We start from the raw sequence: 144179 nt of genomic DNA on the forward strand, positions 1-144179 counted from the left end.
TCGTCAACTTCAGCCATAAACAAAAATACCAAACACTCAAAAATATTTGTCATTTTTAACCCATTAAATGATATGTTTGAAATGTAAACAAACCATATTTTTGATGCAAAAAAAAGAAAAAGTTTTGTTTTTTTCTTTCAATATTCTGCATAAAAATTGAATTACTTAATTCTTTATTTTTTTCATCCTGACATATGTCACTAATTAACAGCCACATTGGTTGAAATGTATGATTATTATTTTCTGTTCTAGATCAAATGTTAAATGTGTCAGTGTGTATTTTGTACTCACTTGGTTGAAGGGTGTTAGTGTAGGAATTTAACACTGCTTATTATGAGATTGTTTTAGTGGATGGATCAGAATTTTAAAAATCATGCAAAAATGAGCAACTTTTGAATTCTGATGTAAAACTAAAAATAATGTGACCTTTAATAAGATGAAGTGTACAGTGTGTATAATATGCTCACCCAGATAGCAGAAGGTTCATATTTAGTTCTTCACTGCTCGTCCTCTTCACTGCTGTGGCCCCATGATCACATTCAGGATTGGATGAAGGTTTTCTTGCAACTACATCATGGAAGGTGAAGCTGCTCAGACTGTGAACTTAACGGTACTAAGAGGGAGCTAAGCTTATCAACTCTACATAAAGACACCAGCTACAATCAGACAATCTGATTTTTCACCCATATGTGACCTGTATCTGATCTGTTACAGATAGTCTGAACAGCACTAATCTGACCCAGACCACTTTCATAAGTGGTCCTAAATCTGACCCAGACCACTTTCATAAGTGGTCCTGAATCTGACCCAGACCACTTTCATATGCGGTCCTGAATCTGACTGAATCTGACCCAGACCACTTTCATATGCGGTCCTGAATCTGACCCAGACCACTTTCATATGCGATCCTGAATCTGACCCAGACCACTTTCATATGCGATCCTAAAGCTGATATTTTCCAATGGGACTTCAGTCTGAACTTCAGTTAATGACAGATTTTACTGAAAAAGTCACTTTTCTTCCGTTTTCCCTGTTTTGATCAAATAACCTTTGATTTTAATCTGAGCTTTAATGAACATCTACAGGATCAGTGAATTAAATATAAGAAAATACATGATTTACACTGAAAAAATAAAATGCAGATGATAATGTTATAATAAATGGTAATATGTTTAAACGTAAAGGAAATAAGTTCAAAGTTTCTACACATATATTTGTGGGTCTTTAATGGTTAAAACCCTATTCGAGCAGCTCACTGATGAACTTCAGCTCCAGTTGACTGGTCTGGGCTCAGTTCTGGTTCTGGTTCCAGAACATGTTGTGTTTCACTCCAGTTTGTCACTGTTTGGATCATAGTTGAATAAACTCAGATGATGGTGAGTTTTCAGCTTTTCCTGTTTCTGTAATGAAGCTGATTCTGGGACGACCGGTCTGAGATCTCCATGGTTTCACATCAGCTTCGGTGAAGGTTTTACAGACGGTCCCTGATCACATGAACCTGGACTGCGCCTGGGTCGGGTAAGTGAACGCATCATCATCTGGTCAGTGTGAAATGCTCAGTGTTAAAAAGAGGTCATCCTTCATGGGTTTAATTTGTTGCATTATTTGTGATGAAGAGGCCCCCAAGGAGGAGGAGGAGGAGGAGGAGGAGGAGGAGGAGGAAGGGGAACACCCAGCAGTGCTGCTGAAGGATGAGGATTTAATGACTCCTGCTCGTATTCATCTGTCCATCTCTCCACGTCTCCAGCTCCAGTTTTCCCACATTTCTTGTGTTTTTTTTACAAATGTGAGGCTGAAAGGAAACGCCTCCATGTCTGCTGCACGTCACCATGGCAACCAGTGACAGCTTCCAACATGTCAACAGAGAGACAAACATCATCTGTAAACAATAAATACACAAACAATTCAACACTGAGACCAACATTAAGCCCAGTTGTGGTTGTTTTTACTCTTAAAATCCATTAATCAGTTCACCACGTTTGTTTGTGTGTGTGTGTGTGTGTATATATATATTTATACACATTATACACATACATATATGTCATACATGTATGTATGTGTTTTGTTTCCCTTCAGTTTATCAAATACTTAGACCAAATATTATGATCAATGGGGGGCACATATTTTTTCTGTCAAATCTTTTTTCGATGATCAAGATGAAATTGAGTTCATTTTACGAAGCTTCATTTCTATTTCATGTTAATAAAAAATTTTATTTATCAACTGTACACACATTATCACTAAATAATAACATTTTAAGGTTTATTTAATTAAAACTGATCTTTATATATATTTTGTCAAAAACACGAAGGAACCAGAAACATGAAAATCTTTGTGATGATTTTATTGAGAAACATTTGGCAAAACATCAAACAGAAGAAACTTCAACAGAAAAACTGAGGATCCGTCACAAGCACATGAAAATATTTCAGACATTTTCTCATGAATCAGTAAAAAACTAAATTGTAACAAAACAGAAACATCTGAGACTGATCACATGGACTGGATGAGAGGAGGAGGAGGGAGAGGAGGAAAAGGAGGAGGAGGAGGAGGAGGAAAAGGAGGAGAATAGGATCTGTTCAGTCCTTACTCATTTCGTTTATTTTCTGTTTTCATCTCTTTTGGACGTTAAGAATGGAGACAGGTGGGAGTCACTGGAGGCGTTTCCTGGAATGTGATTGGCTGGTCCTAATGTTGCGTTCATGGCCAGTTTAACCAGATGGAAATGGGAGACTCTTCCCTTTAATGGTGTGACCCACGGGCCCTGAACGCAGCATTAGCCACAACCTTTAAAGGAACACAACCCATCCACCAATCAGACGTTACCGTCTACAAACACTGCTGGACCAATCAGAGAGCCCCACCGTCCTTCCTTCCCATCAGGCCTTGCGGCGGTCAGCGGCGTGTCTTGTAGAGGCTGCTGCGTCTCGACGTATCGAACCCATTTGATGATGTCGGCACTGCAGCATCAGCACCGACTCCAGCAGCTTCAGTCCAGACGGAGCCAACGGCGCTTGGAAAAGAACAATGAGGTCACTTCCTGTCAGAGGGGGCGGGGCCAGAAGGATTTACCGATTTACAAAACAGAGATATAAGGACGCGGTGGAACCATGGAACATTAAAGAAATGCTACAAAATAGAACATGAGCCCAATATCAAATTACCACCACTGACAAAAACACAGAAGTTTTTTTTTTTTTGTTTGTTTTTTAAGGTGAAAACAGACGTAGATATGTTCAGTTCAGTTCAGTTTGAAGTTTCAGTTGTATCAGTTTGATCCGCTTCCACTAATGCCCCGTTTCCACTGCGTGGTATCGGCTCGACTCGACTCGACTTGGCCTTTTTACGTTTCCATTACGAAAAAGGACCTGGAATCTGGTACCCGGTACTACTTTTTTGGTATCACCTCCGCCGAGGTTCCAGGACTGGGGACCAGATACTGAAATGTAACATGTACACACTGCAGACCACTGATTGGTCAGACAGTTCTCTCTGTGACCCGCCGTTTTACAAAAAACTGATGTGGAAGTGGACAGTAAATATAGTGGTACATTAATCCACATGATAACAGCCCAAAAGTACACCATGGTCGGTCGAGGAGATTCAGTCTTTGGTGGCCGACGTAAAAATTCAGACGAGACAACACGCAACGAGCAAGTTTATCAGCAACTCTCTAAACAGACGACACGGAAATAACGCGCTGCATCACCATGATGTCCAGGTACTGAAGTCGAGCTGGCTCCATGTAGCGGAAACGCGGCATATTATGTCAAAACAGGAGAACAAACAGGATGATCATTAAATCCCATAGTTACTGATTTTGCTTTTTTGTGATGAATTTATTTTCGATCATAGATTTTAGATTTCTATTTAACCCTATGGTGTCCAGGTGAGTATATTAAACACACTTTACACTTCAAGTTATTAAAGGTCAGATTACTTTTCACTATTTGTTTTAGGTCAGAATTCAAAAGTTGTTCATTTTTGCAGGATTGTTTTAAAATTCTGATCCATCCACTAAAATCACACCATAATAAACAGTGTTAAATTCCTACACTAAATACACACTGACACATTTAACATTTGAACTACAACCAAAAATAATAATGTATAGAAACCAATGTTGGCATTAATCACTGACGGGATGAAAAAATTAAAAAATAAATAATATGTACATAATGTAGAATACTGAAAAGAAAAAAAATGTTTTGGCATAAAAAAAAGAGTTAAAAAATTTCAACTACTGAGTATTTGGTGTTTTTGTTTATGGCTCAAGTTGATGATAGAGAAATAAATAAAAAAATTAAAAAGTTAAAAACAAACTGTATGAAAAATATTCTGACGTTACTACGGCTCTGTGCAGATTATGCGCTTATGGTGATTAAAGGACCTCTATGGGCGGGACACCGGAGGGTTTATGTATTTTATTGCCAATTATTTTATCTAGTTTTCTACTTTTTGTGGATTGTGAGAAAGCGTGGAGCTGTGGAACTGAGCAGCTGAATAATTCAATTTCCTTCTAGATGAATTTATCTGGTTCAGTTTTAATGTAAAAATGGTCATTTTCTTCCTTAATTATTAGTGATAGTACTATGAATATTATAAGTGTTTTCACACAGATTCAGTTGTCAAGTATATTTTAGACCAAATGAAAACCCCAGAGGATAGAATGACCAGAACCAAGTGAGAACATGGTCCATTTGGTTCTGGTCCATGTGACGAGGCTGCAGACGTTATGAGTCAGATCTGGTTGTTGTAGTGACTGAGGGCCTGAAGGCGTCTCTGTTTGATGATGTAATGCCGTAGTGCGGCGTTCGTGGACCTGCTGGAGTCGGTGCTGATGCTGCAGAGCTGGACTCCGGCAGCGCTGGAGGCTTTTGCAGAGGTCGGACTATCGATCCGTTCTGACTCAGACCGACCGGATCCTCCTCCCTTGAGACCACCACAGATTTACACAACGTGCCGCTCAGTCACTTACATCCACACGGTGGCGCTCTCGCTGGCGTCGTACTCGGCCTTTCCCTTCACACGGATGAGCCGGACTCTGGTGTTCAGGGGCGTCGGGACTCGGACCTGGAAAAGACAGATGGTATTCAGGGTTCAGATTGACGGTCGTGTCCTGGTGTAGAAGATGCTGAGGAGTGTGACTTTGACTGATGAACCTAAAATAAAGTAAAACAGTCCCAGTGCTCCTGTCCGTCAGCATCTGTTCTATGTGGATCAGAACCAGTTGAATGTGTGAGGTTGTCAGGTTCTGTTCTATGTTCCAGTCCTATGTTCTGGATGCACATCAATCTAACTATAGAAGTGGGCGGGACTTTCACTGGAGGAGAACTCAACTCATCCAATCACAGTCCATATATGACTTCTATCAGTGACCAATAGGAACTAGACTGATGTCTGGAACCATTTGCACGTTCTAAACCATCAACATATGGACCAGTAGACGGAAAGGAACATTTACAATATTTTTTTAAAAATTCAAAAATCTAAATCTGTCAAAACTGTGAACAAACTTTGACTGTGAACAAACTAGACATTGTCCCTGAACTAGTCCTGTCTCACATCTGGACCCTCGTCCCCTCCATCGTCCAAACACTGAGGACATTTAATGAACACACGCAGGAGAAGCAGCTGCAGAAATAACACCTTCATCCTGATGTCGTGTGTGTACGTGTTTCCTGAACTGCATCATGGGTAGGTTTCATTTCCCTGCTTCACCGCTGTGACGCTGCCCTGTGGTCTGTGTCCCGATACAGGGACAGAAAGTCAGACACAGGGTGACGGCGCCCTCTGGTGGTCTGATGAGGACCTGCACCCACGACTGTCAGCGAGGTGACAAATAATTACAGAAAGGTTCCGTTACAGACGTGGACGTTCTAGAGGATCTGGTTCAGGTCTGGTTTGAACCTGAACATCTGACAACAAACCAACAAAACCACATGAACCCACGTCCTGCACAAAGGACCTTCACCTGTACTTGTGTGCGTTTGTGTGTAGTTTAGTGCATTTGTGTGTACTTTGGTGTGTCTGTGTGTAGTTTGTGTGTTGTCTGGCGTGTACTTTAGTGTGTTTGTGTGTAGTTCGGTGTGTACTTTGGCGTGTTTGTGTGTACTTTAGTGTGTTTGTATGTAGTTTGGGGTGTACTTTGGCGCATTTCTGTGTACTTTGGTGTGTACTTTGGCATGTTTGTGTGTAGTTTGGTGTGGACTTTGGCATGTTTGTGTGTAGTTTAGTGTATACTTTGGCGCGTTTGTGTGTACTTTATTGTGTTTGTGTGTAGTTTGGTGTATACTCTGGCATGTTTGTGTGTACATTAATGTGTACTTTGGAGTGTTTCTGTGTACTTTGGCATATATGTGTGAGTTCTTTGGTGTGTACTTTGATGTGTTTGTGTGTACTTTGGTGTGTAGCTTGGCGTGTTTGTATGTAGTTTGGCGTATATGTGTGTTCTTTTGTGTGTAGTTTGGTGTGTTTGTGTGTACCTTGGCATGTTTCTGTGTACTTCTGTGTGTACTTTGGCCTGTTTGTGTGTACTTTAGTGTGTACCTTAGTGTGTTTGTGTGTACTTTGGTGTGTACTTTGGCATGTTTGTGTGTACCTTGGTGTGTAGTTTGGTGTGTTTGTGTGTACCTTGGTGTGTTTCTGTGTATTTTTGTGTGTACTTTGGCCTGTTTGTGTGTACTTTGGTGTGTACTTTAACATGTTCGTGTGTACTTTTGTGTGTACTTTGGCCTGTTTGTGTGTACTTTGGTGTGTACTTTAACATGTTTGTGTGTACTTTAGTGTGTACCTTGGCGTGTTTGTGTGTACTTTGGTGTGTTTGTGTGTACTTTGGTGTGTACTTTAACATGTTTGTATATACTTTAGTGTGTACCTTGGTGTGTTTGTGTGTACCTTAGTGTGTTTGTGTGTACTTTGGCCTGTTTGTGTGTATTTTGGTGTGTACCTTAGCATGTTTCTGTGTACTTTTGTGTGTACTTTGGCCTGTTTGTGTGTACTTTGGTGTGTACTTTAACATGTTTGTGTGTACTTTAGTGTGTACCTTAGTGTGTTTGTATGTACTTTGGCATGTTTGTGTGTACTTTGGCATGTTTGTGTGTACTTTGGTGTGTACTTTAACATGTTTGTATATACTTTAGTGTGTACCTTGGTGTGTTTGTGTGTACCTTAGTGTGTTTGTGTGTACTTTGGCCTGTTTGTGTGTACTTTGGTGTGTACCTTAGCATGTTTCTGTGTACTTTTGTGTGTACTTTGGCCTGTTTGTGTGTACTTTGGTGTGTACTTTAACATGTTTGTGTGTACTTTAGTGTGTACCTTAGTGTGTTTGTATGTACTTTGGCATGTTTGTGTGTACTTTGGCGTGTTTGTGTGTACAGGGGTTGGACAAAATAATGGAAACACCTTCTATGATGCCACAATGTTAGGTGTTTCCATTATTTTGTCCAACCCCTGTACTTTGGTGTGTACTTTGGCGTGTCTGTGTGTACTTTGGTGTGTACTTTGGCGTGTCTGTGTGTGCTGTGGTATGTTCACTTGTCGTTTGTTTACCTCGAGGTGACTTGAGTCTGTTGTCATTCTCCAACGTGTCGGGGAAGCGTTCGTTGCTTCGTATTTGAGCTCCTCCCTCCTCCAGTCACGTGACTCATGATCTGCGTCGGCTCCTCTTTAGACTGAACAGGTGAAGGGGGAGGAGCTTAATGCCAGAGGAACAGCGTCATCATGTGACAGAGACACGTCAACTCTCTGTTTGTGTCGGTCCACGTAAACACAAAGAAGGAAAACACAGTTAGTTTATACTATGATGACATCACATCCTCTGTCCAATCACAGCACAGATTACACAAGCCTGACTCCTCCCACCTGCTCACCTGTTGAGTCAGGTGTTCAGTGAACGTCTCACCTGTTGAGTGATGACGGTTTTCAGAGCTCAAGGCAAACGTAGTCCAGAATCTCTGTAAACAACAACAACGACACAGATAAACACATCAATTAACAAACAGAAAAACAAAACAGAGACGGCAACAATTAAACCAACAAAACAAACAACAAAACAAACAAACACAAATAATAAAATACAATGAAAATATGCAGAAAAACTACAAAATAAAAATAAACAAACAAAATTACAAAGTAAAAAGTAAACAAATCAAACCACAGACACAGAATCAAATTTTCCCATAATCCTTTTCCAGATGTTTCCTGTCGACGCCGTATTTTCTTTAGGTTTTGATTTTCTCATCCAACGTTTACAAAAATCAAAACCTAAAAAAACCACGGCAACGCAGAGCGGAGGCGTGGCCATTGGACGTACTTCCTGTTACACACTTCCTGTTAGTTTTACCGTCGTAGATCAGGACGACGTTGTCCTCGATGATGTCACTGTTGTATGCCGTCATGATGTCACACATCTGGTCGAGGAACTCGAAGACTGTGGCGGTGCCGACGTTGGACCTGATGACGGGACTGGACCACGTTGAACCAGAAGGTGCTCACCACCGACTACCTGGAAGACAAGGACGAGACCGGATCACAAACTGGGACTAGGACCAAGACCAGGGCCGAGAACAGGACCAGATCAGAGGCCACGACTGGGAATAGGACCAGGACCTTATTAGAGACCAAGGGCAGGACCAGATCAGAGACCAAGACCAGGACCAGGACCAAGAACAGGTCCAGGACTAAATCAGAGGTCAAGGCCAGGACCAAGACCGACACCAAGACCAGAACCAGAACCCAGACCAAGAGCAGGACCAGATCAAAGACCAGGGCCAGATTAAGACCAGGACCAGAACTAGGACCAGGACCAGGGCCAGCCCTTTCTAAATGGTTTCAACTTTGTATCTAATTTCACGTTATTTTTCATCGTTTATTGGTTTTAACTCCTGTTTAATTCCTTCTGGTTAAAGATAATATTTATCATATAAACATCATCATTTTAAGGTTTTATTTCATTTTGTTCAGAAAATCATAAAATAAGGGATAAAATCACAATCAACCACCTTTTACATCATTTTAATCACTTTGGGCTCATTTTATTTTATTGATTTTAGTTTAATGTTGACATTAAAATAAACGTTTTATTTGATCTTTCTTTCACTGGCTCATGTATGGGTTGGTTTAGGTTCAGACAGATTTTTCTGTTTTTTTGTGCAGTTCATCTTGTTTCCACTTGGATTCATTTGAGTGGTTCTTCGAAGTTCTGCTTTTCTCATTCTTCTTCTTCTTCTCCTCGTCGTGTGGCGTCATCGCCGCAGACATCGATGACCTCATCACCACAGGAGCTTCCTGTACTGTTAGAGCTGCGGTGCTGCCATGCTGTTGCCTAGCAACAGGCTCCCTGCATCCTGGCGACGGTGAGAGCTGCAGCAGCATCACGTTCACTCTGCAGCTACGGAGACAGACAAACGGACGCAGGACGAGTCTTCATGGATCAGAACCAACTCTGATCCGGTTTAATGACGTTAAAAACACAAACAGGTTTCGTTGTCAAAGACACACGATGAGTCAAGGAGACGTTTACACTGACCATAAAAATCCAATAACTGTTACTTATCTGACAACTGGAATAATCTGATCTGATGCGTTTACATGCACTTCAGAAATACGATAATCGATAAATCCTGGTTAAGATGTTTCAGGCCATTGTTGGATTTCTTTAGTGACGGCAGAATCAAACTTCCTGTTATCTTCTTCATCTCACATTTGACAAGGTCACTTCTGTATTTGACAATTTACAATTTTTTTCCACATGTGCAGACGTAAATGAACTAAATAAATCACATTAACCTGTATACGTGCATGAAGAATTGTATTGTATAAGTACTGGGGGGAAATTCAGGTGTGTTAATCTGATTTCTCATAATCACATTACTGCTGTTATCTGATAAAACAGGTCTGATCAATCAATAATGATGAATATGTGATCAATAATAATCTGAAAAGCGATAATGATCAGAGTATTATTAGTGTAGATGTAAACGGTTCAGTGTCATCAGTGTATATCTGTATACCTACATCTGAAAATACATTAATATAAACATATAAAGGATGGGGCCTAAGACGGCGTCCTGAGGGATCCCACTTTCAGTTTAATGAAACATAGACATATGATCAATAATAATCTGATAACTCCAGAAATCAGATAATGATCAAAGTATCAGAGTGGATGTAAACTGGACCAGTGGACGTCCTCTGATGACCGGAGGTTTGAAAGGTTGACATGTCGTGATGTTTCAATAATAACAATAATAGGAATATTTACAGTACAATCTCTTTGAAAATGAGGTAAAATTCCGGTACTTCCCTCATTTTCTCAGAGACTTCTGTGTTATTTTCTTCTCTTGTGATGTGATATTTTCTGACACTTCACCTTTAGTTGAAAATGTAAAGTTCAAGAAAAAAGACTAAACTGACCGCTGAATTTAATTCATTCAATTAGAGTGATGTGAAAAATGGCTAATTTGGAAACTCACTGTCAGTGAATCTTCTGTCGCATCATAAACAAACATAAAAATAATAAAAACAACCTGTTTGTCGTATAATAATACTGACGGTTTTAAGGGCGTCTTTTCTGACTCGTATTTTGTTTCATGTTTGCGTCAACATGAATATGGATTAAAATCATTAGCTTAAGCGGAACAGGTCTGTGGTGTCCCTGAACGCATCAGGGCCAAACATCTGTGTGGCATCCAGGGCCAAAGCTCCGTGCAGCAGTCAGGGTCTGGACTCACCTGATGTCATCGTGGCAAACCTCTGAGGTCAACAGCTCCCCCTTGTGGTTGTACATGAACGGTTCTGCGATCATGACGTCAGTCAATCACAGCTGCTCATAACGAAGAGTTCTACAACGCAACATGAACAAAAACAAACACATAAACAAATACAAACAAAAAACAAACACAAATGAGCCAGAAATAACAGAAATAAACAAACAAACACAAACCCACCACCTGTCAATCAAAAGTTGAGTCAAAATATCAAAAGAAAATATCAAGTCTATTTATTAGGTTATTATTGAGTATAAACTCGCATTATGAGCAGAAAACAATCTGTGGACATTAGTAATAATATACAGAATAATGAAATGTCCTATTAAGGATGAATACAACAATTTAATAAATAATATAATAATACATTATCCATTTGAAGTTATAATTCTGTTACATTTATAGCTATAAGTCTAAAAACATTTTAAATAAATTTAGAGAATAAATATTTTTCTTATTTTTAGATTTTATTCATTTATCCTCCACTGAGATCCGGGTCTGTACTTCTACTTAAACCTGGTCAATAAGGAACAATTAACAATTTCACCTTCAAAACAGTTTGACAAATAAAACTGTAAAATATATAAAAACATAATAAAATATAGAATGGGTCTTCACAGTTGATGTCAGCTCATCCGTGAAATAAGATGCTGAAAACATCCATTTAAAGAGAGAAAAAAAAAAGGTATGTTAAATAAATCTGATGAACCTTCCGTCGAAAAAACGCCTTCAGAACTCCATTTAAAAATCCGCCGTTTTAACGGAGTTTCGTGTATTTTTGACACAGATGCAGATTTAACCCACAGACTAGTTTAACCCGTTGGAAGACGGTCCTGATCACGTATTTTCGGTAGATGAACATATAATAACAGCATTTTCATTTAGTTCATATCTCTGGTTTTAGCCGCAGAACGGATCTGTACTGACGTCACCGCCCAGACACCGAACAGGACGATAAAAAAAAACAGACATTAACGAGTTAAACGGGTAAAAATCCACCGAAATGTGTAAATACATGATTTTTATTTCGGCCGAATTGAAGAGTGTTTGTTGTTCGGTTATAAAATTCTTTATTCGTCGGTCTAAAACGGATGTTGTTCGAATTACACGTAATGAAAGGTAGAAAAGTCTGAATGTAAACGGAGTTCGCCCGCTAGCTGTTAGCCGCAGATGCTAACATTACCGCAGACGGTGACGCTGCGCCGCGGTCACTGCGCCGCTGCTGCAGTGCAGACAGGCAGCCAGACAGACGGCTACGCACCGGGGCTCCGGCCCGTTCTCCGCACTCTTACCGTTCGCAGAGGTCGTCGTGTCCCCGGGTCTCCTGTCAGAGAACCGTGCTGGCCTCACCGCTGCGCCTCCGGGACATTTGACCGTGAGAGCCGGACGGTCCGCCGTCTCCTTCGGTCGGAGGCAAGATGTCGGCGGCGGAGCAGAGCGTCAGCTGACGGCAGCGGCCGCGTCCCGTTCCCTGCGCACGGCCCCTCCGCTAGACTCCTCCCATCGGTCCCGCCTGAACTCTACCGGACTCTGCTGTCCAGGTGGACCGATCTGACTCTGGTGTTCCGGTACCGCTCCAACACACCGGGTCCCGGCCGCCGCTCCGCCCGTCCGTCCGTCTCCAAAGACGAAGGAGGCGGCGAGTGCGAAACGGGACGCGGCCCTCCCTCCTCTGTGTCACCGGGGAGAATCAGGACCAGAGCCGGTCCAACAGAACCCGGACCCGGTCCAACAAGACCCAGACTAGGCCTGTGGACCGAACAGGTGTCTGCACCCGTTCACGTTAAATCATGTGGCCGTTATTGATAAGTTTATTATCAATAGTTCAATGTATTTTTTTCTTTCTTGAAATTTGAACTTTCTTCTCAACATTTCATCTTTAATAGTGAGACTAAACTTTATCTGAAGATAAAAACAGCTGAAAGTCTCAGTTTGACTCTTCATGGTTTGATCTTATTCTCAGAATTTGCTCTTGGTGTCTTTGTCCTAGTCCTGGTCTTGGTCCAGGTCTTGGTTTTCCCTCTGATGAGTCCCATTTTATTCATGAGTCCAGTTCAAGTCAAACCCAGTGTTTTTATTCATTTTATTTTATTTCTTCTGTGACAGTGTCTTAAATAAACCTATGATCATAAATAGAGACAGTTTCGTGTTTATCAGGCAGTGACAGAATCATCAGGTGAATTTAAACACATACATGGGTCTTTGTCGTGTTCTGTTTAATATCAGGTCGTGGAATGACATCATCGAATGAAGGACAAAGAAACAACACAGAGTCACATCATCCATTCATCTGTTCATCCATTAGACTCTGATCACAGATGGATGGTTCAACAGCTCCATCTCCCCCTGGTGGTCATGTGCAGTGTAGGTCATAAGCCCCGCCCCCTCTATGTTGGCCAATGGGATGTGAGCAAAATTGAAATCCAACATCCAATAATTTCCCTGTCAACCATGGACTGATCACGTTGTAATTAGATTATTCAAGTGATCATCAAACCTTTGTTTCTCTAAATTGAGAATGGGATCCCGCAGGGCACCGTCTTGGGCCCCATCGTTTATATATTTACATTAATATATTTTCAGATGTAGGTCAACAGATGGACACTGATGACACTGAACCCATTTACATCCACACTAATACTCTCATTATTATCTGATTTCTGGAGTAAACAGATTATTTAAGTGATCGTGTAAACAGTCTAATCTGATCTGTTTTATCAGATAACAGCAGTAATTTGATTATGAGAAATCAGATGAACACACCTGGATTTCCCCCCCATACTCTGATGTCTTCATGCATGTATACGTGTTAGTTTGATTTATTTTTTTTCTTCTGTAAACATATAAATGACAGGGCCTTAGACCACCCCCTGAGGGATCCCATTCTCAATTTAACAAAACATGGGGATGCTTTTTTTTTTTTTTTTTTTGGGGGGGGGGGGGGGGGGGGGGGTACTGAGATGTCATTGGAATTGGAAATAGTCCATTGGTTGTTTGGGTTAGTTACTGATCGCCCTCGGACTCATCACCACATCATGCAGACCCGTTGGTTGCGTCGTCCATCTTTGCTCAGAGTCGTTAGTCCAACCATCTTCTGGAGGTGTTGTGGTTGTGATGTCACAGTGCTCGTTCAGCCTTCGCGTATCCGTACGTTACGTTAAATAGATTTCAGCAAGTTGTCTCAAAGTTCAGGACGTGACATCATAACCACAGTGTCACATGACATCCACAAAGAACTCGCTGGGGTTTCCCATAGCCAGACGGAAGGACTGTCGGGAGGCGGAGACTTCAGGGGGGACGGACGATAGTTCCCGAACAGGACCCTGAGAGGGGGTGGAGTCTGTGTTAGGGGGCGGGGACTGATGGGCTTTGTCATCACCGGGGGATTCCACAGGCGGACTGCTCACTTCCTGTTTGGTCATCCCTGATTGGCTGCCTTCTTCTTCTCCCTCCTTCTGCTCTTCGCTGTAGTTTGACCTGCTGCTGCCACTTCCTGTCGGATCCAAACATGAAACAGTCAAAACATTTTAAACAATCACAGCAAAACTCCAAACTAAATGAACCTGCTGAGACTCTGATGGACAGTTACCATCACTGTGGTGGCTCCGCCCCCCTCCTCTACCACCGCCGCTGTTGCTCCACACTGAGCTGTAGGGGTGAGGGACTGGGTGCGGGTGGGGTAAGGCCGGGGGCTCCTGGTCCGATAACCCCCCTCGACTGGACGTCCCCTCATGGTCCAGCAGAGACATCAGACCCAGATCTGAGAGATGGGATCGCATCATTATCACATGACCAGACCCAGTTCAGACTGCCTGGTTCTGTGGTTGAATGTATGAGCGCCAGGTTTTCAAGGTCATTATCAGTTATTAACCTTTATTTAACCAGGAAAAAAATGATGGTCGATATTAAAAATCTGTAGTGGCCAAGACAACAGCAGAAGTTACGGAAAATAGAAATTTTATCCAAACATTTACACTAAAACATACGTAAAACACCAAAACAAAAACATACATAAAACACCAACATTTTTCCAATATTCTATATAAAAATTGGTTTTCTTATTTTTTGTATTTTTTCATTCTGGCACACGTCAGTGATGATACCATTAGTTCATATTATTATTATTTTTGGTTCTAGGTCAAATGTTAAATGTGTTAGTGTGTATTTCACTTGGTAGACGGTGTTACTGTTGGAATTTAACACTGTTTACACTGGTTTTAGTGGATGGATCAGAATTTTAAAAATCAGGCAAAAATGAACAACTTTTGAATTCTGACCTGAAACAAATTGTGAAAAATAACACGACCTTTAATAACATGAAGTGTCAAATGTAACTAATGTGCTCAAACTGGAATGGGTCTGGGGTTCCGGTAACCTGTGTGATCTGGCCTGTTCTCACCTCCACACAGATCTCCGAACACGTAGTAACACTGCTCTGAGAAGGTGACCTTACTGACGGTGTGGCGGATGTATCCGGCCTTCAGCAGGTTACCGGCGTATTTACGAGCTTCGCGGCGGTCGGTGAAGCCTTCGACGTTTCTGTGGAGCCAGTCGACCACATCGGAACCTGAAGGAAGGACGTCATTAAGAGGAGAGCAGAGAACGCACAGACAAAACATGAAAATAGGACCAATGGAACCGAAGTATCCTATTACTAATATGGAATACTGGTGGAATACTGGTGTAATACTAGTGTAATACTGGTGTAATACTAGTGTAATACTGGTGTAATACTAGTGTAATACTCGTGTAAAACGTGTAATACTCATGTAATTCTTGTGTAATACTCATGTAATACTCATGTAATACTTGTGTAATACTGGTGTATACTTGTGTATTACTGGTGTATTACTTGTGTAATACTTGTGTAATACTGGTGTATTACTTGTGTAATACTGGTGTATTACTTGTGTATTACTGGTGTATTACTTGTGTAATACTTGTGTAGTACTGGTGTATTACTTGTGTAATACTGGTGTATTACTTGTGTATTACTGGTGTATTACTTGTGTAATACTTGTGTAATACTGGTGTATTACTTGTGTATTACTAGTGTAATACTGGTGTATTACTTGTGTATTACTGGTGTATTACATGTGTAATACTTGTGTAATACTGGTGTATTACTTGTGTATTACTGGTGTATTACTTGTGTAATACTGGTGTATTACTTGTGTAATACTTGTGTAATACTGGTGTATTACTTGTGTATTACTAGTGTAATACTGGTGTATTACTTGTGTATTACTGGTGTATTACATGTGTAATACTTGTGTAATACTGGTGTATTACTTGTGTATTACTGGTGTATTACTTGTGTAATACTGGTGTATTACTTGTGTAATACTTGTGTAATACTGGTGTATTACTTGTGTATTACTAGTGTAATACTTGAGTAATCCTGTGTACATGTAGCGTCAGCAGGTGAACCTGGTTAAGGACTGACACACGGGTCGTTGGAGGTGGTTTCGTGGTTCTGGCTCTGTTTTCTGGACCTTGTGTCCTGACTTACCGATGAAGGCGTTGGGGATGGTGATCTTCAGCCACATCCGGTCCCGAACCTCCAGCCCCGACTGTGGATTGGCCATCGCCTTGACGATGGCGGTCATGTCACTGTGGATGGTCAGGTGGTTTTCCTCATGGACGTCTGAAACGCCCAGATGGACACGATTTTTATTACGATGGGGGGACGTTGAGGTTCTTATCATGGCCTAAAACTAACAAACAAATAACTGAAACTGTCCTCTGTGTTTCAGCACATGCATGAAACAGAACAAACCTGAAGGAGTTTGATAATCACAATTAGAATCAGAATCATCTTTATTCACCAAGTTTGTAAACGAATAGAATAGAATAGAATAGAATAGAATAGAATAGAATAGAATAGAATAGAATAGAATAGAAGAAGCTTTTTAGTGTATTTGGGATATCAGGTAAATATAAGTACATATGAAGAACAAAACCAGTGTAAAGCTGCATGTCCAGACCATATATGGACTTCCTGTTGGTTTAGGGTTTGGTTTTTATGCCTTTGTTTTAAATAAAAATGATAATAATTAAATGGGATTGTGTTAATTGTGTCAGATCATGATGAAAAGTCTATCATAACCTGGTGCTGCAGTGGCTGATGGGAGTCTTACTGTAGTGTGGGAGGAGCCTCCCTGTCATGGCGGCAGTGTGGGACACCCAGGCGGCGGGGTCTATGGGTCGGACGGGTTCACCTGCGGATGTTTGGTCTCATTAGAAACTCATCCTTAAAGCGTTTCCAGATGTAATGACTTTAATGTACAGATCATTGAACTGATTTCAGTGTTTGAGGGTTTGACTCACTCCGAGGCAGCGTGAAGCAGCTTCGAGGGTTCGGATCCCAGCACTTGGCCACCGTTAACGTGACCGGGCTACAATGGACAGAGACAGACGGACAGATGGACCGAAAAACGGACAGACAGATGGACAGACAGATAGATGAACAGACAGACAGAAGAATGGACAGACAGAAGAATGAACAGACAGACAGAAGGACAGACACAGAACTTGGATTAATGTATTGATGAGAACATGGTCAGTAGAAGGTTCTAGTCTGTAGTTTGCTGGTATCATAGTGTCGACGTGTATTTCGGCCTGAAGACAAAATAATCCCAACCCTTAGAGAACTTCAAACCCCTGACCCATAGATCAGCATCCATTAAAAAAGTGTAACGACCACCAGATGGCGACAGAGAGCAGGTCCAGGGTCAGTGGATGTTTGGACAGTAGAACCTGTCAGCACATGTTCACTGAAGTACGACAAATTCCCTTTAGGAGCTGTGGCTCTAGAGTGTTTTCATCTGTAAATGTGCAGTCGGAGCAGGTGTTCGACAGGTGGACAGCAGAGGAGAGAAGGAGGAGATCTGTACCAGGAAATTCAAATAAGTGTTAAAGTGGACAGAGGTTTCAGATTTAGATGAAAATCTTCCTCCTCCTCCTCCTCCTCCTCTGTCGTCCTCACACACAGATCAGCTCATCTTAATGGTAAATAAGTTAATAAAAACACTTCATTTGTTTTTATAATTGTTATTTTCTTTCTAACTACACTTTTTCTGTTTTAAAAACGCTTAAAAAATAATTTTTAGGTGTTTTTTTTGGGGCTGGAAGGGATTAATTATATATCAGTTCATTTCAATGGAAAAATTGAGTCATAAAAAGAATAATTTGGAAAATGATCACAGTCATGGGACAGTGTATCTTTTGGTAATTGGATTTCCTTTTCAGAAACAAAACAAAAACTAGTGGTTAATTGATTTTTGTTATGAAATAGAGGAATTAAAATTTAATTTCAAGGCGTTTCTCTTTATCAGCGTCAAAACAGATAAACCAAATTTTAAAAAATGAGTGATTTTAGTTTTCTCTTTCTAATAACAAAAAAGAAAGTTACTCCCTGACAGAAACGGAAAAACAGACCAAAAATGCCTGTTTATTTTTTCCTGTTCTGAGGCCTGATGTTGTCACTGTCAAGGAAAGAGCGCTAATGCCTAGATCACAAAGATTAACCTCCTCAGACCCAGCTATGGGTTTTCTGTCCACACTTTTGGACAAGAGTTGTACAACTTTATACAAAAAAACGAAGAAAAAAAAGAAAACTGTCCACCACAAAGGGCATTCCATAAAAATTTTAAAAACTGCATCTGAAAAAGCTGTTGCCTCATGATGTTTCCAATATAGGCACTTATTTGATAAAAAACAAAAAAGCTGGTACTTTGCGGACATTTCCTGGGTCTTAGGAGGTTAATACGAACGGTGGGTATGTATGAATCCTCCAGTTCGTACAAAATCTGGAGTTCGTAGACATTCGTGGCAGGAGCATGTGTACGATGTTTCTGAAAAGAAAATCCAATTACCAAAACATACACTGACCGTCATGGAACCAGTTAAATTCCACTGTTTTTAATGGAGTGTTTCTCACCCTGGTTTGTGGACGATCTCTCTCAGAACTCGGACGGCGTCGTCGTTACTCATGTTCTCAAAGTTGATGTCGTTTACCTGAAGGAGCAGAACCATGAATGTTACTAACATTCAACTGTGAGTTAACAGCAGTTAGACAGACGTTAGCTACCGTTAGCTTCATGACCCAGTTCCGATCCATAACAAACAAATTCAACAATCTGTGAAACTACAGAAAATATCAGTTATTATTTGTTCCAAAACACTGTTGACAGGAAGTAGTCACGTTATACGAATGCCTTGAACAAACAGTTTTTTGGTATAAACTATTTTAGCTAATAGCATCAGGGTTAGCATTAGCATTAGCAGCATTAGCATCACTATTAGTTTGAGCAGCTGTATTAGCGTTGGTTTTAGTAAAACAGCAGAAAAATTAGTTCCGTAGTAGAATTAGCAGCAGCATTAGTCTTTAATGATTAGCACAATACAACCAAATAAACAACATAAGAGAAAGACAAAGACAAAAAAAAGAATTTATGCTATCATTTGAAAGTAATACTTACTACAATTTTTGTGTTATTTATACATCGAAAAGGAGTGGGAAGAAGTAAACACTTATTTAATATTAGCAGCTGACTGGTTTTTAGCCAATAATAACATTATTTTTTATGATACTTTCCTTTTGACTTGTGTGAATTTCCAAATGTTTGTTGATCGCACGTCCACACCAAACTCCATCAAACCTCTGTTGATGTTTTATTCAACAGCAGCAGCAATTAAACCGTGTTCATTTTGTGTCCTTGCTGCTGTAGTCTTCATTAAATACTGTGTAGTTGTATTATTATTTTCACCACTAGGGGTCGCAGTGGTCAACAGTAGATGATGCATCAGTTAACTCAGGTGTTGGTTGTTGTAAATGCACCCTCTCACATATATTAGCATCCACGTTAGCGTTACCTGCAGTAACATGTCTCCGGGCTCGATGCGTCCGTCGGCTGCCACCGCTCCGCCCTTCATGATGGAGCCGATGTAAATGCCTCCATCTCCTCTGTCGTTGCTCTGACCGACGATGCTGATTCCGAGGAAGTTATACCTCTCTGACAGACAGACGGACAGACAGATGCATGTTAATGAAAGATGATTCTGTGCTTAAAGATGTAAAACCACAAATAACAAACAAAAACACCAGAATTTGAAGGTTCCACCCAGGGGCGGCGCTACCAACTGTGGGCCCCATGAAAGGTAAACATTATGGACCCTTCATAAAATTCAATATCTTGTCAATTTCTCAGAGCTGGGGGTGGGGGGGTTGGGGGGGGGTAACTTTTCAGTGGGATATAAGAACTGATTCATAGACAATAGATCTTGAAAATCTGATTTAAGTCTAAGTTCTTATATCTCACTAAAAAGTTCCTCTTTAGGTGATTCTGTCTTATTTTAAGTGTGATGAGATATTTGGACTAGAAATGTGAAAAATACACTTGGTAAGATTTTGATTTTTGCAGTGCTTTTAGGATTTACAAGGCTGACAATTAATACTGAACAAACAATAACTCAAATTATGAATTATGAAAGAGCTGCAGCATCTGAAACCGACCACAATGAACATTTGAAAGACGCATGTGGTCACATGATTGGGTCAGTCAAGATATGTCCTCTCAGATATTATATCCTGCATTTTATTTGAACTTGATTTTTATTAGGAAAAGTGTGTGGTGTTTTAATTATAATTAAATACATATTGAATCATTAAAAACAATTTTTTATAAGTAATTGTTTTTTATCAATCACTAGAAATTCCAGGCGACCCCACGTTGAAAAACACTGCTCTAATATCCCTCAGATCCACCTGGGGTTTAAATCATCAGTGTCTCTCCTCCTCTTCATGGATATAAATATGACGCCATCATGTGTCACTGACTGTCCGTCATCAGTACGTTAACATACGTGTTGCGTGTTCGTACTCACCCATGTTGAGAGTGACAGTGATGATGTTGAGCGACATGGTGGAGTCAGTGACGCTGCTGAAAGACACAGACTGACAAACAGATAAAACCCATTAAACACGTCAACGAACACGAAACAAGACGCCACGACAAAATCACACCAACAAACAAACATCTGATCACGTGACGCCGTTCCTGTATGTTCATACCCGCTCCATCCGCGACGCTTTGGGCTTTCGGTGGCGGCGACGCTGACGCCTGAAGAGGCGGGGCGAGGAGCTGCTCCGCTCTGTCGATTGGCTGAACCTGAGGTGACATCGCAGATGACAAACAGCGGTTACTAAGCAACAACGACAGGTATGAACACACCTGAAGAGCACGAAGCCATCGACAGGAATCTAAATGAAAAGCGTTAAAAGCATGAAAAAAAGATGAGAAATTACAGAAAAACCTTTTAAAAGTGTCAGACATTACAACGTTTATCAGTAAAGCACAAATAAAAAACAGAAATATTTAATAAGAATGAAAAAACACATGAACAAATATATTCTAAAGAGACTGAAACATAAAAATGAAATAAAAAATCCTGAAATGAAAGATAAACTATAACAGAAGTTACAAAAATGACCATCAGTGTCAATAATTAGAACAAAATAAGATTAACTTATAATATAAAAATAAATATACTTTAAATGCTAAAGAATAAAACATTACTGATAACACTGAGAACCCAAAATGCATTAAAAAATCATATATGTGTAATAATATGTAAAAATACAATAAATATTGTTATGTAAAACTAAATACAAATGAAAACATTCAGTATAAAACACTGAGAATGTATCAAATAAATGTAGCAAAAGACAAAAATAAAATAAAAAAAACCCTGAAAAATGTACATTTTGACTGAAAAAAAACCCTGTAAAATGAATGAATGAATGTGGATGTACATACCTCAAAATGTGGAGAAAACATAAAAATGATCAAATATGAAACAAAAAAAAGTCAAAGTGAGGCTTTAAAATGATCAAAATATTGAAGTAAATGAATGAACTGGTGTCATCTCTGTAACATGATCATCTGATCAAAAACCAGATCAGATGGAACCAGAACCAGGACCAGATCCAACCTGGTCCTAGATCTGTTCACTCTCCTTTATCTGATGCACAAAACACACAGTCACATGACCCACAGCAGCCAATCAGAGCGGGAGGAGGAGCCCACGCCTGAACAGGTTTTCTGGAGCAGAAGAAGACGACCTGAGGGCAGATGAGACGGTCTGGACCAATCACAGCGGAGAGGGTCGATGATGTCACGTTAAAGGAACAGCTCATTTAGATTTAACAAGAAAATATGAACCTGACGACGTTTGAACAAAGATTAAAAGAAACAAGAGGAGTTAAGATGTCAGATGCAGACGTAGAAAACCAGATTCACAAAGTCCAGGATGTGAAACGTCAGCAGAATGAAGCTCACGTCACATCAGTGAAATATGAAGACGATTAAAACATCTAATGTCAAATTAAATCAGAAACAACCGAATATCATTTGGTTTTAACGTTCACATCCTTCCTTCAAGTCGTGGTTGTAGTGATGCTGTCAGACCAAAGATGAAGGAGGTGGGGCTTCAGATTGCGATGTTAACTCTTAAATGCTATTATGGTTTTATAATTTATCAAAACAATATTATCTAATTGAAGTACTACTTTGAGTTCCAGATATGTAAAGGTTAAGAGGTTTTGATTAACGGTTCTCATTCTATTGTTAACTGAACATTAAAACACCCATCTGTAACCACTGTCATTGATCCAACTCCATGGGTTTTAGTGGGGAATCAATGTTGTAGAAGATGACAGTGTTTCCACGATAACTACAGAGCCTCTGAACGTCCAAATGGGTCATATCTGATGACCATGAAAAGATGAATAATTGTATTTTACACCAATTATTGACATGGATTGATAGGGTTAGTGGATCAGCAGGTATTAAACAGATGGTTGTGGTCGACGATGTATGTTTGGGTCTTTAAGGGTTAAGAATAAAATCGTATCGTTAGCGAATAAAGCTGTTCCATGCTGTTTGCCACTTATTGTGATCCTTTGTATCTTCTTGGTAGGCCTCATCAGTTCGATAGCTAGAATAAACAACAGTGGTACTAGAGGTGAGTCTTGGGGACCGCCATCCCCTTGTGATGTTGAAGGGCTCAGGAATCACCTCATTGGTTAAAATCTCTGCTATAGGTTTAGATTGTAGCAGTTTGATCCAAAGTATGAAGGAGTTCCCAAATCCACATCTGCTGAAAACATCAGAAAGCTAAGACCACTCCAGTCGATTCGATCCAAAGCTTATTCCCCATCAAGTGACAGAAACGTTGAATCTTTTTCTTCTTTTTGGTCATGTAAAATATTTAAAACCTTGTCTGTTTTTCTGAACCCATTCTTCTCATCATCATCATCATCATCATCATCATCATCATCATCATCATCATCATCATCATCATCATCATCATCAACGTGTGGAAGCACATCCTGTGACCTTTTTGTCAAGATTTTACTTATTTTGGAATCAGTGTTTATTAAACTTCTATTTTCCCATTTTGGGCTTTCCTGGTTTAGGAAGTAGAATTATCAATGTCTGTCCCATTGAAGTAGAAGGATAATTCTAATGACAACATTCATTGTACATGTTCATAAAGGGATTGAACTAATTCATCTTTAAAGTGTTTATGAGTCAACAGGATGGACATCAGGACCTGCTGTCTTACCTGCCTTTAATTTCAACTCTGTGATATTAACATTTGGTTTGAGGATGTGAACTAAACAGCAGACAGAACCTGGATGCCAGGTTTCACCCCCAGGGGTCACTCTTCCACCTGGCAGACGCTCCCAGGTGCAACATAACAAGAACCAAAGGGTAACCAGGCAACGTTTTACCGTTTTGGTTCTTCTTCGCTTGTTTTTGTTCTTCTTTGCTGTTTTTGTAGTCTTTTTCTCGACAGAGCTTGCCCTACAGTTTCGGAGTTCATATTTACTGTCGTAAAACCCACTGTTTAACCCTCCCCCTCCGATCATGTGCATTTGTTTTCAATGAAGCTGGCAACGAGAAAGTAAAAAAAAGCAATTGAATATGCGACCGGAGCAGAATGGGAAACTTTAGTTGAAGTTTTGGACATTTGTATTCACTTCACAGAGGAGGACCCAGAACTGGAGCTGCTCTTAAGCCCTGTGGCTAATGTTAGCAGCTCAGTGCTAGCGGCTGCAGAAGGAGCCGGGGGGGGGGGGGGGGGGGGGGGGGGCAAACAGGAAGCTTATATTGCTTTTCTTTTTGGCACCAAATCTTCGTTTTCGGTGATTTTGTCATATTTGTTGCTGATTTTTCAATGTTGTTACCAAGGTTATTATCGTTAATGAAAACTAACGAAATTACAAAAACTAGAATTGAAAGGAATTTTTGTTAACTGAAATAAATAAAAACTAGAATTAAAAGAAAAAACAAAACTAACTGAAACTGTATGGTGTGTTTACAAAACAAACTACAACGTTAAAAATTATGGATAAAATTCCCTTTGTTTTTGTCTTGGTTAATGTCGGATTGATACGAAACTGATTCATTTTGCTCTAGCAATTTTAGCTAGCGGCACCATACGGTCCATCACTTCTCGTCACTTGTGGTTTCCAGTTGTCTTCTGGTCCCCACTCTACCTGGCAACACCCCCCCCCCATCTCCGTCTGCCTCACAACATTCTTCTTCTCTTCCTGTCCCCCTCCCACAACCAAATCCATTGAAAAAGTTCCATCACATGACCACGTGTACTGTGTTTATAATGTCTTATGTCTTATGTATGTGCTTGCATTATCTTTACTGTAATTCTTTCGAAGGATTTGTGTTGGGCGCATGTCCACGCAGCGACCGGCAGTGAGCGAGAGCTGCAAAACAAATCTACCCACGGGTACAAATAAAGTCACCTTGAACTTTGAACCTTGGGAGAAAGCAGCAGAGTCCTGTCTGGGATTATTTTGAATACGACGGCGAAGAAGATAAAAGATACGACAAAACTAAAATTAATACTAAAACTAAACTAAAACTAAGCATTTAGAAAAAAATGAAAACTAATAAAAACTAGTAAACCTGCTCTAAAAACAACTTAAAACAAACTGAATTAGAGAAAAAAAAGTTAAAACTAAATAAAACTAAACCATAATGAAAAATCCAAAACTATTAGAACCTTGGTTGTTACCAGTGACTCCATGTGCAGGGGGCGTGGTCTGATTAACAACGATTGTGATTGGTGGATTGTTGTGCACAGTGTGTATCAAGTAGCCTTGAAATTCGATGAGAACACGTTGAGTTCATTTATCTCCGACATCGCAGAACCTGTAATGTGACTATTTCGTACACGTACATCGATGACGACGCTCAGATGACATATTGTGCTGCTCTACTGTGGTCGCCGTCAACGGGTTCACCCCGCTCGTGTTCTTCTACTGAATACGATCTCCTTGCTCTTTGACGTTGTCTCCTGTTTCCACGGTAACACTGAGGTATGTTCATCATGTTGTTCACCACTGATGTGAAACAGGTTGATGATGTAATGACTAAAGTGGATTCAGTGTGAATGAATCGAACCGGTTTAAGGTTCTGGTCTGGACCGCTTTGGACCGGTCCAGGTCTAGTTTGTGTGTTGCGTTCACGGTCCTCACCGTCCTCCGGAGTCGTCCTCTGAGGAGCAGAAACTTGTCGTCTCCAATTCACTACTCTGCTGCGTTGACGAGCTGTCCCCGCCTTTTGTCCCTGCCCCATTCTGCTCCGATGGTTGGTGGGCGTGTCCATTCAGGTGACCCTCTGCATAGAGATCAGCCAATCAGATCAGAGCGTCTCACAGAGCTCCGCCTCCTCTACTGAGCGTCTGTTTGTAAAACTCACCTCGGTCGCCCTCGTCTCTGCTCTGTCCACTCTCTGCTCCATCTCTCCTGTTGACCTTTGACCCCGGCTCATCCTGACCTCCGTGGGCGCTGTCATGGAAACGCATAAAGAGTTACCATGGAAACCAGTCCAGAAGATCAGACACAAAGGACGGACTATATGTACATCTGTTTCCACACTCATCAGGACCAGGATCAGGACCAGGACCTGGACTTGGACCAGGACCAGGACTAGGATCAGGATCAGGCTCCAGAACCATTGTGAAATAGTTTGATTTCCATCTGGTATCTGATCCATTTATAGTCCAGATCCAGATCCAGATCCAGATGAGTGTAAACCCTAAGTCATGGATCCAACTTGAACAAACTGAAACCAAACCATGAAACATGAAAGTACCTGATACGAACCCTAAAGAGACGACAGGTTCATGTTATTGTTCATCTGATGTTTTTTCATTTGATGTAAATTTCGTGTTAAGTTTTTTCTTTAAATTAACCTCAAATATTTATATTTTTTATTTGAGCTTCATGATTTAAACTGAGTCTCCTTTATTTTACTGCTGATTAATCCTAGTCCTGGTCCATGTTCAGACCCGGGTTCAGATCTAGTCCTGGTCCATGTTCAGACCCGGGTTCAGATCTAGTCCTGGTCCATGTTCAGACCCGGGTTCAGATCTAGTCCTGGTCCAGGTTCAGACCTGGTTGGCCTCTACTCACTGGAAGGACGGGGGTCTGGAGTGTCCGATGCCTCCTGTCCGTTCGATGGGGGGTGGGGCCAGGCTGGTGGGCGTGGCCACAGACTGCAGGTCCGACCCTTTGAAGTCCGGCTGACAGTTTTCTGACGAAACCACCTGAAATGAGTCAGAAACGAGCAGTGAAGAAACACCAGCGAAGAAGAAGAAAAGACCAGAAGAAAGAAAACTCACCCAACAGACGACCCGACCGTTGACGCAGGGCAGCGCCGCATTGTCGTCACTGATCTCCTCTTTCACCACGCTGTGGACGCACAAGCAACGCCAACATTAACGCAACGTCAGCATTAACCCTAACCCTCAGATTAACTGAAGGGGTTCTCCACAACAACAACTAGAACTAATGTCGACTAGAACATTTGTCTCATTCCAGGTTATTTTATTTTTATTTGTGTTTTTTATTATTTACTGTTTTCCAGTTATAACACTTTGAAATGTGTCCCATTTTAAACCAATGGGGATTTTAGAAATTTTAAAAAATCATAAAAAAAAGTAAAAATCCATATTTCCCAATTCTTTGAACAAACTTGGTAGCTCTTACTCCAAATATGTTCCACAACAAAAGTCCAGTCATTCTGACAGATGGTTTCAGAGAAGGAGATTCTTGAAAAATGGTTTCTGGCCAGACGACAGACGGACGGACACCTGATACCAACAGTCCATCAGACCCTGGGGCCGTTGGACTAAAAAGTGAACATAAAAACTGAAGTGAAAAATCAGATACAGGTCTGAGGTCCATGTTGTGTTCTGGTCTGGTGTTTGAGGGACTGGGTTCATGGTCCACATCTAGATCTGGATCTGGATGTGAATCTGGTTCTGTCATTCTGAACTGAACCTCAACACAAATTGTTGTTGCTGAACCTTCATCTGCTGTGACCAGATGTTTAGAGAAAATGAACCTGAACCTGAACCTGAACCTGGACCTGGACCTGGACCTGACCCTGGACCTGAACCTGAACCTGAACCTGACCCTGGACCTGGACCTGGACCTGACCCTGGACCTGAACCTGAACCTGAACCTGAACCTGACCCTGACCCTGGACCTGGACCTGACCCTGGACCTGATTAACTGTCTGTGTTTTACCCTAAACCTTCTTCTACTGGCAGGTGAAGTTTCACCAAATCCTACTCGTTTACTCATATGTGACTCAGATCTGGTTTGTTTTTATAACAAATCTGACCCAGACCACTTTCATATCTGATCCTGAATCTGATTCATATCTGATGTTTTTCAGTGTGACTGAAGTCAAGTGAGTCTGAACGCTCACATCCTCATTCTGTCAGACTTTTACGTCACCTGTGGAGGGAGCGGAGCCCAGATTCATATTTAGACTATTCACACATGAGTCTGATGACATCACATTTACATTAGAATGTCAACAACCATGCACAAAACAAACAAAAAAAAACCCCAGATTTCAGCAAAAAACTGAACTGAGCATTCAGACCTACAGGGTCAACTAGTGTTATATCTTGGGTTTTAAATCCAATCTATTTAATTCTTTGACGTTATTTATAAAAAAAAATTATATTTTACTTTGTTTTACAGTTTATTGTTGCACCTTAATGTTTAATTGTCCAGATTTTTTACCAGTTCTATTTTTATACTTCAGATCTCTTCAGTCTAGTCTGTTTGCTCTAGTATTCTATTTTTGTTCTTACCATCTATTTTTAGAATATAACAATAACTAATATTCTATTTTTTTTGTCTGTCATGCTGCTGCACTACAGTTTTCCAGTCTATCTATCTATCTATCTATCTATCTATCTATCTATCTATCTATCTATCTATCTATCTATCTATCTATCTATCTATCTATCTATCTATCTATCTACTTGGCCCCGCCTCTCGCCAGGTGACCAGGTGATGGGAACGCCCCTCGGAGCACAGACTCCTCCTCCTCCTCCTCTTTTTCTTCTTCTTCTTCTTGCTCTGTTCGTGCGGTGGATGGTGTGTGGATGGTTTGTGTCTGATAATCCTCTGAGCCTCCGTAATCCACGACTTTCACCGTATTAAAGAGCTTTGGTTTTATCTCCTTCGTCTGTTCCGTCATGTGTTTGATCTGGATCTGAGCCCTGGAGCTGAACGTCATCAGACCTGGGCTCTGGACCAGATACTGGACTCAGACCTGGATCCACTGACACCACAGAGGATATATGTATTATTTATATCTGCACCTTCTGTATTTATTTACCTCAAACTGGCATTTACACACATTTATAGAACTGACAGTTAAATATTATTGATTAAAGCCTGTTTTTCTGTTTCTATTTGATATAAATGAAGGATTTTGTGTTTCATAAAAGGCCATAAGTTACATAATGTGCAGTAAATAAAACCACATTATTATTATTATTATTATTATTGTTATTGTTATTGTTATTATTATTATTATTATTATTATTGTTGTTGTTGTTGTTGTTGTTGTTTTTGTTGTTGTTATTATTACTGATGTGCTGGTTAAATCCTTTTGAGTCTCGTCGTCTTTAAATGTGATCAGTTTCTGATCGCTAATATCGATCCAGAACATCACGTGACTCACCCGAAGTCCTGGTCCACGGACTTGAAGAAGAACCGGACGTTGGGTTTGTTCAGGACCTGTTTGAAGTCTGACAGGGTGACGCGCTGCGCGGGCACGCCGATCCGGATCAGGTATGGGGTGTCCTGGTCCTCCAGGTGGTAGATGACCCGGGTCTCCTCCGCCATCCCGGATCCCGGAGGTCGGAGCGGAGCGGCGGGGCGCGGCGGCGGCGGCGGCCGGGCTGGGGCTGCGGGAGGCGGGCAGGAGGCCGAGGATGCCCCGGGCCGTCCGTCTGGTCCGGTCCAGATGTGTCGGCCCAGATGCTGAGGATGCTCTGTCTCCTCAGGACGCCACGCGACGTCAGCGCAAACGAAATGACGTAACTTGCGTCAGCAGACGTCCTTCAAAATTAAAGCCTAAAGAACAGCTGTAATTCAGGACTGGTGTTTCAGCTTCATCTGCTCATTTTTATCTAAAAAACAAAACAAAGAACATAAAAACTAGAGAAAAACACACGGAATAAAACACTGCAAAAAACATTATTTAAACAGATGAGAAGTCAAGTACATAACAGAGATTAATATGGAAATATGTGCAAAAGTGCAAAAACAAGTATTTTATTACTGGGAAAAAAAACATTAGTTTTTCTTGTTTTTGTGTATTAGTTTAACTTTTTTAAAGCTCTTGATTTTTCTGCTCATCGTATATTTTTTTAATTGATTCACAAAATAACCTATTAATAGTTTAACCCAAGATACAAAAGTCACCAAAAAATATGAAGAACAGAGATAAACATGAGGGAGTTAAATTAAATTACAGTAGATATAAGATATTACAATAAGTATTTCTTGTAATGTCAAAGGTGTTAAATACAGAGGATGTTTCATTGTTTCAAAGAAAAAGAAAACCTAAATTTCTTTTTTATGAAAAGCTTTATACTCTTATTTTGAAGGTTAAGCCACTGCACATCCGGTCTGCCAGGGAAACTCGCGCAGAAATGCGAACTTCACGTTTCCTGTTGTTAATTTAAAATAATAATGAAATAAAACAAATGAAAATAGGAATATCTGAAAATAAACTGAAATTTCTACTTCAGATGTGATCAAATTAAAAAAACTCGCTCAACATAAACAATAAAAACGTGTGTATGTGTGGTGTATTTGTGTTCTTCAAATTCGCTTAAACCAGACACAGAAAAACACATTAAAAGAGAAATTTATTGAGAATTTTTTTTTTGGATTTGATAATTATTTAATAAATAAAATCTAATTAATTTACAGACACCAAACAGAGACATGAAAACAGAGCACTGAGGTTTCAAGTGTTTATTAAACGTCACACATTCATTATCTGTGAAGAGGCGTTCATTGGCAGCTGGGACATTTCAAGACTGAGGAGGGGGCGGAGTCAAACACAAGGCTGCTCATGGTCACCTATAAAATATAAACCACTCAACGAACATGTTTATCACCAGGGGCTGTTCTTCAGGTTTTGTCTCAAACTCTCACTTGTTTGGTACGTTTTAAATATTTATTGCTGTTAGTGACATAAAGGCTGTCGTTAAAGGGTTGAAGCAAGCGCATCCCATGTCCCAGCTGCAGTGAACGCAATGTTAAGGCCTCAGGGTGAACGTGGGCTGGTTCGATTCGCTGCGGGTTGTTAGTTTTTCTGGAGGTAGGCATCTTTTTGTTCGTGGGAAGCTCCTCATGAATTCAAGCTACATTTCTCATGTATAAAGCAGTTTGTAGAAATATGGGAAAAAAAATCGGTGAGGCAGTGAACGCAACGTTCCTGCTTAGTCGACACACTGAACACAACACACAGAACAGGTGGAGTCGAAAGACGCTCATTTCTGTCACAAGAAGCAAAAGAAACGGATACAGAAACCTGACATTTTCTCCATTTGCAAATTACAAGTTAAAATTTTGATTTTAAAATCACACTTAGTGAGGCAGTTTTCTTACTCAGAGTGAGGCTTTAGTTTTAGTTCATAAGGAATAAAAAAAAAGGCACAAACATAAAAATATTAGAAGTTTTAGCCCATTACTGAGAATTTCCAGTAGTTTTTGCGGTCAGACTGAACCAGAAAGTCTCACTTTAGGTTCAGTTCAAACAACAGTGGGTCTGGAACGCTGCCTTGTGGAACACCATTACATTATGAGCAGCGGAATCACCACATTTATGTTAAAGTTCTGTGAGTAATTACTATATTTATCAGACACTAGGTACATTTTAGAAAGAATGTTGAGATATTTAGAAAAGTTGGAATAACTTTTTTTTTTTAATTTCTTGGTTTTAAATTGCAAAAATTTGTAGATTAACTTTTAGACTCCAAGATATTTTGAATAAAGTTAGGAGTTGAAGTTCTTACTGAAGTGAAATGTGTCTTTTTTTTTTTTTTTTTTAATCTTGATTTAAATTTTTTTTTCAGGGGGGGAATAATAACGTCTTACTGACGTTTTCCTACATTTCCCAAAGGCCACTTCACATTTTAGTCAGAAAATAGAAGCTATTTTGAATAAGATAGAAAAAAACACAGACAATTAACTAAAACTCTGAGATATTTTGAGTAGAATTACCATCTTCTATCCGTTCATTTTTAATTTTTAGACAGAAATGAGTCTCCACATAAAAGTAAAAAACTGACTCATCAGAGTGATCAGTCTGAGGAGGCGTTCTGTTTCTGACTGTCCCTGAACGTCTCATTTCAAGTCTTCATTTAAATTGCACTGAGTTTTGATTGGCCGTTTCCGGGCCGTGGACCACAGTTTGAGCCTCAGGCCGACACATTGACGTCCCGCAGTGCGATTGCGCCGCTTGTCCCATTAGCATTGGAGGGCTGTGACGAGGGGGTGGAGTTTATGACAGACAGAGTGGGGCCATTCTGATTGGTCGGCGGCGCTCCATTCTGATTGGTCGGCGGGGCTCCGTTCTGATTGGTCGGCAGCGCTCCATTCTGATTGGTCTGGAAGAGAATCTGCTGCAGCGTTCGTCGGAGGTTGGGGTGGAGGCGACGCTGCGTTTGGTAGAAAATCTCCACAGCGACACACTTCATCACCCCGGCAACCAGGTCCTCGTACAGAGGCACCGTGTACATCCTGGACGTCTGCGCAAGAAACAACATGAAGACGGAAAACTCAGAACATCAGAGTCATGAAATGTGTTTATGAGAAAGACAGTCACACATTGAAGAGGAAATAACATATAAACTCTTACTCTAAACAAACATACGGCCCATGGACCAAAACCGGCCCACCAGTGGGCGCAATCAGGCCCATGGGAGGAATTTATGAAATGCTAAATTTAAACCAATGATATTAATCAGTGATGTTAAAGTTCAGTTCAGTTAGTTTTTTCCAGGTGGGTCAGACCAGTAAAATACAATCAGATTAACCTGTTAACCTTTTATCGGGCAAGTGACTATTTATGGTCATTTCCACACACATTACAAGACAGTGACAGTAACAGCTCTAGTGAGGACAGTGAGTCCCCAGTATCAGGTCCAATGTGGTCTCCAGGGTCTGTAAGGTCCACCTCTGAAGTCCAATGTGGTCTCCAGGGTCTGTAAGGTCCACCTCTGAAGTCCAATGTGGTCTCCAGGGTCTGTAAGGTCCACCTCTGAAGTCCAATGTGGTCTCCAGGGTCTGTAAGGTCCAATGTGGTCTCCAGGGTCTGTAAGGTCCAATGTGGTCTCCAGGGTCTGTAAGGTCCACCTGTGCATGAACAGTGAGTGGACCTGCTTTGTTTGGTTCCATGAAGTAATGGAACTAATGTAAGGACTGATGTTCAAAGGGGTCATGTGGATGTGGACAGGGGTCTGGACCAGCACGCATGGGGATCTAAGGGGACCAAAGGAAGGTTCTAAAGGGATCAAAGTGATGTTCTAATGGGATCAAATACAAGTTCCTTTCACCTCACATGTGTTTTTCTTGTATTTTTTTATATTTAATTCTTGCATTTTTTTTTTTTTTTTTGGCAACTTATGGCAAGGAACCAAATATGGTATCTTCATGGACCTTGATTTCCTACATGACAAAAAAGAAATTGGAAAAATTTCATAAAAGTAATAAAGTCTTGTTCTGTCCTCCAATAACACATTATGGTTGAAATGTTGAATTCCAGAGTATTTCTATAAGTCAACCGGGTATCATGGCCAATTTCCATAATTGATTTGATTTCAATTCATAAGGTTCTGAATCAATTAATCACAATTTGATTCAATCCAATATCAATTCGATTCTGTATTAATTGATTGATTCAGATTAATTTAGTGATACCAAAGCACAATTTTGAGTTGTAACCTGATTATTTGACTACTGCAGTCATGCAATACATCAATACTGGGATCAATATTGATATATGAAAGGAAATAAATCGGACATTTCAGCAGGAAGTAGTTGAATCTGCCCTTAAATAATGAACAGGACAGAAACATTGCCATGTTTCTACGGTGGCTCAGGACAGACTTCTCCGTCATCTTTAATGTGTTTTATGGCTGGTGGCTTCTACTCACTGGGGGGGGGGGTTGCGCTCCGTGATTGTTGGTCGGGGAGCGGGGGGGTAGCATAGCGGTCAGACATTGTCGCTTTACTATTCCTCTAACTCCATACTCAGCCATAGGTGATAGTATGGATCCAAGTTATCATTCCAAGAACGACCGGCTTCCGCGACTCGCCTCGGAGAACCTCCAGGCGGCCAGTTCCTTCACATTGCAGGTTCGAGTTTGAGGCCAGGAGGACCTCCAGCTGAGAAGTTTTCCCCACCCTTCCTCCGCGTCTTTTCCGTGCCAGAGCTGTCGCGAGCGAGACCGTCTTCCCCAGGGGTTCGCAAGACAGAGCTGGTCGCACTTCCGCGTACTCCCGGTCCTGCTCTGAAAAATTGATCTCATCCACTATTAATCAGTTACGCAAAATTAAAACGAAATCCATCTAAGATTGATTAAATCGATTTTTTTTTTACCCAGCCCTAACTATAAAGGGTTAATAATAATGAAGACACCAAATTTTTCCTGCTCTAATGTAAAAAAAAAAAAAGGAAAACTACATGAAAACATTTACAAACTATCCTTTCACAAAAAATATGAACAGGAAATGTCTTAGGAAAAGTGTAATTGTACCAATATGAAAATGAGGAAATGGAAATGATGAACTGAGAAATATCAGGTTGTCAATTGTTATTCATGTTACTCATATTTTTTTTAAAGGATAGTTCATAGATGTAAAAATTTCCTCAATTTAATTGGACTTTTTTTGCTCTAAAACATAAAGGAAAGTTTGAGTTGACATTATTTACAGGTTATTATGTTATTATTTTATTGGTCCACTAGAGGTCATATTGGGCTGAACTAAAGGAGTTTGACGGCCCTGATCTAGAGGAAAAACTCATGAAATAATGAGGAGACAATAATAAGAAGTGAAGGAGAAAATAACTGACATTCTGTGAGTTTAACCCTCAGATATCCATGACGGAGGAAGATGGGGGGGGGGGGGGGTTTGGTGTGACGTTAACGTAGTGTTTTGTAGTGTTGCCGTGGGGACTGACGTGTTTCTGCAGGAAGGCTCGGACTCGGGGCAGCTCTGGGTAGAAGGTGTTCCTCACGACCATCTGCAGCCATCGGATCTGGACCTCAGCGTTGAGCCCGTCGAACAGAGACGAGTAACAGCCCGACAGACTGAGCATGACGTCTGAAACACAGCACAATCCCATCATCCACCTCTGCTCCCATCATCCTCTGCTTCAGATGGTGTTTAATGTAAGATTCAGATCTGTGCTTCTTTAACTACAGTCCATAATCAAGTTACAAATGATTTAACGACTGGTTTCTTCTTTTTGTGTCACATTATTTGCGTTCAGTGTCTGGACAGAGGCCACACCCACTATGCATCATATATATAATAAATATACCCTATAACGTGCAATATCTGTCTAATGTTTACAGTATTTCATATTATATTATCCTACAATATTTATTTTCTCATGTCATTTGCACTATTTCCAAAGCCATTTTGCACTACTCATACTATTTGCTGTACTAAATTATATATATATATATATATATATATATATATATATATATATATATATATATATTTTTTTTTTTTTTTTTTTTACAAACATTCCTAGTTGTATTTCTATTTTTTATTTTTTCCAAATGTAAATAAATGTGCCTTCTTACTCTCATTTGTTGTGCCTTGTAATTTCTTGCACTAAACTGGAGAGCTCTACCTTAATTTCATTGTACTTGTACAATGACAATGAAGAGATTGTGATTCTGACATATATAATATAATGTGTATTATGTGCAATAAGTTGTGCAATAATCATCTGTTCTTGCAATAACAATGCAATATTTATTCAATATTTATCAAAACATAAGGGCACTATTTTTAAAGACTTGTTCATAGATATACATACTGTTAATAATGTGTCTAATCATATTTTGTCTATTTTTAATTTTATATTTGCTCTATTCTTATTTTCTGACATATTGGTGTTTTATTCATTCCGTTTAACTGACTGGAGTAGAACCGGACACACCATGACCATATATGGTCATTCTGATCCAGTATCTGCACACGCACCGTGAGCGAGCGGCGAGTGGTCCAACATGCGGTCGAGGAACAGGACGATCTGAAAGGTGCTCCAGGTGGACAGGTCAAAGGTCATGACGGCCTGCAGGTCGGGGGCGTCGCCGGTCCTCCACAGCTCACACAGGTCTTGGACCGGTCGGGTCAGAGCTCCACCCCCTGACAGATCCGGCTCATAGGGAGGAGGACCAGATCCGTTCAGCCACCGGTCGAACTCCAGACCTGACACAAACACACACAGGAAATGATGTCACAGGCCGGAGGTCACTTGATGAGATAGGTGCGACGGTAATGGTCAGGTGGTCACCTTCTCTCTGAGTGACAGCGGTGTCTCTGAGCTCCGGAAAACACCGCAGGAAGAAGTCGATCAGGTCCTGAGCCACCACGCTCTTGAACTTAAACTCTGAGATGTAGTCCTACAAACAAACAAACAACAAACAAACAAACAATCAACAAACATGCCAGTGGAAGCGGTGTGAGACACTGATGTAAGACCGTGAGCTCTTCTGGGTTTGAGCTGTGACCTTTAACCCTATAAGGATGACCATTAAAACAGGCCCAGATTTATTTATGTTGTTTATGTGATAAAAGTGTCTTTTTTGTCATTTCTTTTGCAACTTTTTTCAGGAAAAACTTAACTTTCAATATGTGTCCATTAATTATCATTATTATATGTAATAAATGTTTAAAACAGTGCATTTAAGTAAAAAAAACAGACTTGAATTTTTATCATATTTATAATGACAAACAATTATAAATGTTCATAATGAAACTTTATGAGATTATAGAAATAAACTTTAATTATTTTCCATGTGTTCAAACATTGTAGTTGTTCTAGATCATTGTGTCCATGTTCTTCTTCTTTTTGGTTCTTTGGTGTCATTTGGATCTTGTTGATAGTCTGTGTTCACTTCCTGTCTAGCCCCTCATTTCACTGACATAAACATCCATCATCTGCTTATAGATTTACATACATAAATGTACAGACATTTATAGAATATTTAAAGCTAAAATACAACTATCAATGAACTGTACAAAACACAAAAGTACAGATAAGAACAGTGAAAAAAGGTGAAACTCAACAAAAACACACTAGCAGCACACTTCAAAACAGCACTATCACTATTATATACAATTATTTTTGGGAATTCACCACAAAAACACAGCTAAAACCTCGCTAAAACACTGATAAGAGTAATAAAAAAAAATCTTCCATCTCTCTCTCAATGACTGCACTCTGCTGCTCTAAGCTCCGCCCACTTCCATCCCTCCCCTACTGTCTATAGACCAATAGAAAGAACCCAATCTCAGCTAAAAGATGACGTTTGAATTTGGTAAACAGTGAGAACGGTTCAGGAGTTACAGTTCATTTGAATGACATAAAATGCAGAATGTGTCACCGGTGACACACATGGTCTTAAAAGGGTTAAAGGCAGAAGGATGTTTGTACTTTGGGTTTGTGAGGTTCAGGTAAAGTGTCAGGTGTGCGACAGGTTTTATTCAAATGTATGGAAATGTCAGGTGTGTCTGACCCTGAGGAAACTGTCGAAGCGTCGGACGTCTCCGCTGAGCTGAGACAAGTACGACACGAAGCAGAAGCCCTTCTCGTAGGTGAAGAGGTTCATCAGAGTGCTGGGGTTCACACCTGGGGAGACGAACGCTGGGGTCAAACGCCCACAACACACCTGAGGAGATCAGGTACACACACCTTTGTGTTGTCTGTGGGTTCTCTGGTTACCTGGCTCAAACTTGACCTGCAATTTGCTGACTGGGTTGTTGTCTCCTAGGAGACGCAGCTGCCGGTGGAGGGCGTCCAATCGAACAGCAGTTTCCAGACAGGTGAACGCCTCACCTGAGGAGGAGGAGGAGGGGGAGGGGGAGGGGGAGGAGGAGGGGGAGGAGCGTTACTGCTGCCGTCCACAGCATCTCTGTATCATGTAGCACTAATTCAGAATGAAACAGAGTTCAGCGTCTGAATGTTTTCATCCTTCTGTCCCTTCAGGTGAAAACCATGAGATGTTTCAGGAAAATCGGAAAAAACACATTTTATTGTGAGATCACACTTTAAAATATGGAGCAGATTGAACATCAGGAAAAGACAAATGTGACAGTATTCAAACAACCTCAGTCCAGGTCTGTTCAGTACTAGTCCTACCGTAGCCCTCAGTCCAGGTCTGTTCAGTACTAGTCCTACTGTAGACCTCAGTCCAGGTCTGTTCAGGACTAGTCCTACCGTAGCCCTCAGTCCAGGTCTGTTCAGTACTAGTCCTACCGTAGACCTCAGTCCAGGTCTGTTCAGTACTAGTCCTACCGTAGATCTCAGTCCAGGTCTGTTCAGGACTAGTCCTACCGTAGACCTCAGTCCAGGTCTGTTCAGGACTAGTCCTACCGTAGACCTCAGTCCAGGTCTGTTCAGGACTAGTCCTACCGTAGCCCTCAGTCCAGGTCTGTTCAGTACTAGTCCTACTGTAGACCTCAGTCCAGGTCTGTTCAGGACTACTCCTACCGTAGGCCTCAGTCCAGGTCTGTTCAGTACTAGTCCTACCGTAGGCCTCAGTCCAGGTCTGTTCAGTACTAGTCCTACCGTAGGCCTCAGTCCAGGTCTGTTCAGTACTAGTCCTACCGTAGGCCTCAGTAGTGATCCTCCGCTGGGCGTAGGTGGCCAGTCCTTCGCTCAGCCACATCTCCTCCCAGGTGGCGTTTGTGACGGCGTTTCCGAACCAGCCATGTGCGATCTCGTGGATGACATCGATCAGCAGGAACTCACTGCTCTCCAGGATGGAGGCAATGATGAAGGTGAGGCAGGGGTTCTCCATGGCAACAATGGGGAAGGAGGGGGGCAGGAACACGATGTCACACCTGAGGATGGACCAGAACATGACCACCTGGACCAGAACATGACCACCTGGACTGGAGCATGACCACCTAGACCGGAGCATGACCACCTGGACCAGAACATGACCACCTGGACCGGAGCATGACCACCTGGACCGGAGCATGACCACCTGGACCGGAGCATGACCACCTGGACCAGAACATGACCACCTGGACCAGAGCATGACACCTGGGCCACTCACCTTCTGTCAGTTTATTCCATCAGTGACTCACCTGCCCCACAGGTACGGTCCAAACAGCTCCTCGGCCACGCCCAGCCAGCGCTCCACACTGCCCCCTAGCTTCTGCACCGCACATGACAACAGGCACGGCTCCGCCCACACACGGCTCCTGAAATGAACATGTGAAACCAGAGTTCCCTGTACGCTGATGATACACTGTTTTATTCACATCTGTAGATGTTCTTCAGACGTCAGACCTAAAACTACTGACGTTAGAGATCAACCAGATCGTTCACGTAGAAGGAAATGGTCTGGTTTTAAAACATGCACATGCTCCTCAGTGACATCTGAAGGTGTGTCTTCATTCTGACTGACTGACCTCGGTCCTACATCCACATGCTGAAGCTCTCCGGCCACCAACGCCACCAAGTAGGACGGTACCGGATGTTCCATGGAGAACTGGAAGACCCGGTCCTGTTTGGAGTACAAGCTCCGCGATGCACTCATCAGCACCGTGACGCCGTCTGGGACCTGAAGAAGAAACCCGTGGTCACTGAGGAGTCAGGATGGACGCATTTCAGCACAGAAACATCCACTGGTTCTTCTACTTTTATTACCCCGCTCCCAAGGGGGGGTGTGGGGGGGCAAGGGGTACCGTTTATGGTTCAGTTTGTTTAACACTAAAAGAAAAACTACGGGTTGAATTCATACCAAATTGGGTTTATGGATTGACAGTGACCCACAATAGATGTCATTATGTTTTGGGAAAAGTAGGTCAATATTAAAATTTATGGTTTTTTAAAACCCTCCCATTTACTTATAATGGGCGAAATACATACAAGGGGCGGGGTTTGTTGTGTCTGACACCAGTTGTTGAAATTGATGTGTTTAAGTTGAGTTTTTCTTGAATTTAGTTTTAATTTGAGGAATCGACAGCTTTTATTTCAGTCTTGTTTGATTTTCAGCTCCACTCTGAGCTGAACTCACACATCACACTGTGTGGGGCCTGGTGTCCATGACAACCGCCGCTGAGACTTGTGGGTGTTGTAGTATTTTCTTGCAGAGTTCAGAGTTGTGTTTACCTGCGATACCTCTGGGTCAGGACTCACCCGGACCGTGGCGGTGTAGGTGCTCTTGACGGCCGGCGTGTCGAAGCAGGGGAAGAAGGAGCGATTACAAACTGAGTGACCCTGAGTGAAGACCAGAGGACGAGACTGTCCACAGGTGAGCTCCGAGTCCAGCCACCAGATCTGCACCACAACACACAGACCGTCAGCACCGGGTCCGGTTCTACTGACCCTCTGGATCTGCCTCATTATTGAGGAGGAATTTTCACATTTCAACCAGAGTTAAAAGGTTACAGGGTCCTCTGACAGGAGGTCCAGGTCCAGGTCCTGGTTCTGTGTCTGTCTTAGTGAGTCCTGGCTCAGTTAATACAGTGTTCATGGAGCTGTATGAGTCTAGTTATTGTCGTAAATGAAGCAGCGTTAACGTCATTGTATCTGTTTAGAAGTTCTGTTTCTGTATCGTGATGATCCATGAACTAAAAGATGAAACTAAGATCAGACCTGTGGACTGACATTCTTATTTTAGTTTTAAATGAACTGAAACTGATGTAAAGTTGAAATAAAATGATGAACATTTGTTCATTTTCAACAACATGAAGACAGTCATGTCTGATTTACCAGAATGGTAAAAAACATCTATTCTATTCTATTCTATTCTATTCTATTCTATTCTATTCTATTCTATTCATTCTATAATTCACAGATGGAAAATTCAGTCCAATCTTTAAACACTGGTTGATGTTTTAACTTCACAGAATGTCATCATACTTATACTTATCATATGTATAATTATCCCGATAACCGTTTGACCCCTTGGACCCTGATTTGCTGATGGGAAAGGGGGCCTCACCGCCGGGCCGTCCGTCGTGGTGTACCGGACCGTGACCTGGATCAGCCGACCCGGTCCGACGGCCGCCTCCGGGAGGCTGATGTTGAGGGCGGAGCCGTAGTCTGTGAACGGGTCGACCCGGTACGTGAGGGACATCGGGTCCTCCTGTCCGGACCCGGGGACCTTACAGTCTATGGAGTGGATCAGGAGGGAGGGGTGGGAGTCCAGGACCAGGCTTTGGACCCCCGGCTGGACCGGGACCAGGTCCAGAACCAGCCATCCGCTCATCTCCTTCACGGCGAAGTTGAGCCGCAGGTCCAGGTGGAGGTGGTTCAGCCGGAAGCAGCTGAAGTTGGAGGTGGAGGCCACGTCCACCAGGGGGCAGCGGCGACCCCCGGGACCCCCCAGGGGACGGCCAGAGTCCCCGACACACCGGCCCCCGGGGGCCCCAGACACCCCCGACACCGGCAACGCTTTACGGCAGCAACACAGCGAGGTGGGGGTCTGCTGGAGGTCCGCCATCCTCAGTAAACCTGGGACTAAACCCCCTTAGACCCGGACTAAATGCATCCAAGACCAGCAGCCTACAGCCCGGGACATAAAGACCCAGACCACCGGAACCAACACCAGAGCCTTCCAAAACCTGCTCAGACCAGACCGAGATCAGACCCAGACCCAGACCCGGGTCCAACACCAGGAACCATGGAGGAACCCAGACCCGGAGCAGATCTCAAACAAACCCACCGGAACTGAACCAGAACAGAACCGGAATCTCAAACAAACCCAGTATAAACACACAGCAGGAACCCAGTTTAACCCGGGACTGAAGCGGACCGACTTCTAACCCGGTTTGTACCGAGTCAGTCCCGTGTTTTCCAGCTAAGGACACTTGAGTGTCTGTGGGTCCGGACCGGAGGACACACTACGGAGCAGAACGCACATTTAGCATCTTAAAGCTCGGCTTAAACTTTGTCTGGACCGGATTTAGCACCTTTAGCCTTAACCCGAGACAGGCACATGGACGTTAAAGGTCAAAAACAGGCCAAATTAAGTCAATAAATGAACTAAATGAAGTAAATAAAGAGGCCGGTAGCACAGGCGGCTAATTAGCGCACAGTGTAATTAGCTTTAGCAGCAGAAGGCGCATTCTGGACTGGTTTGTTCCGGACAAACTCTTTATGTAAAATCCATCAGGAACCACAGACACCGGCTCGTCCTGGGACCTCAGCCCGGGCTCCGCGCTCTGCTGCCCGGACACTGGATCGGAATCGTCCCGGTGCGGGCGGGGGTGTCTGCGGGGTTCCGGCTCCGGGTCTGGCGGACCGGGTCGGTGACGGAGGGACACACAGAGGACAGACAGACGGGCTGTACCGAACAAAGACACAGGAGACACCGGAGACACCGGAGGAACCGACGGAGACAAAACAGGAAGTAACAGCAACAAAGTTTCAGACGACCAGAGGGGGCGCTGTGGAGGCGGGGCTGGGGGGTCAGAGGTCAACTGGCACCGCCCACTCACTCACACTAATGTTATGATCCGTTCTAGTTCAAGAAACAAACACCCAGTCCACATCAGACCACATCAGTCCACATCAGTCCATCATCTTCATTTCAATATCAGAACATTTTGGTGAAATATTGGATATTTTATATTCTATCGTATAATGACTTTATAACTTTTTCTAAATGTTATGACATGATTTTCACAACATTAACAATATTTTACCTAAGTATTACCTCCATTTTTTTCTTGAAAAATTAGTTTCACTCTAAATATCACATCTTCTTATAAGTTTTTCTTTTCTTTTCTTTTCAACAAAATATTGCCTTAATTCTCACAATATCCTCCTGAGACCCAGGGAAGCACAAGTTTTGGCTTTTTTTTTTACATGAAATAATTGCCTTTATTATTATTATTATTATTATTATTATTATTATTATTATTATTATTATTATTATTTATTATTTATTTATTTATTTTTTCAGATGCACTTTTAAAATTTTTATAGAATGTCCTTTGCAGTGGACAGCATTTTTTTTTTCCAATAAAGCTGTGAAACTCTTGTCCCCTACAGAGGACAAAATTGCATTGCTGGGTCTCAAAAGGATATCACTGTTGGATTTTTTTCAAACCATTGTGATTTTTTCTTCATTTTTTCTCTAAATACTTGACTTTAATAATTTGACTTTTTCATAGTTCCACTCTTTCAGAAAATATTCCTTTATTTTCACAAAATTACATTTTTAACACATATCAGGGATTTTACAGTATTAAAAATATGTTCCCAAAGTATTACAACTTCAGATTTGTTTTAAAATATTAGTTTCTATCAAAATGTTTCTTCTTTTTCTATTATATCTTTTAACAAAACATTACAACTTTATTCTCACAATATCATTGTATGTTAGTTTTCAATCAAAACATTATTTTTTTTTCTACTTTTTGTTTTTGTCTCCCAAATATGAGTTTATTTTTTCCAAATCACTTTTTTTTTTTTTACACATTAGGACTTTATTTTCAAAACATTGTTCTTGAGATTTTTTCTTGAAAAAAACACAGTTTTTCTCAAAACATCCTGACTTTTATGTTATAAAATATGACTCTATTCTTGCATTATTAGTTTTATTTATAGCATGAGTCATAAAACATGATTAAGATTCTTTACGTTACCAATAAATCCTCCAGGAGAAAAAACATATAATTAAAGTTTTTGCTTTAAATATCACAGCTTCATTCTTACAATACTGAGTTTTTTTCTGGAAACATTGACATTTTAAAAATTAAATTACATGTGAAATATTGCATTTTTCTCAATATATAGCAACTTTTTTCACTAAATAATACAACTTTATTCTTGCATTTTATTTAAACTTTTTTCTTGTAATATTTTGGTTTTAGTCCCCAGTATTCTTTCTCAAAATGATGTTTCATTTTCAGAAACTTATGCTTTTTACTAAATATTTTGACTCTTTTGTCAAAGTGTTTTTAAGGTTTTTTTTTCCAACTTTATTCTTGAAATCTGCCAATTGATGAAAACATCAAATCCCCTGCATCTGAATCTGGACTGGTTCAAGTTTCCACCTGTTATTTCATATAAACAGCAGCTGAAAATGTTCATAAATGTTCACTGTAAAAATCAGAGTCAGAAAAGAGACGCTTCATCTTAAAATAGTTTTATTGATAATGTTTGAGAGTAGTCGCTCGTCGTGTTAGCAAGGCAGTTTATCATTATCATGCTGTAATAATAAGGCTGTTAGAAAAATACCACACAGATGCATTTACGAGGCTGTCGACATTCCAAGGAAAAATCTATAACAACCAGACTTTTATTTTGTCTGAAGGAAGAATAAAAATAAGCGTCAGCTGGCTGTAGGTTCCAGTCATCAGCAGACGTCCATACAGAATTAGAATGAAACCATTTTAATCCAACAAGCTCAAACACTGACGGGAAGAAAGAAACGAAACATTCTGTAAAATACGAAACATTGGCATCATTGTTAAAGAAATCTGTTTCAGTTACAGTAACAATAACCTCATCGTCAGGTCACAAACCGCCTCCAAAAACATGCTTCTGTCCACTCATTTATTCTGATTCTACATTTTCTTCTAAGATACGAACATTAAGGCCAAAATACACTAAACTAACATCAGAAAAAAGTTCAAATATTTCAAGAAAAAAGTTATGAAATACTGCAAATTTTTCATTTTATTCAGACAAAATGAGAGTTTTATCCTTGTAATTATCATCTTTTTATTCTTTGCATTTTTCTGTCAGTCGCAGAAGCTCAGCTCCATCAAATCAGTTTATATTCTGACCAATCAGCTGCTGTTGCCGGGCAGAAGTCACCAATCAGAGCTGTAGAGAACTCCAAACAGCGCTACATTGTAGCAGCTGAGGGTGGTTGCTATGGTTACTGAGGCCAAATTGGAGTTAACATTTTCAGGACGAGTTGTACTTTTGTCGTGTTTGCTTCAGCTACAGCCGTTGTAAACTCCAGATGAGGGAAAATATTCCCATACTGCACTGGGCTGTTTTCCTATTGAATGAACCTGAACGTCTACATTTACACCATCAACGTGTATTTTCATTTATATTCATTCACAGTAAAGATGATTCAGACGAACGTATTTGAAGAAAACACACATTAAACACATTAAACTTATACGAGTTAAAGTTCACATCCACAGGTAGAAACTTCACAGTTTGTCTACAATAAATAACATTAAATAAAAGGACAGATTCCTGCTCATGTTTCAGTCCACATCAGACGTATGTAAAACAAACTCTTACATTTACAGTTAAGATCATTAATTCTTTTAAATAAAACAGAGACTGTTCAACATCCAAACATGAATGGAATTAAATGAACATTTTCAATCATTATAAACAGAACTGAACGTGTGGAGCATATTTAACATAATAAATATAATAATGTCCTGATCAGCCTCCAAATCTGAATATATGGAGTCATTAGCACCTGAACCAGGTCCAGAACCACAAACCCTCCAAAGAACTGGGTCAAGAACACAGGTTCCAGAGAAGCACCAACAAGGTCCTGTATGTCAAAGTCTGGGCTCGGGTCTATGAGGGCCCAACAGGACCCAAAAGGACCCAACTACAGAACCTCATAGAACCCAAAAGGGTCTGAAAGGACCTAGCTAGACCCAACATGACTGAACATGACTCAACAGGGATCAATAGAACCAAAGTGGACCACCTTTTTAAAACCAGAGCTCAGAGACCTTCTGGTCTGAAGAGAAACAAACAAAAAATAGAATTTTATGAGAATAATGATGTAATATTTTCAGAAATAAACAGATAATCATATGAGCATAGAGTTTTAATATTTAAAATTAAGAGTCAGAATTTTGTGTGATATTATAATATTATAGTTATTGTATTTGTATTGAAAGAGTTGTGATATTGTGTAAGTTAATATTCTTCATATCAAAAGAATAAAGAGCAGTAGTAGTATTAAAAGAAAAAAAAGTAACATTTTCAGAAACAAAATCATGAAACTGTGAGAAAATTATCAGAATATTCTGTGAATTGTCTAAATTCCCAGTTGACTCAAATGCAGCAGCTGCTGTTTCATTCCTGAACCAACAGGTTCTGTTTCCTCATGATGCGTTTACAGACGTTTATTTAAGTGCAGATTTATTACGTCTTCACTCTGTGAATATGAGCTCAGTTCTGGATCACAGGACACAGACCCAGGTGGATTCACAGGAACTGGATCAGACCAGATCCAACACCAGAACCACCTGTGATCCGGTACCAGGTCTGAGTCCAAGGCTCCGTTCACACAGCAGGTCTTAATGCACAATTTGGATTTTTGGGTGAACTCTGATATTTTTGTGTGTTGGTTCATATTCCACATTAAATGTGACTTCTATCAGTTTTGAGTCTGAACTGAATGTGACCCTGAAGTGACCCACGTGCACTAAAGAGGTCCTAATGGAATATGAGACCACGCAGACACTGACTGTGTTTACAGAAGTAACACTCCTGGGACGCAGAATTGTGACATTTGTCACATTTCAATGATGTAAAGGTTGAATAAATGCAACCTGGCCGTTCAGACTGAAGTCACATTGGAAAACATCAAATACGTATTGAATTTAGGACCACATATGAAAGTGGTCTGGGTCAGATTTAGGACCACATATGAAAGTGGTCTGGGTCAGATTTAGGACCACATATGAAAGTGATCTGGGTCCGATTTAGGACCACATATGACAGTGGTCTGGGTCCGATTTAGGACCACATATGAAAGTGGTCTGGGTCAGATTTAGGACCACATATGAAAGTGGTCTGGGTCAGATTAGTGCTGTTCAAACTGTCTGTAACAGATCAGCTACAGGTCACATATGGGGAAAAAATCGGATTTGGGCCACATTTGGCTGCATCTGAATGTATATTAAGTGTCCTGATCCAAGATGGAGGCTGGTCCACCAGACCCTGTCAATGTTCAGTAAATGTCACTGTGTTCTGAGTGGAAGGTCAACATATTTTAGGAGGCGGAGTTTGTCACATGATTATGAAAAACTCAAAACATCCAGTCACATGATCATCAGAAGAGGACCTGTTTATGTTAGGTCACACGACCAAAAAGAACAACAACAAAAAAAAAACGGACAAAATGTCGTCATGTTGCAAAAAAAGCAACAGTAAGTCATGTGACGGCGAGATGGCTGTGGCCTCGTACAGAGCCACCATTCATTTACACATTTAGATTCTATGAATATCATTTACAGTAACAGCACCTGGCACTGTGACCTCTGACCTCTGACTCATCCTCGCACTGAGATCTTGTTCTCCACGGCGGCCAGCATCGAGCACAGGCGAGAGTTCTCATTGGCCAGCAGCCTGGACGGCTCGTCGAACTCCACCACCTGAGCCAATCACAGCACACAGTCAACAGCCAATCACAGCACAGACTCGACAGCCAATCACAGCACAGACTTCGTTAAAACATCAGGGTTTTGTTGAGTTCCTCTGATCCGTGGCTTGAACCTGATTTCTTCTTCTTCTGCTTCCTGTCTCCAGTGTTTCTAAATGTGTTGTAGGTTAAATTGATCGATATCTTTGGTTTTATTGTTGAAACAGATTCACTTTTTTATTGAACACATGAATGTTGAGTCTGACGTATCATAAATAAATGGATTATCTACATTTTCTTTATTACATGCTCTGTCAACACACATGAATTTTGACGTTTTCCTTCTGTGTGCTAACAACATGCTAACAGTCTCTAACATTGCTTAGCTTCAGCTACTGTTAGCTGTGTTCCTCCGTTGCTACAGACACCAGTTTTTATGGTGGTCGACACTCAGGTCTGTAACTGAACATTAAGAGGACAATTATGAGACTTCTGAACTGTTTGACGAAATAAAAATAAAAATTTCCAAAAATAAACGTATCAAACTCAAACGTGACTCATTTAGATTCGTTAGCTAATGTTAGCTAACGTTAACAATACAAACTGTAAACTGAGAAACCCTGGTTCCATGAGGGACATGTACAGGTCAGTAAGTGATGTCAGACAGAGTGGACAGGTGCTGCTCTCTGATTGGCTACCACCTTACCTGTCCCTGGTTCAGGACCATGATGCGGTCGGAGGCGAGGACCGTGTGCAGCCGGTGGGCAATGGTCAGCGTTGTACAGTCCTGGAAGGAGCTGCGGATTGTCTCCTGGATCAGGGCGTCCGTCTCAGCGTCCATCGCAGCCGTTGCCTCGTCCAGGACCAGCACCTGAGACCACGATTGGCCAATCAGAAGACAGAACCGTACAGCAGGAGGAGGGACTTAAGTGAGTTACATGAACCCTGTGTCTCCCGGTTACCTCCAATTGGTCGTCTTTAACCTGTCTCACCTTGCATTGCCTCAGCAGAGCTCTGGCGACACACAGCAGTTGTCTTTCTCCAACTGAGAAGTTTTCTCCGTTCTCCACCACCTCCGACTCCAGCTTCAGAGGCAGCTGACTGACCTGAAACACATTGTGAACATTAAATGAATGTTGACATCACCTGTGATGTAATCTGTCATGTGATTTTAAAAAAACAGCAGGAAGAGAATAAACCAGGCTGAGTTTAATAAAGAAGTGATTGGTCATTGATTGGTCTTATACAACACACAGAAGCAGCGTCCGCGTCACATGACTGACAGCTGGTCACATGGTGTGTGTCTGCGTGTGTTTGTGTGTATGTTTGTCCACTCACACACTCCTTCATGTGACTCCGGTCCAGGGCGTTCCAGATCTGGTCTTCAGTGTACTGGTTAAATGGGTCCAAGTTGAACCTGAACATCAGTAGCAAACACCAAAGAAAGAATCAAAACCAGGTCTGAGCAAATACAGTCGAGGCTTTATTTAAAAAAAAAAAAAAAAAAAAAAAAGATTACAGAGCACAGCATTCATTGTCATTCTTGTCTGTTTCTTTCATTCATGAGCCTCATATTTTTGTGGCTCTGAAATTTAAAGTTAGTTTTTTAACAGTTTCCTGTTTTTTACCAACAGGAACTACAACCAGTTCACACCTGACAACAGGAGGTGAAAGAGTGTGAAGAACATCTGAGACTCTGAACTTCAACTCCACACCGTCAGGACTCATACAGACGGGTGAATTTTTAATTTCCTGTTGTATTTGTTGTTGACTGACGGAGACACATGTTCTAGTGTTTGTTGAAGATTCTTCATCTGTGGAACATGTTAAATGCTGATGTTCCGTTGAGGTTTTATTACAGGTGGAACATTCAAAAAATTCATGGTTCAGTTTGAGAAAGTGTCACACAGGATGTGGTTCCTACTGCAAGCATGAACCTTAAAGCAGGTAAACAGAACCAGTCCGAACCGGACTAAACTGAACTGGACTGAACTGAACCAGACTAAGCTGAACTTTATTAAAATGAACTGAACTGAACCCACCTGAGGGTCCCGCTGAACAGGACCGGGTCTTGGGGGATGATTGACAGTTTACTGCGGAGGTCGGCCAATCCGATGTCGCTGATGTCAACACTGTCAATTAGGATCGATCCTCCACAGCACTCCACGAGCCGGAACAGGGCAACGCCCAGAGATGACTTCCCTGAACACAGGACGACACACCTCAGTGTCAACGCCTGCGGCCCAGTGGCCCCGCCCAACAAACCCGGAAGCCACTCCTACCTGAGCCAGTCCGCCCTACGATGCCGACCTTCTCTTTGGGTCGGATGGTGCAGGAAATCCGGTTCAGGACCAGAGGCAGGTTCTCCTGGTACCTCATCTCCACCTCCCTGAACACCAACTTCCCCTGCTGGGGCCAGTCCACCGGCGGAGCGTGACCTTTGACCCGGGCCGGGGCTTCCTGGGACAGGGACTGAAAAGAAACGACACAGTGAAATACAGCAGCTGATTGGTCAGAAGGGTTGATGACATCAGCACTGACACACAGGTGTTTACAGATCTGGATCTAAAACCTCCAAAGCTAATCTGGCTCCACGCCCTCTCAGTTAATGATGAAGACAGAGGGGTGGTCAATCACACAACGAACCGTAAGAGAAAAATTAAAAATGAAAAAAGAAAAAAACATTGAGTGAATAGTTCCACAGTGATTATTTTCAAACTCTGCATCATCCACAGATGGAAATGTTAAACATTATGTTTCACAAACTCACTCCCCAATGTCCACACAGTGATGCAACAAAACAAGAGAAGACATAAAGTATTGGACAGGGTCAGTAAACGCACCAGCAGACACTGATGGAGGGTCAGAGATGATTGACAGTTTTCTATGATGGTCCATATTTTGTCTTTAGTAACGTCTGGACCCTTAATCCATATCCACAGTCTGATCCATGACATTGCACACATTAACTCCACGACTCCCAGTTACGTCACAGCCTACTTTGTACTGGTCGTGTTCTGACCAGTGACACCAGAAGGACCAGTGAGCCCCAGTACCTGGATGTAATGGTGGATTCTCTCCACAGAGGTGAAGCGAGCTTCAGTCTCAGAGGCTAAACGCACTGTGAACTGGAACAAACCTGTCAACTGAAAGACACAGAAGCCGTGAGCCAGCCGCTGGTCACGCCCACAGGAAGTGGACCTGAATGTACCTGAGCGGACTCACCTGCACGGCGTAAGAGATGGCCAGTCCGGCGTAGGCGGGAGGGATCTGTCCGTGCATCAGGACCATCATCAGGGCCGTGATGCTGATCAGAGCCACGCTGATGACATCCAAACGTACCGCCAGCCAGCGCATGGCACAGCTGAACAGGTAGAATGGAGCCTGGTTCTGGTCCAGCAGAACCTGGTACTGGTGCAGGAAGTCCTGTCCCCGGTTGTAGGCCCGCAGTGTGGCCAGGCCCTGAATGCTGGATGTGATGTGGGACATAAAAGGGGACATGGTGACGTTGTCCAGACGCTTCAACTCCCGGATGAAGACTCTGGAGACGCTGTGGAGACCAGCGAACAGCAAGACCAGAGGACCCACCGCCACAAGGAACCATGGGAAAACACAGCTGATGACACCGAGGCAGAAGAAGACCAGGATCACATTTTGGATGAACATCTCAGCCTGGAAGGGCAGACGGGTGTCCACTGTGGAGATGAAGACACAAAGACAGATGTATCTGTTAATGAAACCAGGGCCATCATTATATGTAAACTTTAAGTATAAATGATGTAAGTGGTCGGCAACCGCTGCACCTTCAGAACATCCTATAACCACATGACAGTCCTGTTTGTACCTTCGTCCATGTCCTTGGAGAAGCGGTTGAGGATCCGTCCAGTCGGCGTCGTGTCGAAGAACTTCATGGGGCAGCGGAGGATCTTATGGAAGAGCTCGTCGTGTAGTTTGGAGGAAGCTCGTAGGGTTCCCTACAGGACGCAATGAGAACCAATCAGAACGTCTGAAGGTGAAACCCAACACTACTGCAGGGAAGAAGAAGAATCAGTACTTCTACTTCGACCACAGTAAGTGTACTTGTACCTTGACGAAAGCGACGCCCCGGATCAGTTTGAGGAGCAGCATGACCCCCATGGAGGAGGCGTAGATAGCGACGTAGTGTTGCATCATGGGATTGTCCTTCATGCTGATGCTGACAGCTGAACTGTTGCCCTGGGTTACAGTGGTGTTCTGGAAGAGGTGAAGAGGAGGAGTCAAAGGTGGAGTTACAGGTGAAGAGGAGGAGTCAGATGTGAAGAGGAGGAGACAGAGGTGAAGAGGAGGAGTCAGAGGTGAAGAGGTGGAGTTAAAGGTGAAGAGGAGGAGTCAGAGGTGGAGTTACAGGTGAAGAGGAGGAGTCAGAGGTGAAGAGGAGGAGTCAGAGGTGGAGTTACTGGTGAAGAGGAGGAGTCAGAGGTGGAGTTACTGGTGAAGAGGAGGAGTCAAAGGTGGAGTTACAGGTGAAGAGGAGGAGTCAGATGTGAAGAGGAGGAGACAGAGGTGAAGAGGAGGAGTCAGAGGTGAAGAGGTGGAGTTAAAGGTGAAGAGGAGGAGTCAGAGGTGGAGTTACAGGTGAAGAGGAGGAGTCAGAGGTGAAGAGGAGGAGTCAGAGGTGGAGTTACTGGTGAAGAGGAGGAGTCAGAGGTGGAGTTACTGGTGAAGAGGAGGAGTCAGAGGTGGAGTTACTGGTGAAGAGGAGGAGTCAGAGGTGAAGAGGAGGAGTTAAGAGGTGAAGAGAAAGAGTTAGCAGTGGGGAGGAGGAGCAGTTGGAGGTGGGGAGGAGTTGGGAGTGATGGGGGAGGCGTTCCTCACCCCGCTGCCCTGGTTCACCCAGTAGCTGAGCCACCACTGACAGAAGGCGGAGCTTCCCACATTCAAGACGAACAGGACCAGGATGAGCAGGCAGGAGGCGGAGCCACCGCACTCTGACATGTAGAGACGAAACACCGGCCAGGCCACGCCCCCACACTGCTGCTCCTCCCCTTTAATGTCACATGACACAGTGAAACCAATGAAAAGAAGAGAGTCAGACTCTGAACAAGGCCAAACAAACGCATGTGTAAAGGGGGTTGGGTTACCGCCGTCCTTCACTGGTGGACTGTTGTTTTTTTTCACTGATCCAGGTTTACTGTCGGCTGGTTTCCTCTGAGAACCACCGCTCTTCCTGTTAAGAGGCTAAAACCAATAGAAGAAAGACCAGAATGAAGCCATTAGAGAACATGGACTAGGTAGTGACGATGGTGGACGTATGGAGCAGTTTACTGGAAAACAGTAGAATTTATCATTTATAAATGTAATGAGGAAAAATGACCTAAAAGACAAAATATAACGTGCAAAAGGACTTCAAAACATGACAATAAACTGCAGTTTGGTACATTGATGGTTTTCCAGTTAATCCTTTTAGGACTACCTATACTATTATAACAGACCTAGATTTCTTTAAGTTGTTTTTGTAATGAAAGTGTCAAAAAATGTCTTTTTTTGGCCAATTTTTCTGCACCTTTTTTCAGGAAAAACTGAATTAAATACAGATATTGAAAGTTATCATTATTATATGTAATAAATAGTGTGTTATAGCAAAAATTAAAAAAAAAAAAAAAACGGACTTGTATTTTATCATATTTATTATGAAAAACAATGTGCAGAATGAAACTTGTTGAGTTTACAGAAATAAACTTCCAACTATTGAAACATTTTAGTTTGTCTACATCATTCTGTGTCCATGTTCTTCTTCTTATTTTTAGTTTTCTCTAGTCATTCTTAGCCTGTGTGACAGTCTGTGTTCAGTTTGTCTAGTTGTAGACAGAACCCCTCATTTTACAGACAAAAACATCCATCATCTGATTCAAACACACACACTGCATCTGTGTATGCCCTGTGCAGATCTGCATAGAGATTTACACATAGATACAGTACAAATATACAGACATTTATAGTATACTTACAGATCAAATACAACTATCAATGAACTATACAACCCGCAAAAATACAGATAAAACCAGTGAAAAAAGATGAAAAAAACCCCAAACAAACAGCGGAACTAGACAAAACACGGCAAAACGCACTAGTAGGACACTTCAAAACAGCACTATCACTATTATATACAATTATTTATAAGAATTCACAGCTAAAACCTAACTAAAACGCTACTAAAAGTAAAAAAAATCTTCCATGTCTCTCTCATCGACTGCATTCTGCTGCTCTCTGCTTCATCCACTTCCACTCCTCCCCCTCAGCCAATGCAGGCCTCTACCCTAATATGTTATACTTTTGTCAATAGTGCAAGCGGTTCAGGAGTTACGGTAATTTGAACAACAGAAAATATAAAATGTGTCGCCTGAGACACAATGGTCTTAAAAGGGTTAATAAAGTTAATAGTGATGACAGACAGACATACACGATCACAACAGATAATAGTAGGAGACAGACGGACAGACAGGTACCTCTATGTATGGGGCGTCTCCCAGCTGAAAGTGGTTAAACATGGCGGCGTAGTCTCCGTTCAGCTTCATCAGGTTGTCATGGTGACCCTGCTCCACTATACTACCGTCTCTCATGAGGATCACATCGTCACAGTCCACCAGGTACTACGATCACATACAGAGGTCAGAGGTTGTTTCCACGGCAGCAGTATACACAGCGGTGCCCGTCAGCTGGCGTTTACCTGCAGCTGGTGTGTGATGAAGATGACGGTCTTGTGGCGGAGCTGCTTCCTGATGGCGTTGTTGAAGATGTGGTTGGCCACGTGGGTGTCGAGCGCGCTCAGTGGGTCGTCCAGGATGTAAACGTCCCGGTCGCTGTACAGAGCACGGGCCAAGCTGATTCGCTGCCGCTGACCGCCGCTCAGGTTCGCACCGCGTTCGCCAATCTGATGAGGAGAAAGGAAGACGAGTAATGATGAGTTCAACCACTACATGAACCCTTTCAGGACGGTTGTGTCTCCAACGCCACATTTTTACATCCTACGTAAATGACTGTAACTCCAAAATTCAAATGTCATCTTTTGTCTGACATTGAGTTCTTTCTATTGGTCTGCAGACATCAGGGTACAGGTCTGCATTGGCTGAGGGGAGGGGTGGAAGTGGGTGGGGCTTAGCACAGCAGAGTGCAGTTGGTGACAGAGACATGGAAGATTTTTATTACTTTTAGCAGCATTTTAGTGAGGTTTTAGCAGTAAATGAATAATTGTATATAATAGTGATAGTGCTGTTTTGAAGTGTTCTCCTAGTGTGTTTTGCCATGTTTCGTCGAATTTCACCATTTTTTTTTTCCATCTTTTTTCACAGTTTTTATCTGTATTCTTGCAGTTTGTATAGTTCATTGATAGTTGTATTTTAGCTGTAAATATTCTATAAATGTGTATATATTTACATTTATATATCTGTAAATGTCTATGCAGATCTGTCCAGTTCATACACATATGCAGTGTGTGTATTTAAATCAGATGATGGATGTTTTTGTCTGTGAAATGGGGGGCTCTGTCTACAACTAGACAGAAAGTGAACACAGACTATCAGCAGGATCCAAATGACACCAAAGAACCAAAAAGAAGAAGAACATGTACACAGAATGATCTAGACAAACTAAAATGTTTGAGCACATGGAAAATAGTTGGAAGTTTATGATGAACATTTACAGTAGTTTTTCATGATAAATGTTAAAAAATGCAAGTCTGTTTTTGGGGGAGTGTTTTTTTTTTCAATAACACACTGTTTTAAGCATTTATTACATATAATAATAGTAATTAATGGCCAAATATTGAAAGTTAAGGTCTTCCTGAAAAAAAGTGCAAAAGAATTGTTAAAAAAAATACATTTTCTGACATTTTTATTACATAAACAACACAAAGAACAATAGGCCTGCTATAATGGTTGTTTTAACTGATAACTGTTGATAATCTATACATATGAGCAGAAGACAATAAAGATTAAAATAACGTAAAAGACACAAGATAAAAAACAAAGACTACTTTCAGTTTAGGTCCTGATTCACATGATACAACACTTGGTACTAACTTTTAAAAAAAAGCCCATAAATGTCACGATACTAAAACCGTTCAGATGTTTGTGTGTTTTACAGGTTACAGTGCAGTACAGCGCCCTCTGTTGGTCTGATAATAGTGAAAGCAGGTTTACCTCAGTGAGGTCGGCATTCGGCAGCAGAGTGAGGTCCGGTCTCAGACAACACACGCTCAGCACCGACTGGTACCTGAACACAACACAGCTCAGCCCGTCAGCCTCCGGACAAACCAACGTGTCATACTCATGTGTACCACCTGACCTGTAGGCGTGTCCCCGTCTCACCTGTCCTCCTGGTACTCCCGTCCAAACAGGATGTTGTCTCGAAGCGTTGCGTTCAGGATCCAGGCCTGTTGGGCCACGTAGGCCAGTCGTCCTCTGACGGCCACGCTGCCCTCCAACACCGTCATCTGTCAATACAACAGCCATCAGGAACAAATCGATAATCAATACCACTCATGCACTAGCAGCAGAAGCTCAGAGACTGTTAGTTTGAAGTCACCTGTCCTAAGATGGCGGAGATCAGCGAAGTCTTTCCACTGCCGACACTTCCACAAACTCCCACCAGCCTCCCCTGGAACAGGAGGAGAACCAAAGAGGAACCAGAATGAAGGACGACAATTAAACTGAAAGAAAATAGTTCCAGTGTCCCTGTTTGTCAGCGTCATGTTCTGTCACAAATCAATCCACAGTTGAATTTCTGAGGTTGTCAGGTTCTGTCTCTATGGCTACATTCAGACTCAATGCAAATGAGTCCCAAATCCAATTTGTTTGTCCATGTGTGACCTGTATCCGATCTGTTAAAGACAGTTTGAACAGCACTAATCTGACCCAGACCACTTTCATATGTTGTCCTAAATCTGACCCGGACCACTTTCGTATGTGGTCCTAAATCTGACCCGGACCACTTTCATATGTGGTCCTAAATCTGACCCGGACCATTTTCATATGTGGTCCTAAATCTGACCCGGACCATTTTCATATGTGGTCCTAAATCTGATCCGGACCACTTTCATATGTGGTCCTAAATCTGACCCGGACCATTTTCATATGTGGTCCTAAATCTGACCCGGACCACTTTCATATGTGGTCCTAAATCTGACCCGGACCATTTTCATATGTGGTCCTAAATCTGACCCGGACCATTTTCATATGTGGTCCTAAATCTGATCCGGACCACTTTCATATGTGGTCCTAAATCTGACCCGGACCATTTTCATATGTGGTCCTAAATCTGACCCGGACCACTTTCATATGTGGTCCTAAATCTGATACGTATCTGATATTCTGCAATGCGACTTCAGTCTGAACAGCCAGGTTGCATTTATCCGACTTTGGCATCAAAGAAATGTGACAAACGTCACAATTCTGTGTCTCAGGAGTGTTATTTCAGTAAACACAGTGTGTGTCTGTGGGGTCTCGTATTCCATCAGGACCTCTTTTGTGCATGTGGGTCACTTCAGGGTTGCATTAAGTTCAGATTAAAACAGATAGAAGTTGCGTTTAATGTGGAATAAGAACGAGCACACAAAAAAAATCAGATTTCAACAAAAAATCTGAATTGTGCATTAACACCCGCTGTATGAACAAAGCCTATGGTCCAGTCCTGTGGTCTGGACGCAGATCGATCTAACTATAGAAGTGGGCGGGACTTTCACTGGAGGAGAACTGAACTCATCCAATCACAGTCCATATATGACTTCTATCAGTGATCAATAGGAACTAGACTGATATCTGGAACCATTTACATGTTCTAAACCATTAACATATGGACCAATAGAAGGAAAGGAACATTTTTAATATTTAAAGAAATGGTCAAAGATCTAAATTTCTGAAAACTGTAAACAAACTTTGTAGACGTGGTCCCAAGGAAGATACATAAAAAATTTAAAGATGTTTGAAGAAATTGCTACTGAAAACAACAACGATGGACACAGTGCCTTAAAAGTAAGAATACCAAAACTCAAAATGCTAGATAAAAGGGACACGAAAGACAAATAGATAAGATGGAATAAATGGAAACGATGTAAAATACATAAGATATAATAAGATGAAAATGATGTAAAAGTCAGAACCAGGTGAATCAGATGACCTGACTAACGGTTTCATCGTCTGAACATTAGACCAATAGGAGCTCAGGTTGAGCTCTGTAGGTTTTTCTATTTGACGACATTTCAGAGCTTGGACTACACTTCACTGCAGTAAAGACTCACTGGTTCTACTGTTCTACAGAAGCTGAACTGTGGTGGTGGTGGAGGTTTTACCTGGTGGACTCTCAGGTTAATGCAGTGCAAAGTGCTCTGAAGTTGAATGGTTGGAGGAGGGACGGGCAGGAGGGGAGGACACACCTCCTCCTCCTCCTCCTCCTCTGGACTGGACAATGCCTCTGGTCCTCCTCCTCCTCTCAGCAGAGATCCGGTCCCCTCCTCTTCCTCCTCCTCCTCCTGCAGGACTCTTCGGTCTCTGCACCTGAACAATGAAACACAACAGAACCTCCATCATGAACTGAGGCAGGACTTCAACATGTGGTTTTAATACCATCATCTCAAGAAACAACGGCTGGTGTGTAAGAAATATTGGTTCTGCAATACATCGCGATATTTCCTTTCACAATACTGTATCGATATTAAAAAGTACTGTATTGATATTTTAGGTATTTATTCAAATGCAGACATTATGGAGGTTCATTTTTGTTTTTTTGTTTTTCTTTTTGTTTATATTTTATTTATTAATATTTAACACTCTTTTATTAAATAATGTTAGTTCCATTGTTGGGATTGCACAAAAATAATGTTATGATGTTAGTTACTAATAGAATATGAACATTTGAACAGGATCTTAAACTGTAATGTCTGTAAAACATTTAAGTTTTGACACAGGAGCATTTTGTGATATAGCATTAGATCTTGTTGTGATCAAATAAAAATGTGTTTAGTATTTGTGCATATTTCTGGTGTAATTCAATTCTTCAAGGAAATAATAATTGTAAAAAAAGAAACAAACAAAAAATTGCCTTTTTAACAGTATCATGATATATCGTTATATATCATATCGTGATCCTAGTATTGTGATTTTGTATCGTATTGCCTGATTCTTGCCGATACACAGCCCTAGTCATGAGTTTAACTGAGATAAGAAAAAGACTGGACTAAACATGGACTTGAAAACTGTTCATACGTATTCTGCACTATATGGACAAAAGTATATGGATGCGTTGCATCCAGGTGTTTCTTTTGTAATGGGTCTGGAATACAAAACAATAATGACTAATGTCAGAATATAGTTTTATATTATGGGATAAACATAACTGTGCAGGTTAGTTTTGTAAAGAAAATAAGGAAATATTGATGTTTACAAACTATATGGACAAAAATATTGGGACACATCATGTCTACAGCTGTAACATGTCCTGTTCATGAGGATCTGAAATAAAAACATCAATATTTCCTTAAAGTTTGATGGGAGATTTTTCTTCCCCAGTGAGATGTGAAGAAAGTAGATGGTTAATTGTTGGTAGAAAATTATTATTTACAGTCAGAGCATGAAAAATATCATAGAAATTTAGAGGTAGAACATATCAAATCAGTCCTGGATAAAAAACAAAACAAAAACAAAATCAATGTTGGGAGAATTTAAGTTAAAACCATCTCTGAGGCATTTTGGAAACAAAGATAACAATTAACCCAAACTAACCAAAGCACTGATATTTATCCCAAAATGAAACTTATTCTGACATTAGTCATTATTGCTTTGTATCCCAGACCCCTGTTGGAAAAGAAACACCTGAATTCAACATGTCCACATACTTTTGTCCATATCATGTACATTTGATCAGGGTCTCAGTGCTGTATGAGTCAGGGCTCCACAGATCTCTGTCTCTCAGGCTGTGAATGTCCTCACTTGTCTCTGTGTCGGAGTCTGGCGGCCGGTCGGACACACGGACTCGGCTGAGCGCTCTGTCCTCCTCCGTCCCACGCCAGGCTGGCTCCACACATCTCCACGGCAACCTCAGGGTCGCCAGGCAATGCTGGGATGCTGTCAACCTCCGGTAACAGGAGGAGGTTCTGAAAGGAGACGGAGAGGCTGAGTAAACCACTGGGTCAAACTGGGACCAGAGCCATGAAACTCACTGGGACTTTAGTTTGGCTGAAGCTGTCCACACATTCAGCTTCATGTCAGGGACAATATGGTGTGTTCAGGTCCAAACAGGGGACTGACTTCCTGTTGGGTTCAGGGCTCAAAGAGGCGTTTTTGTGCATCTTCAGATCCAGACTCCAGACCCACCTCTTTCAGAATCACCTACTCACTGTTACAACTTCCATTGCAATTACACTGTCCTGTACTTATTGTATGTTGTTTTTCTTCATTGTTTTATTGACTTTTGAGTGGTGCACAGTGTCCTTGGTTCTCTACAAATGCACTTACAAATAAAACATATTTTTATTATTATTATTATAAGTGTCTACTAAATTGTTTAGTGTCTAGGTCAAACCACCATTTCTGGTGAATCCTCATAATTCACTGCATCGCCACAAAAGAACTGTTCAACAAAAAGTCTCAATTTTTAGAACTTTTAATCACGTTGTCAATAGGAAACTGAACATGTTTGAAGTACCTAAACTATATCCTTACACAGTTTTGTGAGTTTGTGTACACTGAGCCCATATACATGTGATTGACTCTTTCATACTATTCACATATACTAATAAGTGCTTGGGTCCTACAGACCCCAGATATGACCTGTGTAATTCTGACATTTTGGGACATCTAGGACTTAATGTCAGAGAGGCACGGGAACATTTGTTTGGCTGCTTGGATTGGGGAGTCTTGCATAACTTATTTAAATATAACTGAGTGACTGTATGCTGAAATAGAATGAATGAGCTGACCCACTGGGCCCAGGCCTGAGCCTTGGGGAATGCCATGGCTGACTTACACTATGTCTCTACACATGTAGAGAAAAGGCTGGTTTGGTGTTAGCTCTGTATTTAAGTTAGTAGTTTAGCACTTTCCATCAAAGTGTTGTACAACAAAAAGAATGAGTAAAAACATAGTTCAGTAAAAACAGTTAAGAGCCGGTTTTGGTCAGTAAAATTAGATTAAAGATAATAAAACACAGATCAGGACTCATGCACACACATGGTTGATGAGTACTTGTGTAACTAACCTTGAATCTCTCCATTGCCACTGAAGCCTCAGACAGGGACTTAACAGAGAACGGGGTCACCTTAAGGGCAAAGGTCATGGCATTGAAGACAGTTACCACAGTGAAGGCCTGAAGAGACAGATAGGAAATTCATAAAAACAGTCAATGAAGTCAATAATCAACCAATCAGATCAACCTATCAAACACATGGATGTGACCTCAGCACTAAAGATGACAGATCTGGTACCTGGGCTGCTGTCAGGTCGTATCCTAGCAACATGTGAGTGGAGAAAGTCGCCACGCTGGCGATGACCACAACAATGGGAGCTACGCCCACAGTGATGCTCTGGAAGTATCCGGTAAGCTCCAGGATCTTGCGCTCCTCATCACGGATTCCTGAAACAGCAGAACTCTGTCAAGGTTTTTCCTCATCACACCTGAAAAACTGGAAGAAAATCTCACCCAAAACTCGTCCTTTCATCTAAATTAACAACACACATTAGAGAAGGTCCAGGTCAATGGGTTTCATCACATGGATGTCAGATGTTAAGACGCATGGGTTAAATTAATTTCCAGTGTCCAGTTTGTGGCGTCAGAAAATGCATATTATACACCATTTCATAGTGAAACATGAACATTCAACAACAAATCAATTTTAAATCATCACAAGTCTGAAGGTGAAACTGATGAAACTTCATCAAGTTGAAGCTACAGGGGCTGTGGACCTCCACTGAAGGAGAACTAACCTAGCATACAGATTTGAAATGGAAGCGAAAACCAGACGACCCAGAAGATCTGTGTCAATTTGAAGAATCGCATCCAGTTCAGGTTTCATAAACACCGTACATACAGCTACATACTGCGACCTCCCCTTCTGTCTGAAAACACCTGTGATTGGCTGAATGTCAGAAGTGTCATGTCCTCTCAGACTGATTGAATCATAAACAATGAAAGGTCATAATGGAATTGTGTTTCACGGCTGAACATAGATAAAAAACAGTCCCAGTGTCCCTGTACGTCGGCATCTGTCCTATGTGGATCAGAACCAGTTGAATGTGTGACGTTGTCAGGTTCTGCCCTATGTTCCAGTCCTGTGGTCTGGATGCAGATCAAGCTAACAATAGAAGTGGGCGGGACTTTCACTGGAGGAGAACTCAACTCATCCAATCAAAGTCCATATATGACTTCTATTAGTGATCACTAGGAACTATATTGATATTTCGAACCATTCACATGTTCTAAACCAGGGATGTCAAACTCTGGTCCTCGAGGGCCGGTATCCTGCATGTTTTAGATATCTCCATCTCCCTGCACACCTGGAAGCCATTACATCATTATCAGGCTTCTGCAGAGCATGATGATGAGCTGATTATTAATTGACGCAGGTGTGCTGGAAGAGGGAAATATCTAAAACATGCAGGATACTGGCCCTCGAGGACCGGAGTTTGACACCTGTGTTCTAAACCATCCAAATATGGACCATTAGTAGTAAAGGAACATTTAGAAAATTTAAAAAATTCATTAAAAGATTGATGAATCAAAATTTCTCAAAACTATGACCAAATTTTGTAGACATCCTCCCAAGGAAGATACATACAATTTTTTAATAGGAATCCGACTAATAGTTTCATCAGAGATGTTTGAAGAAATTGCTGATGGACACAGCACCTTCACAGACTTTTCGTGACGAGTTTAACCCTTCAGGAGTTTAAGTTCAATACGATGGATGTGTTAACATGTTCTTTTGTTGGAAGCTCCAAGAAAAAGTCTGGATTCTTTTTGGTCTCATTTTTATAAATTTAATTGTTGACTTGATCTGATCACTCCGAGGTCTGTCCATGATCAGATTTTCACAGGGACCTTTTACTGATTACCTGTATGAGTGATTTATCCTCTATAGCAACTGGGATCAGGTGGTTTCTTCTGTGGGTTTGAGATGACCCCCCTAATTCTTATCTATCTAAAGGGGTCCCTTTTGTGGCCCAGAACTTCCCCACAGTCGCCAGGAAGACAAATCACCCCACTGTCACTGTGACAACCTTAGAGCCAGGTCATTTTCTTTTGACTGTCACTGCTGTTGATGTGGTCTGCAGAATTTGAAATGGACCCTTCCGCTCCAAACTGGTCCAATTGTCCTCCTTCTCACTTTAATGAGGACCCACAGTCCTGGTTTTATGACAGGGTCTGATTTCAGCAGGTCTCCTGAAACAAAATTAACAAAACAGACTTCTCTACTGGTTAGTACTTTACTCATATATTCTGCTGAAGTCAATTATCTCCTCCGCTCCTCCGTTTCCTTTTCATTATAATATCACTCCATCATCCCTACAAATTATGGATGATAAATACAATAATTTTCAAATTTATGTAATTTCTTATAACCATTAAGGAAGTTATGTGATTTGCAAAATGTGAACCATTATCATTATGAATTTTCTCTTGAATTCCATATCTCAGCAATGAAAAGAAATAATTTGAGGGTTTATTTAGGTACAAGGATTACATTATTAATCCCCCAAAAGAACTTAAATTGTCAAGCATCTCATACATTTACTCTTCAATTTAAACTAAAATGATTGTAAATGTCCTACATACTTATTTCTCTTCATTAGATCAGCATGAAAAAATACAAAGAAAATGAATCCTTCATACTAATTGTGGGAGTTGTTTATCCACTTAGTTTCTTATTCAAAGTTTATTTACTTTTTATTTAAGAATTTTCTAATAATGAATCCCTGACCATTTGCTTTCTTACTTATCCACCATGCAACATCATACAACATACTTTTTTACTTTCATGAGTATTTCTTTCATTCTTGTACATGTAGCACCATTTATTTTATTTTTTTATTGATCTCGACCAGAAACACATGGGTCTATAGGTTTTACCAGTCTATTAGTCAGTCAGTAAGTCCAGCAGTCAATCAGTCAGAATATGTAGGAGGAATAGCAATAGGCCTTAATTGCTATTCACATGCAAAACCACAAACCCATGATGTATCTAGTTCATATTATTTATGGGCTCTATACCTTTAATCAAACCTATATCTACTGGTTATTCAATAACACCCCCTACTAGAAGCGTCTGAATTCAACACATTAATAAATCATTACTTAGTTCAACATATTTATTATAGTATTATAATCAAATAGCACCTATTCACTTCTACTCAAGTGTCAACATCATAATAAAACAAATCTAAAGACAGCTTGGTATTAAAGAATTATATTAATGAAATAATTTAGGCAGTTTAGTGCCTCTATACTTTCACAACATGAATTATACTCCAATGTTGTTCTTTATTTTATCTTATCATATACGAAATCCACTCAAATTAATCACTCTTGAGTAAACATTTTAACTTTTACCGTTTTTTTATGTAACTTTACTGAAGTAAAGGAATTTAAAAATGTATTTATTTCTGCAGTCTACTATTGCAGTTTTTCTCTTTATCTAAACACACCACAAAACAAACAAAGAGTTTCAGAAAAAAAGACGCAAACACAGAGACCCAGAATCACAGAGACCAAGAGAATTGGACAGGTCTTCACAGACACACAAAAATAAAAATTATATATCTATCCCTATCTATCCCTAATTATCCCTAATGTTCGCCACTTGCGAAACTAGCTCTATGCCACTTGCGGAGCTCCACACTCGACGCCACTTGTGGAGTAATTTAATAAATAAAAAATAAAAAACGTTTGCCACTTGCGAAACGAGCTCTGTGCCACTTGCGGATCTCCCAACTTAATGCCGATGGCGGAGTAATAAAAGAAATTAATAAAATGAATATGCTTACATCTTACTTGTAAACATTTCAAGCCAATGAGACTACTCAATTTTTCATAAACATGCGATTATTAATCTTTAATTATAACTTTAGCATCATAGAAGTACCAGGTTCAGACAATTCAATTTAGAGTAGTCAATTTGCAGAAATTCTGATTTTAGAATCAAAAGGTTTTCTGCTTACCTTATTTTAAGGGCCCTTTAGAATTGTCTGGATCGGTTCTCCTCTGATTCATCTGGATGCATTTCAAAGTGGAACTCGCTACTGCCTTTGTATTTGTATCTGTATCTGTATTTGTATCTGTAACTGTATCTGAATTTGTATTTGTATCTGTATCTGCATGTTTGTCTGTATTTGTGTCTGTATTTGTACCTGTATTTGTCTGTATTTGTGTCTGTATTTGTACCTGTATTTGTATCTGAATCTGTATTTGTATCATAAAATATCTGTATCTGTATTTGTATCTGTATTTGTATTTCTGTCTGTATTTGTATCTGTGTCTGTATTTGTGTCTGTATCTGTATCTGTGTCTGCATTTGTATTTGTGTCTGAATTTGTGTCTGTATCTGTATTTGAATCTGTATTTAAATCTGAGCTTGTGTCTGTATCTGTATTTGTATTTGAATCTGTATTTAAACCTGTGTTTTAGTCTGTATTTGTATCTGTATCTGTATTTTTGTCTGTTTGTTTTCATCTGTGTCTGTATTTGTGTCTGTATCTGTATTTGTGTCTGTATTTGTGTCTGTATTTGTGTCTGTATCTGTGTTTGTATCGGTGTTTGTATCTGTATGTGTATTGTTGTCTGTATTTGTATTTGTGTCTGTACTTGTGTCTGTATTTGTGTCTGTACTTGTGTCTGTATTTGTATTTGTGTCTGTACTTGTGTCTGTATTTGTGTCTGTACTTGTGTCTGTATTTGTATTTGTGTCTGTACTTGTGTCTGTATTTGTATCTGTATCAGTATTTTTGTCTGTATTTGTATCTTTGTATTTGTATCGTTGTCTGTATTTGTGTCTGTATCTGTATTTGTATCTGTATTTTTTTCTGTATTTATGTCTGTGTCTGTATTTGTATCTGTATCTGTATTTGTGTCTGTATCTGTATTTGTGTTTGTAGTTGTTTGTGTATCTGTATCTGTATTTTTGTCTGTATTTGTGTCTGTGTCTGTATTTGTATCTGTATTTGTGTCTGTATCTGTATTTGTGTCTGTGTCTGTATTTGTGTCTGTATTTATGTCTGTGTCTGTATTTGTATCTGTATTTGTGTCTGTATTTATGTCTGTCCTTGTGTCTGTATCTATATTTGTATTTGTGTCTGTATTTAAATCTGTATTTGTGTCTGTACTTGTATCTGTATCTGTACTTGTGTCTGTATTTGTGTCTGTATCTGTATTTGTATCTGTGTTTGAATCTGTATTTAAATCTGTATTTGTGTCTGTATCTGTGTCTGTATTTCTACCTCTAGGTGTATTTGTGTCTGTCTTTGTACCTGTATGTTTATTTGTGTTTCTATTTGTATTTATATCTGTATTTGTGTCTGTATTTGTGTCTGTATTTCTACCTGTGTCTGTATTTGTGTCTGTATTTGTATTTGTGTCTGTGTCTGTATTTGTGTCTGTATTTGTATCTGTGTCTGAATTTGTGTCTGTATTTGTGTCTGTTTCTGTATTTGTATTTGAATCTGTATTTTAATCTGTATTTATGTCTGTATTTGTACCTGTATCTGTATTTGTATCTGTATTTCTGTCTGTGTCTGTATTTGTTTGTGTATTTGTGTCTGTATCTGTATTTGTGTCTTTATTTGAGTCTGTATTTGTGTCAATATTTGAGTCTGTATTTCTACCTGTAAGTGTATTTGTGTCTGTATCTGTATTTGTGTCTGTATTTGTGTCTGTATTTGTATCTATATTTGTGTCTGTATTTGTGTATGTATTTGTATCTGTATTTTAATCTGTATCTGTATTTGAATTTGTATTTGAATCTGTATTTATGTCTGTATTTGTATCTGTATTTGTATTTTTGTCTGTATTTGTATCTGTGTCTGTATTTGTGTCTGTATCTGTATTTGTGTCTGTATCTGTATTTGTGTCTGTATCTGTATTTGAATCTGTATTTAAATCTGAGTTTGTGTCTGTGTCTGTATCTGTATTTTTGTCTGTATTTGTATCTGTGTTTGTATTTGTGTCTGTATCTGTATGTGTCTGTATTTGTGTCTGTATCTGTATTTTTGTCTGCATTTGAATCTGTAACTGTGTCTGTATTTGTGACTGGATCTGTATTTGTATCTGTATTTTTGTCTGTATTTGGGTCTGTATTTGTATCTGTATTTGTGTCTGTGTCTGTATTTGTGTCTGCATTTGTATCTGTGTCTGTATGTCTGTGTTTGTATCTGTATTTGTGTTATTATTTGTGTCTGTATTTGTGTCTGTATTTGTATTTGTATTTATGTCTGTACTTGTGTCTGTATCTGTATTTGAATTTGTATTTATATCTGTACTTGTGTCTGGATTTGTGTCTGTATCTGTATTTGTATTTGAATCTGTATTTTTGTCTGTATTTGTATCTGTATCTGTATTTTTGTCTGTCTTCTTTTTTTTTTATCTGTGTGTGTATTTGTGTCTGTATCTGTGTCTGTATTTATGTCTGTATCTGTATTTGTATCGGTGTTTGTATCTGTTTCTGTATTTTTGTCTGTATTTGTATTTGTGTCTTTATTTGTGTCTGTATCTGTATTTGTACCTGTATTTGTATTTTTGTCTGTATTTGTATCTGTGTCTGTATCTGTATTTGTGTCTGTATCTGTATTTGAATCTGTATTTCAATCTGAGTTTGTGTCTGTATCTGTATTTGTTTCTGTATTTGTGTCTGTATCTGTATTTTTGTCTGTATTTGTATCTGTGTTTGTATTTGTGTCTGTATCTGTATCTGTATCTGTATTTGTGATTGTAGTTGTTTGTGTGTCTGTATCTGTATTTTTGTCTGTATTTCAATCTGTAACTGTGTCTGTATTTGTGCCTGTATCTGTATTTGTATCTGTACTTGTGTCTGTATTTGTGTCTGTGTCTGTATTTGTATCTGTACTTGTGTCTGTATTTGTATCTGTGTCTGTATTTGTGTCGGTGTCTGTATTTGTATCTGTATTTTTGTCTGTATTTGTATCTGTGTCTGTCTTTGTATCTGTATTTGTGTTATTATTTATGTATGTATCTGTATTTGTGTATGTACTTGTGTCTATATCTGTATTTGTATGTGTATCTGTACTTGTGTCTGTATTTGAATCTGTATTTTTGTCTGTTTTTTTATCTGTATTTGTATTTGTGTCTGTATCTGTATTTGTGTCTGTACTTGTGTCTGTATCTGTAATTTTGTCTGTATCCGTATTTGTGTGTGTATCTGTATTTGTGTCTGCTTTTTTATCTGTGTCTGTATTTGTGTCTGTATCTGTATTTGTGTCTGTGTCTGTATTTGTATCTGTATTTGTGTCAGCATTTGTATCTGTCTGTATATGTCTGTGTCTGTACTTGTGTCTGTATTTGTGTCTGTATCTGGATTTGTGTCTGTATCTGTATTTGTATTTGAATCTGTATTTGAATCTGTATTTTTGTCTGTATTTGTATCTGTGTCTGTATTTGTGTCTGTATCTGTATTTTTGTCTGTATTTGTGTCTGTGTCTGTATTTGTATCTGTATTTTTGTCTGTTTTTTCATCTGTGTCTGTATTTGTGTCTGTATCTGTATTTTTGTCTGTATTTGTGTCTGTATCTGTATTTGTGTCTGTGTCTGTATTTGTGTCTGTATTTGTATCTGTATTTGTGTCTGTGTCTGTATTTGTGTCTGTATCTGTATTTTTGTCTGTATTTGTGTCTGTGTCTGTATTTGTATCTGTATTTTTGTCTGTTTTTTCATCTGTGTCTGTATTTGTGTCTGTATTTGTATTTGTATCTGTATTTGTATTTTTGTCTGTATTTGTGTCTGTGTCTGTATTTGTGCCTATATTTGTATTTGTATCTGTATTTGTATTTTTTTCTGTATTTGTATCTGTGTCTGTATTTCTGTCTGTATCTGTATTTGTGTCTGTATTTGTGTCTGTATTTAAATCTGAGTTTGTGTCTGTGTCTGTATTTGTGTCTGTATCTGTATTTTTGTCTGTATTTGTATCTGTGTTTGTATTTGTGTCTGTATCTGTATGTGTCTGTATTTGTGTCTGTATCTGTATTTTTGTCTGTATTTGTATCTGTATTTTTGTCTGTATTTGTGTCTGTGTCTGTATTTGTATCTGTATTTGTGTCTGTGTCTGTATTTTTATCTGTACTTGTGTCTGTATTTGTATCTGTATTTGTGTCTGTATTTGTATCTGTATTTGTGTTATTATTTGTGTATGTATTTGTGTCTGTATTTGTATTTGTATCTGTATTTATGTCTGTACTTGTGTCTGTATCTGTATTTGTATTTGAATTTGTATTTATATCTGTACTTGTGTCTGTATTTGTGTCTGTATCTGTATTTGTGTCTGTATCTTTATTTGTGTCTGGATTTGTGTCTGTATCTGTATTTGTATTTGAATCTTTATTTGTGTCTGTATCTGTATTTGTGTCTGTATTTGTGTCTGTAACTGTATTTGTGTCTGTATTTGTATCTGTATTTGTGATTGTAGTTGTTTGTGTGTCTGTATCTGTATTTTTGTCTGTATTTCAATCTGTAACTGTGTCTGTATTTGTGTCTGTATCTGTATTTGTATCTGTATTTGTGTTATTATTTGTGTATGTATCTGTATTTGTGTCTGTATTTGTATTTATGTCTGTACTTGTGTCTATATCTGTACTTGTATTTGAATCTGTATTTGTGTCTGTATCTGTATTTGTGTCTGTGTCTGTATTTGTGTCTGTATTTGTATCTGTACCTGTATTTGTGTCTGTATTTGTATCTGTATTTGTGTCTGTGTCTGTATTTGTGTCTGTATTTGTACCTGTAGGTGTATTTGTGTCTGTATTTGTATCTGTGTCTGTATTTGTGTCTGTATTGGTACCTGTATGTTTATTTGTGTCTGTATTTGTATTTATATCTGTATTTGTGTCTATATTTGTGTCTGTGTCTGTATTTGTGTCTGTATCTGTATCTGTATTTGAATCTGTATTTGTGTCTGTATTTTTATCTTTATCTGTATTTGTATCTGTATTTGTGTCTGTATTTGTGTCTGTATCTGTATTTGTATCTGTATTTTTGTGTGTATTTGTATCTGTCTGTATTTGTGCCTGTATCTGTATTTGTGTCTGTATTTGTGTCTGTATCAGTTTTTGTGTCTGTATCTGTATTTGTGTCTGTGTCTGTACTTGTGTTTGCATCTGTAATTTTGTCTGTATCTGTATTTGTGTGTGTATCTATATTTGTGTCTGTATTTGTGCCTGTATCTGTATTTTTGTCTGCTTGTTTATCTGTGTCTGTATTTGTGTCTTTATCTGTATTTGTGTCTGTATCTGTATTTTTGTCTGTCTTCTTTTTTTTTATCTGTGTGTGTACTTGTGTCTGTATCTGTGTCTGTATTTTTGTCTGTATCTGTATTTGTATCGGTGTTTGTATCTGTTTCTGTATTTTTGTCTGTATTAGTATTTGTGTCTTTATTTGTGTCTGTATCTGTATTTGTACCTGTATTTGTATTTTTGTCTGTAATTGTATCTGTGTCTGTATCTGTATTTGTGTCTGTATCTGTATTTGTGTCTGTATCTGTATTTGAATCTGTATTTCAATCTGAGTTTGTGTCTGTATCTGTATTTGTTTCTGTATTTGTGTCTGTATCTGTATTTTTGTCTGTATTTGTATCTGTGTTTGTATTTTTGTCTGTATCTGTATTTGTGTCTGTAACTGTATTTGTGTCTGTATTTGTATCTGTATTTGTGATTGTAGGTGTTTGTGTGTCTGTATCTGTATTTGTATCTGTATTTTTGTCTGTATTTGTGTCTGTGTCTGTATTTGTATCTGTGTCTGTATTTGTGTCTGTGTCTGTATTTGTATCTGTATTTTTGTCTGTATTTGTATCTGTGTCTGTCTTTGTATCTGTATTTGTGTTATTATTTATGTATGTATCTGTATTTGTGTATGTATTTGGGTCTGTATTTGTATTTGTATTTATGTCTGTACTTGTGTCTATATCTGTATTTGTATTTGAATATGTATTTTTGTCTGTATTTGTATCTGTATCTGTATTTTTGTCTGTTTTTTTTATCTGTATTTGTATTTGTGTCTGTATCTGTATTTGTGTCTGTATCTGTATTTTTGTCTGTTTTTTTTATCTGTGCCTGTATTTGTGGCTGTATCTGTATTTGTATTTTTTTCTGAATTTGTATTTGTGTCTGTGTCTGTATTTGTGCCTGTATTTGTATCTGTATTTGTATTTTTGTCTGTATTTGTATCTGTGTCTGTATTTGTGTCTGTATCTGTATTTGAATCTGTATTTAAATCTGAGTTTGTGTGTGTATTTGCGTCTGTATCTGTATTTTTGTCTGTATTTGTATCTGTGTTTGTATTTGTGTCTGTATCTGTATGTGTCTGTATTTGTGTCTGTATCTGTATTTTTGTCTGTATCTGTAACTGTGTCTGTATTTGTGACTGGATCTGTATTTGTATCTGTATTTCTGTCTGTATTTGTGTCTGTGTCTGTATTTGTATCTGTATTTCTGTTATTATTTGTGTCTGTATTTGTATTTGTATCTGTATTTGTATTTGAATTTATATTTATATCTGTACTTGTGTCTCGATTTCTGTCTGTATCTGTATTTGTGTCTGTATTTGTGTCTGTATCTGTATTTGTATTTGAATCTGTATTTGTGTCTGTATCTGTATTTTTGTCTGTATTTGTGATTGTAGTTGTTTGTGTGTCTGTATCTGTATTTTTGTCTGTATTTCAATCTGTAACTGTGTCTGTATTTGTGTCTGTATCTGTATTTGTATCTGTATTTTTGTCTGTATTTGTGTCTGTGTCTGTATTTGTATCTGTGTCTGTATGTGTCTGTATTTATATCTGTATTTGTGTTATTATTTGTGTATGTATCTGTATTTGTGTCTGTATTTGTGTCTGTATTTGTGTTTGTATTTATGTCTGTACTTGTGTCTATATCTGTATTTGTATTTGAATCTGTATTTTTGTCTATATTTGTATCTGTGTTTGTATTTGTGTCTGTATCTGTATGTGTCTGTATTTGTGTCTGTATCTGTATTTTTGTCTGTATCTGTAACTGTGTCTGTATTTGTGACTGGATCTGTATTTGTATCTGTATTTCTGTCTGTATTTGTGTCTGTGTCTGTATTTGTACCTGTATTAGTGTCTGCATTTGTATCTGTGTCTGTATGTGTCTGTGTCTGTATTTGTATCTGTATTTGTGTTATTATTTGTGTCTGTATTTGTATTTGTATCTGTATTTATGTCTGTACTTGTGTCTGTATCTGTATTTGTATTTGAATTTATATTTATATCTGTACTTGTGTCTGGATTTCTGTCTGTATCTGTATTTGTGTCTGGATTTGTGTCTGTATCTGTATTTGTATTTGAATCTGTATTTGTGTCTGTATCTGTATTTTTGTCTGTATTTGTGATTGTAGTTGTTTGTGTGTCTGTATCTGTATTTTTGTCTGTATTTCAATCTGTAACTTTGTCTGTATTTGTGTCTGTATCTGTATTTGTATCTGTATTTTTGTCTGTATTTGTGTCTGTGTCTGTATTTGTATCTGTGTCTGTATTTGTGTCTGTGTCTGTATTTATATCTGTATTTGTATTTGAATCTGTATTTGTGTCTGTATTTGTATCTGTATCTGTACTTGTGTCTGTATTTGAATCTGTATTTGAATCTGTATTTTTGTCTGTATCTGAATTTGTATCTGTATTTGAATCTGTATTTTTGTCTGTATTTGTATCTGTATCTGTATTTTTGTCTGTTTTTTTTATCTGTATTTGTATTTGTGTCTGTATCTGTATTTGTGTCTGTATCTGTATTTGAATCTGTATTTTTGTCTGTACTTGTATCTGTATCTGTATTTTTGTCTGTTTTTTATCTGTGTCTGTATTTGTGTCTGTATCTGTATTTGTATTTTTTTCTGAATTTGTATTTGTGTCTGTTTCTGTATTTGTGTCTGTTTCTGTATTTGTATCTGTATTTGTATTTTTGTCTGTATTTGTATCTGTGTCTGTATTTCTGTCTGTATCTGTATTTGTGTCTGTATTTGTGTCTGTATCTGTATTTGAATCTGTATTTAAATCTGAGTTTGTGTGTGTATTTGTGTCTGTATCTGTATTTTTGTCTGTATTTGTATCTGTGTTTGTATTTGTGTCTGTATCTGTATGTGTCTGTATTTATGTCTGTATCTGTATTTTTGTCTGTATTTGTATCTGTAACTGTGTCTGTATTTGTGACTGGATCTGTATTTGTATCTGTATTTCTGTCTGTATTTGTGTCTGTGTCTGTATTTGTATCTGTATTAGTGTCTGCATTTGTATCTGTGTCTGTCTGTGTCTGTGTCTGTATTTGTATCTGTATTTGTGTTATTATTTGTGTCTGTATTTGTATTTGTATCTGTATTTATGTCTGTACTTGTGTCTGTATCTGTATTTGTATTTGAATTTGTATTTATATCTGTACTTGTGTCTCGATTTCTGTCTGTATCTGTATTTGTGTCTGTATTTGTGTCTGTATCTGTATTTGTATTTGAATCTGTATTTGTGTCTGTATCTGAATTTGTATCTGTATTTGAATCTGTATTTTTGTCTGTATTTTTTATCTGTATTTGTATTTGTGTCTGTATCTGTATTTGTGTCTGTATCTGTATTTGAATCTGTATTTTTGTCTGTACTTGTATCTGTATCTGTATTTTTGTCTGTTTTTTATCTGTGTCTGTATTTGTGTCTGTATCTGTATTTGTATTTTTTTCTGAATTTGTATTTGTGTCTGTTTCTGTATTTGTGTCTGTTTCTGTATTTGTATCTGTATTTGTATTTTTGTCTGTATTTGTATCTGTGTCTGTATTTCTGTCTGTATCTGTATTTGTGTCTGTATTTGTGTCTGTATCTGTATTTGAATCTGTATTTAAATCTGAGTTTGTGTGTGTATTTGTGTCTGTATCTGTATTTTTGTCTGTATTTGTATCTGTGTTTGTATTTGTGTCTGTATCTGTATGTGTCTGTATTTATGTCTGTATCTGTATTTTTGTCTGTATTTGTATCTGTAACTGTGTCTGTATTTGTGACTGGATCTGTATTTGTATCTGTATTTCTGTCTGTATTTGTGTCTGTGTCTGTATTTGTATCTGTATTAGTGTCTGCATTTGTATCTGTGTCTGTCTGTGTCTGTGTCTGTATTTGTATCTGTATTTGTGTTATTATTTGTGTCTGTATTTGTATTTGTATCTGTATTTATGTCTGTACTTGTGTCTGTATCTGTATTTGTATTTGAATTTGTATTTATATCTGTACTTGTGTCTCGATTTCTGTCTGTATCTGTATTTGTGTCTGTATTTGTGTCTGTATCTGTATTTGTATTTGAATCTGTATTTGTGTCTGTATCTGTATTTTTGTCTGTATTTGTGATTGTAGTTGTTTGTGTGTCTGTATCTGTATTTTTGTCTGTATTTCAATCTGTAACTGTGTCTGTATTTGTGTCTGTATCTGTATTTGTATCTGTATTTTTGTCTGTATTTGTATCTGTGTCTGTATTTGTGTCTGTATTTGTATCTGTATTTGTGTTATTATTTGTGCATGTATCTGTATTTGTGTATGTATTTGTGTCTGTATTTGTGTTTGTATTTTATGTCTGTACTTATGTCTAAATCTGTATTTGTATTTGAATCTGTATTTGTGTCTGTATTTGTATCTGTATATGTACTTGTGTCTGTATTTGAATCTGTATTTGAATCTGTATTTTTGTCTGTATTTGTATCTGTATCTGTATTTTTGTCTGTTTTTTTTATCTGTATTTGTATTGTGTCTGTATCTGTATTGAATCTGTATTTGAATCTGTATTTTTGTCTATACTTGTATCTGTATCTGTATTTTTGTCTGTTTTTTATCTGTGTCTGTATTTGTGTCTGTATCTGTATTTGTATTTTTTTCTGAATTTGTATTTGTGTCTGTATTTCTGTCTGTATCTGTATTTGTATCTGTATTTGTATTTTTGTCTGTATTTGTATTTTTGTCTGTATTTGTATCTGTGTCTGTAGTTCTGTCTGTATCTGTATTTGTGGCTGTATTTGTGTCTGTATCTGTATTTTTGTCTGTATTTGTATCTGTGTTTGTATTTGTGTCTGTATCTGTATGTGTCTGTATTTGTGTCTGTATCTGTATTTTTGTCTGTATTTGTATCTGTAACTGTGTCTGTATTTGTGACTGGATCTGTATTTGTATCTGTATTAGTGTCTGCATTTGTATCTGTGTCTGTATGTGTCTGTGTCTGTATTTGTATCTGTATTTGTGTTATTATTTGTGTCTGTATTTGTATTTGTATCTGTATTTATGTCTGTACTTGTGTCTGTATCTGTATTTGTATTTGAATTTGTATTTATATCTGTACTTGTGTCTGGATTTCTGTCTGTATCTGTATTTGTATTTGAATCTGTATTTGTGTCTGTATCTGTATTTTTGTCTGTATTTGTGATTGTAGTTGTTTGTGTGTCTGTATCTGTATTTTTGTCTGTATTTCAATCTGTAACTGTGTCTGTATTTGTGTCTGTATCTGTATTTGTATCTGTATTTTTGTCTGTATTTGTGTCTGTGTCTGTATTTGTATCTGTGTCTGTATTTGTGTCTGTGTCTGTATTTGTATCTGTATTTGTGTTATTATTTGTGCATGTATCTGTATTTGTGTCTGTATTTGTGTCTGTACTTATGTCTAAATCTGTATTTGTATTTGAATCTGTACTTGCGTCTGTATTTGAATCTGTATTTGTGTCTGTATTTGTATTTGTATCTGTATTTGAATCTGTATCTGTATTATTGTCTTTATCTGTATCTGTATTTGTGTCTGTATTTGTGTCTGCATTTGTATTTGTATCTGTATTTGTGTCTGTATTTGTATCTGTGTCTGTATTTGTGTCTGTATTTGTATCTGTGTCTGTATTTGTGTCTGTATTTGTACCTGTATGTTTATTTGTGTCTGTATTTGTATTTATATCTGTATTTGTGTCTATATTTGTGTCTGTGTCTGTATTTGTGTCTGTATTTGTCTCTGAATCTGCATTTGTATCAGTATTTGGATCTGTATTTTTGTCTGTATCTGTATTTGTATCTGTATCTGTATTTTTGTCTGTATTTGTATCTGTCTGGATTTGTGCCTGTATCTGTATTTGTGTCTGTATTTGTGTCTGTATCAGTTTTTGTGTCTGTATCTGTATTTGTGTCTGTATTTGTGTCTGTGTCTGTACTTGTGTCTGTATCTGTAATTTTGTCTGTATCCGTATTTGTGTGTGTATCTGTATTTGTGTCTGTGTCTGTATTTGTATCTGTATTTGTGTCAGCATTTGTATCTGTCTGTATATGTCTGTGTCTGTATTTGTATCTGTATTTGTGTTATTATTTGTGTATGTATGTGTGTCTGTATTTGTATTTGTATCTGTATTTATGTCTTTACTTGTGTCTGTATCTGTATTTGTATTTGAATTTGTATTTATATCTGTACTTGTGTCTGTATTTGTGTCTGTATCTGTATTTGTGTCTGGATTTGTGTCTGGATTTGTATCTGTATCTGTATTTTTGTCTGTTTTTTCATCTGTGTCTGTATTTGTGTCTGTATCTGTATTTTTATTTGAATCTGTATTTTTGTCTGTATTTGTATCTGTATCTGTATTTTTTTCTGTTTTTTTTTATCTGTGTCTGTATTTGTGTCTGTGTCTGTATTTATGTCTTTATCTGTATTTGTATCGGTGTTTGTATCTGTATCTGTATTTTTGTCTGTATTTGTGTCTTTATTTGTGTCTGTATCTGTATTTGTATTTTTGTCTGTATTTGTATCTGTATCTGTGTTTGTGTCTGTATTCGTGTCTGTATCTGTATTTTTGTCTGTATTTGTGTCTGTGTCTGTATTTGTATCTGTATTTGTGTCTGCATTTGTATGTGTCTGTATTTGTGTCTGTGTCTGTATTTGTATCTGCATTTGTGTTGTGATTTGTGTATGTATTTGTGTCTGTATTTGTATTTATGTCTGTACTTGTGTCTATATCTGTATTTGTTTTTGAATCTGTATTTGTGTCTGTATCTGAATTTGTATCTGTGTCTGTATTTGTATGTGTACCTGCATTTGTGTCTGTATTTGTATTTGTATCTGTATTTGTGTCTGTATTTGTACCTGTATGTTTATTTGTGTCTGTATTTGTATTTATATCTGTATTTGTGTCTATATTTGTGTCTGTGTCTGTATTTGTGTCTGTATTTGTGTCTGTGTCTGTATCTGTATCTGCATTTTTGTCTGTATTTGTATCTGTGTCTGTATTTGTGTCTGTATTTGTATCTGTATTTGTGTCTGTGTCATTATTTGTGTCTGTATCTGTATCTGTGTCTGTATCTGTATTTCTATCTGATTTTTTGTCTGTATTTGTGTCTGTATCTGTATTTGAATCTGTATTTCAATCTGAGTTTGTGTCTGTATTTGCGTCTGTATCTGTATTTGTATCTGTATTTGTGTTTGTAGTTGTTTGTGTATCTTTATCTGTATTTTTGTCTGTATTTGATTCTGTATTTTCTATCTGTAACTGTGTCTGTATTTGTGTCTGTATCTGTATTTGTATCTGGATTTTTGTCTGGATTTGTGTCTGTGTCTGTATTTGTATCTGTATTTGTTTAGTTATTTGTGTCTGTATCTGTATTTGTTTTTGAATCTGTATTTCAATCTGTATTTATGTCTGTGTCTGTATTTTTGTCGATATCTGTATTTGTGTGTGGATCTGTATATGTATCGGTATTTGTATCTATATCTGTATCTTTGTGTGTATTTGTATCTGTGTCTGTATCTATATTTGTGTCTGTATTTGTGTCTGTATCTGTATTTGTATTTGAATCTGTGTTTTAATCTGAATTTTTGTCTGTATTTGTATCTGTATCTGTATTTTTCTGTTTTTTTTTTTTTTTATCTGTGTCTGTATTTGTGTCTGTATCTGTATTTGTGTCTGTAACTGTATTTGAATCTGTATTTTTGTCTGTTTTTTTTTTAATCTGTATCTGTATTTGTGTCTGTATCTGTATCTATATTTGTATTTGAATCTGTATTTGTGTCTGTATTTGAATCTGTATTTTTTTTCTGTATTTGTATCTGTATCTGTATTTTTGTCTGTTTTTTTTTATCTGTATCTGTATTTGTGTCTGTATTTATGTGTGTATCTGTATTTGTATCGGTGTTTGTATCTGTATCTTTGTCTGTATTTGTATTTGTGTCTGTATTTGTGTCCCTATCTATATTTGTGTCTGTATCTGTATTTGAATCTGTATCTGTATTTTTGTCTGTATTTGTATCTGTATCTGAGTTTGTGTCTGTATTTATATCTGTATGTGTATTTGTGTCTGTATCTGTATTTGTGTCTGTATCTGTATTTGTGTCTGTATCTGTATTTTTTGTCTGTATTTGTATTTGTATCTGTATTTGTGTCTGTGTCTTTATTTGTATCATAATTTGTGTCTGTGTCTGTATTTGTATCTGTATTTGTGTTTGTAGTTGTTTGTGTACCTGTATTTGTATCTGTATCTGTATTTTTGTCTGTATTTGTATCTGTAACTGTGTCTGTATTTGTGACTGGATCTGTATTTGTATCTGTATTAGTGTCTGCATTTGTATCTGTGTCTGTATGTGTCTGTGTCTGTATTTGTATCTGTATTTGTGTTATTATTTGTGTCTGTATTTGTATTTGTATCTGTATTTATGTCTGTACTTGTGTCTGTATCTGTATTTGTATTTGAATTTGTATTTATATCTGTACTTGTGTCTGGATTTCTGTCTGTATCTGTATTTGTATTTGAATCTGTATTTGTGTCTGTATCTGTATTTTTGTCTGTATTTGTGATTGTAGTTGTTTGTGTGTCTGTATCTGTATTTTTGTCTGTATTTCAATCTGTAACTGTGTCTGTATTTGTGTCTGTATCTGTATTTGTATCTGTATTTTTGTCTGTATTTGTGTCTGTGTCTGTATTTGTATCTGTGTCTGTATTTGTATCTGTATTTGTGTTATTATTTGTGCATGTATCTGTATTTGTGTCTGTATTTGTGTCTGTACTTATGTCTAAATCTGTATTTGTATTTGAATCTGTACTTGCGTCTGTATTTGAATCTGTATTTGTGTCTGTATTTGTATTTGTATCTGTATTTGAATCTGTATCTGTATTATTGTCTTTATCTGTATCTGTATTTGTGTCTGTGTCTGTATTTGTGTCTGCATTTGTATTTGTATCTGTATTTGTGTCTGTGTCTGTATTTGTGTCTGTATTTGTATCTGTGTCTGTATTTGTGTCTGTATTTGTATCTGTGTCTGTATTTGTGTCTGTATTTGTACCTGTATGTTTATTTGTGTCTGTATTTGTATTTATATCTGTATTTGTGTCTATATTTGTGTCTGTGTCTGTATTTGTGTCTGTATTTGTGTCTGTATCTGTATTTGAATCTGTATTTGTGTCTGTATTTGTGTCTGTATTTGTCTCTGAATCTGCATTTGTATCAGTATTTGGATCTGTATCTGTATTTGTGTCTGTATTTGTGTCTGTATCAGTTTTTGTGTCTGTATCTGTATTTGTGTCTGTATTTGTGTCTGTGTCTGTATTTGTATCTGCATTTGTGTTGTGATTTGTGTATGTATTTCTGTCTGTATTTGTATTTGTATTTATGTCTGTACTTGTGTCTATATCTGTATTTGTTTTTGAATCTGTATTTGTGTCTGTATCTGAATTTGTATCTGTGTCTGTATTTGTATGTGTACCTGCATTTGTGTCTGTATTTGTATTTGTATCTGTATTTGTGTCATTATTTGTACCTGTATGTTTATTTGTGTCTGTATTTGTATTTATATCTGTATTTGTGTCTATATTTGTGTCTGTGTCTGTATTTGTGTCTGTATTTGTGTCTGTGTCTGTATCTGTATCTGCATTTTTGTCTGTATTTGTATCTGTGTCTGTATTTGTGTCTGTATTTGTATCTGTATTTGTGTCTGTGTCATTATTTGTGTCTGTATCTGTATCTGTGTCTGTATCTGTATCTGTATTTCTATCTGATTTTTTGTCTGTATTTGTGTCTGTATCTGTATTTGAATCTGTATTTCAATCTGAGTTTGTGTCTGTATTTGCGTCTGTATCTGTATTTGTATCTGTATTTGTGTTTTTAGTTGTTTGTGTATCTTTATCTGTATTTTTGTCTGTATTTGATTCTGTATTTTCTATCTGTAACTGTGTCTGTATTTGTGTCTGTATCTGTATTTGTATCTGGATTTTTGTCTGGATTTGTGTCTGTGTCTGTATTTGTATCTGTATTTGTTTAGTTATTTGTGTCTGTATCTGTATTTGTTTTTGAATCTGTATTTCAATCTGTATTTATGTCTGTGTCTGTATTTTTGTCGATATCTGTATTTGTGTGTGGATCTGTATATGTATCGGTATTTGTATCTATATCTGTATCTTTGTGTGTATTTGTATCTGTGTCTGTATCTATATTTGTGTCTGTATTTGTGTCTGTATCTGTATTTGTATTTGAATCTGTGTTTTAATCTGAATTTTTGTCTGTATTTGTATCTGTATCTGTATTTTTCTCTGTTTTTTTTTTTTATCTGTGTCTGTATTTGTGTCTGTATCTGTATTTGTGTCTGTAACTGTATTTGAATCTGTATTTTTGTCTGTTTTTTTTTTTTATCTGTATCTGTATTTGTGTCTGTATCTGTATCTATATTTGTATTTGAATCTGTATTTGTGTCTGTATTTGAATCTGTATTTTTTTTCTGTATTTGTATCTGTATCTGTATTTTTGTCTGTTTTTTTTTATCTGTATCTGTATTTGTGTCTGTATTTATGTGTGTATCTGTATTTGTATCGGTGTTTGTATCTGTATCTTTGTCTGTATTTGTATTTGTGTCTGTATTTGTGTCCCTATCTATATTTGTGTCTGTATCTGTATTTGAATCTGTATCTGAGTTTGTGTCTGTATTTATATCTATATGTGTATTTGTGTCTGTATCTGTATTTGTGTCTGTAACTGTATTTGAATCTGTATTTTTGTCTGTTTTTTTTTTAATCTGTATCTGTATTTGTGTCTGTATCTGTATCTATATTTGTATCTGTGTCTGTATTTGTGTCTGTATCTGTATTTGAATCTGTATTTCCATCTGAGTTTGTGTCTGTGTCTGTATTTGTGTCATTATTTGTATCTGTATTTGTATCCGTATCGGTATTTTTGTCTGTGTTTGTATCTGTGTTTGTATTTGTGTCTGTATCTGTATTTGTATTTTTGTCTGAAATTTAATCTGTATTTCAATTTGTAACTGTGTCTGTATTTGTGTCTGTAACTGTATTTGTATCTGTATTTTTTTCTGTATTTGTGTCTGTGTCTGTATTTGTGTCTGCATTTGTATCTGTGTCTGTATTTGTGTCTGTTTCTGTATTTGTATCTGTATTTGTGTTATTATTTGTGTATGTATCTGTATTTATGTATGTACTTGTGTCTGTATCTGTATTTGTATTTGAATCTGTATTTCAATCTGTACTTCTGTCTGCATTTGTCTGTATCTGTATTTGTGTCTGGATTTGAATCTGTATTTGAATCTGTATTTGTGTCTGTATTTGAATCTGTATTTTTTTTCTGTATTTGTATCTGTATCTGTATTTTTGTCTGTTTTTTTTTTATCTGTATCTGTATTTGTGTCTGTATTTATGTGTGTATCTGTATTTGTATCGGTGTTTGTATCTGTATCTTTGTCTGTATTTGTATTTGTGTCTGTATTTGTGTCCCTATCTATATTTGTGTCTGTATCTGTATTTGAATCTGTATCTGTATTTTTGTCTGTATTTGTATCTGTATCTGAGTTTGTGTCTGTATTTATATCTGTATGTGTATTTGTGTCTGTATCTGTATTTTTGTCTGTATCTGTATTTGTGTCTGTATTTGTGTCTGTATCTGTATTTGTGTCTGTATCTGTATTTTTTGTCTGTATTTGTATTTGTATCTGTATTTGTGTCTGTGTCTTTATTTGTATCATGATTTGTGTCTGTGTCTGTATTTGTATCTGTATTTGTGTTTGTAGTTGTTTGTGTACCTGTATTTGTATCTGTATCTGTATTTTTGTCTGTATTTGAATCAATATTTCAATCTGTAACTGTGTCTGTATCTGTATTTGTATCTGTATTTTTTTCTGTATTTGTGTCTGTGTCTGTATTTGTGTCTGGATCTGTATTTGTGTCTGGATCTGTATATGCATCGGTATTTGTATCTTTATCTGTATTTTTTTCTGTTTTTTTTATCTGTGTCTGTATTTGTGTCTGTATCTGTATTTGTGTTTCTATCTGTATTTGTTTCTAGATCTATATATGTATCGGTATTTGTATCTGTATCTGTATTTTTATCCTTTTTTTTATCTGTGTCTGTATTTGCGTCTGTATTATTGTCATTATCTGTATTTGTATCGGTGTTTGTACCTGTATCTGTATTTTTGTGTGTATTTGTATTTGTGTCTGTATCTATATTTGTGTCTGTATTTTTGTCTGTATTTGTGTCTGAATCTATATTTTTGTCTGTATTTGTGTCTGTATTTGTATTTGTGTCTGTATTTGTGTCTGTATCTATATTTGTGTCTGTATCCGTATTTGTGTCTGTATCTGTATTTGAATCTGTATTTTAATCTGTGTTTTTTTCTGTATTTGTATCTGTATCTGTATTTTTTTCTGTTGTGTTTTTTTATCTGTCTGTATTTTCGTCTGTATTTGTGTCATTATCTGTATTTGTATCGGTGTTTGTATCTGTATCTGTATTTTTGTCTGTATTTTTATTTGTGTCTGTATCTGTATTTGTATTTTTGTCTGTATTTGTATTTGTGTCTTTATTTGTGTCTGTATCTGTATTTGAATCTGTATTTCAATCTGAGTTTGTGTCTGTATCTGTGTTTGTATCTGTATTCGTGTCTGTATTTGTTTCTGTATCTGTATTTTTGTTTGTGTCTGTATTTGTGTCTGTATCTGTATTTGTGTCTGTATTTGTATCTGTATTTGTATTTTTGTCTGTATTTGTATTTGTGTCTGTAGTTGTGTCTGTATCTGTATTTCAATCTGTATTTCAATCTGAGTTCGTGTCTGTATCTGTATTTTTGTCTGCATTTGAATCTGTATTTCAATCTTTAACTGTGTCTGTATTTGCGTCTAAATCTGTATATGTATCTGTATCTGAATTTTTGTCTGTATTTGTATCTGTGTCTGTATCTATATTTGTGTCTGTATTTGTGTCTATATTTGTGTCTGTATCTGTATTTGAATCTGTATTTTTGTCTGTATCTGTATTTTTTTCTGTATTTGTATCTGTGTCAGTATTTGTGTATGTATCTGTATTTGTATCTTTATTTGTGTTTGTAGTTGTTTGTGTATCTGTATTTGTATGTGTATTTTTTTCTGTATTTCAATTTGTAACTGTGTCTGTATTTGTGTCTGTAACTGTATTTGTATCTGTATTTTTGTCTGTATTTGTGTCTGTGTCTTTATTTGTATCTGTATTTGTGTGTGTATTTGTATCTGTATTTGTAACGGTATTTCTGTCTTTATTTGACTCTGTGTTTGTATTTGCGTCTGTATTTGTGTCTCTATCTGTATTTGTATTCATGTCTGTATTTTTATCTTTATTTGTGTCTGTATTTGTCTCTTTATTTGTGTCTGTATTTGTCTCTCTTTTGTATCTTTATTTGTATCTGTATCTGTATCTTTACTTGTATCTGTATCTGTATCCCCCCCGCCGATCACCACCAAAATTTAATCATTTCTTCCTTGTGCCAGCATCAACATTTCCTGAAAATTTCGTGAAAATCCATCCATAACTTTTTGAGTTACCTTGCTAAGAAACAAAGAAACACGCAAGCAAACAAACAAACCAGAACAGCACTCAGAGCGCAGACCTCCACCAAGACAAACAAACAAACCAACATGCATGCACGCACACAAAGCAAAGCGATCACAATACATCCTGGCGGATGTAATTATATCAAAATCAAGAAAAATAAAGAAAAATGTACCCTTTTCAGCAAAGGTAATGCTAACGGAATGTAAAAACAAGTGTGTCCATCCACTGTCATTGATCCAACTCCATGTGTTTTACTGGTGAATCCATGTTGTAGAAGATGACAGTGTTTCCATGGTAACTACAGAGCCTCTGAACGTCCAAATGAGTCATATCTAATGACCATGAAAAGATGAAGAACTGTATTTTACACCAATTATTGACATGTATTGATAGGATCAATGGTATTAAACAGTTTAGATCTGTAGATGGTTTGGGTCTGTATGGGTTAATAAGGATCATGTTGACAGAGAAAATGAGGCCTTCTGATTGGTCACAGCTCATGGATGTCTCTAAACTATCAGAGCTCTGGTCTCCATGGTAACAGGTCATCCAGGTGTACGTACGGCGGACGTCCTGAGAGAAGGCTTTGACCCAGGCGTACATCTTGATGAACTTGATGTAGCTGAGGATCTCGTTCATCTTCTGGACTCGGCGGTCGGTGACGGCCACGCCCCTCCTCCTGAAGTAGGCGGTCAGTCTGGAGCTAAACATCTGGAACAGGTGACATTCATACGCTTCAGTCCAGGTTTACTTCAGGTCTTAGACTGGTTCTTTAGATGTTTTCTCACCTGTATGGTCTGACAGACAACTGGGAGGATTTAGAACTATACATGTCAGTCAGTCTGTGGAGCTCAGACCGACGTCACTGATCTGTGGTGTCGTTACATGATTCTCATCATTTATTGGGATAAATGTTGCATGTTCAGGGTTTATTTTGTTTAGATTCGCAGCTGAAACGCATGGAAACATTTCAATGATTTGTTCTTTTACTCGATAATATTCCTGTACATTTTGATGTCGTTCCTAATCACCTAAAGCGCAGTAACGTCAACATTTTTTTCATAGTTTGATTTCCGCATTTATTATATTTATTTTTTTAACATTTTTTTGTATTTCATCAACTTGAGCCACAAACAAAAATATTTAGATACTCAATAACTCATATTTTTTCAACCCTTTCAATGCCATGTTTGTAATAGAAACAAACCGTATTTTTTGATGCAATAAACACAAAATACTTCTTTTTTCAATATCCTCCATAAAAATTTGTTGTTGTTTTTTTTTTATTCCTCCTCTCATATGTCTGTGATTAACACCAAAATTGGTTAATATACATTATTATTTCTTATTCTTGGTCAAATGTTAAATGCTAAATGTGTCAGTGTGTATTTTGTACTCACTTGGTAAAAGGATGTTAGAGTAGGAAGTTAACATTGTTTATAATGTGCTGATTTTAGTGGATGGATCAGAATTTAAAAAATCATGCAAAAATTAACTTTTGAATTCTGACCAAAAAATAAATTGAAAAATAATATGAACTTTTATAACGTGAAGTGCAAAGTGCGCAAAATAATGCTCACCTGGATAACAGAAAGGTTAATGTTTTACTTCTAGATTTGTGAAATGTTCTGAAGTATTTGTCATGTTCTGATCGTCATGAGTTTAAAGTCATGTGACCTCTGACCTTTTCGCCTTTTATTGAATAAAAGTTATTACATCCTCCAGAAGAACAGAGACATTGTTTTGTTTTCTCAGTGGAAAAAACAAGAACAAAGTTCGTTTTGGTCAGAACATCTCATATGTTCTGACCAACGTATGAACTCCTGGGAAGTCCTCTGCTTTTCCACATTAACCACGCCCACTTAAAATTTCTAAAATTTCTTCGACCAATCACATGACAGTTGTTGGACACCACACAAGAAAAAAGCTCTGTCCGGATGAAGTGTCAAGAATAAACTGTTAGAAAATGAGAAGAACACGTCCCTCTGTTCTTGTGGATGGAATAACCTTCACTAATCCACTCATTTCTGAATCAAATCAATCGGAAAATCAGGGAGCAGACGACAGACGTGTTGTTCTGATACGTCCTGTTTCATCTTTTACATGATTTTTCTTTCATTCCGTCTGTTCCATCTTTTACCAATAATGTAAAAGCACCAATAACCACCTGGTTTCTTCAACTTTCATTTCAGACATAAAAACCCATCTGAATCAGTTATGATATCGTGTACGAATGTGTATGAAGACGCCGACGTCCAGAGACCAGACTGTCCTCGTGGATACTGACCATGGTGGGGTAGAACAGGATGAACACGGCTGACCCCAGCAGGGACGTCGGCCCCAGGATGAACAGGTTGTAGGCCACGCCCAGAACCGCCACCAGGGGGCCTCCAGCCAACAGACTGCCCACCGCCGCCGCCTCGAACATCCGCTGACCGTCACTGGAACACATGTTCATCAACTGGACGGACAGATGAAGAGACGGATGGAAAGATGGACAATGAGACAGGTGGACAGACAGACGGACAGACAGGTAGATAGATGGATGGACAGACAGACAGACAGGTGGACAGGTGGACGTCAAGGCTGCGGTCACTATCAATGAACTGACTTGAAACCCTGAAGACCGGACTCACTTGGCCCATGGACTTGTCTCGGACGCTGCGGAGCCTCAGGATCTTGTGGAAAGCGAGGCTGAGGACGGCGCCCCTCAGGCGGCAGCCGGTCCGGTAGTTCAGAGCCCAGGTGAGAGCCAGAGACCAGGACCGGACCAGCTCTGTGGTCAGCAGGCCCAGAACCAGCAGGAGGCCGTAGAGGAGGTCCGAGTCCTGCTGCTGAGTGTACTCCAGGAGACGCTTCACCATGAAGGCCTGGGGGGGGTAAGGTTAACCTCAGACCGGATCAAAAAGGACTAGACTAGACTAGGACTGTTCTACAAGTACACGTTTAAAAACTCAGACTAGAGGTAGTCGATGAGATGGAGATGTTCTACAACAGGGGTCGGCAACCTTTAACACTCAAAGAGCCATTTCGACCTGGTTTCCACGGAAAAGACAACACTGGGAGCCGCAAACACTTTTTGACATCTGAAATGAAGATGTTAGCCTATATATACGGTAAATTCCGGACTATAGACCGCTACTTTTTTCCCACACTTTAAACACTGCGGCTTATACAACGATTTTACCAGTGGTGCCACCACGGTGGACCTCGGGGCCAACGCTGGGTGCCGGTGCACCGCCGTACCATGGCTCGGTGCCAGGTGCCGTGGCACCGCGGTGGTGCCTCGGCTCGAGGTGCCGGTGGTGCCGCGGCACCGGTGGCACCCAGTTGTGGCACCGCAGTGCCACGGCACCTGGCACTGAGCCGTAGTACTGCGGTGCCACGGCACCTAGCGTTGGCCCTGAGGTGCCGCGGCACCTTGGTCGTGCCATGGCACCTGGCATCATTGAATGTTCTATTTTCTTCAGATATTTTTCTTTTCTTAGATTTCTCCATACTTGGCCTACCTGGGGTTGAAAGTCTCGATAAATGTACGGCATTTTGGCGGGCTGTCGGAGAGTGTGACGCATATTTTGAGCGACGAAAAATAATACTATATATAATTTTATTGTAATATTTCGAGATCACAATAATCTTTCAATTTACAACTACAATTAAACTAACGAACAAACACAAATAAAATACTTTGTGCAGATATTGTGCAGTTTTGGTGTCGCAGGGCATTCCGCGCATGCCGGCTGACACGTCAAGTGCTGTCAAACGTCTCTGAAGAAGGCGAATGCTGATCACCGAAATTGCACAAGGTCTGAAGAAAGAAGTTAAAAACTTTGACTTAATAAGAAGACATGATACACGTTTCTGAGACAAATAACATACACTTCAATCGGACACTTATAATTTATTTTCCCAAGCCACGCAGAGCAGCAACATAAGGATGAAAGAGCCGCATGCGGCTCCGGAGCCGCGGGTTGCCGACCCCTGTTCTACAAACACCTTTGACCTTCATGATAAGTTCATCAAGTTTTCAAGTGTTCAGACTCTATTTTCCAGGTCATTTTGGTGAAACAACAACTCACAATAGGTTCAGTTCCACTTTGGTCATGGCTCCAGAGTGTCTGCATCACCTGCACTGGTACTAATACACTTCTGGTTTGGGGTTGGAACCAAAAAGAACTACAACATGTAACTACTTTATGGCATACGTCCCCCCCCCCCACACACACACACACACACACCTTCAGAAGACGAGGCAGGTCAAAAAAGTTGTGAGTGAAGTAAAGCTCCAAATAGGTTAAAGGTCATGACTGAAGGAGCAAGGAAAGCACAGAGGGTAAGAGTGTTGTCCACAGAGACAAAGACCAGACAGACTGAGAGGGACCAAATAAGAGGAGGGACTAGGGTGAGTATTGGCCCAGCTTTGACTGGAAGACGAGGAGGGATGCCCCTACCCATGGAGACCTGGACCTGGTACTGATGGACTAGTAAGGAGACCTGGACCTGGTACTGATGGACTAGTAAGGAGATGTGGACCTGGTACTGATGGACTAGGAAGGATACATTCTAACATAAAATCTTCTTCAGTTAATCTGTTTCAGGTTGTGTTATTGAAATCATATCCTTCCATTTTTGCTTGTACATCAAGTTATTCCAACAGGTCTTTCCAGTTTTATCAAGCCAGTAGCTAACATGCTAAACATTTTTTTGTTTATGATATTTTTAAAATAAAACAAAAATGTTAGTATAAATGCTGTGAGGCTACTTTACTTGACCTGAGGACATGGTTGAACACATTAATTGTCGTCTCAGGAAGTTTCCGGCATCAATAGCTTGTCAACAAATGCGCAAGTATTACTGAGATACAGATTTTACAACAGGTACAGACAATACCGTCTGTGCTAAAGTTCCATGGTGTTGCTTTGAGGACGAGGTTCTGGTCATTTGATCTATTTCTGGACATGTTGTGGTCTGGTTCTACTGGCCCTACCAGTCTGACTGATCCTCCTGGTCTGAATGGTCCTTCTGGTGTGACTGGTCCTACTTGTCCCTGTGGTCCTTCTGGTCTTAGTGGTCATCCTGGTCCGACTAGTCTGACTGATCTCTCTGGTCCGACTGGTCCGTCTTGCCCCTGTGGTCCTTCTGGTCTTAATGGTCCTACTGGTCTGACTGGTCCTTCTGGTCATCCTGGTCCTACTGGTCTGATTGGTCGTCCTGGTCCTACTGATCCTACTGGTCTGACTGGTCATCCTGGTCCTTCTGATCCTACTGGTCTGACTGGTCATCCTGGTCCTACTGGTCGTCCTGGTCCTTCTGATCCTACTGGTCTGACTGGTCATCCTGGTCCTACTGGTCGTCCTGGTCCTTCTGATCCTACTGGTCTGACTGGTCATCCTGGTCCCACTGGTCGTCCTGGTCCTTCTGATCCTACTGGTCTGACTGGTCATCATGGTCCTACTGATCCTACTGGTCTGATGTGAACTCACCGGTCCGCTGAATCCGGCCAGCTGGGTGACGGTCAGGCAGAGGATGGACAGGAGGAGCCGGGTCCGGCAGAAGGACCAGACCACTGAGCACAGAGAAGCCTCGCTGCCCTTTGACCTCTGCTCTTCCTCCCACAGCGCCGCCAGCCTGCGAACATGCACACACACGCGCGCACACACACACACACACACACACAAAAAACATCATGAGGGCTTATGGGTAATGTAGTCCACTGGAGTCAACAGTTTAACCAGAGCTCCTCCCACCTCATGCTGTTGGCATGGCAATTCTCCTGCGGTGACACGGGCCAGATGTCGGCCAATAGGAGCTGTCCTTTCTTGCGGGCGTGTACGACCAGAGGCGTGAGCCAATGAAACGTCATGAAGGAGAAGAGTCCAGCGCTGTCAACAGGATGAGCGCACCTGAAACACCAGACACACCTGAGCACACGGAGGTCGACACCAGACAAAACCACAGACAGACAAAACGGACTCGTACCTGCCGTCGTCTCCCGGGGGCGTGGCTTTAACTCCACCCTCCTCCAGCTCTTTACCATGGCAACCAGCTGATCTGTCCGCATCCTGAAAACACAGTTGATGAAACCAGATATGATCATGGACGAAAGGCAAGGCAGATTTATCTGGAGAGAACAGTTCATACACAGGACAATTCACAGTGTTTTACAAAAATGGAAAAGAGACAAGTTAAAAACACAATTAAAACAGAATCAATAAAACATAAATAAAAATCAATTCAAATAAAGGAAAAGAGCAGAGGTCGGATAAAACACTTTGAGTTGTTCTAACCAGATTTTTAGCTTTTAAAGTAACAGATTCCACATGACTGATGACACTTCCTGTTGGTTTTTGTGGGTCAAAGACAATGACGTCAGTCTGGTCTGAGTTTAGTTGGAGAAAGTTGTTTTGTATCCACACAGTGATCTGTTGGAGGATTAGGGTCAGGGTTAGGGTCAGGGTCAGAGTCAGGGTTAGGGTCAGGGTCAGAGTCAGGGTTAGGGTCAGGGTCAGGGTTAGGGTCAGGGTTAGGGTCAGGGTCAGGGTCAGGGTTAGGGTCAGAGTCAGGGTTAGGGTCAGGGTCAGAGTCAGGGTCAGGGTCAGGGTCAGGGTCAGAGTCAGGGTTAGGGTCAGGGTCAGGGTCAGGGTCAGAGTCAGGGTTAGGGTCAGGGTCAGGGTCAGGGTCAGAGTCAGGGTCAGGGTCAGAGTCAGGGTTAGGGTTAGGGTCAGAGTCAGGGTTAGGGTCAGGGTCAGGGTTAGGGTCAGGGTCAGGGTTAGGGTCAGGGTCAGGGTCAGGGTTAGGGTCAGGGTCAGAGTCAGGGTTAGGGTCAGGTCAGGGTTAGGGTGAGGGTCAGGGTTAGGGTCAGAGTCAGGGTTAGGGTCAGGGTCAGGGTTAGGGTCAGAGTCAGGGTTAGGGTTAGGGTCAGGGTCAGGGTTAGGGTCAGGGTCAGGGTCAGGGTCAGGGTTAGGGTCAGGGTCAGGGTCAGGGTTAGGGTCAGAGTCAGGGTTAGGGTCAGAGTCAGGGTTAGGGTCAGAGTCAGGGTCAGGGTTAGGGTCAGGGTCAGGGTTAGGGTCAGGGTCAGGGTTAGGGTCAGAGTCAGGGTTAGGGTCAGGGTTAGGGTCAGAGTCAGGGTCAGGGTCAGAGTCAGGGTTAGGGTTAGGGTCAGAGTCAGGGTTAGGGTCAGGGTCAGGGTCAGGGTTAGGGTCAGAGTCAGGGTTAGGGTCAGGGTCAGAGTCAGGGTTAGGGTCAGAGTCAGGGTTAGGGTCAGGGTCAGGGTTAGGGTCAGAGTCAGGGTTAGGGTCAGGGTCAGGGTTAGGGTCAGGGTCAGGGTCAGGGTTAGGGTCAGAGTCAGGGTTAGGGTCAGGGTTAGGGTCAGAGTCAGGGTTAGACAGTGATCTGTTGGAGGCAGTGACAGAGTTAGTCCACAGGCCCACATTCACCTGCTGACAGACAGATGGACATCTGAGTGTCGTCTGCATAACTGTGGTAGGACACGTTATATTAACTGGCCGAGGGGCAACATGTAAAGACTGAACAAGAGGGGTCCCAGGATGGTCACTGCCATTTGGTCTGACACAGTTTCCGATTTGAACAACGTACTTCCTGTCCTCAAGGTAGGACTAGAACCATTTCAGGGCAGGACCACAGATGCCTACCCAGTCCTCTAGCCTCTGTAACAAGATCACATGATGGACTGTGTCAAAGGCAGCGCTCAGATCCAGCAAGACTCAGACTGAGACTGGACCTGTGTCAGTGTTCACTTCGATCAGATCAGTCTCAGTGCTGGAACCTGAAACCTGAAACCTGAGTGGAAATCATCAAAGCAGTTGTTCAGTAAAAAAAGGCAGAGCTGCTGGTAAACAACTATGTCCAGGACTTCACCTAAAAAAACGGCAGGTTTGATATGGGCCAACAGTTGTTCAGATACAGATGGTTTATTATTCTGTTCACTTCAGTTACTTTACTACTGTTTTATTTGTTTTTTATTTGCTTTGTGGTTTATCACCAAACTCCTCTTAAATATGCTTTAAAATACTATCAAACCTTCACTATGTCAAAAACAAAACATTTTTAAAAGATAAATGTTGTGTTGTCTGTTTAATGTTTAATCTGCTGCATCTTTTCTTTTATTAAATGAAGTAAAATATGATAAAACAGAATAAATGTGGGTCATTTTTTGTGTTATTTGACTAAATGTACATGTGTTTATCTCTGCTTTTTTCATATATTCACCACAGTGTATTTCAGTTGAAGGTTTAATTAAGGTTGAGTAAAAACCATTTCTACAGACAAATGTTGTAAATAATCTTCTGGTCTGTTTCATATTTACCATACCATACCATACCATACCATACCAACTTTATTTATAAAGCACTTTAAGAACTTTACAGCTGGCCAAAGTGCCGTACACCAAACATAAAACAAGGGATTAAATAAGTAAATAACACTAGTGAAAACACAGGGTGTTAAGTGGGCTACGAACAACACAATACAAACATTATAAAAACAAAGACAAGTTAAAATCTGTTAAAAACAGCATAAAAAAAAAAAAAACAGACATGTCACTCACTGATTAAAAGCTAATGAGAAAAAGTGCGTTTTTAAATGTGATTTAAAGACAGGTACAGACTGAGCCTGTCTAACAACTAAGGGCAACTGGTTCCACAACTTTGGGGCGACAACAGAAAAGGCACGGTCCCCACGAAGCTTCTTTTTAGTTTTTGGAACCACAAGCTGCAGCTGATCTGCTGACCTGAGAGCACGGGGGGGGGGCGTAGGGGTGGATCAGGTCAGACAGGTAGGAGGGGGCAAGGCCATTCAAACATTTAAAAACAAATAGAAGAATTTTAAAATCAACTCTAAAATGCACTGGCAACCAATGGAGTGAAGCTAAAACCGGTGAAATATGTTGATGTTTCCGTGTCCCTGTTAAAAGCCGAGCTATTTAATCTGCTGCATCTTTTCTTTCATTAATTCAACTGAAATATTTTAAAAACATGTTGTTTCTGTTTCTGAACTGAATAAACACATTGTATTAAATGTGTGTTTACGTCAGCTGATCGATTAATAATCCCATCCTCATCAAGTCACATCTTTCCCTGATGCGTTTAAGGTCTGATTAACATTCTGTGTGTGTGTCTTTAAATGAGCATCCCTCCTGTTGCCGCGGTAACCTTCAGCTTAATTCCCCCCGCTGAACGCCAGCCGCCGCCGGCCAATCAGAGCACAGCGTCCAGTGTTTCCTTGTGTAATAATGACTTTAACCCTGTATGTGTGTGCGTGTGTGCGTGTGTGTGTGTGTGTGTGTCTGTGTGTGTGTGTGTGTGTGAACTGAGCACGTGCAGAGCTCACGTTCACTGCCTCCTGCTCCTCACATCCATTCACACGGCAACGGCCAATCAGGGAGTAGCAGGAGGCGGCTGGGGGTGGGGCTTCATTATGTAAACACAGTGATGAGTTTTATTCTGCCCTGACACTGACTGTTTTTACGTCCACTTTTCTATTTTTCTATATTTTTGTGTTAATTATTTATTTGTACCTTTTCATTTTCTGTTCTATAATTTAAGTCTTTTACTTTTTTTTTTAAAGATTTTTCTTTTTCTTTTTTTTTTACAGATTTTATCTCTTCTGCTAATTTTTCTATTCTTACAGTATTTTTCTTTTTTTTCCCCCACTTTTTAGTTTTTATTGTTTTCGTTTTACTTTCATTCCAACTGTCTGAGTTTGATCATTTGATGTGCTTTAAATCATATTTTAGAGTTTTTTTCAGCTCTTTCGTCTGCTTTTTGTTTCTACATTTGTGCTTTTCTATTTATTTCTATTTTATTCTGCTGAACTCATCGATGTCGAAGTCCAAGTGGATTTTCTTGACATTTTTCATTAAGTTTGATGTTTCGTTCCAGATTTACCGACTGATCTGTTTATTTTTTTATTATTATTATTATTATTATTATTATTATTGTCATGTAGACGTTCCTGATGAAGTCAGAGTTTCTATTTCCTCATTTGTTTTTTATGATTAAATCCATCTTTAGAAACTGATCGACCTCTGGTTTTTCCTTGTCTGTTCATGGTTTCACTCCTCAAATTTTCAATTTTTTTTATTCATGACTAGGAGATATTATCACATTTATTAATAATTGTATTGATTATATTTTAACTTGTTTTATTTGATTTGATTTTAATGTTTTTATTAATTTGTATTGTCCTTTTATTCTTCTGTACAGCACTTCCGTCCACTGTGGTTGTTTTAAAGTGCTTTATAAATAAAGTTGGATTGGATTGGATTCGTAGTAAATATTTGAAGTGCCTATAAATATTATAGTTTATATTAAAAACAGTTGATTATGCAAATGTGATTGTGTGTGAGGTGACTAAAAAAGAGTATGTGAATGGTTTGTTGGGATGTTTTGTGTTATTGGAAAATTATACAGAAAAAAGTGTGTTAACAAAGTAAAGGAAGCGGAATTGATTTAATTATTAGTTTGTAAAAAAGGGGGTGGAGTCTATAAGTTATACTTCTTCCCACTCCTTTTCAAGTGCCGAAAAATTTTGTTTGACCATGTTGTATTGTTCTGTGTTATCTGATGGTTCTATGAGCTGGAAATAAAACTAAACTAACTAAATTCATTCATTCATCTTCTGAACTGCTTAGTCCCTCAGAGGGTGGTGGGGGGGCTGGAGCCTATCCCAGCTACCTATGGGTGAAGGCGGGGTTCACCATGGACGGGTCGTCATTTCGTCGCAGGGCTGACATACAGAGACGAACGACCAATCACTGTCACATTCACACCTTTGGGTGATTTAGATTAACCAATTAAAGGTGGGTTCTGACATGTTTTCCTGGAGCATTTTTTACTATATTGCTTAAAATCCCCTTCACACCCCGATTACAACTAACTAATTAAATGCTCTAACACAAAAATTAAAAATGTAGTCACCTGTGGAACAGACAGGACTGAAAAAAGACCATCCAATCATTTTGAGCGCCCACTCGAAATGATTGAACGGTGATATGTCTATCAAACTCAACTGCCATTTGTCCCTCACCCCCTCCCCCTCTGTTTGTACCCCTCTTTGAGCATGAATCGTGCATTCCCAGAGGTTTGAAGCGCTTGTACAGGAAGCGAAGCCAGAGCCAGAGGTTGGTTATATTAGTTATATTAGAATGGAAAGTTCATCCATCCGGGGGGGGGGGGTGTTGGAGGAGACTGAATGACGTATGCATGGAGCCGCGAGTCAGAGCCTCAGTTGGGTTTGGAGCTGGAGCTGGGGCCGTAGTCGGTGTCGGAGCTGGAGCAGGGGCTGTTCGGGGCCGCGGCCATAGCTGGTGTCTGAGCCCGAGGTGGGGCCAGAACCGGGGACGGAGCCTCAGGCGGGGTTGGAGTCGGAGCCGTACAGGGCCGGAGCCTCAGTTGGCTAATTGTTGCTGTGCAGCGCTCATGAACCCTCCGGGACGAGCATTGCGCGTACCAGTACTCTGGAGGCGTGGCTTCGGAAGGACGTCTGAAGAAAAGGGTTTGGACTTACGAACTGAGTGTTTTCAAAATGTAGCTTACTCGAACCAGTTTTCTAAGATCTCGGACCCCACCTTTAACCTATCAGTGCATGTCTATGATTGGTGGGAGGAGCCAGAGTACCTGGAGAAAACCCACGCAGACACAGGGAGAACATGCAAACTCCACACAGAAAGGTCCTAGGTTGGAATCGAACCCAGGACCTTCTTGCTGCGTGTTTGTTATTTTATTATTATTTATTATCGTGTTCAGTCATAGGATGTTCTGTTTTTCTGGCACACAAAGAACCACTGAATGAACCTGGTGTTTGGACTCTTAACAACGAGGGGAATCATCTGATATTTCCAGAACATGATGAGACTAAAGTGGAAACAGTGAAACAGTGTTCTGCTGCTGCGTTCGGGTCCGCTGGGAATTCAGAAACTCTGCGGAAAATGAGACCATTCCTCATGAACTAGAAACACAGATAGACAACGGACCATGACAAACAGGAGAAGGATTCAACCTGGACGGGTCTGAGGACCGGGATGAAACCAGAGGAAAAACTACAAACTCCAGGCACGGTGGGAGTTCAACTGGAGAAGCAGAAGGTTTGTCTGAGTCGCAGCTGGAAGAGCAAGTGAATCTACAGCTGAACATTTTCACATGTTCAGGTTTTATCATTTATTTTAGAATAAACCATGAGCCCGTTTACACGAACATAATAAAATTAAACCAGTGTCCCGGTACGCCAGAGCATGTTGTATGTGGATCAGAACCAGTTGAATGTGTGAGGTTGTCTGGTTCTGTTCTTTGTTCCAGTCCTGTGGTCTGGATGCACATCAATCTAACTATAGAAGCGGGCGGGACTTTCACTGGAGGAGAACTCAACTCATCCATTCACAGTCCATATATGACTTCTATCAGTGACCAATAGAAACTAGACTGATACCTGGAACCATTTACATGCTCAAACCATCAACATATGGACCAGTAGAGGGAAAGGAACACTTAGAATATTTCAAAAATTCATCAAAAATTCAAAAATCAAAATTTCTCAAAACTGTGAACAAACTTTGTAGACATTGTCCCAAGAAAAATAAATATAAAATGAAAAATTGCTAATATACATGAAGACGACAACGAAGATGACCACGAAGATTATGATGAAGACGACCATGAAGACAGCGCCTTCACAACAGCTTGTGTACGATTGGCCGGTGACAGAAAAATCCACTGTTATAATCACATAATTGTAATAATCAGATCTGATGCGTTTACATGCATTTCAGAAGTACAATAATCAGTAAACCCTGGCTTGGATGTTTCAACTCGTTGGATTTATTTAGTGACACAGAATCAAACTTCCTGTTACTGTCTTCAGGTCGTGTTGTGTCTACGTCACTTACATTTTCTATGATTTTTTTGGTTTGTTTTTGCACATGTGCAGACGTAAAAGAACGAAATTAATCAGATTAACGGGCATAGAAGCACAAAGGGGTTTTTATGTTTTTCTGTTTAATGTGTTAGGTAGAATACACATTTTTTCTTTTAATTCTACTTTATTTTTAATCTAACTTATTTTTAGCTATTTACACTCTGCATTTCTTTATTTATTGTTGATGTGGTATGACTGTTTCTGTGGAGCAGTGACCATATTTGAATTTGGTCTTTGGGATTAATAAAGTAAATCTATCTATCTATCTATCTAAAAACATCGAAGTATTTTGGGGAAATCTGATTTATCTGATAAAATAATCTGACATTATACTGTTTACATGATTACCGGAATAATTTCATAAATACAAACATCAGATAATGATCAGATTTTTACTGTGCGTGTGAACGGGCTCATTGCTCTTGACCTAACGGTGGGTGGAGCTCCACATGGGAAGTAACGGTTCATGAACGGGGTTAATGAGGTCAGATCTGACCTCCATCCAGGTCAACGCCGTCACTAAAACACTTTCAAACACCAACAGAATTCAACAGAATCCAAACACACAGTGATGAGTTTTATTCTGTCCTGACACCGACTGTTTTTAACGCCCACTTTTCTAGTTTCTTTATTTTTGTGTTAATGATTTATTTGTACCTTTACATTTTATGTTTTTTAAGTCTCCCGCCACGACACTAGTGATGATAAAGCAGGTTCAGAAGATGAATGAATAAATGAATGAATAATATAATTCTACCTTTTACAGATTTTGTTTTCTTAACTGATTATTTTTTATTCTTACTATATTTGTCTTTTTTTCACTGTTTACTTTTGACCTTTTCATTGTTTTTGTTTGACGTTCATTCCTACTGTCTGAGTTTGATCATTTGATGTATTTTAAATCATATTCTAGAGTTTTTTCAGCTCTTTTGTCTGCTTTTTGTTTCTACTGTTGTGTTTTTCTGTTTATTTCTATTTTATTCTGCTGAACTCATCGATGTCAGACATCAAGTTCATTGTTTTCACATTTTTCATGAAGTTTCATGTTTCGTTCCAGATTTGCGAACTGATCTATTCATGTTTTTTATTATTATTATTATCATGTAGAAGTTCCTGATGAAGTCAGAGTTTCTATTTCCTCACATTTTTATGATTACATCCATCTTTGACATTTGATGTTTCTTTCCAGATTGATCAGAGTTTTATGTCTGAAAAAGACCAAGAAAAGCTCCTGAACCAGGACCAGAACACATAAGACCACGTCAGACCGTTAAATCCTTCTGGATTCCAGTCATAGAGTAGAACATAAAGTGCTGCTACTTGTCTACAAATCACTGAGTGGTTTCGATCCAGAGTACATGTATGATACGTTTAAGGAAAATAAACGCAGTAGGATTCTAACACTACGTTCACACTGAAAGTCTTTTGCTGCCTTCATGTGCTATTGGAATTATGGTAAATACTAGTTACAAACTTGAAAATAGCACATGAACACATCCTCACCTCATATTTTCCACTGAGGAACAAGGAAAAAATGTGGATCCACGAGATGAAAATAACCTTTGACCTTTTCAACATGGCGGAGAGCAACGAGGGATTCATGGCCAATGGCAAACAATGGTTTTATTAACATTCTACTGCTGTTACTGTGGGTAGCTCATTTATCAGACAGGGGTAGTTGTTTGTTTAACGGCTTTACTAGTTTCAGCTACTTTCTGTAGCCTCCATCAGAATTGTCACATGATGTGCTGCTGTTAGCTGATGAGTTTGCACATTTATAGCATACACAATTTACAAAAACAAAGCTATATCAGATGAAGTAACATGTCCAAAACGATTTTACTCAAGTAGTAGGTTATGATAAACTGTGTTTCAGACATTTTTCATTTCACTACAACGGCAAAAGCACTTGAACACAACACACTCCTAATTTCCAGTTCACAAGGGGAAAAGGTCATCTTCCCGACAGCACCTGAAGGCAGCATTAACACTCAATTCAGATTTTTAACTGAAATTGCCTGTGTGTGTTTGTGTGTGTGTGTGTGTGGTTGCTCATGTCATAATGTAAATGTGATGTCATCAGACTCATGTGTGAACAATCTACAGTCCTAAAGTGACGTCACATGCATCACACTGTATTTATGAAGTAAATATGGATCTGGGCTCCGCCCCCTCCAACACAGAACTATGACGTCTGTTGCATTTCAGTGACGTAAAAGTTGGATCAAATGTGACGTGACTATTCAGACTGAAGTCATATTGAAAAACAAAAAACATCATTTCATTTTCTGAACCCGCTTTAACCTCACTAGGGTCAGGGGGGTCTCTTGGAGCCTATCCCAGCTATTTACGGACGAAGGTGGGGTACACCCTGGACATTTCACCAGTTCATCTCAGGGCTGAACATATAGAGACAAACAATCACTGTCACATTCACACCTATGGGCAATTTAGATTAACCAATTAACCTATCAGTGCATGTCTTTGGATGGTGGGAGGAGCCAGAGTACCTGGAGAGAACCCACGCATACACGGGGAGAACATGCAAACTCCACATAGAAAGGTCCCATCCCCGTCGACTGGTGTTGGAATCAAACCCAGGACCCTCTGTCTGTGAGGCACGAGTGCTAACCACTGTGCCGCCACAAAAAATAAAAATTAAAAAATTTAAAAAACATCAGCTATATGAATCTGATTTAGGACCAAATATGAAAGTGACGTGGGTCTGATTTGTGCTGTTCAGTCATAAACAGATCAGATATGGGTCAAATATGGGTAAAAAACGTCAGATTTGGGGAAACTCCAGTCGAGTCCAGAATAAACCTGGAAAAACTGTATTTAACAACTGAATTAAACTGTCAGTGTAGATTAGACTGAACCTGAATCTGTTTATGAATATGAATGAACTCTGTAACTTAGACTCTGTGAGCCTGGGGGGGGGGGGGGGGGGGGGGTATTTAAAGGTCTTTATAGTTTAATTATTTTCATTCATTCTCTTCTGTTATGATTCCATGTGTCCTTTAGTCTTTTCTAATTCTATTTCCAATATTTTGGTTTGTTTCCATCTTCGTTTCCCTCTGGATCCTTATTTCATTCATAAATAAGCCGGTATTGAAGTCTAGACCAGTTAAACCAGGACCAGACCACATAGACCAGGTCTGTCAAACTCATTTTAGTTCAGGTTCCACATTCAGCCCAATATGATCTAAAGTGGATCAGAACTAGTAACATAATACTATAATAACCTATAAATAATGTAAACTCCAAATTTTAAATGACATTAAGGAAATTAAGGAAAATGTTTGTACATCAAAAACTCTTCTTTAAAAAATAAACATGAACAACCTGAAGTACAACTTTAACAATATTATGTCTCAGTTTCACAGTGGATCTACAAATACACAAAACATTTACTAACAGGCAGAATATTGGTCAAATTACTGTTATTTTTCTTACGACATTTCATGTTGTTCATATTTGTTCAGGTCATTCACATTTTTTGTGAATGGACAGATTTTAAATGTAGACATTATCATGTAATTTTACTTTTTTTTTTACACTAAAACAAAGAGAATGTGTAGTTGTCATTATTTATATGTTATCATGTTACTGGTTCTGATCCACTTTAGATCATATTGATCTGAATGTGAAACCTGAACTGAGATGACTGTTAATACAGAGGGATCAGACTCTTTCGTGGGCCGGTTTTGGGCCGAATGTTTCACACCCCTGTTTTAGAGGGACAGATATTTTCATCACGGTGGTTGTGGCTTGAATGAGGTCATCACTTGATGAGTCAGTGTTTAGAAGTTCAGGTCTTAAACGCTGCTGAACGTTCAGGACTGTTTGGAACAATGAGCTCTCTGAACTGAAGGTCCACAGACGCTTCAGGCTCCGACTGTGAAAAAACACTTGTCTGAAAACGTGGAACACATGATGCGCGGTTGAACTTCAGACACTTTAAACTCCACTCTAGGATCATCTGGCCGAAGGTGACCATCAGATGACGAGTAATGACGTTACCGCTAACTTTGAGATTCTGAGGTTCAAGAAACATCCTGATTAATCGGTTTATGTTTAGTTCAAACGGTTGCAGGTTGTTCCTTAAACTTAATGTTAAACTGTTTAGAAAATCAATGAGTCACAGACCCATATTTAGTATAAATGTATTGTTTGGTTTAGACGTGATGTGTTTGTTTTAAACATAAAGTCTTTTTACTTCTATAAAAACATCAGTGGACGACAAATCATGAAGGCCTTGACCTTTGACCTCTGGCCATTGCCAACGCAGATAAAGAAAAAAAAAAATTATTCTCATGACATCATCGCCGACCCAAGGTTTGCCTGATTCATCGACCTGCTCATGAACGTACCGTGGGCCGGACTCACCTGGTGCAGCTTGACCTCTGACCCTGGCAGAGCGCGGCTCCGTCCAAAGTCATCGTCTCTCATCTTCTATCAGCCACCATGGAGCTGTGACCTCTGACCTTTATCAGGTGGGAAATGAACTGAATGTCTGATGAAGGGAAAAAAAGAGAAATAAATCAGCTTTCATGTAAAAATCACTGAAAAACACAAACATCGACCACGAAACAATGCAGATGATGAATATCACTAGTCTATAATTTAAAAAAAATGATCTGCCTCAACATTAAATGTGTTAAATGTTCCGCATCTTAATCAGATTAATTGGTAAATAAATGACCAAAGTGCTGGTTTGCTGATGTTTTCCAGGTATTAAAAAAAAAAAAGAAAAAAAAAAGAATAAAACGTAATAAATCTGACAATAAACATTAAAAATATTTTTAAATGTGTCTTATAAAGTACGATGTGATATTTCCAATCTATATATATATTTTATATTAGGCATAACATTTTATTAATTATATTACAAAACAGTTAAATAAAATAAAAACATTAAAACAAAAGCGAATGTTTTATATATTTATATATATATATATATATATATATATATATTAAAAAATTTAAATAAACATCACGTTTGAATAAAATTATCAAAAAATATAAAATCGAATTATTATTATTATTTATGATTTATTAATTTCCTGATCATTAAAACAATAATATTTTATCAAAATAGACTTTTACTGAACAGAATCAATAATAAATGAACAAATAATAAACGATAGATTCACTGAATGATTTGATATCAAATACAAAATAAACATTGAATATGATCAGATCAACGTCATATCTGATCGGCCACTGACGTCACTGTTTACTGATTATTGATTATTGATCTGTCCTTTGTTTTGATTCACTGTCCTTTCAGAATAAAAGCCGAAAAACAAACAAACAATCGAACCCACGGAGCGTCCCGTGTCCTCGTGCCCGGAGCATCAAACCGGAAGCAGCTGTCCGTCTCACCTGTCCCGTGCGCGCGCGTTGCGTGTCCGTCCTGTCCCCGGGTCCGCCTGTCCTGTCCCCCAGTCCTCCTTCAGGTCCGCGGTCTCTCGTCCACAGCAGCTCGAGCCGTCTGAAACAGCAGCCGAACGGCGCAGCAGCAGCGCCGCGGGGCCTCATGGGAAATGCAGTCCCACGTGGTGCACTCTGACGTCAGCGGTCACGTTTTAGAGGCGAAGAATGTTTTTTTCGCCCTGTGTGCAGACTGACAGGATGAAAACATCAAAAACACAGGACCAAGACCAGGACCAGGATCTGAACCAGGACCAGGAGGACTCCTAAAAACCACATCCCGTTTTCAGAAGAAAACAGGACAGAGATCAAATCTGTTCATAATGAACAAAACCAGCAACAAAATGAATAAAAATGAACATAAATCAGATTTTGCTGATTTTCTACAATATGAGTTGAATATTAACGACATAAACCTGACATCAACCTGACGAACTTGTGTTTTTTTTATTAAAATGTAAATGTTGGACAGAGATAAAAATCCTGTGACGTCCTCCTGAAGACATGTCAGACCAGGAGGACACTAAAACTGAATGACCTTTGACCTGTTTTACACTCAAATAAATGACATTATTGAACATGTCATTTATTTTAGGGTTATTTCCTGCAACACATTCCATAAAAGCTCCTCATGTTCCTCATGTTCTTCTGTGTCCAGTGGTTCATGGACTGAAGAACTAGTCTTAAGGTGTCCAACAGTTTAGTGTGGACCACATTAGACCAGTCCAAGACCAGGAGCAGGACCCTCCTCCCCCTCACCGGCTCTGTGTGTGGTTTTACATGGTCTGGTGGAACCCTGCCTGGACGACCCTCAGTGATCTTTGACCCCAGACCAGGACAGACCCTGGTCTCTGGACTTGGTGTTGGTACTGGCCTGGATGGTGCTTTGATTCCATTGGGTCCTGGTCTATCTCAGATCCCTCAGAGAATCTGCAGCGCCTTTGGACTCAGTTCACATAAGGATCAGTAAAGTTTGATCTGGACTAAGGGTCTGCACAGTAACCCAGATCCATGTGGTTCTGTTGGGTCTAGATGAATGTGGTTCTGGATGTGGTCTGAGGGTTCACTTCATTAATCCAGACCCACACGGTTCTCTTGGGTCTAGATGAATGCTGGTCCTGGTTCTGGATGTGGTTTGAGGGTTCTCTTCATTAATCCAGACCCACATGGTTCTTTCAGGTCTAGATGAATGCTGGTCCTGGTTCTGGTTGTGGTCTGAGGGTCTAGGTGAATGCTGGTCCTGGTTCTGGATGCCATCTGAGGGCCTAGATGAATGCTGGTCCTGGTTCTGAATGTGGTCTGAGGGTCTAGATGGATGCTGGTCCCGGTTCTGGATGTGGTCTGAGGGTCTAGGTGAATGCTGGTCTTGGTTCTGGATGTGGTCTGAGGGTTCTCCGCATTAATCCAGACCCATATGGTTCTTTTGGGTCTAGATGGATGCTTGTTCTGGTTCTGGATGCGGTCTGAGGGTCTAGATGGATGCTGGTCCTGGTTCTGGATGCGGTCTGAGGGTCTAGATGGATGCTGGTCCTGGTTCTGGATGCGGTCTGAGGGTCTAGATGGATGCTGGTTCTGGTTCTGGATGCAGCTTTTGGACCAAATCCTGATTATTTTCGTCCGTTCCCATCATGTTCTTATTTCTTTTATTTTTATCACTTTAACCTGTTTTGTCAACATACGTTTACTTGTTTTTATATTACTTCGGTTCCTGTTTTTCTTGTTCTATCTAATTTTTTGTTCTGTGACAGTCAGAACATTAAACATCTGATATAAACACATTCTTACATTGGTATTAATGCAATGTCCTCAGGTCGGGGGTCATTAAATGTCCATATCTGTCTTTAATTAATCGATCAACAACAGAAACGACTGGACTTTGTTCATATCATGTTTTACTGATGTTCATCATCCTTCCACTGTCTTTATGTGATTCACCTCCACAACAGCAGGTGGCGTCGTGAGACCATGAAAACATGCTGGTGTCCATGAGTTCATCTCTGATAATACACACGTTACATCTCCTGAAATGTGGGATATTTAGTAAACAAAATAAATCTACAAACAAAGAAACAAAAAAAGAAAATATATAAATTATTTTCATTATTCTGTGAATTTAAACACATTTCGCTGTCGATGCTGTAACAAAACAGATGAAATATGACTAAAAAGGTGATAAATAAACTGGTGACATTGATCTGCCTTCGCAGGTTCATTAACAGCTCAAAGGTCAGGTCTAAAGTTTACTGACTATCAATGCACTGTTTATTTAAACAAATCACAGACATTAAAGTATAAAACCTGGTGGAAGTTAAAACAAAGACAGGAGTCATTTAATTTATGTAAAAAACAGAAACTATTTACTGACAGAGAGGTTCTAACTAATAATCAATAAATAATACATAATAATATATTTATCTAATGATATAAATAATAACATACATATAAATAATAAATATGAAACTACATTTTTTAAGAACAAGCCATAAAAACATGCATTTCACATTGTGGAGTGATTTTGTGAAAGTATTATATAAGAAAATATCAAACAGAAGTAAAATAGGATTGAACTTAATGTATAAACATGTTATTTTTCAGAGGTAAAGTACCAGATACTGACGGTGACAGAATCATAAACTTGCTTTTGGTTTGTTTGTTTTTTTCTTATGGAAACTGAAAATGGACATAACTTGGTGGATTTGCACATTAATTAGTCAAGTAACGAAATGATATCACTTCTATTAATATGTAACTGTGAAATACTTTACAGCATTTTTACTTTGGTCTTTTAACTGTATTCTGGAGGTTTCTGTTGGAATCTGTGTTTTTTTTTACTTTTCCTTTTGTTTATTGTAATGATTTTGTTGTAACTTGTGTTTGAAATAGCATTTATCATCATTATTGAAAAACAATAGTCCCAGTGTCCCTGTCCGTTAGTGTCTGTTCTATGTGGATCAGAACCAGGTGAATGTGTGAGGTTGTCAGGTTCTGTTCTGTTCCAGTCCTGGTTCTGTTCTGTTCCAGTCCTGGTTCTGTTCTATGTTCCAGTCCTGGTTCTGTTCTGTTCCAGTCCTGGTTCTGTTCTATGTTCCAGTCCTGGTTCTGTTCTGTTCCAGTCCTGGTTCTGTTCTATGTTCCAGTCCTGTGGTCTGGATGCACATCAACCTAACTATAGAAGTGGGCGGGACTTTCACTGGAGGAGAACTCAACTCATCCACTCACAGTCCATGTGACTTCTATCAGTGACCAGTAAGAACTAGACTGATATCTGGAACCATTTACATGTTCTAAACCATCAACAGATGGACCAGTAGAAGGAAAGGAACATTTATATTTAAAAAAAAAAATCAGCAGAGGAGTCAAAGTGTAAGTTAGTTCAAGGGCATAGAACGGTAGAGGTTCAACACAGATATTGAATAAAAGACATGATTTAATGCTAAACAGAAACACTTTTTAAAAGTTACTTTTCTTATTGTTTTAATGCATTTCTATGGAAGAGCAACTGTTTAAAAAAACACACTTAAAGAAAATTTGTGGGGAAAATATAATAAAACTTTAGATTCTAAATGTGAATCATGCTGTTTTTATCAGATTTTGATTTGTCTTTGTTTTTATGATGGTTGTATTTTGTTCTTAGCAACTTTGCACCCTGTGTTATCACTGTTTTTACTTATTACCTCCGCCAAGGAGGTTCTGTTTTTGCCAGCGTCTGTCTGTCTGTCTGTGTGCAAGCTAACTCAAAAAGTTATGGACGGATTTGGATGAAAATTTCAGGAAATGTTGATACTGGCACAAGGAACAAATGATTACATTTTGGTGGTGATCGGAGTGAAGGGGGCCCACGGGGGGGCCCACTGATCTGCCTTGGTGGAGGTCTGCGCTCTCCGAGTGCTTCTAGTTTACCTATTTAGTTCCTTGTTTTATGTTTCGTATACAGCACTTTGGTCAGCTGTAAAGTTCTTAAAGTGCATTATAAGTAACGTTGGTATGGTATGGTTGGGAGTTACTTCTTAAGGCGAAGGTAGCGTTCTGACAGGTCGACAGCAGCTCAGCGTCTTCAGGAAGATCTGTCGAATCTCTGTGGTTCTGATGCCGTAGATGATGGGGTTGAAGCAGCTCAGAAAGAACAGGTACATGGTGCTGAAGAAAACCCGGACGACTGCGGGGAGACGGTTCTGAACCCGATACGACAGAAACGCCACCAGGATGATCATCAGACTGACCGTAATGACCACGATGTGAGTGACACAGGTGTGCAGTGCTTTGACCCCTGACCTTCCGGACCTCAGCACAGAGCTGAAGATGATCACGTAGGACACGGTGATTAAGATGAAGTCAGCGACGGGGATGAAGAACACCGTCAACAGTCCGGCCAGGTTGTTGACGGCGGTGGATCCACAGGCCAGCGCCACCACCGCCATGTGTTCACAGAAACAGTGGTTTATCACGTTTCCACCACAGAACCACAGCTTTCGCACCAGAGTCACTATCAGCATGATCATGAAGACGTTTCTGATGACGAGTGGAACCACAAACTTGATGAACTTCTTTAGCGCCATGTATTCGTGGTAGTGGAGCGGCGTACAGATGGCAAAGTATCGGTCCAGAGACATCCACAGCAGAAGAGTGGACTGGAACGTCCCCAGCAGATGGATGATGAACATCTGTATGAGGCATCCAGTCAGAGAGATTCCCCTCCAGCCCAACGCCAAATTCAACAACATGTGAGGAACGAAGAAGAGCGGGAGGCTCACGTCAACGCCAGACAAGACGGCGATCAGGATGTACATGGGCGAGTGGAGGCTCCTCTGAGACGTGATGGCGTACAGCAGCAGGAAGTTGGCAAACAGCGACAGGACGAACATCACCAAATACGGGATGACGAGGACGGGCCTCAGCGGTCCGAGTTCATCAAAACCATCCAAAATGAAGACCTCATGTGAAGAAACGTTCTCCATCATCAACTGCACCTTGAACCTGCTCAGCCTGGAAACAGACGCAATAAAGTCTGGAGGTTTTTACACACGAAGATTTTGACCGAAATTGTTGCACATTTTACAATGAACACCATAAACACACTGGGTTCCCATAGAGGCGGTGTGGGAGGAGCTTCAGGAGGTCTACCAGGTCTGGAGGTCTACTAGGTCTGGACGTCTACCAGGTCTGGACATCTACCAGGTCTGGAGGTCCAACAGGTCTGGACGTCTACCAGGTCTGGAGGTCCAACAGGTCTGGACATCTACCAGGTCTGGAGGTCTACCAGGTCTGGAGGTCTACTAGGTCTGGACGTCTACCAGGTCTGAAGGTCTACTAGGTCTGGACATCTACCAGGTCTGGAGGTCCAACAGGTCTGGACATCTATCGGGTCTGAAGGTCTACTTGGTCTGGACATCTACCAGGTCTGGAGGTCCAACAGGTCTGAAGGTTTACCAGGTCTGGAGATCTACCAGGTCTGGATGTCTACTGGGTCTGGAGGTCTACTGGGTCTAGAGTTTTAGCAGGTCTGGAGGTCTACTGGGTCTGAAGGTCTACTAGGTCTGGAGATCTATCATGTCTGGAAATCTACCAGGTCTGGAGGTATACTGGATCTGGAGGTCTTCCAGGTCTGGAGCTCTGTCGGGTCTGGAGGTCTACTGGGTCTAGATCTGTAGCAGGTCTGGAGGTCTACTGGGTCTGAAGGTCTACCGGGTCTAGAGGTCTACCACGTCTGGAGGTCTACTGGGTCTAGAGGTCTAGCAGGTCTGGGGGTCTACCAGTTCTAGAAGTCCCGCAGGTCTTGAGGTCTACCAGTAGTAGTGGTCCTGCAGGTCTGGAGGTCTACCAGTTCTAGTGGTCTAGCAGGCCTGGAGGTCTACCAGTTCTAGTGGTCCTGCAGGTCTAGAGGTCTACCAGTTCTAGAGGTCCTGCAGGTCTGGAGGTCAACCAGTTCTAGTGGTCTAGCAGGTCTGGAGGTCTACTGGATCTAGAGGTCTAGCAGGTCTGGAGGTCTACTGGATTTAGAGGTCTAGCAGGTCTGGAGGTCTAGTAGGTCTAGAGGTCTAGCAGGTCTGGAGGTCTAGCAGGTCTAGAAGTCTAGCAGGTCTGGAGGTCTAGCAGGTCTAGAGGACTAGCAGGTCTGGAGGTCTACCGGGTATGGAGGTCCAGCAGGTCTGGAGGTCTAGCAGGTCTAGACGTCTAGCAGGTCTAGAGGTCTACCGGGTGTGGCGGTCCAGCAGGTCTGGAGGTCTAGCAGGTCTGGAGGTCTAGTAGGTCTAGAGGTCTACCGGGTATGGAGGTCCAGCAGGTCTGGAGGTCTAGCAGGTCTGAGGTCTAGCAGGTATCAGTTATCAGTTGGAAAATGTTCCATATACTAATGCATATGCAAATGCTAGTTGCTGTGCATTGTGGGTAAAATACAGGGACTGAAACTCCCTATGGGATGATGAGCTGAGGTGACCTTTAACCTTTAAAACCTGCGGGTCAGTTGTTGTTTTGAAATAGCGTCAGATTTTCAGAACGACGCGGATCAGAACATGGTTACAGGCTGTTGTCTGGTTTGAACCGGACTTGAATCAGAACTAGAACGGGTTCTGAGTCCTGATTGGTGGATTCAGCATGTCTCCAGGTTGAACCCTCATCCAGTTGGAACGCAATAAATCATTCCTATTAGAAGTAGTTTTATCTTTTTTTATCTACATTTGACTGATTTTACCAGAGACCAGATGAGAAGCTCCAGTGGACCAGATGTGGACCAGATGAGAAGCTCCGGTGGACCAGATGTGGACCAGATGTGGACCAGATGAGAAGCTCCAGTGGACCAGATGTGGACCAGATGTTGAACCTCACTGGTTCTGTCGCTTAATCTGCAGTATCTCTGTCCAAACAAGACGGAAAACACGAGTCATCAGTTAATAAATAATAAAGTGTGTTTGAGGAGATTCCACGAACCTTTTAAGACTTCCACATTAAGTTTTCTTTATAATTAACTTTTCTAAGTGATTTATCTCCATTTATTTTAATATTATCCTCTGAATTTTACATTTTTCAGTATAAATCTTGTACTTTTCTATTTTTAATTCACTGATCATGTAGATCACAGCTGTCAAACTCCGGTCCTCAAGGGCCGGTATCCTGCATGTTTTAGATGTTTCCCTCTTCCAGCACACCTGACGGTCGTTATCAGGCTTCTGCAGAGTTGGATGATAGGCTTATCATTTGAATCAGGTGTGTTGGAAGAGGGAAACATCTAAAACATGCAGGATACCGGCCCTCGAGGACCGGAGTTTGACACCCCTGATGTAGATGTTCATTAAAGTTCAGGGTAAATTCAAAGGTTATTATATTAACACTGAAAAAAAAAAATGAAGAAAAAGTAACTTTTACATCTAAATATATCATTAACTGAACATAAAAACACACATCTACAACCTTTTTTAAATTCATTTAGTTCATTCTATTTATTTTATCCGTTTTTATTAATTTTGTTGCCTTTTTTATTTTTTTTTTCTTCGGTTTAATTCAGTTTGTGGCTTATTTTGTTCATCTTACTTTGTTGTTTTATTATTCATTATTGTTCATTTTATTGATTACTTTGTACATTTTTTTGAACTTACAGTACATTTAATTTGTTATTTTTAAATGTTATTTATTATTTTGTAATGTTTTAAATTTGTTCTTGTTCAATTTTGCAGTATAACAAACAGATTCAACTTATTTAACATTGAACTAGAAGCTGGAATCAGGTCTAAACGCTGCCTTCAGGGCCCAACAGAGTGTCGGCAAAACACAGTGACTTGTCTTTTACCGAGTTCTGCTTCTTCTGTTTTTGTGTCTTTTCATAAATATTTATAATTTTCCATTAAATCTATGAATAAATGAACCTGTATCATGAATCTGATGAAATAATGTGTCTGATGAATGAACGCTGAGTCTGTATTCTGATTGTTACGTCTAATTTCCAACTCTGAGACTGAAGCTTTAACACAACTAGGGTGTTAAATTAACAAAGAAAAAACAAACAAACATATATATATACACACACACACACACATATATATATATATATATATATATATATATATATATATATATATATACACACACACACACACACACACACACACATATACATATATATATATATATATATATATATATATATATATATATATATATATATATATATATATTTATACAGGGTGGGGAAGCAAAATTTACAATGAACATTTAGTTGTTTTTTCTCAGCAGGCACTACGTCAATTGTTTTGAAACCAAACATATATTGATGTCATAATCATACCTAACACTATTATCCATACCTTTTCACAAACTTTTGCCCATATGAGTAATCAGGAAAGCAAACGTCAAAGAGTGTGTGATTTGCTGAATGCACTCGTCACACCAAAGGACATTTCAAAAATAGTTGGAGTGTCCATAAAGACTGTTTATAACGGAAAGAAGAGAATGACTATGAGCAAAACTATTACCAGAAAGTCTGGAAGATACTATTAAAGAAGAATGGGAGAAGTTGTCACCCCAATATTTGAGGAACACTTGCACAAGTTTCAGGAAGCGTGTGAAGGGAGTTACTGAAAAAGAAGGAGGACACATAGAATAAAAACATTTTCTATTATGTCCATTTTCTTGTGGCAAATAAATTCTCATGACTTTCAATAAACTAATTGCTCATACACTGTCTTTCAATCCCTGCCTCAAAATATTGTAAATTTGGCTTCCCCACCCTGTATATAAAAAAGAAAAGAAGCTGCATGAAATCAGAGAAATCATGAGCAGAATAAATGATTTATGAGGTGAAAAAACTGAATGAAAACCAGTCAACTTTTAACTCGACTCATTAAACCAAATGTTGATGAGGACGTCTGCAATGACACCAGAACAAACACATCAACAAAATAAAACTCATCAGTGTTTTTACAGAAACCTCAGACCATGACAGTGATTAAAAGTGAACATCAGCACAAACCGGATGCTGGTTTGAACACATTTAACCTTTTGGTGTCTCCTTAATGTTGTTAAATGTCAGAGACGGAAACATGTGTGAACACAATGTTTTTGTAAGAGATGGAGATGAACCTGAACGATTCACTGCAAAACATAATATAACATAACATAATGTAATATAATATAATATAATATAATATAATGACACCACCTGAACACCTAACCCATTTCTTTTCTTTATAGTTTTACTGTTTTTTCAGAGAAACATCATCAATCTGATAAATGAATAAATTAGAGTAAAAATGAACCGGTGAAATAAGTTCAGATGTTTGTTCTAATGTGTGAGTTCACGTCGGAGGTTTAATGGTCAAACCTGGTGGAGGTGAATCAGCAGGTTTGACTCTGGTCTGCTGTTTGGCGTTCGGTTTCGTCTGCAAGACGACGGCGTCTCCGTCCACCTGACGGTCAACGACATCTTTAATCCTGTCTGTCGGACGCTGCCATTGGCTGAAGAGACGCCCAGCCGTCACCACACTGACCCAGGATCAGTCTGAGTTAAACAAAATAATGAACACAAATGTTAGACTTACCTGTGTCATTAAGCAGCTGGTGTCCAGGTGAGCATATTATACACACTTTACACTTCATTATTAAAGGTCATATAATTTTTCATAATCTGTTTTGGGTCAGAATAAAAAAGTTGTTCATTTCTGCATGATTTTTTAAAATCCTGATCCGTCCACTAAAGTCATCCCATAATGAACAGTGTTAAATTCCTGCACTAACACCCTTCTAGTGAGTACAGAATGCACACTGACACATTCAGCATTTAACATTTGACTTAGAACAAAAAATAATAATGCATATAAACCAGTGTTGGTGTTTATCAGTGACATATGAGAGGATGAAAAAAAAAAAATCAAATTTTTATGTAGTATATTGGGGAAAAAATGAAATTTTTTGTGTTTTGCATCAAAAAACACGGTTTATTCCCATTACAAACATGGTATGTAAAGGGTTAAACATATGACATTTATTTGTTATTTTTGTTTATGGCTCAAGTTGATGAAATACAGAAAAAATGTGAAAGGTTCAAAACAAACTGTATGAAATATATTTTGACATATTTTGGCAGATTTTGCACCGTTAAAGGAGCAGGACACCAGAGGGTTAAAATGATCATCTGTGTTGTTTTTTGTGACTGACAGCTTTAATGACTGATCACTGACCTGAATCTGGACCATAGATGATACATGAGAACTGGGCGGAGCCACTGGGACATCACTCATTGGAAATGGAAGTGACCATATTTGGACAAAAGCAAGTTGTGAAAGGTCATGTATGAGCTAATGCTAAATGTTAGCTTATTGACCGAAAAATCTGAATGTTATCAAATATTTTGTTATTTTACGTTTTATTAGTTGAACTCAAGGTGATGAAATATTAAAAAAAATGAAAAAAGTTCCAAACCATTGGAATGAAAACATTTTGACGTTATTACGGTAGTGGTTAAAGGAGCTCTGTGGGCGACGTACGGGAGGGTTCAGACACATGGGACCTGGGTCTGAAGTGTCTGAGCAGAACCCAAACCCCCGGGTAGAACCCAGTGGTGAAGGGAGTCGTAGAGGCTGAGGAGGAGGTTTATGGAGATCTGCTGCCCTGAGGGACTCCACCCAGACAGGACACGGACCCTTGAGCAGGTCTTGGATGGTTCTGGTCTGCTGTGTTCATCCATGTTCCCACCCTCACCTACAGTCAAAAGAACCACAGGAATGAGGGTCCACGGAACGTCTGGGTTCTACTACAGAGACAGAGAGTGGAACCACTGCTCCTCCACATCCAGAAGAACCACATGAGGACATCCATCTGGTCTGGAGACGGGTTCATGTCCAACTGACAGAAAACCAGCCCTCATAGAACCAGGAGGACAGTCTACCTAGAACCAGGAGGACAGTCCTCATAGAACCAGGAGGGCAGTCCACGTAGAACCAGAAGGACAGTCCACATAGAACCAGGAAGACAGTCCACATAGAACCAGGAGGACAGTCTACCTAGAACCAGGAGGACAGTCCACATAGATCCAGGAGGACAGTCCACATAGAACCAGGAGGACAGTCTACCTAGAACCAGGAGGACAGTCCACATAGAACCAGGAGGACAGTCTACCTAGAACCAGGAGGACAGTCCACATAGAACCAGGAAGACAGTCCACGTAGAACCAGGAGAACAGTCCACGTAGAACCAGGAGGACAGTCTACGTAGAACCAGGAGGACAGTCCACATAGAACCAGGAAGACAGTCCACGTAGAACCAGGAGAACAGTCCACGTAGAACCAGGAGGACAGTCTACGTAAAACCAGGAGGACAGTCCACATAGAACCAGGAAGACGGTCCACACAGAGCCAGGAGGACAGTCTACGTAGAACCAGGAGGACAGTCCTCATAGAACCAGGACAGTCCTCATAGAACCAGGAGGACAGCCCTCATAGAACCAGGAGGACAGTCCTCATAGAACCAGGAGTACAGTCCACATAGAACCAGGAAGACAGTCCTCATAGAACCAGGACAGTCCTCATAGAACCAGGAGGACAGCCCTCATAGAACCAGGAGGACAGTCCTCATAGAACCAGGAGGCAGGAGGACAGCCCTCATAGAACCAGGAGGACAGCCCTCATAGAACCAGGAGGACAGTCCTCATAGAACCAGGAGGACAGTCCACATAGAACCAGGAGGACAGCCTACGTAGAACCAGGAGGACAGTCCACGTAGAACCAGGAGGACAGTCCACATAGAACCAGGAGGACAGTCCACATAGAACCAGGAGGACAGTCTACGTAGAACCAGGAGGACAGTCCACATAGAACCTGAAGAACCTGTGGGTGTCCAGCTGAGGACACCCACAGGTTCTTTCATGTTCTGTTGTTGAAATACTGACGCCCCGTCTTCATGATCCGCTCTGTATTTACGGGTTCATCTCATCAACACTTCATCATTTACATTTTTTATGATATCTGGTCTTTGTGTCCTTTTTGGGTCTATTTTTATGTTCTTTTATTTCTTCTTTTTTGTCATTTCCGTTCGGTTTGATCTTAGTTATTTTCATTTTGTTGCATCTTTCAGGTCATTTTTACTTCATTTTGTTTGTTGCAGACCGTTGGGGACGGTCTTTTCTATGTGTTATTTATTGTTTCATTTGTTTACGTTGGATGTTCCGTAAAAGCTGAAGTAAAAAGTACAGCCATTCAAATACAGGGAACAGGATGTGGAGTAAAAGTACAGTAGTGAATATTATATTACATTATATTATATTATATTATATTATATTATATTAATACTGTGTTTGTGATGATGATGTGGCCTCGGTGTGTTTCATCATGTCTCTACTTTTAACAGTAATGAGTCTCTGTGGACCCGTGGACACTTGGACACTCAGGAGCACATCCACTAATGGACCAATTAGCAGGACGATGCCTTACCGTCGCCGTGGTTACAGCTAAAAACAGACCGCTCTGGGTGTTTGTCCTCCTGTAGAGACCAGACAACGGTTACATCATGTTCTAGTTATTTTATTTCCTCAGAGAAGTTTGTTACAACACAAACAAAAGTTGGGTTGAAACGTGATTTTTCTAAATGTCACGGTTGATGAGACAAAAAAATTCAGCATTCATTTCATGTTTCTATGTCATACTCCTACTGGCTGCTAGGGCCGTTTTTGCGTAACTAACAGGCATTGCAGAGCATATTTTGGCACCTAAGGGGTTAATTTTTATATTTTATCAAATTTTTCGCTACATTTGGGTAGTTTTTGAGCATGTTGAAGGGGTCAAATTCCAGTTGACTTGTCTCGGTGTAATAATAGAAAATGACCAAAGTACAACAGGCATGGGGGCTCGGTCCCTGATTATACTATTCTCAGTCTTCATGTGAACATGACAGCCTTACAGATATTCTGAATTAGGGATGCACCGATGCCCATACTAGTATCGGGTATTGGTCCGATACTGAGTGTGTATGCTTCTACTCGTACTCGTAAAAGTGCTCCGATACAAACACATCGATACCACTTTACGGCAGCGTGACGTTCACAGTTAGGTGCAGCAGGTAGGAGGAGGAAGAGTAATGTCAGCAGTGTGGAGATTTAATGAAATAAACAACACTGAGTGAAAGTAATATTAAAGACACAGACGGATACGGATGGTGTGTTCTGTTCGTCCTCTGCGTACATTCTCTAATGGGAAATGCTCATGCCAACACATTAAACATCAGTAGCAGCACTTTGTTCCAGTCAGACTAATGACAACAACAATAAAGCACATTTACAAAAGGAACTAAGAACTGTTAAGTATTATTAAGTACTCATATCGATACTCGGTATCGGGAAGTACTCAAATGGAAGTACTTGTACTTGTACTCAGTCTGAAAAAAAAGTGGTATTGGTGCATCCCTATTCTGAATTATTGTTTGTCATCCTACACAGACATAGAACAGTCATAAATATATGATTCTATTACATAAACATTTCTGTCAAGTTATACTTTTATTGTTGTATTCCATTTACAGCAGGGGTCTCAAACATGTGGCCCGGGGGCCAAAACCGGCCCACCAAAAGGTCCAATCTGGCCCACAGGATGAATTTGCAAAGTGGAAAAATTACACTGAAGATATTAACATTCAAAAGTGTGAAATTCATTTTAGTTCAGGTTCCACATACAGATAAATATGATCTAAAGTAAAATAACAGTATAATGACCTACAAATAGTGACAATTCAAGTTTTATAGGTTCTAGGTTCAGTTGGACTAGTTTTGCTCTTTTGAAGCAAAACTAGTCCAACTGAACCTTAAAGAACTACCAAGAAGAACAAAGACCTGGACAAATGAGAAACTGTTTTTATTTTAGTTCCAAACTCCACATTTTTATCAATATTCTGCCTGTTATCGTATGTTTGTGTAACACTGTGTGTAATGCACATGTATAAATGATACGTTGAGGCATAATTTTGTTAAAACTGCACTTATTTTACAAATTTTAGTTTTTTCAGGTTATTCACGTTTTTTGTTAAAGGATAGTTTGTATATGTAAATATTTTTATAATTTAATGTTTTTGTTGCACTAAAACAAAGGGAGAAAGTTGTCATTATTTGTAGGTTATGATGCTGTTATTTTACTGCTCCGGCCCACTGGAGGCCCAGTTGGGCTGAATGTGGCCCCTGGAAGAAATGAGTCTGACCCCCCCTGATTTATAGGATGGATGAAAATATTAAATGTATTCAGGCATGTCACTCTATTGAATTTTAACAAAGATGAAATTAACCAGAAATATTCACACAGTCAACACATATGTGACAAATATACAAATAAAGTCTCATGAATCTCAAGTTTATGAACTGGCCTGGTGAAGAGTCCAGGTTCCACATACAGAACAAAATGATCTAAAGTGGATCAGACCAGTAAAATACTACTATAATAACCTATAAATAATGACAAGTACAATTTTTAAAAATCTTTAATGTAAAAAAGTAAAATTACATGAAAATGTTTACATTTATTTACTATCCTTTCACAATAACATATGAGCAACATGAAACATCTTAAGAGAAATAAGTGTAATTGTATCATTATTCTTCCTGTTACTACATGTTTTGTGTATTTGTAGATCCACTGTGATCTGTAAGTTGGAATATATATGTGTAAATGATAAACTGAGACTGATTAAAATTACATTTATTTTTCAGTTTGTAAATGTAAACATTTTCATAATGTAATTGTACTTTTTTCACTCAAAAACAGAGAAAAGTCTAGAGTTGACATTATTCAACTGCTATTATGTTATTATTTTACTAGTCTGATCTAGGGGTGCACCGATCCGACTTTTTCAGTTCCGAGGCTGGGGAGTTGTGTATCACCCAATAATGATCTAATATCATTGTTGATTTCAGAAGCTACAAGCCTTACCTGGTGTGGTTCAGCTGAAATACCTCCAAACCACAGAGGTCTTAGTTCGCTCCATGTTGCCTGTCTGTGTCTGCAACAACTCCACTCAACTCCATGTAAAGGGGAAGGATCGGTCTTACGGATTGGTTGCTTTTACAGATCCCCAGTCCAGCTAAAATGTTGATATCAGGGCCAATATCCGATCAATGATATCAGATCGGTGCCACCTTAATCTGATCGTATTTGTCTGCATGTGAAACCTGACCTAAACTGAGTTTAACACCTCTGATCTACATTCACACAGACAAAGGAAGACGAAGTCAGAAGGTTAAGTTTAAGTTCACGTTCTACATTTTAGGAAAAAGAAAACTTTTACAGAGGATCCTGATTTTAGAGATGTTCAGTCCGTACATTAAAGGGTTAAACAGCGGTTGACATGTGAAAAAATACAGTGACAGAAATATTCTCAGTGACTTACTGCTCACATTAAACCTGGTCTGTATGATCTCAAATCCACCTCCGATGCTGAAGTTTAACAGTGAAGCCAGGTGAGGTGTACAGGTACTGACAGCTTTAAGTCTGGTCTGTTTAGATCCAGAAAAACACACTTTAAGGATCCTTATGTAGGTGTAGATGATTAAAACAGAAGGAAGTGAAATGTTGATAAAACTGATAATCAGTCCATAAATGTTACGTGCAGTGGTGTCAGAACAGGCCAGTTTGATAATTGGGAAATTATCACAGTACACTTTGTTAATGATGTTTCCACACAGATGCAAAGACGAACTTAGAGAAATCATGACAAAACAGATCAGAAAACTGTAAAACCACAGCACAGTGATTAATGTGGCGATCCTGTTTCTGGTCATACGTGTGTGATACTGCAGAGGATGACAGATGGCCAGGTATCAGTCATATGACATGACGGTCAAAGTTAAAATCTCAATAATGCAATAACTGTGCAAACAGAAAATCTGAAGGAAGCACAGTGAAACAGGAACAGTGTGAACATCTGTGAGAATGTGAACCAGTAGAGACGGTAGTAACACCGTACTACCGAACAGTTCATTCACAAACAGACTGCACAGGAACAGGTACATGGGTTCATGTAAGCTCCTGTTCACACAGATAAGCACAATCAGACACACATTGGATACAAGCATTAGAACATACAAACACACAGTGATCAAGAAGTATGGATATTTTAAAAGTCCAGTGTCATAATAAGCAGAAAGTGTGAAATGTGAAAAATGAGTCGAATTTACCATCATCACCTTTTAGAACCGACTGAATGAACTAATACATGATGTTTAACAGTGATGATAATGTTTTCATCTGACACTACGTCGATCACTAAAATCAGTTAAAGGTGCATAAGGATGAAAAACGGCTTTGTTGACTTAAACTAACCCAGGTTAGTGTTTGTGTGAGTCTCTGACAGAGTTAAAGGTGGAGCTGCTATAGGTGGAGGTCATCCTAAACCTGACTTGAACTCTGCTTCATGGTTATTTTAAAGTTCTGGACTCAGGAGATGCCTCCTGCTCCACACTGACATAATGATCTCATACTGATATGAGGTCCAGTAACATCCACATCAACACATGATGACATGGGTGTTATCGTGTGGTTTGATGGACTCATCAACTAAAACCAAAAAAGGTCTGTTGATTTTATGTCCAAGGCCAAGAACAAACCACAGTGGACATATGGTTTAGTCCTCAAAAATATAAAACAAGATCTGTTTATGAAGTGGGAAAAAAACTACAACCATCAGAGGAGGAGAAAGAGGAAGAGGAGAAAGAGGAAGAGGAGAAAGAGGAGGAGGAAGAGGAGGAAGAGAAGAAATATGAGGAAGTGAAAGAGGAGGAAGAGGAGAAAGATGAGGAGGAAGAGGAAGTGAAAGAGGAGGAAGAGGAGAAAGATGAGGAGGAAGAGGAAGTGAAAGAGGAGGAAGAGGAGAAAGATGAGGAGGAAGAGGAAGTAAAAGAGGAGGAAGAGAAGAAATATGAGGAGGAAGAGGAAGTGAAAGAGGAGGAAGAGGAGAAAGATGAGGAGGAAGAGGAAGAGGAGGAAGAGGAGAAAGATGAGAAGGAAGAGGAAGTGAAAGAGGAGGAAGAGGAGAAAGATGAGAAGGAAGAGGAAGTGAAAGAGGAGGAAGAGGAGAAAGATGAGGAGGAAGAGGAAGTGAAAGAGGAGGAAGAGGAGAAAGATGAGGAGGAAGAGGAAGTGAAAGAGGAGGAAGAGGAGAAAGATGAGAAGGAAGAGGAAGAGGAGGAGGAGGAGGAGGAGGAGGAAGATTTATTTATTTATTATATGATATTATATTAATTCTGTGTTTGTGATGATGATGTGGCCTCGGTGTGTTTCGTCATGTCTCTACTTTTAACAGTAATGAGTCTCTGTGGACCTGTGGACCCGTGGACACTCAGGAGCACATCCATGAATGGACCAATAACCAGGACGATGCCCTGCTGTCGCTGTGGTTACAGCTGACAACAGACCGCTCTGGGTGTTTGTCCTCCTGTAGAGACCAGACAATGGTTACATCATGTTTTAGTTATTTTATTTCCTCAGAGAAGTTTGTTTGCAACACAAACAAAAGTTGGGTTGAAAAGTGATTTTTCTAAATGTCAGGGTCAATAGGACAAAAATTTCAGCGTTTGTTTCACATCTCTATGTCATACTCCTACTGGCTGCTAGGGCTGTTTTTGTGTAACTAACAGGTGCTACAGAGCATATTTTGGCACCTAAGAGGTTAATTTTTTTATTTTATCAAATTTTTAGCCATATTTGGGTAGTTTTTGGGCTCGGTCCCTAATAGATAGATCGATCGATCGATCGATCGATAAATACTTTATTGATCCCGGGGGAAATTCAAGAAATAATACTATTCTCAGTGTTAGTTGAGGAGCAAGAGGAGGAAGAGAAAAAGGAGGAAGAGGGGGAGGAAGAGGGGGAGGAAGAGGAGGAGGGGGAAGAGGAAGAGAAAGAGGAGAAATATGAGGAAGAGGAGGAGGAGGAAGAGAAAGAGGAAGAAAAAGAAGAGAAAGAGGAGGAGGAGAAAAATGAGGGGGAAGAGGAGGATAAGTAGGAAGAGGAGGTGGAGGTGGAGGTGGAGGAAGAAGAGGAGGAAGAAGGAGAGGAGGAAGAGAAAGAGGAGGAGGAGGAGGATGAAGGGGAACACCCAGCACTGCCACTGTAACCCGTCATTAAATTAAAACTAAACTGTACGATCTGGTATTTTTACACTTTTCTTCTGTGATCTTAAAATGCTCCTAATAAGTGTGTGTCAAAGTATAAAAGAAATCCAACAGGTTTTGAAACTCAAAAATTTTGAATTCTCATATAAACATCTGATCAAAATTTTAAGACCAGTTAAAAAAAAATGCATGAATTTACATTTTTCACTGTTGGATCTTTAGAAGATTCTAAGTAGAGTTTCAAAATGCAAAAAGAAGAAATGGGAGTAAGACAAAAAAAAAATAGTAATTTATTGAAAACAATAATTATACTGAAATAGTCTGTTCATCCACCTAGGGCTGCACGATTTTGGCAAAAAATAAAATCCCAATTTTTTCCTCTAAAAACTCAATTTTTGATTTTGATTTTTGGGTAAAACTACAAAAGACAACAGAAGTCAGCATGTCATTTTTATGAGCAACCCGCAATGCAAGGCACTGCTCCAACCTCAAATCTGTGATGGTATCATGTGATGAACCCACAGAAGGTTTTTTTTTTTTCATTAAATCTTTATTGAATGAAGTAGAGTATATAAACGGTGTATACAACAAGAAAATAACAGAACAAGTTTTCCAGGGGGAATACACTACAATACAATGTCCAAATTAGAGCAATTTTTTTTTCCCTTTCCCCTTTTTGGGGTATCTGGCCCACAGAAGTGACACCAGTGTAAGTCAGTGACAGGCATCAGTCGTGTGTGTGTGGACCACAGAATATGAGTGATCCCCATGGGTTCTATTTAAACTGGAGGATCTGTGTGTGGAACAGACCGACCCAGGACACGCTGGAGGGATTCTATCTGTGGAGCTGGTGGATGTGTGTGGGCACAGGGCTGTCTGGGCTCCTCTGCTGAGGCTGCTGACCCCACGACCCAGACCTGGATCGGAAGAAGACAGTACGGTACAGATCCAGGACAATGGAAGATGAGTGATCCACATGCAGTTCTATTTCAAGTGCGGGATCCATGTGTGAAACCACAGCTTACACTGGTATCACTACTGCAGGTTCATTAACAGATTTAAATTCCGGTCATAACACGGACTTCTGTGAAAGACCGCTGTCACAGATAGGAAGAAGAGCCTACGGTAGCCTGGAGGAGGAGCCTACGGTAGCCTGGAGGAGGAGCCTACAGTAGCCTGGAGGAGGAGCCTACGTGGCCTGGAGGCACGAGAAGGATGAAATCGATTTGACAATTTCCCTTTTTAATAAATCGTCCAAATTAAAAAATCCAATTTTGATTTAAAATCGATTAATCATGCAGCCCTACATCAGCCCATCAAAACTTTAAGAGTACAGCCTTTAAAAGACTAAATCTGAGCATAAATGTGGATTCAGTGTCATTTAGCGTCAGGTATTCCGACTGTCAGGACCTCCTGATGGAAAAGGATCTAAAGCTTTGTCTGTTTGAACATGGTTGGACTGTTGAGCTGCAGAAACCAGACCTCTGGAACACACCAACAGTCAGTTTGAACTCCTGAAAAGATCCTGAGGGTTATGGAACTAAAAAGTCCAGTGGTAGACCCAAAAAAATGTCACTGTTGCTGAGCGGGAGGATCCGACTGGCTGTCCATCAAGACAGGACGATCCTGGACCCAAATGAAGGCGGTTCCTGGTGCCGACCAGGGCTGTGTGTTGGCAAGAATCTGACAATAAAATACAAATCACAATACTAGGATCCCAATACGATATATCACAATATATCATGATACTGTTAAAAAAGCAATTTTCTGTTTGTTTCTTTTTTTGAGATTATTTCCTGGAAGAACTGAATTACACTAGAAATATGTATAAATACTAAACACATTTTTATTTGATCGGAACAGGATTTAATGCTATATCACAAATATCACAAAATCTTTCTAACTGTTCTAGTTTCCAAAGGAACTAAAATTTGCTACTCTCAGACAGTAAAAAGTGCTTTTAGGATGCTTCAAATAACCATTATTTAATAAAACTGTTAAATAATAATACATTTAAAAAAAAAACAAAAAAACAAAAATGAACCTCCACCATATCTGCATTTGAATAAATACCTAAAAATATCAATACAGTACTTTTTAATATCGATACAGTATTGTGAAATGAAATATCGCAATATATTACAGAACTGATATTTTCTTACACCCCTAGTGCCGACTGCAGCCCAATAACCATCAGACAACATCTGCCAGAGAAGGGCTTTCAGAACAAAAAACGTCTGCAAAGGCCTCATCTCCTTCAAAGCAGACACTAAACTGTCTGTTTGGACTTGGACAGAGACACCAAACATGGGAAAGTGAAAGATGGAGGACAGTCTGATTCTCTGATGAGAACAAATGGAACCTTGAGTAGACCTACATCTGAAAATTCACTCATGTAAACCTATGAATGATGGGGCCTTAAAACGGTGCCCTGGGGGATCCCATTCTCAATTTAATTAGGGCTGTGTATTGGCAAGAATCTGGCGATATGATACAAATCACAATACTAGGATCACAATATGATATATCACGATATATCATGATACTGTTAAAAAGGCAATATTTTGTTTATAACTTTTTTTTTAATGATTATTTCCTTGAAGAATTGAATTATACCAGAAATCTGCACAAATACTAAACACATTTTTATTTGATCACAACAGGATCCAATGCTATATCACAAACTGTTCCTGTGTTCAAACTTAAATTCTGTTTTACAGACATTACAGTTTCAGATCCTGTTCAAATGTTCATATTCTATTAGTTCAGAACTAACATCAGAACATTATTTTTGTGCAATCCTATCAAAGGAAGTAACATTATTTAATAAAAGAGTGCGAAATAATAAATAAAATATAAAAAAACCAAGATAAACAAAAATTAACCTTCACAATATCTGCATTTGAATAAACACCTAAAAATATTGATACAGTACTTTTTAATATCGATACGGTATTGTGAAATGAAATATCGCAATATACTGCAGAACCGATATTTTCTTACACCCCAAAATTCAATGAAACACAGATTAATGATCAATAATAATCTGATAACTCCAGAAATCAAATAGTGATTGACGTATTGGTGTGGATGTAAACTGGCTCAGTTTCTAAAACGTGGTAATTTGATTTGAGGCAGAACTCCCCTGGTCTGGTACCTGGGTCCTGTGGTACCCCATACCAAGGTATGAATGAAACGGTACAATGAAAACTTATGAAATGACAAAAACTAGATTTGAAAAAATATTTTTGATAACTGAAATAAATAAAAACTATAATTAAAAGAAAACAACGATACTAACTGAAACTGTATTGTGTGTTTACAAAACTAACTAAAACGGATAAAAATTATGGATACAATTCTCTTAGTTTTCGTCTTTGTTAATGTTGGATTAATATGAAATCGATTTATTTCGCTCTACCAATTTTAGCTAGCGGCACCATACGGCACTTCACGGTCCGTCACTTGTGGTTTCCAGTCGTCTTCTGGTCCCCATTCTACCTGGAAACATGCAGACTAAAGTTGGGAGAAAGCAGCAGAGTCCTGTCTGGGATTTATTTAAATACGACGGAGAAGAAGAGAAAATATACGACAAAACTAAAATTAATACTAAAACTAAAACTAACCATTTAGGAAAAAAAATGAAAACTAATAAAAACTAGCAAACCTGCTCTAAAAACTAATTAAAACTAACTGAATTAGAGAAAAAAAGTCAAACCAAAATAAAACTAAACTATAATGAAAAATCCAAAACTATTAGAACCTTGCCCCATACATCCAGAACCCAGAACAGAAAACACAGAAAGAGTCAAAGTAAAGTACAGCGTCACCTCCAGGACATGTGGACACCCGCCCCCCCCTGATTGGACGGTGGTCATGAGGCGTCTCCAGATAAACAGAGGCTGAAGGTTGAGCTCAGACAGGAGGGACTGGCACCATGTTTTAAGTGAACCCAACCATGGCTCCATCACAGACCAAGAGGAGGACCATGGTAAACTCCACACACGTCACACATTTCACTCTCACCGCTTACTTTGACTCTGGTCTGTTGAAATATCTGTATTCTGTGATTCTTGCCACTTTATACGTTTCGATAATCGCTGCTAATGTTCTGCTGATCGTGGTCATCTGTGTGAACAGGAGCTTACATGAACCCATGTACATATTTCTGTGCAGTCTGTCTGTCATTCAGCTGTACGGGAGCACAGGGCTGTTCCCCTTCCTCGTAGTTCAGATCTTATCAGAAAACCACGATGTCCCCACTTCAGTTTGTTTCCTGCAGATTTTCTGTTTACACTCTTACGGACTCGTGGAAGTTTTCATCTTGTCTGCCATGTCATATGACCGATACGTCGCCATCTGTCATCCTCTGCAGTATCACACACGTATGACCAGATACAGAACTACCACGTTAATCGCTGTGTTGTGGTTTTATGGTTTTTTTGCTTGTTCTGTCATGGTGTCTTTGAGTTCGTCTTTACAGCTGTGTGGAAACATTATTAACAAAGTCTACTGTGATAATTACCCTGTTGTGAAGTTGGCCTGTTCTGACACTACAGCACTTAACATTTACGGACTGATTATCAGTTTTATCAATGTTTTCTCTCCTCTGGCGTTTATCGTCTACACCTACATGAGGATCCTTAAAGTGTGTTTTTCTGGATCTAAACAGACCAGACTTAAAGCTGTCAGTACCTGTACGCCTCACATCGCTTCACTGTTAAATTTTATTCTCGGGGCCAGTTTTGAGATCGTACAGAGCAGGTTTAATATGAACCATGTTCCCAATGTACTGAGAATATTCTTATCACTGTATTTTATCACATGTCAACCACTGTTTAACCCTTTAATGTACGGGCTGAACATCTTACAGATCAGGATGCTCTGTAAACGGCTGCTTTGTGGCAAAATGTAGAGTCTTTAAATGATGTGTCTACGCAGAAATAAATATAAAGTGAACGTTAATGATGTGAAAGCAAACGTTGTCTCGGTTGTCATTTCCCATGATGTTTCATTTCCACACACAGCACACACTGCAAACTCCCTCCTTCTCATCATTTCCCACAACGCAGACTAACAGAAGGATGAACAAGTAAAATATAATGTTATAAAAGGTGATTTGGAGTCTTAGGAGCCTCTACATAAACTATTATAAATGTAAATATTCACTAGTCTTTATAAGTCATTATATTGTATATAGTTATTATTTTACTTCTTTATCAATGTTTTGCTTAAATATTAGGATTTAATTAGCAAAAAAAAAAAGAAATTCTATTTATTCACATCCTGGTTTCTATCTTCTGTGTACAGGTTCAGATTTTACCTGTTGAACCTCTACATTCTGTATAAAATAACGAATGTTCATTAATTACTTGTGAATGTGAGGGAAATAAGAGGTTTTAATACTGACAAGACTCACAGGAGTTAAAAGTTACAACTATGGAATATAATGTATTCCATGGTCAATATTTTCCAAAAATGTCTTTATACATTGATATAAACCTGACGTTTTAGTATCAAATAAAGTTGAATAAAATGTGCTCAAGTGTAGAACCTGAAAACGTCCACTTTACTGAAATAGTTCTGGCCTGGATGACAGATTTTCCTATAAAAGAGTTTCCATTTTAAGATTAAATTAGACTTTATTGAGCCCGTTTACATGACCATAAAAGTCCAATAAGTGTTAGTGAGCAGATAATTGTAATAATCAGATCTGATGCCTTTACATGCACTTTAGAAATACAATAATAGAAAACCCTGGTTTAGACGTTTCAGTCCATTATCGGATTTCTACGTATGTAGTGACGGTAGAATCACATTTCCTGTTGTTGTCCTCAATGACACTTCCGGTTTCTACACATTTTTTACATATACGTAGATATAAAAAAAAAAATGTAATCAGATGAGCCTGCATACGTGCATGAAGACATTGGAGTGTTTATCTGATTTCTCATAATCAAATTACTGCTGTTATCTGATAAAGCAGATCAGATTACACTGTTCACATGATCAATAATAATCTGATAACTATAAATCAGATAATGATCGGAGTATTAGTGTGAATGTAACAGGAAAATTCACTGGTCAAGGCGGCAACAGAATAAAGAGAATAATCTGTGTCCTGTCCTGACCTGTGACCCCGGACCTCCTCCCCCACCCTCACCTGTCTGGATGGACCTCCTCACCCTCTCTTGTCTCATCTGATTAGACGGACCCCCTCATGTGCCCCCACCCTACTGCATCTGTACAGACTGGAACTACATCCGTAAATGGACGTCCATCAGTCCTGGTTCATCTACAGTCTGTCCGTCCATGGGACTGGATCTGTCCTTCACTGTGCTTCTCCCTCAGGTTTCTCTTTTCCTTCTGGGTTTTTGGAGTTTTTCTTTGCCGAGAAGGAGGGTCTAAGGACAGGGCATGTTCGGGACTTTAACCCATTTCCTTCACCTGCTGTTTACTTGACTGTTGTTTGTTTTCATATCCAACTAATTCTGTAAAGCCCTGTGAGGCAACCCTGTTGTGATACAGGGCTGTGCAAATAAAATGGAATTGAATTGAATTAACACTAATAGTAATAGTAAGTAATAAAACTCTATTGGCTGTCTACATATTTACAACAGTAAAAGTGCAGTATGTGAGACAGTCCAGATGAGACACATACAGGACAGGGTTACACTGTTGTGTTGTTCAGTCTGACAGCGGTGGATGAATGACCTGTGGTGGCGCTCTTTCCCACACTGTGGGTTTAACAGTCTGAACCTGGTCCGATCCAATGGGCGAGAGGGGTTGTCCATGATGGATGTCAGCGTGGCTAACATCCTCCTCTCACCCACCTGCTCCACAGTGTCCGCCCCGGACAGAGCTGGACCTCCTGACCAGCCCGTTCAGTCTTTTCCTGTCCCGCTCAGTGCTCGCTACACAGATTTAGGCAGCGAGCCATGCACCTGTGATTTGCAGTTAATTTTTGAAAAGCACAGCCAAAAAAATTATGCACGACTTAATTTCTCTGACATTGTCACGACCTAATTTTAACTAAATCCATCTATTTTCTGCAAAAATGAAGCGAATCCTTCATTAACTCTAGAGAGTCCCTGGACATGTCAGTGCGTCCTGATGACATGCACGATTTAAGACGACGTGGCAGCAGATGGAGCCTCGCTGAAACTCTGTTTCAGTGTGTGTGGAGAGTGCAGATGTCAAACTAATCCTGTGAAGTCAATGGTGTTGGAGCCAAACTACATTTTTTCCTCTTTTTTATTTTGCCCTTAATTTAATAATTGTTATGTGGGTGTGGCTGTGATGATCGCCACATGTGAAATTTATCATAGGTGTTGGTATGGGTGTGGCAAGGTTACATATACCTGCTGTGTGAGGTGGGCAGTGTGTGTGTGTGAGGACAGCCCCAAACAATTTTCTGACTGTGAGACAGAGTGGATTGAGTTAGTCAGCATTTTCAGTGTTTTTTCTTTGTGTTAAGGAGCCTATTTTGTTTATTTGTAGAAAGTGCATGGAATGACCATTGTGACTTAGAATGAACTCTTGGACTTAATATTAGTGAATAAATGGATTGGCATATCCACAGACAGAAAACCAGCCAGACATTCATTCATGTACGCATCAAAAATACAACAGGTTGAACCCTTCCACACCATAGTAGTGGCTAAAGGTGAAGCCACTACAAATGGTGTTAAAGCACATGTTGAAACCAAAGTTAAGAGACACAATAAAAACATCAGTTTTCGGCGATAGTGTCATTCCATTTGGTGTGCGTCCAGAGCAGGTAGAGACGGTAAAAACAGGTTTCTAAGTGCATTTATTAAGCAGGAAGTGCTTTAATGAAAGAAGACATATCACTGCTTTTCTATTGGTGGAAAAGTGCATCACACCGACCAATCAGACACGTCCATACTGTGCCGTGTGTGTAATCTAACTAATATAATGTTTATACCTAGTCATCTCCATCTTATATAAATTTTGATTTCCATTTAATTATTTATTTCTAAACAATTTTTGGACATTTGTACATTGTTGAATAAATGTTCTGAGTTGTCAAAATGATGTTTGTGTACTGACATGGAATGTTCATTTTAATTACATTTGAGCTTGTCCCCTCACCATGACAGTGACAGACATACTAAGGCCTTGGGACCTAGCTATAGATGTAGTTTATTGTCATATACACAGCAGTACTGAGCAATGACACTGTTATACTTGGCACATGCAACATTTCAGAAAGACTGGTGGTTCCATGCAGGTCAGAGGAGAGTGAAAACTAGTCCAGGTGATAGTATAAGGGTATAGATAGTTAAACTAGTCCAGGTGATAGTATAAGGGTGTAGATAGTTAAACTAGTCCAGGTGATAGTATAAGGGTGTAGATAGTTAAACTAGTCCAGGTGATAGTAGAAGGGTGTAGATAGTTAAACTAGTCCAGGTGATAGTATAAGGGTGTAGACAGTTAAACTAGTCCAGGTGATAGTATAAGGGTGTAGATAGTTAAACTAGTCCAGGTGATAGTATAAGGGTGTAGATAGTTAAACTAGTCCAGGTGATAGTATAAGGGTGTAGATCAGGGGTGTCAAACTCATTTTAGTTCAGGGGCCATATTCAGCTAAATTTGATTTGTAGTGGGCTGGACCAGAAAAATAATAACATAATAACCTATAAATAATAACAACTCCAAATTCTTGTCTTTGTTTTAGTGTTAAAAAAAAAACATTAAATTATGAAAATACTTACTTTTATAAACTACCCCCCCCCCCCCCCAAAAAAAAAAAAAAAAGAAAAAACTGAAATTTACATTGAAAAACGTAAGAAAATTTAGTGCAATTTTAACAGTGTTATTCCTCCACTTACCATTTCTCCATGTGCATTATGGATCAGATCTACAAAGACACTAAACACTGAGGAACAGGCTGAAAAATTGTTAAAATTGTGCTTAATTTTCTTTAGACATTTCAGATTCTTCATATTTGTTCAGGTTATTCACATTTTAGTGTTACAGGATAGTTTGTAAATGTAAATATTTTCATAATTTAATGTTATTTTTTGCACTACAACAAAGAAAAAAAAATTAAGCTGTTAATTCTAGATTTTTTTTTGCTTAATTGAAGTTTTTGGGGGTTTTTTTGGATTAATTCAAGATTTTTTTAAACTTTATTGAAGATTTTTCTTTGGCTTAATTTGAGATCTTTTTTACTTAATTGAAGATTTGTTTTGGTTTAATTCAAGACTTTTTGCTAAATATGAGATTTTTTTTTACTTAATTGAAGATTTTTTTTTTGCTTAATTCAAGATTTTTTTATTTTTTTTTTACTTAACTGAAGATTTTTTTTTTTGTTAAATTCAAGATTTCTTCCTTAATTCAAGCTGGACCCTTTGGCGGGCCGCATTTGGCCCCCGGGCCGCATGTTTGACACCCCTGGTGTAGATAAATTAATCCAGGTGATAGCATAAGGGTATAGATAGTTAAATTAATCCAGGTGATAGCATAAGGGTGAAGATAGTTAAACTAGTCCAGGTGATAGCATAAACCCTATATTTTTGAATAATAGTTGATTTATACATTTTTTTTTTTTTTTTTTTATTTTAATTGTTTTAGACTGTTTTCATTGATCTTCCAGGCCATTCCACAGATTAACCCCTCCAACAAAAACACATCTACTTTTTTATTTGTTCTTGCCTTAGCTTTTTTTTTTTTTTTAAATTCCGGTTCCTCTGAGGCTGCACTGACTTTTCCTACATTCAAACATCTACTGGATGGAAGGAGGGACAAGATTATTGTGTGCCCTGTACATCACTACCACTGGAAAAAGGGCAACAAGATCATGGATTTTCAGTAAATTATGCTCTGGGTCAGGATTCAGGTAAGAACACCTGGTCCTGTTCAAGTCCAGTTGATCTGTTTATATACAGGAGTAGATCCACTTTAATCACATTACCTAGGAGAGTCAGTCCTTCTAGTAAAACCTCGATTTCAGTCAAAGTAAAATGTTTACATGTACTTTTAAAGTCCAGTTTTAGTCGAACTGACATAACCATTTTTTTTAATGTCATGTAAATGTACTGAATGTGTATTACTGAGAAACAGTAAGTATTGAATTCAAACACTTTTCACTCCAGTTCAAATCAAGGACATCCCATCAGAGGATGAGGTCATGAGGTCAGTGTGGTGCAGGAGGCGTGTCCTGAGTCCAAGGGTTCAAATCCACATGAAGCAGAGGTTGAGTTCAGTTGGGCTGGACTCCCAGTCCCACTCCAGCAGGTCCAGGTTTAACACTGACACACTGTTCACTCAGTCACACCCAACACTGACACTAACTCAACATTCATCTCTTACAGCTTTATTCGTGGACACTTTGGGCTTTTTCAGCAAACATTCTACAGATGTTTAGTGTTTGATGTTGTGATGATTTAGTTCCATGTCAGTCAGACCAACAGCTGGACTTTTTCTACCAGATGTATTCTATGTGTAATTGAACTGAGTTATGACTGTTTCACAGACTAAGAGAAGGACGATGGGAAACTCCACACATTTGACACATTTCATTCTATCTGCTTACTTTGACACCGGGCATCTCAAATATCTATATTTTGTGATTGTTTTGTTGTTGTATGTTCTAATGCTTGTGTCCAATGTTCTGCTGATTGTGGTTATCTGTGTGAACAGAAGCTTACATGAACCTATGTACCTTTTTCTGTGCAGTCTGTTTGTTAATGAACTGTTTGGTAGTACAGGGATATTCCCATCTCTACTCATTCACATACTCACAGACATTCACACTGTTTCTGCTTCACTTTGTTTCCTGCAGATTGACTGTATATACAGTTATGTAATTGTTGAATATTTAACCTTAGCTGTCATGTCATATGACCGATACTTTGCCATCTGTCATCCTCTACAATATAACACACATATGACCAGAAACAGGATTTTTATGATAGTTATTGTACCGTGGTTTTATGGTTTTCTTGTTTGTACTGTCATGATTTCTGTAACTTCGTCTTTACATCTGTGTGGACGCATTATTAACAGAGTGTACTGTGTTCATTACTCAGTTGTTAAGTTGGCCTGTTCTGACACTACAGCAGTTAATATTTATTTACTTAGTTTCGGTTTTATCATCGTTTCAGCTCCATCTTTTTTAATCCTCTACTTGTACATGAGGATCCTTAAAGTGTGTTTTTCTGGATCTAAACAGACCAGACATAAAGCTGTCAGTACCTGTACACCTCACCTGGCTTCGCTGATAAACTTTATTTTTGGGTGTTGTTTTGAAATAATAACCAGCAGGTTTAATATGAACCATGTTCCCAACATACTGAGAATATTTCTATCACTATATTTTCTAATAATTCAACCACTGTTTAACCCTTTAATGTATGGTCTGAACATCTCAAATATTAGAATCTGTTGTAGAAAGTTGCTTTTTGCTCAGATGTAGAACAGCAGCGGTTTTACACGTGTATCTGTAAATATATTTAACCCATACAGTAGAGGTATTCATATAAGACTTCTTTGGCTTCTGACCTCTCCTGCACAATGATGTTGCTTGTTTGAATATTGCTGTTTTGTTTTGTTTTTCTCTTGCTGTTTTATGATGTGCAAATAAATAGATAAACAAATAAATATGTATATCTGTACATCCTTCCAGATTCTTCATATTTTAAACATAGAATGAAAGTTTCTGAAAAGGTAAATGTTTTTTTTTTCCCAGTTTTGATGATCATTTATTGATAAAAAGAAAATGTACATTTGGTGGTAATGAAACAATAGAATAGAACAGAATAGAATAGAATAAAACAGAATAGAACAGGGTATAATGTCATTACACAGGTTGTTCAATGACATTGCAGGTGAACTATATGACTAAAAATAACACAATAAAATACATATATTAAAACAATATATAAAATAGTGTACAATACAAATATGTTCAAATTAGAGGTATATAACAAAGTAAAATACATATATGTATATATATATATATATATATATATATATATATACACACACACACACACACACAGGGTGGGGAAGCAAAATTTACAATGAACATTTAGTTGTTTTTTCTCAGCAGGCACTACATCAATTGTTTTGAAACCAAACATATACTGATGTCATAATCATACCTAACACTATTATCCATACCTTATCACAAACTTTTGCCCATATGAGTAATCAGGAAAGCAAACGTCAAAGAGTGTGTGATTTGCTGAATGCACTCGTCACACCAAAGGAGATTTCAAAAATAGTTGGGGTGTCCATAAAGACTGTTTATAATGGAAAGAAGAGAATGACTATGAGCAAAACTATTACCAGAAAGTCTGGAAGATACTATTAAAGAAGAATGGGAGAAGTTGTCACCTGAATATTTGAGGAACACTTGCGCAAGTTTCAGGAAGCGTGTGAAGGCAGTTATTGAGAAAGGAGGACACATGGAATAAAAATATTTTCTATTATGTAAATTTCCTTGTGGAAAATAAATTCTCATGACTTTCAATAAAGTAATTGGTCATACACTGTCTTTCAATCCCTGCCTCAAAATATTGTAAATTTTGCTTCCCCACCCTGTACATTTATTTATTTATTTATTTATTTATTTATTTATTTATTTATTTATTTATTTATTTATTTATATATACACATATATATATATATATATATATATATATATATATATATCAGTGGCGATTTCTCATAGACTGCAAGGGAGGCCCGGCTTCCCCTAAAATTACAAAAATTAAATGGTTAAATATGTTTGTTTGTGTTGACATTTCATTGACTACAAATGTGTTAGAACACGTTCATCTCCCAGATGAGTTTGTTCAGAATCAGCTTTATCACAAATCAACGGACGCGATGTTGTTCACTTCTCCTCCATTCCCGTGTCTCTGTTTTCTCCTCCATCTCTGCTCAGTGCATTTGTCCGTAGACTGTGTCCGTCTCTGGGCTTCAATGGGACTGAGTGGAACAGTTTTTTTCATTGCCTCAAAACTGGACGGTAATTAGATAAATGCCACGATGTTGTCCCGCCCCCGGACGCCAGACGTCTCTGGGGGTGAATGGAGCTGTGGGCGGAGCTTGGCTGGGCTGGATACCAGAATCCCACGTGCTGATTGGAGGATCAGTCGAAAGGCTGAATCCTGTTTGATTGACAGCTGTTTTCAGATCTGCTCCTTCACTGACACAGTTCAGTTTAATACCAGCGCGCATTCTGCTGTGAAATCAGAGAAACCACTACGAAATTACTCGTTCATTTCTTGCACTGTAAATAAAACACTCATTGGACTTCCTTGTTTCAATTTAACATAATTTCACTGTTTTCTTGTTTCAGTTACATAATTTAATCATTTCTTGTTTGAGTTTAATATCGTTTTGTAGATAGTTAAATCAATCAAACTGTCGGCTAGGTCGGAGTGAAAGGAGCATCTCTTGTTTAAAAAGGCTGAAGTCTGACACCTGCAACAGAATGGGCCAAGGCAATCTAAGCAGAGAGGACACTGGTCCGGTCCCTGGAAAAGACGCCTACTTGGTACGATAAGGTTACTGAGCATTTACTGAAAAAGGAACGGAGGGCCGAATGTATGTTTAAATAACTTGAAAATTTTTTATTTTTTTTTTTTATGTAAGCTGACAATGAGCTTCCCCTGGCTGAAAGACGAGCAGCCGCCACTGATATTTATACATATATATATATATATATATATATATATATATATATATATATATATATATATATATATATATATATATACAGATCGATATAGATATAGATATATATATATATAGATAGATAGATAGATAGATAGATAGATAGATAGATAGATAGATAGATAGATATAGATATATATATGTAAACATACTTGTGCCAGTCATCAGCAGCCCAGAAGAAGCTGTTGGTAAATTTGGTGGTGTGACATCTGCTACCCCCCCCCCCAACACACACACACACACACCAATGTTTGTCTGTCTGTGAAAATTTCAGGAAATGTTGATACTGGCACAAGGAACAAATGATTAAATTTAGGTGGTGATCGGGGGTTGGGGGGGGGCACTGATCTGCTTTGGTGGAGGTCTGCGCTCTCTTTTCTAGAAAACCACTTGTAGAGCCCAGACCTCTGCCAAGGCAGATCAGTGCCCCCCCCCCAACCCCTGATCACCACCAAAATTTAATCATTTGTTCCTTGTGCCAGTATCAACATTTCCTGAAATTTTCATCCAAATCTGTCCATAACTTTTTCAGTTATCTTGCACACAGACAGACAGACAGACAAACAAACAGACAGACAGACCAACCAATGCCGAAAAAACACATAACCTCCTTGGCGGAGGTAATGAAAAATGTGTCGTAAATGCGATTTTCAGTGTTAAATTGAAATGTCCAGAGTCCACATTCCACTGTGGATGTGGACAATTTTGTGCCAGATACAAGATATTGTTCTAAGTTACGGGTGGATCAAATTGGAGGCTAATCGGAGTTGTTTTGAATTTTTTATGAATTTTCGAAAATTGCTCAATGATGAGAGATAGGACAATTGTAGATTTTGTGACTTTGCTGTGACCTTCAACTCTGGCCTGCTTGGCCCAAAATTTAATGGGTTGGTCCCAGGGCCTAGGCCTATCTGTGGGTACAATTTGGTAAAGATGTTTGGAATAGTTTTCCCACAAAGTTGCTAACAAACAAACAAACACACAAAGCAAAGTGATCAAAATACCTCCTGGTGGAGGTAATTAACACAATGTTTCCACAAGAAAACTACGAAAGTGAATTGCATTCACACAAAAAAATTTAAATCGGTTCTGTTTTTTCTGAATTAATGAGATACTGCTTCCTGAAAAAAAATTAAATTCAGCTGTGTTTTTCTGAATTAATGCAATAATTATCTCGTAAAAACAGAGGCGAATTTTTATTTTTTCAGAAAACAGTATCTCATTAATTTGGAAAAATAGAGCCACTTGTTTTTTGTTTTTTTTTTACTTATTTTATACTGTTTTATGAAAAAATGAAAATTCGGCTCTGATTTTCTTAGTCAATGGGCCAGTAGTGGCTGAGCCAGGCAGGAGCTCCTTCTACCTGTGCTGCTGAAAACCTTTCGGGGAAGCATGAAGTTGGTTCCGTTCTCGTAACCAGTTCCGTTTACAGAACCAGTTCCGTTTAAGGATCATGGAACTACTTTCATTTACAGAACTCAGAACCAACCTGTGCTTCGACCTCCAAGCCCCGCTTAGTGCCCTCAAAGCCCCTGCTCCTGTGGGGCTTGGAGGGGCTCTAAACCGCAGTGAACCAGGACACCAAGCCACTCCTCCATGGATCTAGTTCTGAGTAATGTTCTCCATCAGGTCCGACAAATAAATTAATACACATTTGTACTCTTCTGCTGGTTATATTTTCTTTAATGCTGGCAAATGTCATTTTATTTAACTTCATTAATGCCAACTCCAACTCCCTCATCACCGCGTCGTGCCCTGTGGGAAGCCGGGCTCCGAGCGCCAGCTCCTGTCGGTCTTGCAGACCGGTGCACTTGGAGGGCTTGATACGTACGCGAAGCAGGGCTTGGAGGTCGGAGCACAGCTTGGTTCTGAGTTCTGTAAATGAAACTAGTTCCATGATCCTCAAAAGGAACTGGTTCCGAGATCCTTAAACGGAACTGGTTCCGTACTGGAGTCCACGCAGTCCGTACCCAGGACTACCTCCTCAACTACACTCAGGTATTGTACTCGAGTACGGAGCATTTACATTTACATTCATAAAGTTCAGTGGACTTTGGGGTCCAACATACTCAGATACGGACTCAAGTACACTGTGTGGAAACGCCCTAAAACAACCCTGGTGGTCTGGAGGAGCTTACATTGGAGCGATCTGGCTCGTTTTCTTTGCAGGTACTGTACTGTGTGTGTGTAAATATATATATATATATGTAGCCAGATTGATGAACTAATGTTCTGGTAAAAGCTCATCAGACTCCACCTTGGTGTGCTTCCCTAAAACAAGTGAACTGAGTTTTTTACGCACTCTCTTAATCACAAACACATGCTTTTCTATCACAGACTGTTTCCATCTCCATATTATCAACAGTCTTAGTTTAATTCTCAGACATGTCGGGAGGTAATATGAGTTAGCAGAGCTGCCGCTAATGTTTACTCTGCTCTGACGTTCTTCTGCTACTCACTGAAACATTAGTAGTAGTTGTGAGATGTAGAGCACAGGGATGTTTAGTACAGTTTCAGAAGAGTTTTCTGTGTTTACCTTTGACACGTGTTTTCTCTCCGGAGCTTCTCACACAAGAAAACTTCGCCTCTCCGCGTTGTGTACCCGTTCCACGTCGGATTTCGATGCGGAAGGGGTACCCCCCCCGTCAAATAGTGCCGCTATGGGGCTCTGACCATATGCGTCGATTTCTGACTATTTGGGGTGAGACTGTGCTGGTATGTAATGTGACAGTGTGTGTTTGCGTTAAAGTCATATGAAGAACTCTACAACTCATGACTACTAATGTTGCTGTGAGCTTTCTAGTCCTATGATCTGAAAATTAAAGTGAAGATGAGAGAGAGTAAAATTCAGAAGTGATTTATCTGAACATGGTGGAACATTTGAAATCCTGTGTGTGCTCATTAAAGCCCTAAAGGCTGTTTGTGTTCTGTCAGGAGTTTAATTGCACTAATAGCAACTATTATACTTTTTATGTAGCTTTTGTGATATTAATCATTAATAATGTTGCAACATAGTTTTGAATGACAGGGTCCCTGCTATCGCATGGTAAAATATAAAATTTAATAATGAAATCAACTTAAGGCTTCCCAAATGCTGTAATAAATGAAGCAGGATGAGTTGAGCATACAAGAACGGTGGAGCTACTCATTACTGAGTCCTACTGAGAAAATTTTTTGTTCCGGTTTGGAGAGTTTTTTGTAATTTTTCTGCAATGGTCTTAAACTTTTGATCAGCTGATAAACAGCCTATTTCAGTTTACTTGTTGTTTTCAATAAATTACTTTTTCAAAGTGCTTTTTGTCTCACTCCCCCTTCTTGCTTTTGTATATTGTAGCTCTACTTAAAACCTCATTAAGATCCAAATGTGCAAAAGGTAAATTCTAGCTATTTTTCAACTGGTCTTAAGATTTTGATCAGGTCTGTATGTCAGCATGTGGTCCAAGAGTTTACAAGAGTCTCCCTGTATTTTTGTTGTGTTTGAACTTAAAACAAAGATAAGTCATTATAGTTATATTTAAATTTTACTTCATTTACTGTGGAAAAATGTAAGGGAGCTATTTATTTAAGCTTTTATTCAACTTTATAAGAGATGCTTCTGAGTCTAGGAAATCCATGCACTGCTGGAGCTATTATTTTCTATTTGTTTGATTAAATAAACATGCTTTAGGCATTTAAACGAAGTTCAGTGTTTGCATTATTCAAAATTTTTCACGCCGGTTTTTACACTTTTACTGCAAATGAATATCGGCTCCAAATAACGGTTATCAGCCTCCTCTAACTACTAATAATTGGTATCGGCCCTGAAAAACACATATCGGTCAATCTCTAATATATATACAGTCTACTCTCGTTAAACCGCCCGCCGTTATACCGCCATTTTCGCTCACCGCCGACCAAAACCATTGCACAAAAATCCCCAATGCATTATTCCATTAGCTACCGCCATTTCCGCCTATCGCCATCCGCCAGCCCAGTTCCATGCACAAACAACACTTATACCATTGATTTCCCGACCGTTATACCACCAGCGCCGCGGCACCTCCGAGGTGCACCGCGGCACCTCCGAGGTGCGCCGCGGAAACCGGCGTGGAAACCGGGTCGAAATGGCTCTTTGAGTGTTAAAGGTTGCCAATCCCTGCCTTACAACATAACAGAATCAAGATTTATTTAGAAACGCAATTAGAACGGGTTAACGGAGGCAGCATAGACATCATATAGTAAAGACATGCACATTATGGACGCAACCCGTTGTAACGCCATTTTCGCTATACCGCCAATTTGGCCGTGAACGGAAGTTGGCGGTATAACGAGAGTAGACTGTATATATATATATATATATATATATATATATATATATATATATATATACATACATACACACACACACACACACAAAATGACTGTGGTAGAAGTTCAAGTCACCAACTGAAATACTCCTCAAGTTAAAGGCTTTAAAGCAGCGTATTTTGTTGCCAAGTAAAATACTTAAAAATATATACATATAAAAAAGTATTATATATATAATACTTTTATATATGTATATATCTAAGTATTTTACCCTGTTATATACCTCTAATTTGAACATGTTTATATTGTACACTATTTTATGTATTGTTTTAATATATGTCTGTATTTTCTTGTGTTGTTTTTAGTCATATAGTTCACTGTCTCTGGCAGAGACCACCTGCAATTTCATTGAACAACCTGTGTAATGACATTATACCCTGTTCTATTCTGTTTTATTCTATTCTATTCTGTTCTATTGTTTCATTACCACCAAATGTACATTTTCTTTGTACCAATAAATGATCATTAGAAGTGGGAAAAAAACATTTATCATTTCGGAAACTTTTATTCTGTTTAAAATATGAAAATCTGGAAGGATGTACATATATACATATACTGAATGGGTTAAAAATATTTACAGATACACATGTGTAAAACTACTGCTGTTCTACATCTGAGCAAAAAGCAACTTCCTACAACAGCTTCTGATATGTGAGATGTTCAGACCGTACATTAAAGGGTTAAACAGTGGTTGAATTATTAGAAAATATAGTGATAGAAATACTCTCAGTACGTTGGGAACATGGTTCATATTAAACCTGCTGGTTATTATTTCAAAACAAGACCCGAAAATAAAGTTTATCAGTGAAGCCAGGTGAGGTGTACAGGTACTGACAGCTTTATGTCTGGTCTGTTTAGATCCAGAAAAACACACTTTAAGGATCCTCATGTAGGTGTAGAGAACCAAAAAAGTTGGAACTGAAACAGTGATAAAAGTAATAATAAGTCCATAAATATTAACTGCCGTAGTGTCTGAACAGGCCAACTTAACAACTGAGTAATTAACACAGTACACTCTGTTAATAATGTTTCCACACAGATGTAAAGACAAACTTAAAGAAATCATAACAGCACAAGCAAGAAAACTATAAAACCAGGGTGCAGTAACCATCACACCAATCCTGTTTCTGGTCATATGTGTGTTATATTGTAGAGGATGACAGATGGCAAAGTATCGGTCATATGACATGACAGCTAAGGTTAAATATTCAACAACTGCATAAGAATGTATACAATAAATCTGCAGGAAACAAAGTGAAGTAGAAACAGTGTGAATGTCTGTGAGTATGTGAATGAGTAGAGATGGGAATATCCCTGTACTACCAAACAGTTCATTAACAAACAGACTGCACAGAAAAAGGTACATAGGTTCATGTAAGCTTCTGTTCACACAGATAACCACAATCAGCAGAACATTGGACACAAGCATTAGAACATACAACAACAAAACAATCACAAAATATAGATATTTGAGATGCCCGGTGTCAAAGTAAGCAGATAGAATGAAATGTGTCAAATGTGTGGAGTTTCCCATCGTCCTTCTCTTAGTCTGTGAAACAGTCATAACTCAGTTCAATTACACATAGAATACATCTGATAGAAAAAGTCCAGCTGTTGGTCTGACTGACATGGAACTAAATCATCACAACATCAAACACTAAACATCTGTAGAATGTTTGCTGAAAAAGCCCAAAGTGTCCACGAATAAAGCTGTAAGAGATGAATGTTGAGTTAGTGTCAGTGTTGGGTGTGACTGAGTGAACAGTGTGTCAGTGTTAAACCTGGACCTGCTGGAGTGGGACTGGGAGTCCAGCCCAACTGAACTCAACCTCTGCTTCATGTGGATTTGAACCCTTGGACTCAGGACACGCCTCCTGCACCACACTGACCTCATGACCTCATCCTCTGATGGGATGTCCTTGATTTGAACTGGAGTGGAAAGTGTTTGAATTCAATACTTACTGTTTCTCAGTAATACACATTCAGTACATTTACATGACATTAAAAAAAACAATTGTTATGTCGGTTCGACTAAAACTGGACTTTAAAAGTACATGTAAACATTTTACTTTGACTGAAATCAAGGTTTTACTAGAAGGACTGACTCTCCTAGGTAATGTGATTAAAGTGGATCTACTCCTGTATATAAACAGATCAACTGGACTTGAACAGGACCAGGTGTTCTTACCTGAATCCTGACCCAGAGCATAATTTACTGAAAATCCATGATCTTGTTGCCCTTTTTCCAGTGGTAGTGATGTACAGGGCACACAATAATCTTGTCCCTCCTTTCATCCAGGAGATGTTAGAATGTAGGAAAAGTCAGTGCAGCCTCAGAGGAACCAGCATTTTTTAAAAAGCTAAGGCAAGAACAAATAAAAAAGTAGATGTGTTTTTGTTAGAGGGGTTTATCTGTGGAATGGCCTGGAAGATTGATTAAAACAGTCTAAAACATCATCATCATCATCATCATCATCATCATCATCATCATCATCATCTTTATTTGCAGACTTGGGAGTCCATTTAAAAACAAACAGGCAATCAACAAACAGAATAAATTTAAAAACACAGGTTAAAAATACAGACAAAACATCATCAATATTATGAAAGACAACCGTACCAGTGTTGTCACATGGATGACTGGTACCACACAAAACTATGCCTGGGATTTGTCAAAAGCCTAATGATGGAATTCTGACAATCGTTCAATCGACAGATAAATTTGTACATTAAGTTTCTCGTAAGAGCCTGAAAAGTGTGAACTCCTGCATTGCAGAATAACTCACTTGCACTAGTCCACTGAGGTTTTTTAAACAGTATTCTCATGGAATCATTATGCAACTTTGAGCTTCTGTAAGATAGCCTTTTTAAACCTGGCCCACAAGGGGGCAGTATAAAGAGAACTGCAATATGCTCTGAAGAGATTCTTCTTGACATTTTCTGTACACACTGAGAATTTTCTTGCCAACATATTAGCCTGGGCATATAACATCCGACATTGCCTGTACATATCATCATCATCGGACATTTGATCCCTAATGAAGAGACCTAAATACTTTATTTTGGTGCTCACACTCAGCACCTGTCCTGACAGATAAAAATTAGGAAAGTTTAGGCCCTTGTCCCTTTTTGTTCTGCATATCAAAACTGTACTCTTTGTAGTATTGTATTGAACTTCATATGTAAGAGCATAATCAGAACATATATTCAGCAGCTGCTGAAAACCAGCGCTACTAGGGGAAAAAATGGCCAAATCATCAGCATACATGAGGTGATTGATTATACTGCTACCAAACACACAACCAGTTTTGCAACCATTCAGCTGTTTAGATAGATTGTCCATGTACACGTTAAAGAGTGCAGGAGAAAGCAGCCCCCCCGCCACACACCATTGCTCACTCTGGGGGCGCATTTTATCTCCCCATTTGACTCACATACTCTGGTTTGCATACCAGTACACCAGAAGCCTAAATATAAAATCAGGGACGCCCTTTTCACTTAGTTTCATAAACAAGTTTCGATGATTGACACGATCAAAGGCCTTAGAGGCATCAACAAATCCTATCAGGACTGAGGAGTTCTTCCTCCTATATACCTCAACAGCTTCTTTCAAGGCATAAATACAAAGATCAGTACCATGCTTAGATTTAAATCCAAACTGGTTATCTGTGGTAAATCCTTCTATGTTAAATGTTCAAATTAAATATGGACATTTTCACCCCCATATTTTAGCCATTTATGACTTAAATATATTTTATATGGGATTTATAGAAGCAAGTTGTGCTTGGTGTCAAAATTTAGGGCAATTCCTGTACTTTCACATGGTGTCTTATTTTGTGATACTGCCTATCCCACATGCTGATACTGACCTTTGAATCCGAAGGTCGGACAGATATTTTTGATTTTAAGCTGTTCATATATCATACATAATATAACATAGGACCATTTTACACAGATCCATCCCCTAGGTAGCCAAGATATAGCACATAAAATTTCTAATGAATATGATGATTAGTTTTTGTGTGATGAGTGGCCAAAAGTAGCATTTTAGAAGTTTGCGATGGATAAAATCTCAACTTGTCATTCTCTGTAACATCCAATTATAAATTTTAAGTAAATATTTTCACATTTCTTAGGACTATAGATTCCTGTGAAATGATTCTGAAAATTTCAGACCACTAGCTCTTGTTGTTCAGAAGTTATAGAAGCCAAAAATTTCAAATCTTAATTTTGGTCACAATTTTAGGGTACCCCCTACCTACTTCAAATGGTCATAACTTTGGAACTATTTACAATTAAGCCTTGAAATTTTGGATTTTCCCATCATATATAATGTTCTATAAGTACGTAAAAATTTAGAAAAATCTGAGAGGGTCAGGTGGGGACCACTTGATGAAATTATATGGAATGACCCAGGTATTCACATTACTTTGAACTTGTCAAAACAACAGAGAGGAATGTGAGTGTAAAGTGTCTACTGTGTCCTGACAAAAAACTGTTGTCCGCTGCCGTGAACTCAACTGCTAACCTCACCAAGCATTTGAAAGGAAAACATGCTAACATGAAGCTTGGAGCCCCAGGTCCCCGGGGAAATGATGTTATGTCAAATGATCCAAGTCTAAATAAGCAGCTAAAGCATCCATTTCACCAGGTAACTGAACAAGATCTGGAGAAACTTGTCGCTTCGTTCATTGTCGAAGAAATGTTGCCCATCAATACTGTTGAATCTCCCACTTTAAGAAAGATGATTAGCAAGATACCGTTAGCAGGAGACAATAAGCCCTTGTGTATTTTGTGTTCACCTATATATATTGTTTGATAAGGCTTAGTGGTCGTGTTGAAGCTTAAGCCTCATGTTTAGTCCAATGTTTTCTTGTTAAGTCCCTGTTTTGTGGCATTTTTTTAATAATAAAGAGCACAAATGAAACACCTGTTCTGTTCTCCATAGTACAGCTGTATGTAGCCCTACACATTTAGGAACAGATATGTGGTTTTGCCCAAAGTCGAGCCACATAAAAGTAACATAAAAGTAAGGAGTAACGTAAAAAGGTACTTTCTATAGAGGGAAACTAAGTAATGGGTTACTTTTAAAGAAGTAACAAGCAAAAGTTACTTTTTAAAAGTAACTTCCCCAACACTGTATACCAGGGAATACAAAGGTCGCTCTTCTTCACTTTGCTTCAAAAAGGATAACAGATAGGTAAGGGTTTGTCTTCTTCTGACTTCCACATTTGTTGGATAGCGACAGAGTTCCTTCCACACGGCCACCTATTGTTTCAGCCCTGGAACACCCATTTGTATGTGGACACGGGCCGCGGTACGCGCTTGTGAACGCAACATCTGCAGGAAAGGTGTGAACGTATCCAAGTACGGTATAGACTCAGGTACGCTGTGTGAAAACGCCCTTAAAGAATGAGTCTAGGTGGCGGATGGAGGTAAAGGCCACATTTGGGCTCAACACTCACCAACAGACAGACAAACTGCTGCTGCCCGGAATTCACATTCTCACAACTCACTTCACCACAAAATTCCAAAAAAGCCGTTTGGGTTTGTTATGTAAACAAGCAGAACCCGGCTCTCCATCTCACTCACGTGCAAGGTGCTGCCAGCTCAGAACCCTGACGGAGCTGATGGAGAGCCTTACTCAGAACTCACTGAATGAACACTTGTCCCTTATGACCAAACCTTGTGTTGTTGTTGTGTACATAATGTCATGTGTTGCTGTGTAGGACTCTGGGACATCCCATCAGACGATGAGATCATGAGGTCAGTGTGGTGCAGGAGGCGTGTCCTGAGTCCAAGGGTTCAAATCCACATGAAGCAGAGGTTGAGTTCAGTTGGGCTGGACTCCCAGTCCCACTCCAGCAGGTCCAGGTTTAACACTGACACACTGTTCACTCAGTCACACCCAACACTGACACTAACTCAACATTCATCTCTTACAGCTTTATTCATGGACACTTTGGGCTTTTTCAGCAAACATTCTACAGACGTTTTGTGTTTGATGTTGTGATGATTTAGTTTCATGTCAGTTAGACCAACAGCTGGACTTTTTCTACCAGATGTATTCTATGTGTAATTGAACTGAGTTATGACTGTTTCACAGACTAAGAGAAGGACGATGGCAAACTCCACACATCTGACACATTTCATTCTATCTGCTTACTTTGACACCGGGCATCTCAAATATCTATATTTTATGATTGTTTTGTTGTTGTATGTTCTAATGCTTGTGTCCAATGTTCTGCTGATTGTGGTTATCTGTGTGAACAGAAGCTTACATGAACCTATGTACCTTTTTCTGTGCAGTCTGTTTGTTAATGAACTGTTTGGTAGTACAGGGATATTCCCATCTCTACTCACTCACATACTCACAGACATTCACACTGTTTCTGCTTCACTTTGTTTCCTGCAGATTTCATGGATTCACTTTTATGGACATATGGAACTTTTATTCTTAGCCGTCATGTCATATGACCGATACTTTGCCATCTGTCATCCTCTACAATATAACACACATACGACCAAAAACAGGATTGTCACAATGATTATTGTACCATGTTTTTATTGTCTTTTTTGGAATATTTTCATGATTTCTTTAAGTTCATCTTTACAGCTGTGTGGAAACATCACTGATAAAGTGTACTGTGATAATTACCCAATTACCAGGTTGGCCTGTTCTGATATCACTGCGCACAACATATTTGGACTTATTGCTGGTTTTGTTAATATTTTGTCTGCTCTCATGTTAATCCTCTACTCGTACATGAGGATCTTTAAAGTGTGTTTTTCTGGATCTAAACAGACCAGACATAAAGCTGTCAGTACCTGTACGCCTCACCTGGCTTCACTGATAAACTTTATTCTCGGGGCCAGTTTTGAGATCATACAGAGCAA

At 39.2% G+C, this 144179-nt stretch overlaps 8 protein-coding genes across 10 annotated transcripts in view; 3 read left to right on the forward strand and 5 right to left on the reverse strand.

Annotated features, from left to right (window-relative positions):
• Positions 1-13695: 13695 nt before the first annotated feature.
• Positions 13696-29169, reverse strand: LOC115432168 (segment polarity protein dishevelled homolog DVL-3-like). The gene is made up of 15 exons (XM_030153022.1): positions 28853-29169; positions 26484-26553; positions 26275-26408; positions 25559-25647; positions 25336-25477; positions 20845-20941; positions 20658-20727; positions 19647-19786; positions 18712-18788; positions 17100-17167; positions 16910-16990; positions 16282-16416; positions 15169-15336; positions 14359-14529; positions 13696-14262 (listed from the first exon to the last, which is right to left on the reverse strand). The coding sequence occupies exons 1-15, from the start codon at positions 29014-29016 to the stop codon at positions 13985-13987; spliced, it is 1884 nt and encodes a 627-aa protein (XP_030008882.1). The 5' UTR covers positions 29017-29169; the 3' UTR covers positions 13696-13984.
• A 972-nt stretch (positions 29170-30141) lies between these two features.
• Positions 30142-41835, reverse strand: rnpepl1 (arginyl aminopeptidase like 1). Of its 3 annotated transcripts, XM_030152386.1 has the most exons (12): positions 40392-41835; positions 39557-39724; positions 38854-39005; positions 38527-38643; positions 38042-38277; positions 37157-37270; positions 36951-37063; positions 35726-35834; positions 35413-35640; positions 34373-34515; positions 31798-31937; positions 30142-31749 (listed from the first exon to the last, which is right to left on the reverse strand). In XM_030152386.1, exons 1-12 carry the CDS (start codon positions 40890-40892, stop codon positions 31608-31610), a joined length of 2163 nt encoding a protein of 720 aa, XP_030008246.1. In that variant the 5' UTR covers positions 40893-41835; the 3' UTR covers positions 30142-31607. The 3 variants fall into 3 exon arrangements, with proteins under 3 accessions (XP_030008246.1, XP_030008244.1, XP_030008245.1); XM_030152384.1 differs by having other exon boundaries at positions 30142-31937; positions 40392-41834; XM_030152385.1 differs by having other exon boundaries at positions 30142-31937; positions 39584-39724; positions 40392-41833.
• Positions 41836-46177: 4342 nt separating this feature from the next.
• abcc5 (ATP-binding cassette, sub-family C (CFTR/MRP), member 5) lies at positions 46178-101227 on the reverse strand. Its single transcript, XM_030152365.1, has 29 exons — positions 101105-101227; positions 100106-100232; positions 88766-88848; positions 88534-88689; positions 88270-88414; positions 85423-85656; positions 85074-85247; positions 83350-83497; positions 60208-60356; positions 59982-60089; positions 58715-58878; positions 57079-57283; positions 55317-55388; positions 55100-55224; positions 54932-55004; positions 53461-53664; positions 53240-53383; positions 51875-51971; positions 51609-51778; positions 50841-50987; positions 50599-50728; positions 49980-50449; positions 49811-49900; positions 49037-49226; positions 48797-48956; positions 48093-48171; positions 47747-47860; positions 47461-47625; positions 46178-46767 (listed from the first exon to the last, which is right to left on the reverse strand). The coding sequence occupies exons 2-29, from the start codon at positions 100166-100168 to the stop codon at positions 46666-46668; spliced, it is 4161 nt and encodes a 1386-aa protein (XP_030008225.1). The 5' UTR covers positions 100169-100232; positions 101105-101227; the 3' UTR covers positions 46178-46665.
• Positions 101228-102253: 1026 nt separating this feature from the next.
• Positions 102254-106113, reverse strand: LOC115431171 (olfactory receptor 52K1-like). Its single transcript, XM_030151404.1, has 2 exons — positions 105184-106113; positions 102254-102730 (listed from the first exon to the last, which is right to left on the reverse strand). The coding sequence occupies exons 1-2, from the start codon at positions 106108-106110 to the stop codon at positions 102254-102256; spliced, it is 1404 nt and encodes a 467-aa protein (XP_030007264.1). The 5' UTR covers positions 106111-106113.
• A 17067-nt stretch (positions 106114-123180) lies between these two features.
• Positions 123181-124137, forward strand: LOC115431760 (olfactory receptor 11A1-like). Its single transcript, XM_030152406.1, has one exon. It carries the CDS (start codon positions 123181-123183, stop codon positions 124135-124137), a length of 957 nt encoding a protein of 318 aa, XP_030008266.1.
• A 5333-nt stretch (positions 124138-129470) lies between these two features.
• Positions 129471-130665, forward strand: LOC115431172 (olfactory receptor 10A6-like). Its single transcript, XM_030151405.1, has one exon. The coding sequence runs from the start codon at positions 129709-129711 to the stop codon at positions 130663-130665; it is 957 nt and encodes a 318-aa protein (XP_030007265.1). The 5' UTR covers positions 129471-129708.
• Positions 130666-137809: 7144 nt separating this feature from the next.
• LOC115431759 (olfactory receptor 11A1-like) lies at positions 137810-138853 on the reverse strand. The gene has a single exon (XM_030152405.1). It carries the CDS (start codon positions 138844-138846, stop codon positions 137890-137892), a length of 957 nt encoding a protein of 318 aa, XP_030008265.1. The 5' UTR covers positions 138847-138853; the 3' UTR covers positions 137810-137889.
• Positions 138854-143077: 4224 nt separating this feature from the next.
• The window catches only part of LOC115431756 (olfactory receptor 10A6-like), a 1253-nt gene continuing 151 nt past the window's right edge, over positions 143078-144179 (forward strand). Inside the window, exon 1 of the mRNA XM_030152402.1 lies at positions 143078-144179. This exon is cut by the window's right edge and continues 151 nt beyond it. Within this exon, the coding sequence (XP_030008262.1) occupies positions 143374-144179 (806 nt within the window). The 5' untranslated portion in view covers positions 143078-143373.

The sequence above is a fragment of the Sphaeramia orbicularis genome, chromosome 13, assembly GCF_902148855.1.
Source record: "Sphaeramia orbicularis chromosome 13, fSphaOr1.1, whole genome shotgun sequence".
NCBI classification, from domain to species: domain Eukaryota; kingdom Metazoa; phylum Chordata; class Actinopteri; order Kurtiformes; family Apogonidae; genus Sphaeramia; species Sphaeramia orbicularis.

Excerpts from the sequence above, each read along its gene's own strand:
- LOC115431171 (XM_030151404.1), bottom strand. The coding sequence starts at position 106,110 with ATGATGGAGAACGTTTCTTCACATGAGGTCTTCATTTTGGATGGTTTT. Across the intron at positions 102,731-105,183 it reads CGCTGAGCTGCTGTCGACCT|AACCAGAACCAGCATCCATC; the intron begins GTCAGAACGCTA and ends AGCTGCATCCAG.
- LOC115431760 (XM_030152406.1), top strand. The coding sequence starts at position 123,181 with ATGGCTCCATCACAGACCAAGAGGAGGACCATGGTAAACTCCACACAC.
- LOC115431172 (XM_030151405.1), top strand. The coding sequence starts at position 129,709 with ATGACTGTTTCACAGACTAAGAGAAGGACGATGGGAAACTCCACACAT.
- LOC115432168 (XM_030153022.1), bottom strand. The coding sequence starts at position 29,016 with ATGGCGGAGGAGACCCGGGTCATCTACCACCTGGAGGACCAGGACACC. Across the intron at positions 14,530-15,168 it reads GTTCGGAGATCTGTGTGGAG|ATCTGGGTCTGATGTCTCTG; the intron begins GTGAGAACAGGC and ends CCCATCTCTCAG. Across the intron at positions 14,263-14,358 it reads GCGGAGCCACCACAGTGATG|GAAGTGGCAGCAGCAGGTCA; the intron begins GTAACTGTCCAT and ends TGGATCCGACAG.
- abcc5 (XM_030152365.1), bottom strand. The coding sequence starts at position 100,168 with ATGAGAGACGATGACTTTGGACGGAGCCGCGCTCTGCCAGGGTCAGAG. Across the intron at positions 88,415-88,533 it reads TGCCATGCCAACAGCATGAG|GCTGGCGGCGCTGTGGGAGG; the intron begins GTGGGAGGAGCT and ends GCATGTTCGCAG. Across the intron at positions 55,225-55,316 it reads TCTCCGCCATCTTAGGACAG|ATGACGGTGTTGGAGGGCAG; the intron begins GTGACTTCAAAC and ends TTGTATTGACAG.
- rnpepl1 (XM_030152384.1), bottom strand. The coding sequence starts at position 40,892 with ATGGCGGACCTCCAGCAGACCCCCACCTCGCTGTGTTGCTGCCGTAAA. Across the intron at positions 39,006-39,556 it reads CTGACCCAGAGGTATCGCAG|GTCCCAGACGGCGTCACGGT; the intron begins GTAAACACAACT and ends TTTCTTCTTCAG. Across the intron at positions 35,835-36,950 it reads GCTTCGACAGTTTCCTCAGG|GACTACATCTCAGAGTTTAA; the intron begins GTCAGACACACC and ends GTTTGTTTGTAG.
- LOC115431759 (XM_030152405.1), bottom strand. The coding sequence starts at position 138,846 with ATGACTGTTTCACAGACTAAGAGAAGGACGATGGGAAACTCCACACAT.